Consider the following 135,763-nt stretch of genomic DNA (forward strand, 5'->3'; position numbering starts at 1 on the left):
CCCCAACAGCAACAATAGCACAACCCAACAGTAACATATGTACATCCTTGTAATACTGGCCAGCCCCTGGCTCAGTACTATCCAGTGGGGACCAACGATGGTTCACCACAGCCATAAATGAAAAGGCCCCATTAAATGGGAAATATTGAATCGAACTATCAATTGTATTATGGTTCTTCCATTTTCCCTTTCCCCCTCTGGAATTGTCCAAGCTTCCCTCAGTAACTGCCCCAACCAGCATCATTCGAAATCCTCCACTCGCCCCAAGGAAATCACCAGCACAAAATCCCCGTCATCGCGTGAGGTGATGTTTGACAGGGTTCCAGAAAGTGAGAGAGTCTCCAAGTGACTGTTGCGTTTCCTGCAAAGTGGGCATTCTCATTCCCACACAGGTTTTTTACATTTATTTATCAGTGTCACAAGTAGGCTTACATTAGGGCATTAATTAATTACATTACAGTCCAAAGATGTGCGGGTTAGGTTGATTGGCCATGCTAAAATTGCCCTTAGTGTCGTGAGATGCATAGGTTAGAGGGATTAGTGGGTAAATATGTAGGGATATGGGGGTAGGGCCTGGGTGGGATTGTGGTCAGTGCAGACTCGATGGGCCAAATGGCCTCTTTCTGTACTGTAGGGATTCTATGATTCTATTACATTACATTCTCCCTGTGTCTGCGTGGGTTTCCTTCGGGTGCTCTGTTTTCCTCCCACAGTCTAAAGATGTGGGGGTTAGGTTGATTGGCCATGCTAAATTACCCCTTAGAGTCAGGCAGGGTCAGTAGGGTAAATATGTGGGGTTATGGGAACAGGGCCTGTGTGGGATTGTGGTCGGTGCAGACTCGATGGGCTGAATGGCCCCCTTCCGCACTGTAGGGATTCTATGATTAATACTGCAACAAAGTTACTGTGAAAATCCCCTAGTCGCCACACTTCGGCGCCTGTTCGGGTACACTGAGGGAGAATTTAGCATGGCCATTGCACCTAACCAGCACGTCTTTTGGACTGTGGGAGGAAACCGGAGCACCTGGAGGAAATCCATGCAGACACAGGGAGAATTTGCAGACTCTGCACAGACAGTGAGACAAGCTGGGAATCGAACCCGGTCCCTGGCACTGTGAGGCAGCAGTGCTAATCACTGTGCCATCTAGAAGGGACGATTTAAAAAGCAGTCTGCCTTTGGCCTGGCACCACCACAGGCAGTGATGTGACGCGGCACAGAGCAGGGGGATCTAAACGGGGAATTAACAATTGTGACAGGCAACGTGGCCAGTGAATGGAGACCCAGCAGAAGCAGTTAAAGCCCTGTTGATTAACTGCACCAAAAAAGAGAGCTGGGTAAGTATCTGGTTCAAAGTGGGACTGAGGATTATAAGGATAATTACAGACTGGAATCATTAGCTACTCCCTTGAATACAATGGCTCTTCTGCTGCTGTCATCTACTGAAAAGACTTGGCCGGGTTTAAAAATAGAGGTGTAAATAGTGTGACAATCTGCTTCACTGTGATAAAAGGTTGGAAAGAAATTTTAAAGAAACTTTTCTCTGAAGTGATTAGCTAGATGTTGTATTGTGGGCTCCTTGACATTGTAACTTGAGTGAGGATGACTGAGAGGTCATCTGTTTGAAGTGTTGATTAAAAGGGTTCAGTCGGGTTGAGGCAGAGATACTATACTGCCCCGGTGGTAAAATTGAGAATGAGGGGGACATAATCTTACAATTATAGCCAGGCCATTTTGGAGGGACATTAGGAAGCTGTTCATAACACAATAGGCAATAGAAATCTGTACATCTCTCCCTCAAAGGAAGTGGATTCTGGGGTCAAGTGGAGCTTTATCATTGAGTTGTAAAATGAGGCAGAACAGGAGGCCATTCAGTCCATCATGCTCTCGCCAGCTCTTTGTAGAGCATGGTTGATGTCAACTTATTGCCATGAGATCTTTGGTTGTACATCTCTCCTGATAGGGTGGAAAACAGGAGACATTAAATAAGAAAAGGATTGCTTTGCACAATTATCCCTTTTGTCATTTAATCTTGCCTTCCCCACCACCCCTCCCCACCCTGTCACAGGTTCCCCTTTTATTATTTCCTCCCTCCCCACTTTCCCTGCTTCTGAACTTGCTTCAAACAATTCTAACCTTTTTCACTTCCAATGGAAAGTCAGCAACGCTCAGTGTTCAATCTGATTTTCTCTCCACATACACACCCTAATTATTTTCAGCATCTTCAGCTTTAACTTCAGTTAAGCTCCTTATTTGATTTCTGTCATACGTGTATGTTTGGGGTGCATGCTGCCCCTTTAAGGGTGCGGGTCATGTGACCCCTGAGGTGGGGCTAGCTCCTCCCAGGGTGGAGTCTGGTTAAGCAGTCTAGGTCCTGACTGTGGAACAGTGCACACGATAATAAAGTGTTCCCCAGTGTTCTGGTTAAGAAGCCTACTTTGTGGTTCTCATAGAATTCCTACAGTGCAGAAGGAGGCCATTCAGTCCATCGAGTTTGCACCGACAATAATCCCACCCAGGCCTTGTCCCTGTAACCCCACGTATTTACCCTGCCAATCCCACTGACACTAAGGGACAACTCAGCATGGCCAATCAACCTAACCCACACATCTTTGAGTGTGGGAGGAAACCGGAGCACCCAGAGGAAACGGAAGCATACACTGGGAGAACATGCAAACTCCACACAGACAGTGACCCAAGCTGGAATTGAACTCGGGTCCCTGATGCTGTGAGGCAGCAGTGCCAACACTATGCCACTGTGTCACCCTGAAGTTCTTCTGCACCTTACCTCGATACGTGCATCTATAATAATTTCTTGAGAACCTCCCCTCACTCCTCGGTGATCCACATTCATTGAAATTGAAAGGAGCAGCATGGTGGCACAGTGGTTAGCACTGCTGCCTCACAGCATCAGAGTACCAGGTTCAATTCCAGCCTCAGGTATGGAGTTTGCGCGTTCTCCCCATGTCTGCGTGGGTTTCCTTCGGGTGCTCCGGGTTTCCTCCCACACTCCAAAAATGTGCAGGTTAGGTTGATTGGCAATGCTAAATTGCCCCTAGTGTCAGGGGAATAATCAGGATAAATGTGTGGGGTTGCAGGAATAGGGACTGAGTGGAACTGTGATCAGTGCAGACTCGATGGGCCAAATGGCCTCCTTCTGTACTGTCGGGACACTATGTTAAATTAATGTACTGTTATATAAAACACATTCTTCGCCTTTTGTTTTGATGTGTTGTAAGGCTGGAAGGGGAGGGAAGGTTTTGGCATGAATATTTTATATTTAAAGCACTCGTCCAATTTCTACATTTAAAAAAAATTCCCTCTCAACTTTTCTTACCTCAGTTGAGATCTTTGAACTGCTGCATTAACAGAAGAAGCTACCTATCTCCTGGAGCTACTCATGCATTTTTAAGAGGTGCACTATTTGGAAGGTATATGGGAGCTTTCTTCCCACATTTGGAGCTCGATGTACTCAGTAGTGTTTATTTTCTGAGGTTAAGTTGCTTCAAGTCAGGTCCTCTATTTTAATAGCTTAGTCTATCGTCATCGGCCATAAGGGATCATTGGCACCTCTATTTGTTAGCGTGAGGGGCACCAGTTCACATCAAGCATGGGTCAAGGCAAGTAGGCAGTCATCCATGAACTACCATGGCTGGTACAGGGAACGGAACCCACACAGTTGGCATAATTCTGCCACACTTTAGCCAATTAATCAGACGGAGCTAACCAACACTCACAGCCTTCCGTCATACCAGGGGTGGTGGTGTACAGTGGTATTGTCACTGGACTAGAAATCCAGAGTTAATGTTCTGGGGACCTGGGTTCAAATCTCAGCATGGCAGATGGTGAAATTTGAATCCAATAAAAAATCTGGAATTAAATTTCCAGAAATAACCATGAAGTGTTGTAAAAAAAACAAGCGATTTACTAATTCAGAAGGAAATCTGCCATTCTTACCCAGTCTGGTCTGCATGTAATTCAGTAATGTGGTTGACTCTGAAATAGCCGAGCAAACCATTCAGTTCAAGGACAATTAGGGATGGGCAACAAACATCCCCTGAATGAATTTTTTTTTTAAATTTTGGGAGTCGTGATGCTGTGTTATCCTCTTTTCCTCCATTCTATATATTTTATATGTGTAATGACTTCAATCAGGTCAATGAGGTTGGCCTATTGGAGTATGAACTCCCTGGTTAAGGATCCCAACAAAAGATGTCCCAGATTTAAGGATCCAATTGATGGGCAAATCAGGGGGTCTTTGCCTTGTACTTAACTGGGAGTGCCAGTTCCTCTGACACTCCCAGTGGTAGACTGCTGACTGCTAGCACTCTGTGTACCCCTGTTAGAGTTTGTAAATAAAGGGGTTTTGGTGAAGGGACTTGTGCCTCCTTATGTGTGAAGCATCCTGTTTCAATGTCCATGGTTCTTGATCATTGCCTTATGGAAAGTCCCATTGGTCTCCATCATCTCCCACGCCACAATTACATGGGCAGCCTGGTCAACCCAGCCTTCCTCCAGTGCCATCACAAAACTCTTCATAAAGAGAAATTAACTAGACAGTAGCCTTGATGTGAGTACCAGCTCGAATGTTACCATGGCATTTTCAACAAGTGTATCACCGTGCAGCACTCTGTTTACGAGTAAGAGATAAGCTTCTGACAGCTCCTTTTATTTGGCTCTCCGGCTAGCTCACTCTGTCTCCGTGTTGCTGAGTTTATCTTCATTCAGGTTTGTGTGTGGACCATCCCCACATCCCAATGTGTTTCATGATAATGAAATTATTCCTTCCATTAGTGAATTTATCCTCATCTGAAGCATATCCATGGAAAACACGCCCGACACTCATTATTTGAGGACATTGCCGTTGGGAACTCAATGTTAATCATAGAGTCTATGAGCTTGCTGAATGTCCCATGTAGCATGAACAAAAATCAGAAGCCAGGATTTAATATCTATCATTTAACATGGTGCCTGAGAAAGTAACAATGAGGATTGAGTGTTATCTAAATATTATTGTATAGAAACATAGAAAACTACAGCATAAAACAGGCCCTTCGGCCTCACAAGTTGTGCCGAACATATCCCTACCTTTTAAGCCTACCTATAACCCTCCATCCTGTTAAGTCCCATGTACTCATCCAGGAGTCTCTTAAAAGACCCTATTGAGTTTGCCTCCACCACCACTGACGGCAGCCGATTCCACTCGCCCACTACCCTCTGTGTGAAAAACTTCCCCCTAACATTTTCCCTGTACCTACCCCCCAGCACCTTAAACCTGTGTCCTCTCGTAGCAGCCATTTCCACCCTGGGAAAAAGCCTCTGAGAGTCCACCCAATCTATGCCTCTCAACATCTTATATACCTCTATTAGGTCTCCTCTCATCCTACGTCTCTCCAAGGAGAAAAGACCGAGCTCCCTCAGCCTATCCTCATAAGGCGTGCCACTCAATCCAGGCAACATCCTTGTAAATCTCCTCTTCAATCTTTTCCACATCCTTCCTGTAATGAGGCGACCAGAACTGAGCACAGTACTCCAAGTGGGGTCTGACGAGGGTCTTATATAGCTATTAACCAAATAAAAATAAACGTAATATTGGACCCTTTCTTGATGCATCATAGAATCCCTACAGTGCATAAGGAGGCCATTCGGCCCATCGAGTCTGCACCAACCACTATCCCACCCAGGCCCTATCTCCTTGACCCTATATTTTTACCCTGCTAGTACCCCCGACACTTTGGGGCAATTTATCATTGCCAATCAACCTAACCCGCACATCTTTGGACTCTGGGAGGAAACTGGAGCACCTGGAGGAAACCCACACAAACATGGGGAGAATGTGCAGACTCTGCACCAACAGTGGCCCGAAGCCGGAATTGAACCCAGGTCCCTGGCTCTGTTAGGCAGCAGTGCTAACCACTGTGCCACCATGCACTATGGTTGTTTTACACATTTCAATCCCAGCTTCCTCCAAATCCTTTCAAATCCGTGCAACCTCTACCAACTAGAAGGACAAGGGCAGCAGACACTTGGGAACACCACCGCCTGCAAGTTCCCCTCTAAGCCACTCATCGTCCTGACTTGGAACCACACTGCCATTTCCTCACCGTTGCTGGGTCAAGATCCTGGAACTCCCTCCCTAACAGCACAGTGAATGTACCTACACCGCAGGGACTGCAGCAATTCTAGAAGTTGGTTAATCACCACCACCTTCTCAAGGGCAATAAGTGCCGGCCTAGTCAGGAAAGCCCACATCCCACGAATGATTGTGGGTGCAATCTTACCTGCCGTTCATACCACGCTCCCACGGCAACAAAGTCGGAGAATTTGGCAGCCAGTCAAATCTCCGCTCACTGCGGCGGGGTGGGAAAATCCTGCCAATGTGAACGGTGATAAGATTCCAGCCAAAATCTTTAAAAGTTCCCCGACTGGTGGTCTCCCCATGGTAAACATAACCTCAGGATGGGAAACAATACGACTTGTGAAAACCAGTGGGTGATTCTTGAGAATGATTCCGACTGTCCCAGTTTTAATCTTCCTTCATCTATGGGAGCAACAGTTGTGAATTGCCACACTGGAACTATTTAACTGGAGCTCAAGTGTCTCTGTAAGACTGTTCTTTAAAACTGTGCCCCAACATTAACTTCACCATTTCCTTCATTTTTTTCCATGACAGTAAGGTTACAAATGACAACTCATTGCAGGTAAACTTCCAGGTCTGTGAGCCTGACCACGTGGGAAAGCAAATGGAACATCAGCAACACCATACTGCCACTGTTCAAGCTGATTTCTTCCTGAGACTCTTCCTCATTTAACACAGTCCAAATTACATTTTTTTAAATTCATTTGTGGGACATGGGTGTCACAGGCTGGGCCAGCATTTATTGCCCATCCCTAATTGCCTGAGGGCAGTTGAGAGTCAACCACATTGCTGTGGCTCTGGAGTCTCATGTAGGCCAGACCAGGTAAGGATGGCAGATTTCCTTCCCTAAAGGACATTAGTGAACCAGATGGGTTTTTCCCACAATCGACAATGGTTTCATGGTCATCAGAAGATTCTTAATTCCAGTTATTTTTTATTGAATTCAGATTCCACCAACTGCCATGGCGGGATTCGAACCCAGGTCCCCAAAACATTAGTTGAGTTTCTGGATTAATAGTCTAGTGATAATACCACGAGGCCATCACCTCCCCAATTTCAGTCATCATGGAGCATGATGCAAAACTCCTATTGATACATTTAAATGCATATGAGACTGATTTATTTTTTTTAAAAACATCTTGGGTTCCAGGTTAACAGTAATTCGGTACAAGAAATGCATGCTTTGATTTTACGCCCGAATTCGCTGCAAGTGCAGATGGCAACACGGGTGCAAAACATGCGAGAGTCAGAGAACAAGAATCCTGCTGGTGGGATCTCATTTTCTGACTCCCCACCGCCCCCAACCCCGCGGCCAATGACAAAAGGATTTCTACCCAGAAAGGGTGGGAACATCATTTAAATAAATTATGATCTAATCAAAGATCTTCCCTGCCATATTGATTTGATTTGTTATTGTCACATGTATTGGGATACAGTGAAAAGTATTGTTTCTTGCATGCTATACAGACAAAACATACCGTTCATAGAGTACATCGGGGGGGCCAGGAAAGGAGAGGGTGCAGAATGTAGTGTTACAGTTACCGATAGGGTGAAGAGAAAGATCAGCTTAATATGAGGTAGGTCCATTCAAAAGTCTGATGGTATCAAGGAAGAAGCTGTTCTTGAGTCGGTTGGTACGTGACCTCAAACTTTTGTATCTTTTTCCCGATGGAAGAAGGTGGAAGCGAGAATGTCCGGGGGGGTGCGTGGGGTCCTTGATTATGCTGGCTGCTTTTCTGAGGCAGTGGGAAGTATAGACAGAGTCAATGGGTGGGAGGCTGGTTTGTGTGATGGACTGGCTACGTTCACGATCCTTTGTAGTCTCTTGCGATCTTGGTCAGGACATCCACAAACCCCCTCCCCCCCTGGAACCCCCCACCCCACCCCATTTCCCACCACCCCCCCCTCCCCCACTTAATGGGATCTCCCCTTCACATTTTAACAATGGCGACCAAGTGCGGTGACCTGCTGGGTGGGTGGGGGGGGGAACACAGAGGTAAGTATAGCCCCTGGGGGAAGAGGGACATGGCTGGGCAATACCCTGGTACTGTCCCCTGGCAGCTTGGCACCCCTGCAGTGCCAGGGGGCCCCTCTGGGGGCCTACATTAGGGAAAGTTCCCTTGATCAATCAGGGGGTTCTCCTTGTGCGTGCGGCGAGAGGTTCCCCGTGTTTGTTAGGGGGGGGGGGGGGTTCACTATGTGGGGGTGTTCCTATTTTTTCTATCGGACACAGGGATGCCCTTTAAAATAATGCTATAAGGATGGAGTAGTCTATACTTGGAGTTTACCACAGCAGCTGATGATTTTGGACTGAAAGAAACTGTCGGGTAGCATCATGGAACTCGTCTGTGGCAAAGGAAAATACTGCCCTTTAACACTGGACCGTTGCTGCGATAAACATACAAATTTGGAGCAGGAGTAGGCCACCCGGCCCATCAAGCCTGCTCCACCATTCAATATGACCAAGGCTGATCTCATTTTTACCTTGGCTTCACATTCCTGCCTACTCACCCCCTCGCTCCCCACCACCCCCCCCCACCCCCACCTCCACCCCCCCCCCCCCCCCCCCCCCCCCCCCCCCGCCCCCAACTTTTGTGTATTTCTTTCAATATGGTATACTGTGTTCTCTGTTCGACATGGAGAAAACCAAACAAAGACTGGATTACAGAATACCTTCACTCAATCCACAAGCATGTTCCTGACCTTCTAGTTGCTTGCCATTTTCATTCGCCAACTTGCTCTCACGCTCACCTTTTTGTCCTCGGCCTGCTGCGACACCCCAGTGAAGCTCAACACAAACTCGATGATAAACACCTCACCTTTCCATCAGGCACTTTACAGCCTCTGGATTCAACATTGAGCTCGACAGTTTCAGACCTTGAACTCTGGCCCTCATTTTGATTCTGTTTCTTTGCCATGAGTCGGTCTGTATCGTGCGTTCATGTTTCTGCTCACGGACAGAGCTGTTCATCACGCTGTCATTCGCATTCACTCTGGACAAATACTTTGTTTATTTTAACTCCCTTTGCCTTTCATTATGTGAATTTAGAACAGAAACAACGATAATTTCAACCAGAAACATTTAGAATTAGATCTGCAAGAGCTGTTAAACATGGATCTCTCATTATTAGCCCTTCCTAACAGACTCCCTCTGCTGGTACATGTGCGTACGGTCGCCTCAAGTAGAGTGAATGCACAATGCAATTTTCGATACATTACAAGTTTTAAGTTTATTAGTGTCGCAAGTAGACTTACATTAACACTGCAGTGAAGTTACTGTGAAAATCCCCTGGTCGCCACACTCCGGCACCTGTTCGGGTACATTGAGGGAGAATTTAGCATGGCCAACGCACCTAACCAGGCCTTTTTTGGACTGTGGGAGGAAACCGGGGCACCCGGAGGAAACCCACGCAGACATGGGGAGAATGTGCTGACTCCGCACAGACAGTGACCCAAGCTGGGAATCAAACCCAGGTCCCTGGCACAGTGAGGCAGCAATGCTAACCACTGTGCCACTGTGCCAATTTGCAATTTAATCTCTCCTGTCCTCTACACTATCTTAGATTTGCCATTTTATTCCTCATTTACCTCCTCCATTTCAATGGCATAAAATCCATCACATTTATACCTCCCTTCAGTTCTGATGAAGACTCATATTCAACATGAAATCTTAACTCTATTCCTCTCTCCACAGCTGCTGCTCGATCAGCTGAGTATTCCTCGTGCTTTGTTTTATTATAGATTTCCAGCATCCACAGTATTTTGCCTTTAGTTCAGGGCTGTTAAGGTTGTGTACGCAAATAACTGATGTTCTCTTCAGGGACAATCCTGAAAACCTATTGACGGTACTCTGTCCAAACAATTTTTCCCCTGCTTTGAATGGTCTGAAACAAGAATGGGTAGTGGGTTCTGTTCTATTGTATGTGGCAATGATGCATATTATAATGAGGGACCATCAGGTCAGAATTGGGATAAGAATCTGTACATCAGAGAAATGCTTTGATCTACCAAGACTGTGAGCATTGACTAAAATCTCCAAACAACTCCTACAAGAACTTTTGTATACTAATGACTGTGTCCTCATGGCACATTTCAAAGAGAACCTTCAGTAGATGATGGACGGTAGCTACGGGCTTACTGTTAGTCTGAGTAAGACTAAAGTGATATATCAAACAGCTCCTGAAATTCCACATCGATCACTATTGGCGAAACCGAATTGAGTGCAGTCAGGAAGTTCACCTAACTTGGAAGTGTACCATCTGATGATGCAAGGCTCGATAAAGAAGTGATGGTTCGCATACAGAGGGCAGTATGGCCTTTGGGAGACTGCATGGAATCAGCACAGTATCGAGGTTGCCACTACCCCGAAGGTTTGTAAGCCTGTTGCATTTCCTGTATTGATGTGAGATTCTTTCGAAGGCACAGTAAACAGCTGGAGAGGTGTCATCGAGTCACCTTTGCACCTTTTTTCCATGTTAGGTGGCAGGGCTACATAGTTAAAAACAAATGACTGGAGCGTACTGATTGTATTGGCATTGAGATTATGATAATCGACTCTGGGCTCTGCTGGGTTGCAGATACTGTCAGATTGGATGATTATTGAAGCGGGGCGAAATTGGTCACCATCACCAGTGCCAGGGGGGCTTGTTGCAAATCAGCAGCCAATCTTTTTACCAGCTTAGTTATTATTTTCCATTGATTCGGCAAGAAAATGTGTCAAGGTTTTTACTTGCCAATGTGACAATGATTCCAGAGAGCAAGTCCCCATAAAGAGTTTGAATGATCATTCTTTGAACTTCAGTGAAAAGAAGATCAGGTGGGATGGAAACTCGGCTGCTGATTCACCATGAGCCCAGTACGCGATGCTTGTACGGACCAGTTTCACCCCCGCAGTGTGGTCCGATGTGGGCGACACGGTGGCACAGCAGTTTGCACTGCTGCCTCACAGCGCCAGGGGCCCGGGTTCAATTCTCACTTGGGGATGTTCTCCCCGTGTCTGCAAGGGTTTCCTCCGGGTGCTCCAATTTCCTCCCACAGTCCAAAAGACATGCTAGTTAAGTGTATTGGCCATGCTAAATTCTCCCTCAGTGTACCCGAACAAGCGCCGGAGTGTGGCAACTAGGGGATTTTCACTGTAACTTCATTGCAGTGTTAATGTAAGTCTACTTGTGGCACTAATATATAAACTCAAACTTAAAACAATGCGGAGGCAAGTGATAGAAAGTTTGGAAGTGACCAAGAGACCAACAAACAATCTGATGGGAACATGGTTATGTGAGTAGTATGTGAATAATATCTGTCATACACTGGCCTGCGTAGCCATGACAACACCATCCACCATGATGTTTTACCCTCATCTTTGTTGACACCATTGTCTTCGAGTATGAAAGACATAATAGATTTTGTGAAGATAGTTAGCCATATTGTAAGATCTTGATGCTATTCTTAACCAGAGTGCTTTGTAAGGGTTTGTTATTGCAGTTAGTGGAAGGATTGGCGACCACCAATTAGTACATAATGAACTATAACATTTATTTACAAGCAGATAAATATACAGAATTCTTTCACAATGTTAACACTTCAAACTGTACAATCTACTCTGGGCTGCACACTCTGCACAAAGATCCCCGTGCTCGTTCCCCAGTGGGTGATCAGGTCACATGACCCTTCCGATGTACGCTCCTGAGAGGGGCGAGCAACTGCAGTTACACACCTTTCACTTTCAGGAGGTGAGGAAGAGAATTAAACCAGTGAAATAGTTAGGACTATTAATACCTAACGCTTTTTAGCCCTGGATCACTGACATAACATTCATCAGGGATGGAAAGTGAAGGCCATTCTTGCCGAGGTGACAGCTATTTCCAACTGTCAGTTGGACAGCTTTCTTCACTGATCCATTGGAATCTAGAATCATTGACCAGCGGCAATTTTATTTTTCCCTGACTGAACGAGACATTATAGAGGTTCCAATGTTCTGATTGTAAACATCTCCTTACCACATTCTCACAGTAATACATCAATGTCTGTTCATCCATTAATGTACCACTCTGACATACCTGTGCCATATCAGCTGTTTGGGGGCTGGCACTAAATGGCATAAGTCGCTTATTAAAACAAAATAATGTCCCAAAACTCTTTGTATGAGGTATACTTTGTCAGTTATAAAATAACATTTCCTCAGTATGATGGCACCACTTGGTCAGTTAGGGTTGGAGAGTGGGTGACTCTTCAAGGAATAATATGGATCAACACTGCACAAGTCAGGAGGGTGATGGAATACACCCCACTTGCCTGGATGGGAGCAGCTCCAACAACACTCAAGAAGCTCGACACCATCCAGGACAAAGCAGCCCGCTTGATTGGCACCACATCCACAAATATCCACTCCCTCCACCACCGATGCTGAGTAGCAGTAGTGTGTACAATCTAAAGACGCACTGCAGAAAATTCACCATCTAGAAGGACGAGGGCAGCAGATACATGGGAACACTACCACCTGCAAGTTCCCCTCCAAGCCACTCACCATCCTGACTTGGAAAAATATCACTCGCACACCTGAACAGCTATGGTTGATAATGAATGACACAAAATGGAACATCCATTTTGGGTAGTCTGTCACAAGAGTGTATCACAACATTAAAGATTGAAATTTCTTACAAAGGAAGATGTCACATAAACCCTTTAATTCTACTGAACTTCCAACAGTGTTTATGCAAGCCTTACTTGATAATAAATAAACTTTACTTTACACACCCTCCTGTCCATGATATTCATATTGCTACCATCCTATCAACATTTTATGGATAGGTAATTAAATGGGCTATTAATACTTGTGGACCTGTCCATATAGTGGTTTATTTGAGCTGTTAAGATTTAGACGAGATCATACTCAATCAATGTTGGTTCACAATAATAACGTACTTCTCCAAGTGTGGGAAGATGCTATGGAATAGGGGGCGAGAAAGTGGCCTCTGGCACGAGCGCAAAGCAGGAGTGTCACATTGGCCAATGCTCTACGCAGTGTCTGAGATTCCGTTCCATCGTGGTCAATAAAATTAAATAAGATGTTGTGTGCTTTGCCTCACTGCCTGATATGACTTTCTCGCTGTGGTGACTTACCTCCCCAAGCTTCAAATATCCCAACCGTCAATCTTAGGCAAAGAAATGGTGAATAAAAACAAACCATCAAGAGGTTAGCACTGATGCCTCACAATGCCAGAGACCCGGCTTCGATTCCAGCCTCAGGTGACTTTCTGTGTGGAGTTTTCACATTCTCCCCGTGTCTGCGTAAGTTTCCTCCGGCTGCTCCGGTTTCCTCCGACACTCCAAAGATGTGTGATTTAGGTTGCTTGGTCATGCTAAATTGCTCCTTAGTGTCAGGGGAACCAGCAGCGGAAATAAATGGGGTTACGGGTGGGGATAGAGCATGGGTGGGATCATTGTTGGTGCAGGCTCGATGGGCCGAATGGCCTCCTTCTGCACTGTAGGGATTCTATTCTAAAAGAAACAAAAAGTTCTACAGGAGACCAGCAGTCGTGATACGCAAAATGAAAGACTTGTGACAATGAAGAAAATAGAATGGTCAACAGTTCAATACACTGTTGCCATGGGAATGGTTCCATTTTTCCTGGGGCTGTGGAGGTTGTCATCCATGGCAGCCACCTAGCTCATATTAAATATTACAGCTGGGAGGTAGAGGTTAAAATGTTTGCACTCTGCATGTTCTCTCCAAAGAGACGCTGGATAAATAAATTGGTTCCAGGAATTAGCACTTCCTGCGATGACATCTCCATCAAACCAACGGATCGTTAAACAATAAAATGGAAGTGGCTCAAGAAGACGGCTCACCACCACCTTCTAGAAGACAATTAGCAATGGTTAATAAATGCTGACCTTCCCAAAGTCACCCACATCGCAGAGACAAATAATATTGCTGAAAAGGGAGACATGTTGCTGAAGATTTTCATCTTGCACTCATCAGGACCAACACCAGAATGCCCATTTTAACTGCACCTGCCTGGCAGGAAACAGACAGCATTGGCCAGTGCCACCCATCAAACCTTCCCTCACCTAACCCCCCTTCCCACCTCTCATTGTTTTACCTCCTACCCAATGGTTCTTTCCATTGTATTCAACGATAAGTAAAATCAGACGGGTGGGAAATGTAGAGCCAGCCATTGTCAGCCATTTAATAAGAGCAAATTACTGTGGATGCTGGAATCTGAAACCAAAAGAGAAAATGCTGGAAAATCTCAGCAGGTCTGGCAGCATCTGTAAGGAGAGAAAAGAGCTGACGTTTCGAGTCCAGGTGACTCTTTGTCAAAACTACCCTTCCGGGGACCATATCCCTCCATTCGCATCCTATTCATGTATTTGTCCAGACGCCCCTTAAAACTCACTATCGTATCTGGTTCCACTAGCTCCCCCAGCAGCGAGTTCCAGGCACCCACCACCCTCTGTGTAAAAAAACTTGCCTCGTACATCTCCATTAAACCTTGCCCCTCGCACCTTAAACCTATGCCTGGTGGAAGCAGATTTAATAAAATTTCCAAAGAGGAATTGGATAAATACTTAAAGGGCAAAAGATTTGCAGGGCTAAAGGGAAAGATTTGCAGAGCTAAAGGGCGGCACGGTGGCACAGTGGTTAGCACTGCTGCCTCACAGCTCCAGGGACCCGGGTTCGATTCCCGGCTTGGGTCACTGTCTGTGTGGAGTTTGCACGTTCTCCCCGTGTCTGCGTGGGTTTCCTCCGGGTGCTCCGGTTTCCTCCCACAGTCCATAGATGTGCGGGTTAGGTGCATTGGACATGCTAAATTGCCCCTTAGTGGCCCGGCATGCATAGGTTAGAGTGATTAGCGGAGTAAATATGTGGGGATACGGGGATAGGGTCTAGCTGGGATTGTTGCAGTGCAGACGCGATGGCCCAATGGCCTCCTCCTGCACTGTTGACTCTATGAATGTGATAAATTGGATACCTTGCAAGAGCTAGCACATAAATGATGAGTTGAATGGCCTCCTCTTATACTGCATGATTCTGAAATTCTGTTGAGTAGTTCTGAGATGAGAGTTTTGTGTTGAGGGAAGTTACACTTAGCCTTTCATATTCAGTCATGCCTGTCATCCACAGATTAATCGAGAATAGTTTCTAAAAAACTTTTGTTTCTTTTACATTATTAATAAACTTTTTTTAAATGTTTCTGGACATTCTGCCTTAGGTTCACCCATTCCTTTCCTTCCTTGTACTTGGTCATTACCGAATATCGCGTGGTTTATTATTAATTTTAATCCATTGGTTACCAGTCAGCAATGGGACTTCCCGATCACTCTGTCATCACCTCAAGTCAAAACATTTTGCTTTTAAAACTTCATCTTTTCAGATTTCTGATGGTTCCCTCTATGATGGCCAGTGATGCCATGAGCACATTCACAAGTCACCCATCATCTTTGAACAATGTTTCCCTATTTTAAAATGGAGCCCATTTCCTGCAAGTGCTTTGTTTCATGCTGAAACTGGGAGTAGAGGCTCGGACATGGTCTTATGGAATGGCAGAACAGGTTCGAGAGGTTGAATGGCCTACTCCTGTTCCTGTGTTTCCCAATAACGTGCCACACTAGCCTTACCTAGCCTTGTTTCCATGGTCACAGGTAAATGTTGTGTTGGTTGAGTCCACACTTCTCTGAATCCTGCTTCCAACTACCTTCCATCTCCACCCCATATCCATATCCACCCTCTTGCCTCTCTACAATCAATAGAGCATTCCCATTGTCCTCCACCTCATGTCCCCAGCGGTCCTCTGACCATCCCCCTTTTCCATCTCCTCCCATCTGCTCTTCTCCCTCTCGTCCCTCGGTTTAATTATCCCCACGTTTCCTGAACAGAATTATTGAATCACATATTATTTAGAGCATTGTCTCTGCCAGTATCTATGTGACTTTAATTGCCTCTTCCCGTCAGTAAGTTGCAACCTTCTACCACTGTCAGGATGCTCTACTGTTTTGACATGAGGATTAAAAGAAATAATTTGATTTGATTTATTATTGTTACATGTATTCGTATACAGTGAAAAGTATTGTTTCTTGCGTGCTATACAGACAAAGCACGCTGTACATAGAGTACATTGGGGGAAAAGGAAAGGAGAAGGTGCCGAATGTAGTGTTACAGTCACAGCTAGGTAGAGAAAAATCAGCTTAAGATAAGGTAGGCCATTCAAAAGTCTGATGGCAGCAGGGAAGAAGTTGTTCTTGAGTTGGTTGGTATGTGATCTCAGACTTCTGTATCTTTTCCCAACGGAAGAAGGTGGAAGAGAGAATGTCTGGGGTGAGTGGGGTCCTTGATTATGCTGACTGCTCCTCCAAGGCAGCGGGAAGTGTAGACGGAGTCAATGGATAAGAGGTTGGTTTGAGTCTACCTTCACGACCCTTTGTAGATTTTTGCGGTCTTGGTCAGAGCAGGAGCCATACCAAGCTGTGATACAACTGGAAAAGACGCTTCCTATGGTGCATCTGTAAAAATTGGTGAGCCAACATTCAAAGTTTAAATAAACAGTAATGTTTTTACTAGATTTGAGCAATACAGTATACCTATTAGCCATACACCTTTTAGTCACAAGTACATTATAACAAATGAAGAAAATAACAAATCATACAGACGATCACCCAGTGGGCATCAGTTCCCTGCCAATCATAGCAATCAGTTGACCAAACTGTGCATTGGCTTAAGCACCAAATAACTCTTTGCAATAATTGTTACAGCTTTCTTTCATTCTTTCATTGACAAGATCTTACAGTCCTATCAAAATCCACCTTAGGCTACAATTGTTCAATGAGGTATCTAATTCTTTGTTCAAACTGCGATATTAGAGACTTCTTTACAAAGAACATCTGTTTAAAGTTCCTCCAATATTTCCATCCCCTGTGAATACTGCAAATATCTTCAAGATTTCATCGTCAGCAAATGCCACACCAGTTGCCTTTCCTGATCACACCTACGCATTTCAAAAACGCAAGACAATTAAACAAAAACAGAAAATGCTGGAAAATCTCAGCTGGTCTGACAGCATCTGTGGGGAGAGGATAGAGCTCTGATGAAGGGTCATCTAGACTCGAAACATTCACTCTATTCTCTCTCCACAGAAGCTGTCAGACCTGCTGAGGTTTTCCAGCATTTTCTGTTTTTATTTCAGATTCCAGCATACGCAGTATTTTGCTTTTATCTTAGACAATTAAACAATCCAAGTCCCTTAAATTACTGGCTGCTTCTCAGTTGTTGCTAGGATAATTAGAGAGAGTTTATCTGATAAAGCGTATATTAAAAAAAACAAGGCTTCCAGGTTCTCTGCATTTCAAAAGAAAACAAACTCTGACACCATCAATTCGTGCCATTTTGTGTCACTCTCTCCCAGTTTTCAAAACACTTTGGACCACTTAAGCTAGCTGAGTTAGCATTTTTAAAAACATGTGCAGTTGTGTCAATCTCTCACCTTCATGTTTCCAGGCACCATAGCTCCAGTGGCGACACGGTGGCACAATGGTTAGCACTGCTACCTCGCAGCGCCAAGGACGCGGGTTCAATTCCTGCCTTGGGTATCTGTGTGGAGTTTGCACATTCTCCTCGTGTCTGCATGAGTTTTCTCCAGGTGCTCCGGTTTCCTCACGCACTCCAAAGATGTGCAAGTTAGGTGGATCGGCCATGCCAAATTGCCTCTTACTGTCCAAAGATTTGTAGATTAGGTGGATTAGCCATGAAAAATGTGTGGGGTTATGGGGATAGGGAAGGAGGCCTGGGTAAGATACTCTGTCAGAAAGTTGGTGCAGACTGGATGGACCGAATGACCTCTTCTGCACTGTAGGGATTCTATGATTCTGTTTTGACATACCTTGAAGCTCATCCAAAATTCTAATCTGATGTTGAAGCAAAGCATATTTTTTGTTTACTCATTTTGGCTGGTTTTATGAATTTTGTGCTTTTTTGCTAAATGTTCCAAAGCTTTAAAATGTTCTTACCAATGATTCTGTTTACCTGAACTCAAAGTCAGGCTGGCCTGCAACTGGTAACACGTTCCCTGCTCTTTGACACATTCACAGTGCATGCTGGTCAGGTTTGGACAGTTTTCTGTATGCCCGCATCTGGCAGTGTGTATTTCATTTAAACCATCAATGCTCCTGGGTTGGATAGCCTTTGCAAATCTCACCTGAAAACTTTGATTAAATCAGTCAAAAATACTACTGCTTCTTACGCACCTGACTCCCTCTACTCCTTTCCCTTCCCTTTGACTTTCGAACAAACCTCGACATAATTGCTATCTATTCCAAGCATATGCCAGGAATTTTGACATTGCCACCACTCCCTATAAAGAAATCACATCTAAATTTTAATTGGTAATGGGTTGAAGGGCTAAGGGGAGATGGCAGGAAAATGGGAATGAGGAGCATATCAGCCATGACTGAATGGCGGAGTAGACTCGATGGGCCGAATGGACTAATTCTGCTCCTATATCTTATGAACTTGTGAAATTCTTTAGCTGACCTTATTGCTGTTTGCAAATGTTCTTCCAGGTGTCTTGTGAGGAGGTTGCAACACAAAAGCAAAGTGTTGACTTCATTTATGTAATCATCATTAGTTAACTGAAAATTAAAGTTTGGACAATTCAACCCCTGAATTTTGTACAGAGGTTTTCTGAACGGGTTAGAACTGCAGGTAATGAGTGTTCAGCATATTTAAATATCAGAGTCAGCTGCCCCAGGGGGGTTTCTTGCACACTGAAAGTTGTGCTCAGGCTAATGGAGGAAGTTGGTGGGTCCCTGTTGGCTTCCTAACATCCCAGCAGTCGTCCAGCCTCCTGTCTGCAAAGAAATCCCATCACTCGGGCAGGTTAGAATTCCCCTCATTCTGTTCGGAAATGGTAGGAGCGTAGTTAAGCGATGTGGTTGGAGCATAGGCAGAGAAGCGGTGGCACAGTCCTTAGCACTGCAGCCTCATAGTGTCAGGGATCAGGTTCGATTCCCAGCTTGGGTCACTGTCTGTGTGGAGTTGGCACGTTCTCCCCGTATCTGCATAGGTTTCCTCCGGGTGCTCCGGTTTCCTCCCACAGTCTGAAAATGTGCAGGTTATGTTGATTAGCCATGCTAAATTGTTCCTTAGTGTTAGGGGGATGTCAGTGGGATTAGCAGGGTAAATATGTGGGGTTTCGGGGTTAGGACCTGGGTGGGATTGTTGTCAGTGCAGGCTCAATGGGCCAAATGGTCTCTTCTGCACTGTAGGGATTTTATGATTCTATTCTAAGGGTAAAATAATTTGGCAGTGGCTAGATTATTAGGTTTGAAGCTCAATTCTGGGTTGAACAAGAGATGTACAAAGTTATGAGGGGAAGACATCGAGTGGACAGGATAAAATTGTTTCCCTTGGCGGAGAATTCTAGAACCAGGAGACATAGATTCAAGATAAGTGGCAGTAGGTGTAGAGGGGACATGAGGAAGAACTGCTTACGCAGAGGGTGATGGGTGTCTGGAATTCATTGCCCGAGTTGGTGGTGGAGGCAGAGATCCTAAACTCTTTTTAAAAGTATCTGGATCTGCACCTTAAGTTCTGTAAGCTACAGAGCCGGGTGCAGGAAGGTGGGATTAGAAAGGGTACCTGGGTGTCCTTGGACAGGCATGGACAAGCTGGGCCGAATGGCCCCCTTCTGTGCTGTAACGTTTCCGTGGTTCTAAGAATCCAAGGATAGCAAATCGCCTGCTGTTGTTGGTGGAATGTGCAAACTCCACACAGACAGTGACAACTTCAATCTTCCCAAGGTTCAATGATGCTGAATACTCAAGACATCAAGATGTTCTGCCTAGATTATTAGCTGCACATCTTTAAAAACAACCAACAATATTTCGAGAAACCAATGCAATGTCGTTTCTCATTTGTACAGTCGGCGGGGGCTGGCGAAGGGGTTCAGACTTAACTGCTGTTGCCCCTCAACTAAGGGATCCTGAACACAGTGGCTGATGCACAAGCCATCAGCTCCTCCTCCGTAGGCCTGGAGGCTATTTTATCTTTTGATTTTAATTTTTATAATCACCCGTCACAAGCACTATGCTGTGACAAGGACCCTCTGAGTCACTGAATTCTGCTGGGGATTCACATTACGAGATATAATAAAATATCAGCCAAGTGTGTCGCACCTGTAATAGAACACTTCTCAAATAGCTACTGATCCCCATAGCTGATTGATCATTATGCATGAGCCCTCCATCATCCCCAGGTAGCTGACTTTGTTGCAGGAGAACGAATGACTTCATTTTCTGAGTGGATCACTTCCAGTATTTCCAGACTATCCACGCTTCCTGTTCCTGCCATAATAAAAGACTCACTTTCTTATTTCTGATTTTATATTCACAGGATTAAGTCAGATAATTGTGACAAGAGTAGTGCAGCGTGTCACTACGATGCCTCACAGCGCCAGGGGCCCAGGTTCAATTCCAGCCTTGGATGACTGTCTGTTACATTCATAGCTAGGGTCTGTGTCAGTGTGGGTTTCCTCCGGGTGCTCTGGTTTCCTCCCACACTCCAAAGCTGTGCAGGTTAGATTGATTGACCATGCTAAGTTTTCCCTCAGTGCCCCAAGATGTGTGGGTTAGGTAAGGCAAAATGTGTGGGGTTATGGGGATAGGGTGGGGGAGATGGCCTCGGTAAGATACTTTGTCAGAGCGTCATAGAATCGCTACAATGCAGAAGGAGGCCATTTGGCCTGCACCAACCACAATCCCACCCAGGCCCTATCTCCGTAACCCCACATATTCACCCTGCTAATCCCCCTGACACGAAGGGGCAATTTAACCCAATCAACCTAACCAGCACATCTTTGGACCGTGGGAGGAAACTGGAGGAAACCCACGCAGACACGGAAAGAATGTGCAAACTCCATGCAGACAGTGACCCGAGGCCGGAATTGAACCTGGGTCCCTGGCGTTCTGAGGCAGCAGTGCTAACCACTGTAGCATCATGCTGCCCCACCATGCAGACTCAATGTGCCGAATGGCCTCCTTTTGCACTGCCGGGATTCTGTGATTCTATGATGCCTGCTGTGTACTTGCGAATCAATCACATTGGTTACAGAATTCAACAGTGATGTGCTGTGAGCTTTGTTCTGAGTAAACACAGTTGCACAGTGGAGACTTTTCAACTTTCCACTTGTGCCTTCGTCTCCATTTCAGTTATGGTCTCACATCGACCATTGTTTCACATCAGCCATGGTACACTGGGATGTGCTTCAGGGTTTTGATTTCTTTATTCTTTCATTGGATTTGGCCATCGTTGGCAAGCCCAGCATTTGTTGCCCATCCCTAATTGCCCTTGGCCTGAATGGCTTGCATTTCAGAGGGGCATTTAAGTGTCAACCACATTGCTGTGGCACTGGAGTCACATGTCGGCCAGACCAGGTAAGGACGGCAGATTTCCTTCCCTAAAGAACACTTGTGAACTGGATCAGTTTTTACAACATGGTCACTATTACTGAGACCGGCTTTATATTCCAGATTTATTAATAGAATTTAAATTCCACCAGCTGCCATGATGGGATTTGAACTCACATCCTCAGAGAATCAACCTGTGACTTGTGTATTCACCTTTCCGAGATCCAATAGGGTTGAGGTCACATTTTCTTGGTGCCTGAAGTGCCGAATCTCTATCAGGGAATCATGCTGGTGGGATGGTCTGCGTTCTTGCTATTTCTTTCCGTCAGAACCATTGGAGCTAGTTACTCAAGCTTCCTATCTACCCTTCAACTAGTCAACAGCCAACAATCTGTCCTAGTCCCTCCACACTGAGGCTATACTAAAGAAAGCCCACCAATTCCTCTACTTCCTCAGGAGGATAAGGAAAATTGGCATGCCCACTACGACTCTCACCATCTTTTCCAAATGCACCATAGAAAGCATTCTTTATGGTTGTATCACAGCTTGGTATGGCTCCTGCTTTGCCCAAAACTACAAGAAAATACAAAGGCTCATGAATTAAGCCCAGTTGATCATGCAAACCAGCCTCCCATCCATTGACTCTGTCTACACTTCACACTGCCTCAGAAAAGCAACCAGCATAATCAAAGACCCGACACACCCTGGACATACTCTTTTCCACCTTCTTCTGTCAGGAAAATGATACAAAGATCTGCGGACACGTACCAACCGACTCAAGAATAGTTTCTTCCCTGCTGCCTTCAGACTTTAGAATGGACCTGCATCGCATTAAGTTGATTTTTCTCTCCACCCTCGCTATGAATGTAACATTCCATTCTGCACCTTCGCCTTTCCTTCTCTGTGTATGCCTTATCTGTATAGCGTGCAAGAAACAATACTTTCACTGTATACTAATACATGTGACAATAATGAATTAAATCAAATTAAATCAAATCAAGTCACACACATTTTGGGCTGTAATTTATGGGAAGGGGTACAGAATACTCATCCCCAGAGGGAAAGTCAGTCAACATGACAAAAACAAGCGCACCCTGCAACCTGACACATTGGCGGGCAGGCTAAATAGGTTGAATGTGGGCTATAGAACAAAGAACAATACAGCACAGGAACAGGCCCTTCGGCCCTCCAAGCCTGTGCCGCTCATGTGCCCACTAGACCATTCTTTTGTATCCCTCTATTCCCAGTCTGTTCATGTGGCTATCTAGATGAGTCTTAAACGATCCCAGCGTGTCCGCCTCGATCACCTTGCTTGGCAGTGCATTCCAGGCCCCCACCACCCTCTGTGTAAAATACGTCCCCCGGACATCTGTGTTGAACCTTGCCCCCCTCACCTTGAACCCGTGACCCCTCGTGTTCGTCAACTCCGACCTGGGAAAAAGCTTCCCACTGTTCACTCTATCTATGCCCTTCATAATTTTATACACCTCTATTAGGTCGCCCCTCATCCTCCATCTTTCCAGAGAGAACAACCCCAGTTTACCCAATCTCTCCTCATAGCTAAGACCCTCCATACCAGGCAACATCCTGGTAAACCTTCTCTGTACTCTCTCCAAAGCCTCCACGTCCTTCTGGTCCTATCTGCTCCTCAGTGGGAGGAAGACTTGCCCGCAGGAGCTGTCAGCCAATCTGATTGGCTGGCAGACCCATCCAGCAGCACCAGATCGCAGTAGGGGGCACTGCCAGGACAACAAGAATGGGGAAGCTCCAGAAGGTACATCTTGGGGGTTTCGGGCAGAGGGGAATCCAAGATGCCAGGGAGGAGGAAATAAGGGTTGGGGGCTGGGCGTTGGAGGGCAGGTGTCGCGGGAGGGAGCAGTGTTGAAATCTTGGAGTTGGGGGGGGGCGGGTGCCACCGATGAGTGCAGAGCACCCCCTGAATGAGGTGTCCTCCCCCCTTTTCTTCCTGCCCTTTTTAATCCAGGCCTTAAAAAAACAGCATTCCCACTCCCATCCGCCTGCCCTGCCAATCAGCCTAACTGGCCTTTACTTATTTATTTCCATGCTGTAGATGGGCTACTGATTTTAGCGCCCAACCACCTGGCGTATCGTGGGGAGGGTGGGTACTCAGCTCGCGGGTGGGGAATGAGGTGGGCTGGCCACCTGACCTATTTTAGGAACGCCCCACCAAAAGCATGCCTGGCGGCCACATGACAAGTCCAGCCCTTTCTGTGTCTTCTATGTATCTATCAATTCTCTCATTATACCCGCTTTTGCCTCCTGCCCATCTCCTGGTCTCTGCCTAAGAACTTTACACACCACCTGTTTCTTTTTCTGATGTGTCTGGTCATTCTGTGTGTTTCCTTCCTCCGTTACCCCGCTCTTTTCCTTCTTAAATACTGTTCAGCTCTAACACCTTTCAATTATGAGGAAGGGAAGAGGTCTTGTGCCACAGTAGGTGGCATCGCTGCCTCTGAGCCAGGGGCTCTGGGTTTGAATCCCACTCCACAGAAGCTGCGTTACTAACATGGCCAAACAGGTCGATTATCACCTGTAAATCCTTCCAATGGGCCTAGGGCGGGGTGATAAGGACAGGTGGCTCCTGGCCAAGGCATACACGATGTGGAATGGTGCTTCAGGCTAGCGGTTTGTTCCAAGAAAACAAGCAATGGAAAACAAACATAAGCATGAGTTCTGTCTGCCTCATAAAAACATAAGAACTAGGTGCAGGAGTAGGCAATTCAGTTCCTCAAGCCTGCTCCGCCATTCAATATGATCATGGCTGATCTCTTCTCAGGTTCATCTCCACCTTTCTGCCCTCTCCCCATGACCCTTCATCCCACTACTAATTACTCTATCTATCTCCTCCTTAAGCTTTTGATTTGATTTGATTTATTATTGTAGCATGTATTAGTATACAGTGAAAAGTATTGTTTCTTGCGTTCTATACAGACAAAGCATACCATTCATAGAGAAGGAAACAAGAGAGTGCAGAATGTAGTGTTACAGTCATAGCTAGGGTGTAGAGAAAGATCAACTTAATGCAAGATAGGTCCATCCAAAAGTCTGACGGCAGCAGGGAAGAAGCTGTTCTTGAGTCAACATGTCCGCTATGACTCTCACCAACTTTTACAGATGCACCATAGAAAGCATTCTTTCTGGTTGTATCACAGCTTGGTATGGCTCCTGCTCTGCCCAAGACCGCAAGGAACTACAAAATGTCATGAATGTAGCCCAATCCATCAGGCAAACCAGCCTCCCATCCATTGACTCTGTCTACACTTCCCGCTGCCTCGGCAAAGCAGCCAGCATAATTAAGGACCTCACGCACCCTGGACATTCTCTCTTCCACCTTCTTCCATCGGGAAAAAGATACAAAAATCTGAGGTCACATCCCAACCAACTCAAGAACAGCTTCTTCCCTGCTGCCGTCAGACTTTTAAATGGACTTACCTTGCATTAAGTTGATCTTTCTCTACACCCTATCTATGACTGTAACACTACGTTCTGCACTCTCTCCTTTCCTTCCCTATGAATGGTATACTTTGTCTGCAGAGCACGCAAGAAACAATACTTTTCACTGTATGCTAATACATGTGACAAAAATAAATCAAATCAAAATCAAATATTGCACAATGCCCATCGCCTGGGAATATGTTAAAGGAGGGAGTTCACCTTGGTCACAGCTCTGGGGAAGAAGCTCTTCCTGAACCTGGTCGTACTCCATTCCATTAGCATTCGCAATAAATGCTAAAATTTTATTTGCCCTCCTTATTACCCACTGCAACTGCATACTAACTTTCTGTGGTTTGTGCATGAGGACACGCAGATCCCTCTGCGCTAAGCACTCTGAAATTTCCCTTTATAAGTATATATAAGTTTCCATTTAGATAATAAATTATCTTTTTACTCCTCCATCCAAAATGGATAACCTCACGCTTATCCACATTAAATCCCATTGGCCAACTTTTGGCCCACTCACCTAACCTATCCATATTCATTTGTAAATTTCTTATTCCCTTATTGCAACTTGCTTTCCCACCTATTTTAGTGTCATCCACAAATTTGGCTCGAGTACACTCTATCCCTCCATCCAAGTGATGTAAATAGTTGGGGCCCAGGGACCGGTTTCTGTGGCGCACCACTTGTTGCAGCTTGCCAACCAAAAAAAGATATGTCTCCCGTTGCAGGAAGTCTTCTAAATGTATGAGTAAAGGCCCAATGCCCAAAATATCAGCTTGCCTTCTCTCTTGACTGCTGCGCTTTCTATCTGTTCCCTAATCTTTAAACCAGAAACAAACAACTGGAAGTTAGAAGGTCTGACACCTTTTTCAAGTTTATTTATTCTGTCATGTAATGTGGGCATATTATCCATCTCCAAATACCCTAGCACTGAGTGGCTTGCTTTTCAGAGGTCAGCTAAGAGTTAAACTTTTCAGTTATGGATTTGGAATCACGTGTAGGCCAGAGCAGATAAAGATGGCAGCATTGTCTCACGTCCATTGCGTCTTTGTCAATTTCTTCTTAACTCCAACCTATTTCTGACTTTCCATTCTGCCCCTTCCCTCCTCTCCAAGTATATAATTCATCACATTTCATGGGGAGACAATGGCCTAGTGGTATTATCGCAGGACTATTAATCCAGAAACTCAGCTAACGTTCTGAGGGACCTGGGTTCGAATCCTGCCATGGCAGATGGTGGAATTTGAATTCAATAAAAAATATCTGGAATTAAGAATCCAGATGACCATTGTGGATTATTGGAAAACCCATCTGGTTCACTAATGTCCTTTAGGGAAGGAAACCTGCCATCCTTACCTGGTCTGGCCGATATGTGACTCCAGAGCCACATCAATGTGGTTGACTCTCAACTGCCCTCCAAGGGCAACTAGGGATGGGCAAGAAATGCTGGCCAGTCCCATGAATGAACAGAATCACTTTTCAGTTCAGTAAAAGGGGTCAATTGACTCAGAATGGTAACTGTGTTTATCTCTCCACAGATGCTGAGTTTATCCATTTTTTCTTTCAGATTTTCAGCATCCGCAGTATTTTGCTTTTATTGTAAGGAACACAGGTTTCACCCCCAAGAGGACATTGCTGAACCAGATGGGGTTTTTTTTAAACATCAATCTCATGGTCATTATTACTGAAACTAGTTTTTAATTCCAGATTTTAAAATTAATTTAGTTTAAATTCCACCACCTCCCATGGTGGGATTTGAATCCACATCCCCAGAACATTACTGCGGGTGCTGGAATCTAAAACAGAAACAGCTCTGATGGAGGATCAACCAGACTCGAAACGTTGGCTCTGTTCTCTTTCCACAGAGGCTGTCTGACCTGCTGAGAATTTCCAGCGTTTTCTGTTTCTATTCCCCAGAACATTAGTCTGGATTGCTATTCCAATGACGTATCCATGATCCCGCCATCTCCCACACCATACTATCTATCAATTGTACATCACTATTTAGCAAAGGTCACCTACACGCAGAATCACTTTATCAGGAGCCTGAGTGTAAAATATTTGTTTTGCTCAGTGGCAGTCACGTTGAATTTGTCAAGAAATGATTAAATAGCTTCCAATACTTAACTGCGACCTGTTTTAACCCACAGTTTTTCAATCCCAATCCACAACTCCAATTTAAAAGATCTTAACATACTATTGTGAATACTGGAAATCTGAAATAAAACCAAACGGGCTGGAGAAACAACCAGCGGGTCAGGTGGCATCTAAATTTTTTTTTAAAGTTTATTTATTAGTCACAAGTAAGGCTTACATTAACAGTGTAAAGAAGTTCCTGTGAAAATCCCCTAGTCGCCACATTAGAACATAGAACAGGACAGCACAGAACAGGCCCTTCGGCCCACGATGTTGTGCCGAGCTTTATCTGAAACCAAGATCAAGCTATCCCACTCCCTATCATCCTGGTGTGCTCCATGTGCCTATCCAATAACCGCTTAAATGTTCCTGAAGTGTCTGACTCCACTATCACTGCAGGCAGTCCATTCCACACCCCAACCACTCTCTGAGTAAAGAACCTACCTCTGATATCCTTCCTATATCTCCCACCACTAACCCTATAGTTATGCCTGGAGCTTCTTTAATAATTGCATCAAATCCCTTTTCTTTTCCTCTTAAATGTTTTTCCTTTCCTTATCCTTAAAACTATCATGCTCCCCGTGGACATTTGAGGTGGTGCTAAAGATGGACATGGGCGTTACCGGCTGGCCAGCATTTCTTGCCCATCCCTAGCTGCCCGAGGGCAGTTGAGAGTCAACCACATTGCTGTGGCCCTGGAGTCACATGTTCAGGTCAACGCACCTAACCAGCCCGTCTTTCAGACTGTGGGAGGAAACCGGAGCACGCGGAGGAAACCCACGCAGACACGGGGAGAACGTGCAGACCCCACACAGACAGTGACCCAAGCGGGGAATCGAACCCGGGTCCCTGGCGCTGTGAGGCGGCAGTGCTAACCACTGTACCACCATACCGCCCCTAGGTTTTGATGACAGGTCATTAAATTGAAGCTGGAATCCTATTACCGTTCATACCGGCGAGATTTTCCTTTCCGGCCGCAATGAACGGAGATTTGGCAGGCCGCCAAATTCTCTGCAGCGAGAGCGTGGCATGAACAGCAGGTAAGATGGCACCCTCTGTTTCTCTCTCCACAGATGCTGCCAGGCCTGCCGGGTACTTCCTGCAACTTTCTGTTGTGGTTTCTTGCCACATGTAACATTGTTCATCTTCACTACTGAGAGGACTGTGGGAGGATTGTAATTCATTGTTCCATCGCTGGACTACCATTCATCTGCGTTTAGTCCGTTATCCCTTAAGGAGACCCTAATGACGACGTGCCTTTAATTTAGAGGCTTAGCGTGTCTTAAGGCTTATTCAGCCATGTCATTTGAGGCACTAAATCTCCAGTTAAACCTTTGCCATCTAGTTCACCGGGGTCAGCTCTGACAGCGAGGTATTCTCATCATGTCCATTGTTGTTGTGTATCTTGGCCTAGGGAAGCTATTTTCAGGTTTTGTCGCTATCCCCATCATATCTGAGATAATGGGGACGGAGTACAAATCAATAACATTCCTCACATTTCTCTCGCCAGGACTGTTAATACTCACAAATTAGATTTGCATAGCATGCAATCTATCAGGCTGACAGATAATCATTTAACAGCCCTCAAATACCCTTTTAAACCGCCTATCACAGGTTGTTATTAAAATGCAGAAGGGTGGGTTGGTTGAAACATAGGACCCATGCAAAGATAATCATCTCCTCAAGCATCTTTGGGATGCTTTACTATATTAAAAGTACTATATAAATGCAAGTTGTCGCTGTTGTTTCCATCCTATTGAAGAGACTCATATCTGGAGATGCATCAAGACAGCTTTCAAGAAAGATACATGCTTGTAATTATATTTAAGTCGTTTTGCATCCTTAGACTAAAGATCGCTATCTGGGTTCATTAATGGCTACCTGTGAATCTGTATCCCCAATAAGGGCTGCACGATGGCACAGTGGTTAGCACTGCTGCCTCACAGTGCCAGGGACCCGACTTCAATCTCGGCCTCGGGTGACTGTCTGTGTGGAGTTTGCATGTTCTCCCCGTGTCTGTGTGGGTTTCCTCCGGGTGTTCTGGTTTCCTCCCACAGTAAGAAGTCTCACAACACCAGGTTAAAGTCCAACAGGTTTATTTGGTAGCAAAAGCCACTAGCTTTCGGAGCGCTGCCCCTTCCCCCGCATTTCTCCCACAGTCCAAAGATGTGCGGGTTCGGTTGATTGGCCATGCTAAATCGCTCTTTAGTGTCAGGAGGATTAGCAGGGTAAATGTGTGGGGTTACGGGGATAGGGCCTGGGTGGGATTGTTGTCAGTGCAGGTTCAATGGGCTGAATGGCCTCCTTCTGCACTGTAGGGATTCTCTGATTCTAATATATGTTACATGTGAATCAAGGAAAAAAACTGAAGGGTGAGGTAAGTTAATGGAAAAATAATATGCAGGTAGACTTTGCAAACAGACTCAAGAGCTTCACATACAGGATGTGCGGGTGGGGAAGTTGAGGGGGGTTGGGACGAGGTGAGGCCAGGGTTCATTCATATAAAAATGTTGATAGGTATCTTCTCTGAACCCAAATTAAAATCTGCCTCCTTTATAGTTTCAGTAAAACTGAAGTGTTTGTTTGATGGGGTTAAACACACGGATGAGGCTGTGTCTTTTACATGACTTCAGTAGCTGGCACAATGATCTGGATTGAGTGTTACCCGCAGAGAGCACGGGTCCAGGAATGAACTCACCGCCTTCAACACACTGAGTCCCAATCACTGCTGTGTCACTATTGAGTGCGGAGGGGAGGTGATGGCCGAGTGGTATTATCGCTAGACTATTAATCCAGAAACTCAGCTAATATTCTGGGAACCCGGGTTCGAATCCTGCCACGGTAGATGGTGGAATTTGAATTCAATAGAAATTATCTGGAATTAAGAAGCCAGCAATGACCATGAAACCAATGTGAGCTTTGACAAAGGGTCATCTGGACTCAAAACATTAGCTCTTTCCTCTCCTTACAGATGCTGCCAGACCTGTTGAAATTTTCCAGCATTTTCTCTTTTGGTTTCAGATTCCAGCATCCCCAGTAATTTGCTTTTAAACCATTGTCGATTGTCGGAAAAACCCATCTGGTTCACTAATGTCCTTTTGGGGAAGGAAATCTGCCGTCCTTACCTGATCTGACTTACATGTGACTCCAGAGCCACAGCAATGTGGTTGACTCTCAACTGCCCTCGAACAGCCAAGGATGGGCAATAAATACTGGCCCAGCCAGTGATGCCCATGTCCCACAAATGAATAAAAAAGAAAAAAAGCCAGAGGGTCATAGAATCTCTACAGCGCAGAAGGAGGCCATTTGGCCCATTGAGTCTGCACCAACCACAATCCCACCCAGGCCCTATTCCCGTAGCCCCATACATTTACCCTAACTAGTCCCCCTGACACTAAAGGGCAATTTAGCATGGCCAATCCATCTAACCCACACATCTTTGGACTGTGGGAAGAAACCGGAGAACCTGGAGGAAACCCACGCAGACATGGGGAGAACGTGCAGATTCCACACAGACAGTGACCCAAACTGGGAATTGAACCAGGGTCCCTGGTGTTGTGAGGCAGCAGTACTGACCACTGTGCCACCGTGCCACCCATCACCTCAAATGTTAGTGCGGAGCATGATAGTTTTAACAATCAGGAAAGGAAAAACGTTTAGGAGGAAAAGAAAAGGGATTTGATGCAATTATTAAAGAAGCTCCAGCCCTCCAATCAGTGGATTACAGCGGAATTGCTGATGATGGCGCGCTGGGCACTCCATCCAGATAGAGGAGAATTTTCCCATTCCTGCATCTAATTGTTTTGTAAATGATTTCAGAATTTTTTTTTTGACCTACACTGATCTGGATGTTTATTCCTCATGCTTATCATTCTTTCTAGTTTTAAAAGTTTATTTATTAGTAGGCTTACATTAACACTGCAATGAGGTTACTGTGAAAATCCCCTGGTCGCCACACGGTACAGCACCTGGTCAGGTACACTGAGGGAGAATTTAGCATGGCCAATGTGCCTAACCAGCACAACTTTCAGACTGTGAGAGGAAACCCACGCAGACACAGAGAGAATGTGAAAACTCTGCACAGTCAGTGACCCAAGCTGGGGATTGAACCCTAGTGCTACAAGACAGCAGCGTTAACCACTGTGCCACAGTGCTGCCCTACTAAGAAACATTTCTTTATATCACTCCTTAATTTACCTTCCACTATTTTAAACCTCTGTCATCTTATAGTCACCCCATTTAACTTGAGGCCTGACATGAAGGGTTTTGCTGCAGCTTAATATAAACAGGTAATTTAAAATGACATTACACAGTCTCTTACTGAGGTTTAACTGTCTACAGTGTGGTGCATGTTAACAAGGTCTATCAGAGGCTTAAAGATTATTTAATGCATGTAGCTTTCCTGAAATTTAATTTGCTCAATATATATTTATGTCAGGTTTATATATTATCAACCATTGGAGTCCATAGCACCTAAGTTTACGTCCTCAGTAACGCTGAGTGTTCCACAACACCATTCTCCAGTTGGACGGAGCTGAAATTAGAAACATGTGGTCAGGGATTAAGGAGTACGGCTGTAATCCAGGATTTTCCATCTATCCCTGAATGTAATTACTGTGAATCCAATACTAAATGCAAATGAGAGCAGATGTTCAGTGTCTAAGTAAAGCATTATGTACTTAATGTATCTCTGATGCTCTGAATTATTGCAGTAACTGCAGGTTATTGATTTCCTCCCAGGCCTAATGATACAGTTGAAATTCCAGATTATACAAGAAGCGGCTGGCACATGAACATATCGGGGGGGTGGGGGCTGTACTTCAGTTGAGTAGAGACCACATAACAACATAAAACAAGACATGGATTGAGGATCCAGCAAGTAACAAAGAACAAAGAAAAGTTCAGCACAGGAACAGGGCCTTTGACCTTCCAAGCCCGTGCCGATCATGGTGCTCTAACTAAACTAAAAAAAAACCTTCTGCCCTTACCCAATCTGTATCCCTCTATTCCCTCCCTATTCATGTACCCATCCAGATACCTCTTAAATGTTGCTAATGCGCCTGCTTCCACCACCTCCTCTGGCGCGTTCCAGGCACCCACCACTCTCTGCGTGAAAAACCTCCCCTGAACATTTCCCTTAAACTTTCCCCCTCTCACCTTGAACCTGTGCCTCCTTGACACTTCTATTCTGGGAAAAAGCCTCTGACTATCCACCCTGTCTATGCCTCCCATAGGTTTGTAGACCTCTATCAGGTCTTCCCACCGTCTTTCCAGCGAAAGCAATCAGAGTTTATTCAACCTCTCCTCATAGCCAAAGCCCTCGAGACCAGGTAACATCCTGGTGAACTTTCTTTGCACTCTCCAGACAGGATTTACACACACGGCGTAAACTGTCACAGTTATCCTAGACCTCATTTTACTGAGAGAGAGAGAGAATTTATGATTATATTGTGGCTAACATGACCTCAGTGTTCCGAAAATGCTTTACGGCCAATGAAGTACTTTTGAAGCCTAGTCACCTGTTGTAAAGTAGGAGATCTGATAGCCCATGGATAAGAATGAGATAAATGAACACATCATTTACTTTCTTTAAGGAAGTTAATTGAGGGATTAAATATTGCCCGGGACACCAGGAATAGCCTCGCCTGGCCTTCATCGAATAATGCTCAGGAATTCTACTCGAGAGAGGAGACAAGGCTTTAAGATTAACTTCTCATCAAAAAGACATCTGACAATGCAGCATTCCCACAGTAATGCATTGAAATGCCAGCCTCGATTTTATGAACATGTCTCTGGAATATTCCTGAATCCACAACATTCTGACTCTAGGGATGAGAATGCTACCAACCAAACCATGACTGACCACAAGTGGTTTTTTTGCTCTTTCTTGAATTTTTTATATATGTATGCTGAAGGAATGAAGGTCCAAAAAGTATACTCAGTTTCCGATACATGTTTGGCTAAAATATACTTGATTTTGATTTGATTTGATTTATTATTGTCACATGTATTAGTATACAGTGAAAAACATTGTTTCTTGCGCACTATACAGACAGAGCATACCATACATAAGGAAGGAAAAGAGAGATTGAAAAATGTAGTGTTACAGTCATAGTTGGGCGTAGAGAAAGATCAACTTAATGCAAGGTAGGTCCATTCAAAAGTCTGATGGCAGCAGGGAAGAAGCTGTTCTTGAGTCGGTTGGTACGTGATCTCAGACTTTTATATCTTTTTCCCGATGGAAGAAGGTGGAAGAGAGAATGTCCGGGGTTGCCTGGTGTCCTTAATTATACTGGCTGCTTTGACGAGACAGTGGGAAGTGTAGACAGAGTCAATGGATGGGAGCAGGTTTGAGTGATGGACTGGGCTTTGTTCACGACCCTTTGTAGTTTATTGCGGTTTTGGACAGAGCAGGAGCCATACCAAGCTGTGATACAACCAGAAAGAATGCTTTCTATGGTGCATCTGTAGAAGTTGGTGAGAATTGGAGTAGACATGCCTGAAAGAGATGCTGCAGGTCTCCTGCCAACTCTCCAGCTAATGAACAAGACCCACATCACCTTCGATAAATGCCACCCTGCACCATACTTCTACAACTGTCATTTACATATTTTCATGAGGCTATATTGTCTGTTATGTTTCCAAGCGCAGTAGACCAATTTCAAGGCCCAACCAAAAATTTAGATCAGCCAATGTGTAGTTCTGAAAGGAATTGTCACCTATCTGTCACGCTGTGATGAGGTGGTAATTCAGTAAGTATTCCTCCAACCCCATTCCCTGTTGTTTTTAAGGTAATGGTTTGCTTTTTTATTGAAGAAAAAAAGTTTACGTTTGGTTTATTTATTAGTGTCACAAGCAGGCTTACATTAACACTGCGATGAAGTTACTGTGAAAATCCCCTAGTCGCCACACTCCGATGCCTGTTCGGGGTACACTGAGGGAGAATTTAGCATGGCCAATGCACCTAACCAGCACGTCTTTAAGACTCGGTAAGGAGTCTCACAGCACCAGGTTAAAATCCAACAGGTTTATTTGGAATCACGAGCTTTCGGAGCGCTGCACCTTCATCAGGTTGTGGGAAGAAAGTGGAGCACCCGGAGGAAACCCACGCAGACACGGGGAGAACGTGCAGACTCCACACAGACAGTGACCCAAGCTGGGAATCGAACCCAGGTCCCTGGTGCTGTGAGGCAGCAGTGCTAACCACTGTGCCACCGTGCCGCCCATAAAGCAACAGAACACGGGGAAATCATTGGTAATGGTGTGATACCTTTTACTATCCATATACTTAAAAGAAAATTCAATTCAGTTTACGCGGTTGTTATAAATGTTTGCTGTAAGCTGCTCTGCCAGATTTTGCAACCTAATAGCAGGCCATTCAGCCCAGCAGATCCATGCTGGCGTTCATGCTCCATATAAATCTCCTCTCACCCTGATGCTGAACATGCTGGAAAGGCTCTGAAGAAAAACGTCATCCAGACTCAGAATGTTAATTCTTTCTCTCTCCACAGATGCTGCCAGACTTGCTGAGTTTTTCCAGCATCTTCTATTTTTACTGCTCCCACCCTACTTCATCTCCTCCTCCCCCCAAAAAACACAATTTAATCTTCTACTTCTTTCTTTGGTATTTCTCTAGCTTGCCTTTATTTAAAATTCATTGACATTATGTGGGCATTGCTGGCTGGCCCACCATTTATCGCTCATTCCTTACTGCCCTCCATTTCAGGGGGCAATTGAGGGCCAACCACATTGCTGTGGATCTGGTGTCACATGTAGGCCAGGCCAGGTAAGGACGGCAGATTTCCTTCCCTAAAGGGCATCACGACAGCGGTTTCATGGTCATCATTAGACTTTTAATTCAAGATTTGAATTAAATTTGAACCCGGGTCTCCGAATCTTGCCCTGGGTCTCGGGATCACTAGTCCAGTGACAATAGCACTATGCCATTGCTTCCCCTGACAGTTGCATCAAGTGTTGATAAAAGTCCTCGATTTCAAACTCACTGACCAACAGGGGGAGTATCTGCACCATGCCAGTCGCTGTAGGACCACAGGCTGTGCTCCCCTTCGAAAGGGAGAGCTGTCTAATGGTGATTTAACCTGAGGGTCACCACATCTCAGGCAAGGAGCAAGGTTGAGCAGGTGGGGCCTTCATGAATAACCTCAGCCGGTACGGGAATTGAACCCATGCTGTTGGCATTGCTCTGCATCGCATCACGCCTCAGCTGTCCAGCCAACTGAGCTAACTGACCCCCAGAACAATACAGACCGCAACAGTTCATGACCCACTGCCACCTTCTCTCAAGGACAGCCAGTAATCGGCAATAGATACCAGCCTTGCCCGCGGTAATCATTTCTGAAGAATTAACATAGAGACATCGGAAATAGAAGCAGAGGCAGGCCATTCGGTCCTCCAAGCCTGAACAAAGAATAAAGAATAAAGAAAACTACAGCACAGGAACAGGCCCTTCGGCCCTCCAATCCTGTACGGACAATGCTGCCCGACTGAACTAAAACCCCCTACCCAAAGAACAAAGAAAATTACAGCACAGGAACAGGCCCTTCGGCCCTCCAACCCTGTACGGACAATGCTGCCCGACTGAACTAAAACCCCCTACCCAAAGAACAAAGACAGGAACAGACCCTCCGCCATTCATTATTATCGTGGCTGATCATCAAATTCAATATCCTGATTCCGCCTCCCCCCACATCCCTTGATCCCTTCAGCCCAGGAACTATATCTAATTTCTTCTCGAAATCATGAATGATACAGAAAGAGCCCTGAGCCTGAACACTGTATCACTGAGTAAAACAAAAGCAGCATTTTTTTTGCAAAGTAGAGTGGAGGCTGACTGTTGGAATAAGTCAAGAAATCCTCACACTTTTGAGATTTCTTTTTCCTTTGGCTATCTCTCTGTAAATCCTCACGGCACAGTAGGAGGCCATTTGGCCCGTCGTGTCTGTAAGTTTGATGTAATTATAGTTATTAGAGAGTTATTAAGTGCCTGTAATCAGACGCGGTAACCTGAGGCATGTGGGTGTGGTAAGATCTTGCCAACTATTGCTGAACTTGACAGTAATATGAACTCCACAGAACTCGGTGCAGTCGCGGCTCTTGTGGGCTGTGCTGTCAACATTCATTTGAGAGGCTACATGGGCAGTACCGTCCCATCAGGAATCAGGCATATCTGTTCTGTGTAGGTAATTGTCCAGGGCAGAGTGGGGTTAACAAATAGCTTTCAATGAATATATTACATTTAAATTACATAACATGAGATGCAAGTGAGTTAATTACTATCCATAAAAAGCACCACATTAGGCTTACTGTAAAGCAGAAACTCTGATCAGCAAAGTCCACGTACAGATGATTAATACACTTATGCTACATTCCTTTGGTCTGCTGTTTTAAGGCAGGCTTTAATCCTGAATAGACAATTTAATGCTAGCACGCATTATGACATATGACACACATTATGTATTGACAAGAATGCCATACCAATGATCATTAATCAGAATTTTTATTTTATTGTTTTACTTTTGCTACGCACGACCTAAGTACAGGTTTGGCTTTAATCCAATAAAGAAGCTATGAGGAAGAGCCTTTAGCCCTTCCCGGGTAGATGGGCTGAATGGCCATTGTGGTTTCTGCCTTATTTCCATTTTCTATGTTTCTATCAAGAAGAAATTAGATGTACCTCATGGGACTAAAGGGATCAGGTGATATGGGAGGCAGGGGGAAGGTCTGAGCAGGATGTTGAATTCGATGATCAGCCATGATCAAGGTGAATGGCGGAGCAGCCTCAATGGGCCGAATGGCCTACCCCTGCTTCTAGTTTCTATGTTTGCATTAACCTGATGTGAGGGGAAAGGGACAAATCTTCCACTTCTGCCATCAGAATCCATGGAATCATAGAATCCCGACAGTGCAGAAGGAGGCCAATCGGCCCATCGAGCCTGCACCACAAAACAATCCCACCCAGGCCCTATCCCCATAACCCCACATATTTACCCCGTTAATCTCGCTGACACTAAGGAGCAATTTAGCATGTCCAATCCATCTAACCCACACATTTTTGGAGTGTGGGAGGAAACCAAAGCACCCGGAGGAAACCCACGCAGACATGGGGAGAATGTGCAAATTCCACACAGTCACCCAGGCCGAGAATCAAACCAGGGTGTCTAGTGCAGAAGGAGGCCATTCGGCCCACTGAGTCTGCACTGACCACAATCCCACCCAGGCCCTATTCCCATAATCCCACATATTTACCCTGCTAATCCCCAAACACTAGAGTCAATTTAGCATGGCCAATCAACCTAATACACATAACGTTTGGACTGTGGGAGGAAACCGGAGCACCCGGAGGAAACCCAGGCAGACACGGGGAGAATGTGCAAACTCTACACAGACAGTGACCCGAGGCCGGAATTAAACCCGAGTCCCTGGTGCTGTGAGGCAGCAGTGCTAACCACTGTGCCACCATCTGTCCCTGTGCCGCCCCATAGATTACAGAAATATCAGCTCTCGTGACGTGCTTATATGCTCAATTTTAAATAAAATAAATCTGGCCGCCTCGTACACAATCTACCAAGCCCCACTGATCGACAGCCAATGACATTATAACTGCAGCTGAGGGTCATCGACCTGACCTCTTGGCCCTTCCCCATTTCACAACCATTCGGAATGTCCCGATGCAACCAGTGACCTCAGGGTGTCCTCATTTTGGAGTGTAGTCACTGGTGCCTTCAGGTTGGGTTCTTAAGTATGTTCAAGGCTGAGATAGATTTTTAGTTAGTAAGGGAAACAAGGGTTATGGGGATAAGACGGGAAAGTGGAGTTGAGGATTATCATATCACATCAATCATGATCTGAATGAGCCTTCGAGCCTGTTCTGCCATTCAATATGGTAATGGCTAATTCTCCATCTCAATACAACACTCCTGGGTTCTCCCCATACGTCTTCTTGACATCTTTAGAGTCAAGAAATCTGTTTTCCTGGAGCAGGCAGGTACATTGCTTCAGTTTTCCTTGTGCTGGTCATAGGGCTGAAGTTGTTGCGTGTAATTGGAGAACAGGTCCATGCTATATTGTATGTCCAGCTCTGAACCGGCAGCTAGTGCACAATCATCAGCTACAAGGGCGGCACGGTGGCACAGTGGTTAGCACTGCTGCCTTACAGCGCCAAGGATCTGGGTTCGATTCCCAGCTTGGGTCACTGTCTGTGTGGAGTTTGTACATTCTCCCCATCTCTGCGTGGGTTTCCTCTGGGTGCTCCGGTTTCTTCCCACAGTCCAAAGATGTGTGGGTTAGATGGACTGGCCATGCTAAGTTGCCCCTTAGTGTCAGGGGTGACTTGCTAGGGTAAATGCATGGGGTTATGGGGATAGGGTCTGGGTGGGATTATGGTTGGTGCAGACTCGATGGGCCAAATGGCCTCCTTCTACACTGTAAGATTCTATGAAGAAATCACATGGTATGTCCTTGGAGAACTTGCCAGGAGTTATCTCAGATTGACTGACTTCTTATCCACACAATATCTAATTTTGGTGCCAGCATCATCATCGTGGAAGGTACCAGAGAGCGTGGCAGAGGAAAAATTGCTAAAGAGGGTTAGGGCTAGTACATAGTCCGTTTAACTCCATCGGTTCGAAGTCACAACATCCAGGACACACACAGGCGAACCTTCATGCCAAACAATTGTGGTGAATTTTTCAGATCAGCAGAATGTCTCCATTAAAGACCCTCATGGTTGACTGTGTCAAAGGCATTGGTCAGGTCACCAAATGTGGTGGAGAGGTCCATGTTCTCTTCTTGGCCTTCCTCTTGAGTCCAACGGCAAACGCCATATCAGTGGTTCCTCAAACTTTTCTGAAACCACGCTGACTCTCCGGCCGCGGATCATCGATGAGATGTTGCACTGAGTGATTCAGAAGGGTGAGAATCATAGAATCCCAACAGTGCAGAAGGAGGCCATTCGGCCCACTGAGTCTGCACCGACCACAGTCCCACCCAGGCCCCATTCCCATAACCCCACATATTTACCCTGCTAATCCCCAAACACTAGAGTCAATTTAGCATGGTCAATCAACCTAATTTGCATAATCTTTGGACTGTGGGAGGAAACGGGAGCACCCGGAGGAAACCCAGGCAGACACGGGGAGAATGTGCAAACTCCACACAGACAGTGACCCAAGGCCGGAATTGAACCTGGGTCCCTGGTGCTGTGAGGCAGCAGTGCTAACCACTGTGCCACCGTGCCACCCATAACTGGTTCTGGTGAAGATTTTTCTGGTGGTAAAGGGCAGTAAGATTTCTCTATGATTGTCACAAAATCGACAAGCTCCTTTCTGATTGTACAGATAGATGGTGAAGTTATCTTTATATTCTTGTGGGATTGTTCCTTACTCCCACATAGAATGAAAGAGCTCAGTGACCTTCTTGACCAGACATTGACCTCCAGCCTCAGAGACTTGGGTATCATCAGCCCCTGGGCCTTTGCCAGTAGGCAGGTGTTTGATTGCGTTCATCGTGTCTAACAGTGTGGGAGGGTCATCAAGAAAGCAGTTAATGACAACCTGTGGTAGACTGTGATTGCTGCTTCGTTGATGAATGAAGGTCGATTGAGGAGATGGTTAAAATGTTCTGCCATTCTTTCGAGAATTTGGGTTCTGTCTGTGAGCAGTGTTGACCCATTGGCACCAAAGATTGGCAACAAGCCAACAGACTGGATAGATTTCAGAGCATTCTAGAATCTATTCCAGTCTTTGTGGTTTATATCATAGAATCCCTACAGTGCTGAATGAGGCCATTTGGCCCATCACATCTGCACTGGCAACTATCCCACCCATGCCCTATCCCAGTAACCCTGCTACCCTACTAATTTCCCTGACACCAGGCATCAATTTATCATGGCCAATCAACCTAACCCGCACATCTTTGGACTGTGGGAGGAACCGAAGCACTCGGAGGAAACCCACGCAGACGCGGAAAGAACGTGCAAACTCCACCCACACAGTCACCCGAGGTCTCCGGTGCTGTGAGGCAGCAATGCTAACCACTGCTAAGCCCAGATATGACTAAAGTCCACCCGTTTTCTGATAAAGCCAAGTGCCCAGACTCTCTCCCTCAGATTGCAGTGGACATTTTGGTAGCCACAGTGCTTGGATAGTTATGACTTGTCATTAAGTCTGTCCAATTCAGACCTCGAGTGACTGTCTGGAGTTTGTATATTCTCCCAGTGTCCGCATGAGTTTCCTCCGGGTGCTGCAGTTTCTTCCCCCAATCCAAAGATTTGCTGGTTAGGTGAGTTGGCCATGTTAAATTGAACGCTTAGTGTCAGGGGGATTAGCAGGGTAGCAGGGTTACTGGGAATAGGGCATGCGTGGGATAGTTGCCAGTGCAGACTCGATGGGCCAAATGGCCTCATTCAGCACTGTAGGGATTCTATGATGGAGACCACAAAGACTGGAAGAGATTCTAGGATTCTCTGAAATCTATCCAGTCTATTGGTTTATTGCCAATCCTTGGTGCCAATGGATCAACACTGCTCAAGGACAAAACCCAAATTCCAGGAAGAATGGCAGAACATTTTAACCATCTCCTCAATCGACCTTCATCCATCAAGGAGAGGAGAGGAGAGGACTTTGCACTTGTGAATTTCTGACTCAGAGGCCAGGGTGCTGGTCACTGAGCCAAGGATGGCATCTGAGACAAATACTGTAGATGCAGTTAACACAGAAAACACAGCATCAGACTCAACAACATGGGCAAAATCTGTGCAAAAGAGAGACAGGTCAGAACCTGTGGTTTCAACTTCCGGTTGCTGGCAGAGAGGAGGGCCGTGGATGCCGGGGTGATCAGGATCGGGGATGCACTGGGTGGCAGAGGAGTGAGCTGGACGACACCCCACGAGCTCACTGAGTGCGCGGGGGTGAACGTCCGGTGCGCGGCCAATGCCATCCAAGACCTTAGAATGGTCGTGCTCGGACCCAAAGGCACAGATGGTCTCGAGGAGGCGCAACTGTGCGGTGGGATCCCGCCTGGGCGTACCCCTGCTCAGACGGAATTTCACATTGGCCCCAAGCCTAGACCCCCCCCGTCCCGGGTCAGGGGCCCCACCGCTTGATCTGCCTCGTGGAAATGCCCTCCGTGCCCTTTGTTACTGCACAGAGGCGTTTGCTGTACGGGCTACTGCTGCACACCTTCTATCACTTTCTGCACTGTAAGGTTTCTATGATTTCTATGATTCTATTACCGCTTCCTCACCCGTTGCCCAGACACACCTTGGCAGGCCCTGTTGCCGTCAGGCAGTAGAGGTCCCCAGTGAGGTCTCTCTACAGAGGGATCTCCCCCCACTATCTTGGGGACCTGGGCTGGAGGGTGGTGCATGCAGCAGTTCCATACAGTAATAGGTTCAATTGGCTCATGGACTCCCAAGCGACCTGCCCTTTTTGTACCCTTGTGGAGTCCGTGGACCACATCTACATTCAAGGCCATAGACTGCACTCCCTTTTTAGTTTCCTCAAAAAGCTTTTGTTGATTTTTTGTTTGCACATCAGTCCCACGCTCCTGATCTACGGGCGCCTGGTGCGTGGGGGGGGGCGGGGGGGGGGCGAGGGGGGGGGGGGGAAGCGGGGAAGGAGGAGGATCTCCTCGTGAACCTGCTCCTGGGCCTGGCAAAGCTTGCCATAAACAGGTCCAGGCAGCGGGCGACCGAGGGGGTTGTCCAATCTGACTGCCTGCCCCTCTACCGTGGCTATATTCAGGGCCAAGTGTCCCTGGAAAGGGAGCATGTGGTGTTCGGGGGCACAGTTGATGCCTTCCGTGCCCGCTGGGCACCGCAGGGGTATATTATAGATCCCTTTAATCACATTTTAATTTGATGTTTTAAGTTTCCCTTCTACTTTGTCTTTTTTTTCAGGCGGTTCCCCTCCTTTTGGGAGATGCCCAGTTTCATTTGTCCCCTCGTTAATTTGATTCAGTTCATTTGGTTGGTCAAAAAGATTGGTCAGAAAGGGTGGCACGGTGGCACAGTGATTAACACTGCTGCCTCAGCGCCAGGGACCTGGGTTCAATTCCTGGTTTGGGTCGCTGTCTTTGTGGAGTTTGTGTGTTCTCCACGTGGGTTTCCTGCGGGTGCTCCGGTTTCCTCCCACAGTCTGAAAGACGTGCTGGTTAGGTGCATTGACCCGAACAGGCGCCAGAGTGTGGGGACTCGGGGAATTTCACAGTAACTTCACTGCAGTGTTAATGTAAGCCTTACTTGAGAACCTGTGGTCCTTGCCCACCCACCTGATGAAGGAGCAGCGCTCTGAAAGTTCGTGGCTTGTGCTACCAAATAAACCTGGTGCTACCAAATAAACCTGTTGGATTTAACCTGGTGTTGTGAGAACTCTTACTGTGCTCGCCCATTTTAAATGCAGCTGTTACCAATAATCGGACGTTTATATTGGAAATGGGGAGCTATAGATTGATATGTGGTCCAAAGTTTTACGCTGCCGGTTCCCTCTTGGGGGGAAGAGATCTTTACAAGTTACAGAGAGTTAAGAACCCTGGTTTCACATTCTCCACTAGGGGTCTGTCCAATACTCCAAAAAAGTTTTCCATTCCAACAGCTCGTCACATCCGCTCGAAGTTCTGGGGAAGTCCTTTGCGGAATGTTGGATGAGTTGTCCCTCCTTGAAAGTTTCAGCTCGGCACGGGAGCTGTTTATTTCCAATTTTTTTAACTTCTCAATAGTTTGTCTTTTTTTTAAAGTAGGAAAATAAGTTATTTTACTAAGTGTTTGGGGATGGGGGGGAAAAGAGAGAAATTCACAATGAGTTAATTTCAGTAACCCGGAATATCAAGATGAAATAACAAAACAAGAGGGTTAATTTCTGCGGAGTGAACGGGACTGTGCTGGGGTGTGTTTTTGTTTGGAAAGGGGAGCTGAAATGAAGCTGTTTGCGGGATTGTTGGTGTTCCTCTTGGTCTCAGGGGTTTACTCCGCCCAGAACCTCCTGCTCCCCCTGAAGATCTCCTCTTACAATGGCTCGGGAGAGTCTCTGTTGGACAAGCGGAGTGCACTGTCAGGGGGCATCTCTCTGGCTTCCCAGCCTGCCGGAGCAGTCACCTTCCTCAACATGCTCAACAATCTCAAAGGAGATATCGGGAGAGGATACTACCTGGAAGTGCTCATCGGGACACCCCCACAGAAGGTGAGAAATGCGTTGCTTGTTTTAAGGGATTTTTTAAAAAAAGTGATATCTTATGAGTACAAAAGTTTCTCTTGTATTCAAAAGTTGTAGGAATAGAGTTGTAACCATAGAAATATGGTTAAAGTGGCCCAAACCATGGCAAAATATGTGTTTAAACCTCCTGCACTCTCCTATTTAACACTTATGTCCAATTTATAGCCATCTGACCACACCCCCCAAAAAAAAACAAAACCAGGACACACTGCATTTATTGGATACTGTTAATCCCCAATTCAGATTAATACCCCAACCAGTCAGTAACAAGAGACATCCGCCAACCTCCCCCTCCCCTCCCCTCCCCTCCCATGTGAATTGCCACAGGTTGGTGTTTTTGCTGTTAAAACTCAGAATCGCAGAAGTGTTGGGCCGAATGGCCTCCTTCTGTGCCCCAATGTGACTGCACCAGAATCTCTCCCTCTTTCCCCCCGCCCCCCCCCCCCCCATTCGTTTTCATGCTACTGCTTTTTCATATAATTTTCTATTAAACTGGCCTCAGATATGTTTGGTTATTGTGCTGCATCTTTAATTGTTAACGATTGTTCATCAGCCCGTCTTGTCCACAAACTTGATTTTCTTTCCCTTTCTTTTCCTTTGACTTTCTCTCTCTCTTTGCCCAATCTTTTACTCATAGAATCCCTACAATGCAGAAGGAGGCCATTCAGCCCATCGAGGCTGCACCAACAATAATCCCACCCAGGCCCTATCACCGTAGCCCCAAATATTTACCCTGCCTCTGACACTAAGGGGCAATTTAGCATGGCCAATAAACCTAACCCATATATCTTTTGGAGTGCAGGAGGAAACCGGAGCACCCGGGAGAAACCCACGCAGACTCGGAGAATGTGCAAATTCCACACAGACAGTCACCCAAGGCCGGAATTGAACCCGGGTCCCTGGCACTGAGAAAGCAGTGCTAACAGCCTGCCTGCCTGCCTCCCATATCCCTTGATCCCTTTAGCCCCAAGAACTATATCTAATTTCTTCTTGAAATCAGACAACATTTTGGCCTCAACTACACTGTGTGGTAGTGAATTCCACACATTCACCACTCTGGGTGAAGAAATTTCTCCTCACCTCAGTTAAAATCATAGAATCGTACAGTGCAGCAGGAGGCCACTTGGCACCGATTGCAATCCCACCCAGGCCCTATCCCCATAACCCCATGCATTTACCCTAGCTGGTCCTCCTGACACTAAGGGGCAATATAGCCTGGCAAATCCACCCAACCTACACGTCTTTGGACTGTGGGAGGAAACCGGAGCACCCGGAGGAAACTCAAGTAAACACGGGGAGGACGTGCAAACTCCACACAGACAGTGAACCACGCAGGGAATTGAACCTGGGTCCCTGGTGCTGTGGGGCAGCAGTGCTAACTATTGTGCCACCCCTAAACGTTCTAAAAGGTTTACCCCATATCCTCAAACTATGACCCCTAGTTCTGCACTCCTCCACTATCTGGAACATTCATTCTGGATCTACCCTGTTAGAATTTTATAAGTTTCTTTGAGATCCCCACCCACTCTTTTAAACTCCAGTGAATATAATCCGAACCGACTTAACCTCTCCTCATATGACAGGAATCAGATGTTCACCACCATGCTACATAAGACTAAAATTTAGAACGTTGGCTGCAGGTCAACAGATGAGTGTTTTGATTTGTGTTTTAAAGTAGCCCCGAGGCTCTGTACGTGTCAGTGTTGAGCACATAATTAAAATAAAGACTGAGACACTCCTCTGCCCGAGAAATTTAGCTGTCTCTCCTCTCAAAGGACTATCTTTTTGACTATTCTTTTATCTGACCCATCCGCCGTGCTAACTTGTTTCTGCTTCCCTCTGCGTGTTCCCCTGTTTCCCACACTTGCACCCTCCCCCCCTCTTCTGTCCCATGTGAAGGTGAGTGTGGAAAAGTAATCCGCTTTATCACGGGTGGCACAGTGGTTAGCACTGCTGCCTCACAGCGCCAGGGACCCGGGTTCGATTCTGACCTCGGGGTCACTGTCAGTGTGGAGATTGCACGTTCTCCCCGTGTCTGCGTGGGTTTCCTCCGGGTGCGCCCAGTTTCCTCCCACAGTCCAAAGGTGTGCCGGTTGAATTTGATTTGATTTATTATTGTCGCATGTATTAGTATACAGTGAATGGTATTGTTTCTTGCACTGTAGAGCCAAAACATATCATTCATAGAGAAGATGTGGAGATGCCGGCGTTGGATTGGGGTGGGCACAGTTAGAAGTCTCTCAACACCAGGTTAAAGTCCAACAGGTTCATAGAGAAGGAAAGGAGAGTGTACAGAATATAGTGTTACAGTCATAGAAAGTTTTAGAAGCGTAGAACGAGAGGAAAAGATAGGATTAGATGATATGCTGGGCACAGCTTGCAAGAAGTCTCCTCGCACTGGCGCCATCTTGGAACCACATAAATGGATTGGTCATGGTAAATTGTCCCTTAGCGTCCCAAGACGTGTAGGTTAGGGGGATTAGCGCGGTAAATGCTTGGGGTACTGGATAGGGCGGGGTGTGGGCCTGAGTAAGATGCTGAGGGTCGGTGTAGACGAGATGGGCTGAATGGCCACATTCCACACTGTACGGATTCTTATGAAATATAAATCTGTCATTCCTGTGGGATATCCATATGGAAAATGTGAATGCTTCTCCTGAATAAAAGCGGACACGTGTCCATTTATGATGGGTAGCACACTTTTAAAATGAAGTTGACATTCTAAACTACAAGCAACTGTTTGTTATATTAGCAAATGAACAGCATGTTTTTGTTTGACATGTCAGTTGCAACTTTGAAATACCCTAAGATACTCCCTTGTTTAATATTAGTAACATTCTACTCGTGAAGAAGGATAGGCCAGTCACATTTCAGCCTTATTTTGTCCACTGTGTCGATGCAGTTTTTTTTCCCTTAGTCCCAACTCGAATAGGCTTTCACTGAAACATTAGCCAAATTTCAATCCCATTGGATTAGACCAATTTGAGAAATTGAGCCCAAGTGTTGTTCTGTTTGGGCTGCACTTGTATCCTGGTTACTATCTTGTGTGCTGGATAGATTGCTAAAGGTAGGAACAATCAATAAGGATCTTATTTTCCTACTCTCTGGAATATTTTTGCCCTGGGTGGGGTACTTTAAGCTTATGAGAAATTTGAGTGGATGAATTTGGGGCAACATGGTGACACAATGGTTAGCACAGCTGCCTCACAGCACCAGGGACCCGGGTTCGATTCCTGGCTTGGGTCACTGTCTGTGTGGAGTCTGCACGTTCTCCCCGAGTCTGCGTGGGTTTCCTCCGGGTGCTCTGGTTTCCTCCCACAGTCCAAAGATGTGCGGGTTAGGTTGATTGGCTATGCTAAATTATCCCTTAGTGTCAGGGGGATTAGCAGGGTAAACACGTGGAGTTACGGGAATAAGGCCTGGGTGGGATTGTGGCCAGTGCAGACTCGATGGGCCGAATGGCCTCCTTCTGCACTGTTGGGATTCTATGAATTATAACTTTAAACAGCTGAGTCAAAAAATGAGGGATGATTGAATGAAATAGACTGGTGGCAATTATTGGACATTCTGGGGGAGGATATGTTTTAAATGTATAGTGCTGAAAATGCAGGAGGAATATGTACCAAAACCAATCAAAATCCAGCAAACATGACCCACAATTGATTAACAAACACGTTATGCTGGTAAGAAGAAAAGCAATATTGCCAAACCCTGCAGAGAGGGGGAGGAAGTGGGGAGGGCGTGTAAACAAATTTAGAACTGATGATGAGCACAAGAAGATAAATATTCCTGCAGTCTGTGCGGAGTTTGCACATTCTCTCTGTGTCTGCGTGGGTTTTCCTCCGGGTGCTCCGGTTTCCTCCCACAGTCCAAAGATGTGCGGGTTAGGTTGATTGGCAAAGCTGAATTGCCCCTTAGTGTCGGGGGTTAGTAGGGTAAATAAGTAGGGTTATGGGGATAGAGCCTGGGTGGGATAGTTGTTGGTGTAGACTTGATGGGCCGAATGGCCTCTTTCTGCACTGTAGGATTCTATGATGCTTGCATTGAGTATTTGAAGAATGTATGCCGGTATCATGCCATTGCCAGAAAAAAGCAAAGTAAAATTGGCCTTCAAATATAACCCAGACAGGCTTGCATTTATCTAGCCACTTTTCATGTCAAAATACCCCTTCAAGACATTTCACGCAATTGCATTGAGGCAAGAAAGTGCTCAAAACACACAATCAGATTGTGAATAGATCATGTTTATAGTTGAAGAAGACCTAGAGCGAAGATTTAAGGCAATGGTGAACAGTATGCGATTTTGAGAGGTGGGTAGTTTGTTGAAAGCCGGTTAGGGTAGTCCCCGATTTCAATCCAAAGAGATAAAGCAAATATAGATCCATCAGTGTTTCCTCCAACCCGTTCTAAGCCTGAAATTCATTTTCTTTTTGAATCTTTCTGTGCCTTCAGCTGTCTTCTCTGACGTTAGTTAAAATCCACCTTTTCCTAAATTAATCCCTCCTTGCGTGTGCATAATCAATGACCCCACGCACCCCGGACATACCCTCTTCCGTGGTGGAAAAGATACAAAAGTCTGAGGTTGCCTACCAACCCAACTCAAGAACAGCTTCTTCCCTGCTGCCATCAGACTTTTGAATGGACCTACCTTGCATTAAGTTGATCTTTCACTACACCCTAGCTATGACTGTAACACTACACTCTGCACTCTCTTTTTTCCTTCCTCCCATGTACTCTATGAACGGTATGCTTTGTCTGCAGAGCGCGCAAGAAACAATACTTTTCACTGTGTCCCAATACATGTGACAATAATAAATCTAACCAAAAATGACGCTTGTGGGCCACTTTGGCAGCATTGAAAGCTGTGAAGGAATTCAAATTGTTGGATTAAATAAGCTTTAACTGAAGCCAAATGGTTCCATTGCTTAATCATGTGCACACTATCATTAAAAAATGAGCCAGCAACGCGTAACTTCTGATTCACCATGAGCAACAAGGTGGAAACGTGGTTACAGCGTAGCATGATCGGCGTTGTAAGTTATCCGAATCCCTTGGCACATGTGCCTGAATTAAGATTTCTAGCCTGCAACTCCAGCTGAACTGCACCTTCTTTCTCTGCATGAAAGCTAGACTTCAGGGTTCCGGTGCACCTCACGTGGTTCCATGTGACCCGGAGTGCTGACTGTGGGTGTTTTCCCCATGTGACTGGGATTATAACAGCGCGCTTCACAGACCCATCTCTTGTTCTTACCGCCTACTGATGGAATTATTTCTGCGCAGCGTTAAGCCAAAGCTGCTGGCAAAAGTAATTCCAGGAATAAAAAGAATAGCAGTATTTTGCAAACAAACGGCTGGTCTGCAACTCCTCCATATGTTATCTGACAGGCTGTGTGTCTGATTGTTCCGCAATGGAGGCCTTGGGTGCCTTGTGGAATCCAGGCTAATTGATGAAGTACTGTAATTCTGAAGACTAGTTGATCGAAAGTCGGATTTCAGTACACTAGCCAGGAACCCTGTGTTGCATTCAAAGGCCCCATCTTTCTATGGGTGGCACGGTGGTTAGCACTGCTGCCTCACAGCGCCAGGGAGCCGGATTCAATTCCAGCCTCGGGTGACTGTCTGTGTGGAGTCTGCACAGTCTCCCGGTGTCTGCGTCGGTTTCCTTCTTGCTCCGGTTTCCTTCCACAGTCCAAAGATGTGCAGGCTAGGTTGTTTTGGCCATGCTAAAATTGCCCCTTAATGTCAGGGCTTTAGCAGGGTAACAACATGGGGTTACAGGGCTAGGGCTTGGGTGGGATTGTTGTCAGTGCAGACTTGATGGGCCGAATGGCCTCCTTCTGCATTGTAGGGATTCTATGATTCTCTGACATTTCCCTCCATCCCTGCCCAAAACCTCTTCCTAAACCTGCACATCTTTGGACTGTGGAAGGAAACCGGAGCATCCGGAGGAAACCCACGCAGACACAGGGAGAATGTGCAAACTCCACACAGACAGTGACCCGAGGCTGGAATTGAACCTGGGTTCCTGGTGCTGTGAGGCAGCAGTGCTAACCACTGTGCCACCCAGTGCCTCGTCCAAAAGATGGCATGTCTTTACACTGTCGGCATTCCTACAATGCTGCACTGGGGAATGTCCACCGAGATTCTGTGTTTGAGTGTCTGGAGTAGGACTTAAACTTATGCACCCCCCACCCCCCACACTCCAAAGTGAGAGTGCTACCATCGAACCAGGTCTGAAAAATGCTGACCTGGTGCAGATAACAGCTTCAAGGGCGCCCATCCTTCTGCAATATCTGTCTTGAGTTCCTACCTTTCGTGGTTTGAGGTTTATCTGAAGTTATCGAATGCCAGGCTTGCTGGTGACCACCGGATTAGGGAGGTCAAAGGCAATTTGTGGCATGTTCTTCCCAAAACTTTATTTCCTGATAGGAATTTGGGGGGAGAGCAAGATGAGAACTTGCGGCATTTAAAATGAATTGAATAAGTGAGGAGAAAAGACAGCCTGGGGATAATGGGCTGAATGACCTTTTGGCCTGTATCATTCTTTGAAACTTGATGTCTGTGTCAATATACGCGATCTTCTTGGAGATCCTCTCCACTTGGAGCCGGCAGTTTGAGGTGTCGATGGTAGTCATGATGTGGAGATGCCAACGTTGGACTGGGGTAAACATTTCCACTCCATCTGACGAAGGAGCAGCACTCCGAAAGCTAATGGCATTTGCTACCAAATAAACCTGTTGGACTTTAACCTGGTGTTGTTAAAACTCTTACTGTGTTTACCCCAGTCCAACGCCGGCATCTCCACATCATTCTTTGAACACCAGCATGGGTGTGGCCAAGAGTGGAGGTTTTTGACAGCCGGTGAAGCAATTACTGAGAGCGGACAAAATGAGAATTTATCACCAAGAAGGGGAATTAATTTGCTCCTGATCCATTCTTTAAACATCTCGTCGTTCACCCACGACATCTCACTTCTGCTTCTCTCCTTCCTCCCCCCCCCTTCAGTGAATGTGACTCCGATCTATATTTCTCCACTGGTCACCTTGCTGACTTCATGGGATGGGTTTGGGGTGTGGGTGGTGGGGAGACATGATGGTCCTTCGTGGAGGGTGCAGGCAGGTGGGCCAGGCTGAGTTAGCTTATAGCTGGACAAGGCTAAGAAGTGATGGCCGTGCCATTCTTGCTGCCGTGACAGCTGCTGAATCTGGTAGTTCTCGCCTCCCAGTAGTTGCCTGTGGCTGTTTAAGTTGTATAATTGCTGAAATGTGAGGCATTGCGCCTTGTTTAAATATTAGAGTTGCCAATCTGTTTCTCGAGTGCCAGCTGGTTGTCGCTCTACACTGCTGAAGGAGGCCATTCGGCCCATGAGTCTGCACCAACAGGGCATCTTACTCAGTCTCGCCTCGCACCTTATCCTCTAACCCCAGGCATTTACCCCACGAATTGTTTAGCCTCCCAGCTGTAGTCCAGTAATAAAAGATGATGCAGGTCCAGCTTCTTCAGACTCATAGAATCCATACAGTGCAGAAGGAGGACATTCAGCCCATCGAGTCTGCATTGACCACAATCCCACCCAGGTCCTATCCCCATAACCCCATGCATTTACTTACCTAGTCCCCCTGACAGGGGGCAATTCAGCATGGCCAATCCACCAAACCCACACATCTTTGGACTTTATTCTGCGGGTGGATTGGCCATGCTAAATTGTCCCTTAGTGTCAGAGGGACTAGCTAGGGTTAAGGGTTAATTTATGGGGGTAGGGTCTGGGTGGGATTGTGGTCGGAGCAGACTTCTTTTTCCTCTTTTTTTTTACAACTCCAGATGTACTCACCCAACACCCTGTGCCACCTGTAACCCCTTTATATATATCTTGGTGCGTACTATTAAACAATTAACATACAAATGAGGTCTAAAGTGGAAAGTTGCTGTTAACCCATTCCTAACACTAATCCCCCTGACCTATCATAGAAATATAGAATCCCTACAGGGCAGAAGGAGTCTGCACTTTCTCCGCGTGTCTGTGGGTTTCCTCTGGGCGCTCCGGTTTCCTCCCATAGTCCAAAAATGTGCAGGGAGCAGTAACTTTGCCCATCAAGTCTGCACAGACAACAATCCCACCTAGGCCTTATCCCCGTAACCCCACATATTTACGCCACTAATCCCTCTAGCCTACATATCCCGGGACACTAAGTAGCAATTTAGCATGGCCAATGCACCTAACCTGCACATTTTTGGACTATGGGAGGAAACCGGAGCGCTCGGAGGAAACCCACACAGACACGCGGAGAAAGTGCAGACTCCACATAGACAGTGACCCAAGCCGGGAATTGAACCCAGCTCCCTGGAGCTGTGAGGCAGCAGTGCTGACCACTGTGCCATCGTGCCGCCCACATCTTTGGACTATGGGTAGAAACTGGAGCATCCAGAGGAAACCCATGCAGACACTGGAAGAACGTGCAAACTCCACGCAGACAGCCTCCCAAGCTGGGAATCGAACCCAGAACCCTGGAGCTGTGAGGCAGCAGTGCTAGCCGCCATGGCGCCCAATGTGGGGGCATCCTGGTTAAAGCAATAAAGTTGTTCATGGGGCGGAGGAGAGGTGGATGGTACCAGCATTGCCATTTTTAAGAATTTGAACCCCTTCTTCTTGCTTGTAGTTGGCCCGCGATGGTTTAAATCCTTCCCCTGCCCTCACCGATGTGATTTTTAAGAAAGCTGTATTTTATTTTCCTCCAATCTTCTGGCCTGTCCAGAAGGCAGTGAACCTTGCATCTTGCCACTCCTTGCTTTCTCTCTTCCCTCTTTTTTTTCCCCGAATGTATACATTGTTTTGTAATGGTTTGTTATGTCTCCTTCACTTACAGATGAATATACTGGTTGATACAGGGAGCAGTAACTTTGCAGTAGCCGGTTCGCCATCTGTCAATGTGAAGACCTACTTTAAAACAGAATTGTGAGTACTCGGACATCAGCAGGGGAGGAAGCTGAGAGCTGCAGAAACATTGTTGTAGTAAACACAGAGTTAACGTTTTGAGTTGAAGTGACTTGTTAAAGAGTCATATGGGCAGCACAGTGGTCAACACTGCTACCTCACAGCACCAGAGATTCCCGGCTTGGGTGACCGTCTGTGTGGAGTTTGCACATTCTCCCCGTGTCTGTGTGGGTTTCCTCCGGGTGCTCCGGTTTCCTCCCACAGTCCAAATGATGTGCGGGTTAGGTTGATTGGCCACGCCAAATTGCCCCGGAGTGTTTTGGTTAGAGGCTAAGTATGTGGAGATGCGGGAATAGGGCCTGGGTGGGATTGTTGTCGGTGCAGACTCGATGGGCCGAATGGCCTCCTTCTGCACTGAAAGGATTCTGTATTGGGCTCAACTCTGCTTCTTACCCCACAGATGCTGCCAGATCTGCTGAGCATTCACAGCGCTTAAATGAATACTGTGGGTGCTGGAATCTGAAACGGAAAATGCTGGAAAATCTCTGCAGGTCTGACAGCATCTGTGGAGAGAGAATAGAGCCGATGTTTTGAGTCTTGATGACCCTGTGTCAGAGCTCAGAGCTTTGTGTTTTTTATTTCCAATTTCCAGAATCTGCAGCACTTTGCTTGTGTTACAGGATAAATTGTTACCAGTTTATGAAGTCAGAAATCTTAATCGAGAAGCATATCGTGCCGATTGAAGGTCTTTATTGTGGAAAATGTTTCTATTTTTGCACAAGTCACATTGAGGGGCCGTGGCCCAAAGTGTCCCGAGGCTGAAAAAGCTGATGGTGGGGGAGGGTGAAACAAACTCGCAATTATCTCGACCTCTCGTAGTCTCCGGATACCCCCAAAGCACCTCATGACCAATTTCAAAAGTGAAGTTATTGGTATGTAGGGAAAGACAAAAGCCACTGTGTACCCGGCAAGTTCCCATGACCAGTTAATCTAGGGATGGTGTTTGAGAGGAAATGTTGGCCAGGACACCAGCAGAACTCGCCTGCTCTTTAAAACATGCCATGGAATTGTTTTATGTTCATCCATGCGGTCTGTAAGAAACTTGGTTTGTTCTCACTGGAACGATGGAAATTGAGGGGCGATCTGATAGAAGTCTACAAGATTGAGGGGCATGGACAGAGTGGATAGTCAGAAGCTTTTTCCCAGGGTGGAAGAGTCAATTACTAGGGGGCATAGGTTTAAGGTGCGAGGGGCAAAGTTTAAAGGAGATGCATGAGGCAAATTCTTTTACACAGAGGGTGGTGGGTGCCTGGAACTCGCTGCCGGGGGAGGTAGTGGAAGCAGATACGATTGTGACTTTTAAGGGGCATCTGAACAAATACACGAATAGGATGGGAATATGGTTAGGGGGTTTTAGCTCAGTCGCGCAGCATGGTCAGTGCAGACTTGGAGGGCCGAAGGGCCTGTTCCTGTGCTGTAATTTTCTTTGTTCTTTGTTCATCTGGTTTAACATTGTGAAGATGACACTTTCAACAAAGCGGGGTTCCTTCAGTGCCGCGCTGCAGCAGCAGCCTAGACGTGCTGAGCTCCCTGGAGTGAGGCTTGAACGTGCATTTGTGAGTCCGAGATGAGAGGGTGACTGCTGAGCCAAGGATGACATTTCAAACGTGCCAAGGCTCCTTTGACAGCACCTTCCAAAACCTGTGATCTTTACCATCCAAAAATAAACAAAGGCAGCCAACTGATGGAAACACCACCACCTGCAAGCTCCCATCCAAGCAGCACGCCATCCTGACTTGGAAGTATATCACCGTTCCCTCATTGTCGCTGGGTCAAAATCCTGGAACTCCTTCCTTAGCAGCACTGTGGGTATAGCTGCAGTTCTCCACCTTCCCGAGGGCAATTAAGGATGGACAATAAATACTAGCCACTGCTATTCGCATCCCAGGAACAATGTTCTGTTAAACGGACAGGCATGAACATAGAGGAGCACAAGTATGCCGTATGGCACCCTCAACCCTGCTGTTGATTCATTAAGATCAGGTCTGGTCTTCTGCCTTAACTCCACTTTATTACCCCATCCCCATTTCCTGTGATTCCCTGAAATGTCCAAATGTCTATCATGAGGCCACCCTGGTACTGTATGAAATTTAATGACCTATAAAGTAGGTTCATTTTGGAAAAATACCAAGTTCAAATTAAGGCTGGCACAGTGGTTAGCACTGGTTCAATTCCGGCCTTGGTTGAATGTATGTGTGGAGTCCCCATGGGTGTGCTCCAGTTTCCTCCCACAGTCTAAAGATATGCAGATTAGGTTGATAGGCTAAATTGCTGTCCAAAGATGTGTAGGTGAGTGGGGTAATTGGGGTGGCACAGTGGTTAGCACTGCTGCCTCACAGTGCCAGGAACCCGGGTTCAATTCCCAGCTTGGGTCACAGTCTGTACGGAGTCTGCACACTCTCCCCGTGTCTGCGTGGGTTTCCTCCAGGTGCTCCGGTTTCCTCCCACAGTCCAAAGATGTGCGGGTTAGGTGGATTGGCCATGCTAACTTTCCCCTTAGTGTCAGGGGGCCTAGCAGGGTAAATGCATGGGGTTATGGGGATAGGATCTTGGTGGGATTGTGGTCGGTGCAGGCTCGAATGGCCTCCTGCACTGTAGGATTCTATGATTCTAAATACGTGGGGTTATGGGGATAGGGCGTGGGTGAGATGCACTTTCGGAGAATGGGTGCAGAATTGCTGGGCCACACAGCTGCCTCCTGCACTGTAGGGATTCTATGATTCTAAATCCATGTTCAACTATGACAAAAATGTAATGTTTTGTTGTGTGTAGTTTTCACACGGCTCTGTGGGATTACATACAATTTCTACTATAGATGTGGGAATTAATAATGGAACAAGTGTTGGGAATTACACACAGGCTTGGATCATTCACTGGCATGACATTTGTATAAATTCATTATTTGGACTGTAGCAGACAGTAGCACAGAACGTTTTTCTTTGTTTTAAAAGTTGCATTATTTGAGATGCTGCTGCACATTTATCTGAGTGTTTGAATTTGAATGAGTCGCATAATGGCCTTGTTGCCCATTTGATCAGTGTTATCTCACTGGAAGGGAACGATAACCATTTGGTTCCTTTCTTCCCTGAATGTTGAGGTAATTTTTCCCGCCGGTTTTATGGTTTGCTTTCGCTAATCCATCGTTGTGATTGGAAAGAGTCATTTTTCTCATCATTTTAAGTAACTTTGAAAATGGGGATGGCTAAATAGTAACCAAGACAGGAGCTCCACAGACGTGCGTGCGTGCGAGTGCGTGCGTGCATTAGTTGTCCATGTGCTGAAACTAATTTCGTCAAAATTACTTCTTCATAATGGACCCGTCTATTTGAGACGTTTAATGTACGTGAATTAATGGTCAGTAGCTTAAGCAATCGTTTTGTCAAGAATATTGAGCCAGTGTACTGGGAAAGTGTGAGAATTCCCATGGTGACTGTTTCCCAGACCATTAACTTGTGGTTCTCTGCACTGTGGCCCTTTCAAAGATCTGCCTTTTACTTGCTGGTAAAAGATGCATTTAAACCTCACCGGCTAGCCCATGTGTTCATTCCCACTTCACTGTGCCCCTACCTGTCTGTTGAGGGCTAATTGGGACTTGGAGGATTTGCTCCAATTTAACCAGAGTTTGTTGCCCAAACCTTACTGAACGGGACCAATGTCTTGTGCAATCAAAATTATGGCAAGCACAGGTATTAATAGAATCCCTACAGTGCAGAAGGAGGCCATTCATCCCAACGAGTCTGCACCGACCACTATCCCACCCAAGCCCTATTCTTGTCACCCCACGTAATCCCACTGACACTAAGGGAAATACCACCCAGACCTGTTCCCCGTAACCCCAAGTATTTACCCAGCTAATCGCCCTAACCTACACATCTTGGGACACTAAAGGGCAATTTGTCATGGCCAATCCACCTAAGCTGCACATCTTTGGAGTGTGGGAGGAATCCGGAGCACCCGGAAGAATCCCACGCAGACGCGGGGAGAACATGCAGACTCCAAACACACACCCGAGGCCGGAATTGAATCCGGGTCCCTGGTGCTGTGAGGCAGCAGTGCTTGCCACCGTGCTGCCCGTATTCTGCTGCATCTTTCTGCTCCTCTGTTGTACTTCAGCCATAAGTAAGTTGGATCGGGTAGATAAATTTATGTGTTTTTATATTGAGTTACACAACAGCATTTCACTACTTTTTAAAGGTGTTATTTTGTTGACTTGTGTTATTTTCCACTGGGAAATGGATAGAGTGTGGTCTAGATTTGGAATAGGCTCCAGTCAGCAATATACCATGTCTTTAAGTGTTTGATCAACTTTGGCATGCTAATCTAAATGTGTCATGTGTAAGGATAGGAGTTTCAGCTCGTAACCTGTATGTTTAAAGACATTGTCAACCAACTGTGGATATGGAACCACATTGCGGGGTGGAGAAAGGCCATATTAGTCTATTTTCTAAGTGCTAATGTATTGTGAAATTGTGCAGGTCCTTTATGAACCTTTTGGATGTCCCAAAGTATTTCACAGCCAGTTAGATACTTGATGAAGTTGCCTCGCTATTCCAATTTGGGGAAAGGTGGCACGCAACCGGCACACACCGTGTTCCCACAAACAGCGGTGAGACAACTGATCAGATCATTTGAAAGCAAAATACTGCGGATGCTGGAATCTGAAACAAAATGCTGAAAAATCTCAGCGGATCTGACAGCATTTGTGGAGAGCGAATAGAGCCAACATTGTTCTGACGAAGGGTCATCCAGGCTCAAAACGTTGGCTCTGTTCTCCCTTCACAGATGCTGTCAGACCTGCTGAGATTTTCCAGCATTTTCTGTTTTTAATCAGATAATTTGTTTTCCTATTCGTCTATTAAGGACAGGGCACCAGATAAACGTCCTTGCTGTTTAAAGTTCCGTGAGATCTTGTTCATTTGTAAGAGAGGACAGGGTTTAGCATCTCTGTTTGGAAATTGCAGCACTCCCCCGGTACTGGAACATTGGGACGGAAGTCGGCCTTGCAATCCATCAAGCCTATTTTGCCAATCAATTGGATTGTCTCTATCTTAACTCCATCTATTTGCCTTCACTCAGTATCCCTTCCTACCCTTGCCCAGTGAAAGATTATGGGTGGAAGTCTCAATTTTTGAGACTAAGTACACTAGCATTCCCGCTGGCCAAAATGGCAGGATCCTGCACCAGATTCTTTGCTTGGAAGCTCATTGATTATGCATAGGTCAGTTCCCCACCAAATCACCCGGCGAGCTGACTTGATTTATCTGGCCGCCATCAGCTAGCCGGTTCAACTGTCCAGGTGCTACATGTAAACGCCGTTCGAGCGCACACGTATCTCTCTCTCTCCAACTGACCAGATCCTGCAGGATATCCGGAACCCACAGGGGAAAGGCTCGCAGCCTCAACAAGAAGTCTGTTCCTCGATTCAACCTTCTGAGCCCATCACCTGTGAGGCACCCAGGCCCAACTTGGGCCTCTAACAACCCCATCTGGAGTCTTCATGTCTCTCCTTCCAGCACACAATGTGCTATCCCTTTGACTCCCTTATTTGAGCGTTTCAGGCAGTCTTTTTGGGTCCAGCTTCCCTCTATCCTCCATTATTTGTCATCATCCTCCACCTCCTTACACCTCTGCCTACCCACCTATCCTACCATAGCCCTCGTTCGACATTTCTTCCTGTCAACCCATGCGCGCGCACATCTGTCATCATCAGCTGCCCATCCCTGGTTGAACTTTGGACCGTTGGAGTGGGGGGGGGGGGGGTCCATGAACCCTGTAGCAGTGCTTTGTGCAAAGACAGCATTCAGTACTGCAGACGTGGCACAGCGCAATGCAGGTCGGCTATATTACACTCGCCTCGAAGTCTCCAGTGAACTGAGATCTGCCTTGCGCAAGTTACTCTCTTCCAAACAGGCCTGAAGCCAATGTGATTTGCTGCTGGCCTGATTGGAAGGCTGATGAGATTCTGGTGATCCACTGTTTTAATGAGCCGTAAGAAGTTTAACAACACCAGGTTAAAGTCCAGCAGGTTTATTTGGTAGCAAAAGCCACACAAGCTTTCGGAGCCTTAAGCCCCTTCTTCAGGTGAGTGGGAATTCTGTTCACAAACAGGGCATATAAAGACACAAACTCAATTTACAGAATAATGGTTGGAATGTGAATACTTACAGCTAATCAAGTCTTTAAGATACAAACAATGTGAGTGGGGAGAGCATTAAGACAGGTTAAAGAGATGTGTATTGTCTCCGGACAGGACAGCCGGTGAGACTCTGCAGGTCCAGGCAGGCTGTGGGCGTTACAAATAGTGTGACATCAACCCAATATCTCGGTTGAGGCCGTCCTCGTGTGCGGGAACTTGGCTATCAGTTTCTGCTCAGCGACTCTGCGCCGTCGCGTTAATGAGCAGTCGTCAGATGTGAATGGTGTTCACGGCCATGGGAGAACCACCATGCCGCTGGAGAATTGCAGACTGTTTTTACGCCGTGCGTTTCTGACTTCTAGCTCCTGTTGGATTCTCCGATCCTGCCTAATGCCAAACCCAGCATGGACGGGATGGGGAGAATCCTGCCCTGTGGATCTCTGTCTTGACAGCACCAATTGTCCCAACATTTGTGTAAAAGAATTCCATATTTCTACCCATAGTGTAGAAACGATGCTTCCTGATTTTCATTTTCTGTCTCTTGGTCCTAACTGTAGATTCTGTCCCTCCATATAATAAGAAGCACTTGGACAGAGGTATGCAAACGGATGCCTTGTGTGGAATTTTCCTTTTCTTTTAAGAAAATGATGCTAATGCTGTATTAGTGCCTCTTATTCCTCTCTCTGACTATCAGTTTATCCTTCCATGTTGCGGAGCAGCACAGTGGTTAGCACTGCTGCCTCCCAGCGTCGGGGACCAGGGTTCAATTCCAGCCTCGGTTGTGTGTGGAGTTTGTACATTCTCCCCGTGTCTGCGTGGGTTTCCTCCGGGTGCTCCGGTTTCCTCCCACAGTCCAAAGATGTGCGGGTTAGGTGGATTGGCCATGCTAAATTAACTCTAGTGTAAGGGGAATTAGCAGGGTAAATATGAGGGGTTTCCGGGAATAGGGACTGGGTGGGATTGTGGTCAGTGCAGACTCGATGGGCCGAATGGCCTCCTTCTGCACTGTAGGATTCGATGATTATCTTACTTCATCGTGATGCTGACGGGCTTAGCAGCAGCCCAACACATTCCAAAGTGAAGGGTCATGTTTGAGTAAATAACCAAGGGGAAGCAGGAAGTTGTTTGTTTTTTATTATATTCCAAAGTCCATCAAAATTCTTGTACAAGCGGCACGGTAGCACAGTGGTTAGCACTGCTGCTTCACAGCTCCAGGGACATGGGTTCGATTCCCGGCTTGGGTCACTGTCTGTGTGGAGTTTGCACATTCTCCTTGTGTCTGCGTGGGTTTCCTCCGGGTGCTCCGGTTTCCTCCCACAGTCCAAAGATGTGCAGGTTAGGTTGATTGGCCATGCTAAAATTGCCCCTTAGTGTCCTGAGATGCGTTAGGTTAGAGGGATTAGTGGGTAAATATGTAGGGATATGGGGTAGGGCCTGGGTGGGATTCTGGTCGGTGCACACTCGATGGGCCAAATGACCTCTTTCTGCACTGTAAGGTTTCTATGATTTCTAAGATTCTCTGGCTAGCAGCCAGCTACCTGCGTACTCAAACCCAATGTACCAGGAAGTACAGTGATTTGTGGAGTAGAAAATCCAGTCTGTTTTGTGTGCGAGACACCTGATGAGGAATGGCTGAACCATGTGTCTGGGGAGGAACTATAATTTTATGTTGACTGAGTCACGCCACCTTTTCCCAGCATTAGGAAGATGTTGATATCTATTTTTAGATGTGGTCCACTTAATATCTTGAATCAAAAGTCCTTTATAAACTTGCCTAATATTTATTTATTAGTGTCACAAGTAGCCTTACATTGACACTGCAATGAAGTTACTGTGAAAATCCCCTAGTCGCCACACTCCGGCGCCTGTTCAGGTACACTGAGGGAGAATTTAGCATGGCCAATGCACCGAACTAGCACGTCTTTGGGACTGTGGGAGGAAACCGGAGAACCTGGAGGAAACCCATGCACACATGGGGAGAACATGCACAGACAGTGACCCAAACCGGGAATCGAATCCGGGTCCCTGGCCCTGTGAGGCAGCAGTGCTAACCACTGTGCCACACTCAACCTATCTACCTCTCTCTTCAGGACAGGAATATTTATTACAGGAGCTGTTGGGATGTGGACAGTCTCCGATATTTTGGCAACTAACATCAAGGAGCAGAAATCTCTCCAACCAGCACATTCAATTGACTCAATGTTCTAACTGTTTAGAGGCTAATCATCAACCCAAATTTCTAAACTCTTACTCCCACCTCCAAACTGGTGAAAGAAAGACACATTGTGAATGGAGAAAGGTTAAATGTGGTTTTGGAGTCCAAAGGATGCAATAAGATGGCGGGGGTGGTTGGGGGAGGAATACAAAATGTCTACGTGCAAACGGGAATGAGCAGAAAATGGGATGCAAGTGTGAGGTTTTGTGGGCATGTAAGTGAGGCTAGAATAATGTCGCTGCGGAGTGTACGGTGCTGTGGAGGAGCTTGAAGTGAGGAGAGTGGCTATAGAGTCCTACAAGAGGGAGTGGTGTGTGCTGCAATGATTGGATGAGAGCGCTGATTGGCAGAGCACTAAGTGCTGAGGAAGCATGCTGTGCAAGATCGATAAGGACTCAAGGGGGGGGAAAAAGGATTAGACGCTTATGCTGATGGGGTTTGATGAGCCGACTCTTGCAGCAGCAACACCGGCATGCACCAGTTGGACTGAACGTGCGTTATGAACAAAAGGCCGCATTTTAAACTCTGATTTGTGTGCAAATGTGGGGTCTACAACAGGAGTGGGCAAGAAGTGCCCATGTTGGCACTGAGGCCCAGGCCCATTAGCTCCTGGAGCTTGGTTAGAAGTAGTTCTGGGAAGAGTCAAATCTTCCTGGGATGAGAGGCTTATCTTATAAAGAAAAGCTGAACAGACTGGGCCATTACCCATTGGAGTTTATTAGACTGGGAGGTGACTGTAGTAAGTCTCCGGAGGCAGACGTCCCTTTACTAAAATCCCTTTATTTACAAACTCTAACAGGAGTACACAGAGTGCGCGCAGTCTATCTCCGGGGGTGTCGGAGGAACCGACACTGCCGGTTAAGTGCAAGGCAAAGACTCCCTGATTGGCCCATCGATTGGATCCTCAATCAGGGAGTTCATATTCCAATAGGCCAACCTCAATGGCCTGATTGAAGTCATTACAGTGACCTTATTGAAACAAGTCCTGAAAGGACTTGATAAGGTGGATACTGGGAAGATGTTTCCACTTGCAGGGAGACTAGAGCGACAAGACACCGTCTCCCTATTTTTAGGAAGGCGATGAGAAGTTTTTTTTTCCTCTAAGCGTCGTTACTATGTGAAATTCTATTCCCCAGAATGCTGTGGAGGCTGGGCCTATTCGAGGCTGATGGATAAGGGAGTCGAGGTTTATGGATGACAGGCACGAGAGATCACAGCCAGATCAGCCGTGATCTTATCAAGTGGCAGAGCAGGCACGAGGGGCTGAGTGTCCTCCTCCTGCCCCTAAGTCCTATGACATTGTTGCCATTATCTAGAATGGATCAATCCTAATCGAGAGGACTGGAAAATGGGAGCAGGATTTGCCCCTGCAGTCAGGGGATCTGAGGGAATTGAGCATGGAGACTGCAGTGCATGCTATCTGAAAGATGCAGTGCAGCATCTCCCAAGCTTGCGCCCCCCAGTGCCTGGAAGACCAAGGGCAGTCGGTGCATGTGGACATTACCTCAGTGTTGCATGATATCCCGTGTTTTACATCTCTTCCCCATTCCTCAATTGTTGCTTGGTCAAAATCCTATGTAGCAGCACCATAAGAATCCACGGAAATTGCAGAGACAACGAGGGATGTACTGGAACAAAAATACCTGGTCGCTCAGGCCCGCGCCCTGAGATTGATTTTATTTTCAACAACGGTGGGTTCAAACCTGCTAAAAGCGAGGTCAGGAATACCAACCTGCCATACCAATCATCAGTCTGTCCCAGGGAAGGGTTAAAATCGGACACGAAGCCTTTAAATGTTAGAATGCTGCCAGCATATTTTTAGTCCTGCCATGTGACAGAATTAAAGCCAAAAAAAAATTAAGCCATCGGTCAAAGGAGGAGGGAGTTTCCATGGAGCTGTCAGCAGTCGGAAGGCTGATGAGAATTGATTACCTAATTACTAAGACGCGTGGCGTTAAATGTATGGTGCAAACTGTTAATATCGCTAACATCTTATCTTCTGCATTCTGCACCAGTTTTCTATTCGGGGAAACTTCTGAGGAGAGTAAGTTTCACTGAAATGTACCCTGACCTCTGAAAAAATCTGGCACTAGCAATGAAATATCAAACTGTCCACCATAATGACGATTCCTCTTGGATTATCCCTCTTTAACACAGGCAATCTGCAAACACTCAATAATATCTGTGGTAGATAATATTTGGGTTGATTCAGGGACAGTGATGAAGCCGATGACAGCTGGGGCATTCCAACCCCATTCATAGAAACATGGAAGATAGGAGCAGAAGGAGGCCATTCGGCCCTGCTCCGCCATTCATTACGATCATGGCTGATCACCCAACTCAATAGCCTAATCCTGCTTTCTCCCCATAACCTTTGATCCCGTTCGCCCCAAGTGCTATATCCAGCCGTCTCTTGAAGACATTCAATGTTTTGGGCTTTTGATTTACACAGCTGTGAGTAAGGGGGCAGGATGTCCCTTTTTATTCATTCATAGAAACCCTACAGTGCAGAAGGAGGCCATTCGGCCCATCGAGTCTGCACCGACCACAATCCCACCCAGGCCCTATCCCCACATATTTACCCGCTAATCCCTCTAACCTACACATCTCAGGACTCTAAGGGGCAATTTTTAACCTGGCCAATCAACCTAACCCGCACATCTTTGGACTGTGGGAGGAAACCGGAGCACCCGGAGGAAACCCACGTAGACACGAGGAGAACGTGCAAACTCCACACAGACAGTGACCCGAGCCGGGAATCGAACCCGGGACCCTGGAGCTGTGAAGCAGCAGTGCTAACCACTGTGCTACCGTGCCGCCCCCATTCTGGGACATGGTGTTGTTGGCTGGGCCAGCATTTATTGCTCACCCCTACTTGCCCTTGGAGTGCAATTCAGAGTCACCACATTGCTGTGACTCTGGAGTCCCACGTAGGCCAGACCAGGTAAGGACGGCAGATTTCCTTTCCTAAAGGGCACTAGTGAATGTGATGGGTTTTTACGACAATAGTTTCATGGTCATCAGTAGATTCTTAGATTCAAATTCCACCATCTGCCTTGACGGGATTTGAACCCAGGTCCCCAGAACATTAGCTGAGTTTCTTGATTAATACCACTAGGCAATCGCTGCCTCTTTCATAGCATGTGCTCTTCCCAGCCATCAGTATGGCACAGAAAGTTATGTCCATTGACTCCCACAGTGCCCCGCGGTGTGTGTCCTATAGCTCGGTGTTGGAGAGGTGAGCAGCTGTAAAGGCCTGAGGTAAGGATTTGGAAGTCTTGTTTGGAGCTATATAATGTAGCAGGTTAAACACTGTACTTGCCTCAGATTAGGGCTGCTGTCTGACCTTGGGGAAGGTAAGAGGTAAAATGGCTGAAAAAAGAGCAAGGATACTTGGGGTGTGGGGGGCGTCTCTTCTTCATTCCTTCCGCTGTCAGCCACGCTGCTTGAGGCTTGCTGTGCAGGAAGGAAGGTTTGGGATATTGGTGCAGCATCTTCCCACATACAGCATATCAAGGAAAGGTTCCAGCGTGCAGCACGAGCCAGGGTACTCAGGCAAAAGATGGCAGAGCCTCCAGGGAGCAGCAAGGAGGAGGAGGGTGAGCTGTTGCCCTGAGCGAAGGGTCTACTGGAACAGGTTCAGCTCAGGCTGTAAAGGCTGAATGGCTCACTCCTGCTCCAAGTGCTGGGTTCTTTAACATGACTGGAAGGCAATGCAGGCGGAGACTTTGAATGTCTCTGCACAAGGTCAGAGATATCTGTGCCACGTCAGACCTTGTGCAATGAACATCAAGTGTCCATGCCCTGTGCCACTTGCAGTCAAAGTTACCATGGGCGGCACGGTGGTTAGCACTGCTACCTCAGTGTTAGGGACCTGGGTTCAATTCCTGGGTCACTGTCTGTGCAGAGTCTGCATTTTTTCCCAGTATCTGCGTGGGTTTCCTCCGGGTGCCCCGGCTTCCTCCCACAGTCTGAAAGACGTGCTGGTTAGGCGCATTGGCCGTGCTAAATTCTCCCTCAGTGTAACTGAACAGGTGCCGGAGTGTGGCAGCTAGGGGGTTTTCACAGTAACTTCATTGTGGTGTTAATGTAAGCCGACTAGTGACTAATAAATAAACTTTTATGCAGCTGGATCCTTGCAGGGCTTATTGGTCAAAACATTGAATACAGGAGTTGGGACATCTTGTTGAAGTTGTACAAGACATTGGTAAGGCCACACTTGGAATATTGTATACAGTTCTGGTCACCCGATTAAAGAAAGGATATTATTAAACTAGAAAGGATGCAGAAAAGACTTACTAGGATGCTACTGGGACTTGAAGGTTTAAGTTATCAGGAGAGGCTGGATAGACTGGGACTTCTTTCTCTGGAGCGCATGAGGCTGAGGGGTGATCTTATAGAGGTCTATAAAATAATGAGGGGAATAGATCAGCTGGATAGTCAATATCTTTTCCCGAAGGTAGGGGTGTCTAAAACAAGATGGCATAGGTCTAAGGAGAGAGGGGAGAGATTCAAAAGGGTCCAGAGGGGCAATTGTTTCAGAGGGTGGTGAGTGTCTGGAACAAACTGCCAGAGGTGGTAATAGAGGCGGATACAATTTTGTCTTTTAAAAAGCATTTAGACAGTTACATGGGTAAGATAGAGGGATATGGACCAAACGTGGGCAATTGGGACTAGCTTAGTGGTTTTTTTAAAAAAAGGAGCAGAATGGACAAGTTGGGCCGAAGGGCCTGTTTCCATGCTGCAAACCTCTGGCTCTGCGGTAGCCTTCTGCAGAACCTTGCAAACAGCTACCTACCATCTGTGACCATTGCCCTCCACTGGCCAAGGGAAACACATCAAATTCCCTGCAGATGTGGAGTCACAGATCTAAAGTGCAATTGGGTGAATAACTGGATTTCCATAAGTACAAGGTCTGGTAGATTGTACCCACGTCATCACTGGAGGCACACGCACACACACACCTAGTAATGGAAAGTAATTTCAGTCCACCAACATGCAGCTTGCGTTTGAGCACAATAAAGGTTTCCTCCATGTGTGAGCGCAATTAGCTGTCGTGACGCTTTCATCTTGAGGGTCTCAAATCCGCTGCAACTTTTCAAGCCCAGACCTTCGGTCCGTGACTATATTACCCATTGAGGAGGTGGCTGTTTACTGCACCAATCGGAGACAGGACTACAACAGCATTTCTGGCACCAGCCACCTTCAGAGCAGGACGCTCATCAAGCAGGATATTAGTCTCTCCAAAAAAAAATGTTTCCTGGACCGCTCGGGAGGAGCACTGGAATACTCACCTGCAAGGGTGTTGAGAATAGCGGTGGTCTGCTGCATGATATGGCACTGTGAAAGGATGTATAGATGCAGAGCTCAGTGATGGAGACAGCTTATTGGGGGAAGGAGGGAGAGCCCTTTGACCCAGGTGAAGGTGCAACAATATAGGTAGAAGGTGACGATGAGGAAAATGGCGAGAGGCGTACCCAGATACTTGGGACAGTTGTTGCTGTAGTCCCCAGGAAGGACCTAATGCAGAGGAGGTTCTCCTAAGCAGCATTGATGATCAATGGCAACTTCGACAACAAATGGCTTGGAAGTCATTGCGACACATATTCTAACCCTGTTGGAATTTTATAAGTTTCTATGAGATCCCCTCTCACTCAGCATAGGTGCTTCTCATCTTTCAGGAGATGCCCAATACCCCATGAGAGTCTGAAAAGTGCCCTTGAGACTATTTAGCATCACAATGGTTTCTGTACCTGATTCAGTTCCTGGATTCGTCAAATGACCTGTGACAGGCTTGCAAATGTATGTTGAAGGCTGTCAAAGACATGGAGACCAAGTCACTGAGTACCTCAAGTCTGGTTTTTACATCCAAGAGAATGTGCAGATATATGACTGCTGCACCGAGAGAAATTTGAGACCGTGCAGGATGAAGGGCAAACGGTTGACTCACCTAATGGTTTACACCAGCACTCTTGTGGGACTAGACATCCCCAGTGGTCAATGCAGCAACTCACCAAGGTTCCTTTATCAGCTCTCGGCCTGTAACACCTAGGGGGAAGAGGGTATTATTTCTGTGTCAGCTTTTTGCTTTCACTGAGAATTTGCAGAAATGTCCACACCTTCATCTCAGCATTATGGATGAGTCTACACCAGATGGAATTGCCTCGCCCCAAGCGTAATTGGCACAACCTGCTCAATGCAAGTCAAATGTGAGAGGGTATTAGTGGATATCCTGCCTTCCTCTGCATGGCCACTACCTTCATGGGAGACGTGACCTGAGAAATGGACTTCAAGCAGCAATCTTCACTGACGCTAGTAAGAACATGCAGCTTCATATTTGCCTGTTTATTGTATGTACCACACAGCAAGCATAAACCAATGCCTCTATCCTTTGACTGTAAAAACACCCTATAGATCAGAGGAAAGGTTCTGCTTTGCAAGGTGAGATATGAATCCATCAGTGATGGAGTGGCCAGTGCCTTACACTTGAACACTCTCTAATGGTATCTCTGTTTCTTTCTGGCCTTCACTCTCCTGCAGCTGGATTTCCAAGGCCTGGTCGCAGAGCCAGGAGGCCGTACTCTGTGAGAGTCTTGTGGTAAACCACTGTCGTGCCTTCGGCACGGTTGAGCTGTATATATTGTTGCCACTACTGTTCATATATGAGACACTCCCTGACGCCTTTAATTCGGCTGCACCCTTAACTGGAGGCTCCGCCCTCAGGGTATAAAGGCTGCAGCCCTCCCCCTCCGGCCTTCAGTCGGGAGGTCCACATGCTCAGTATTGTCTGTTTATTGTCTGTTCCACATCGTTCCTTTTTTAGTGAATAAAAGCCTTCTGTTTCTGGCAACATCAGCCTTGTCTACTTACCAGACGCACATCAAGTCTCACACACTGTTCCTCTGAGATGTTCAAGAGGTTTCTTGCTGTCTGCAAAATGGTTAAATGAAGCCTTCATTTTGAGCTGTTTGTGCATAGACCAATGTTTTTGTGCAGAGGGGGCGATGCTTGGGGGAGGTTGGGTGGATGTGTGTGTGAGCACCCCAAAATGTCGCTGTGTTCTAGAGCTTGGAGGACCCCGCTAGCCTGCGCCCTTGGAGTTGTACGTGCCTGTGAGGACAGTGTGTGGCTGTAACAATTATGGCCGAGGCACTTTGGTGCCCACATTTGGCAATGTGAAAAGGGTACATGGCAGGACATTAATGATCGATATGTGGGATCCTGAGACCAGACTCTTGAGGTATAGTCTTCATTTCACTTGCTGCACTGTACAGTGTCATGACCCACTGGAGTTGCCAACATGCAACCATTTATGTGGCCTGGTGTCTCCAGGAATCAAGATCAATCTCAAGGACTTGGACTTCATGGGAACATTTATTTTTGTCATTTTCTTTTTTACCCGATTATGAAAATATTGGAAATGGTGGAGTGGATAAGATGGGGAAGATAGGCTGGCTGACAGTCAAGCATCATCCAATAGAATAATCAGTCTTTTTTGCTTTCCTATTGGTGCCGGAAGGTAATGCCTCCTGTGGGTGGATGTGTTGGTGATGAATGGCCGGAGGGTGGGGGCAAGTCATAGAATCATACAGTTCAGAAGAGGCCCTTCGGCCCATGGAGTTTCCACCAGCACGAGTGAAACACTAATCACAGCACGGTGCTGATCATCAGCACAGACCATCAGCGCTCACTGATTCAGTGCAGGGAAAGGTTCAGTTGTTGCGGCAAGGTGAGTATATTGACTCATTCGCACAGAGCTGCAAGGGAAGGTATGCTGCAGCTAACGTGTAAGACATGACACTTACAAGCTGTATACACCGCTTAAATTAGGAGGGCACAGAATGTGCACTGTTACACACAGAGCAATATCTCTCCATCACAATCACATATATATTGCAGGTTTAAAGATACTGACATGAATGCATTCACAATGAAAAGGGCTATATAATAACTCCTTTTGTGTCTCAAACAGGTCCCAACTGTCCTCCCCCGACCCTGACCCGACCCCCACCACCTCAGACCAGATCAGCCCTCCGGCTTCAAGAGGACAAGGAGGTCAGAGGAGGCAGTGTCACATCATTCTAGTCCGCACATCACCAACCCTGACATTCTCTGTCATCTTGAAATATGATGCCCTAGTTCTATACACCCTTTCACAGGGTAATACCCCCTGCTTGCCCTGCCTTTCCTCCTCCTCCCCCTTCCTCATTACTTTCTGCCCTCCCTGTGACTGTTCACGGTGACCGACTCTGGCTTCTGTGCGAGGGTGCCATCCCCATCTTCTACGTTCCTTGGCACATAGCGCAATGTACCCTCCTCCAGCATTCTTCCTGGCAACTGATTCAGGCCAAGAACCCCCCTGCTCCTCCTCCCTTGTGTTGTGGGAAGACGGTTGGAATTTATTCTGTGCCAGCAATGGAACAGTAAATAAAAGTTTGAAGCAAATTCCGTGGGGGTACCTCGTTCTCCAATTGATTCCTTTTGGCTATCCCAAGAATTAAGCAAAGCTCCAACCTAGTGTTAGCAGATCAATTTTACACACTTTGGGATCCACACTTCTCGGCTTCCAGAATCCCGACTTGCATGGAGGCAGCTGACTTCAGTAAAACATAAATGCGCAAAACACGTTCTCCACCGTTTTTCCGTTTACAAAAAAGTAAGAAGTGCCCGTCTTCGCAGACAGACTTGGAATTTTTGGACCATTCTATCCCGCTATTTTCACCAAGGCAGAAAGCCTCTTGCTCCATCATGGAGAAAGTCTTGGACTCTGTTTCTGTAATCTCCTCCCATCACTGGAGACCTCCGGAAAGGGGCAGGCAAGTCTTTGATTTGAGGTTTCTTCTCAAAGAGAAGCACCCCCTTGACCAGGGGAGGCGATGGCCTAGTGGTAATGTCGCTAGACTATTAATCCAGTAACTCAGCTAATGTCTGGGGACCCGAGTTAGAATCCCGCCACGGCAGATGGTGCCATTTGAATTCAATAAAAAATATCTGGAATTAAGAATCTACTGATGACTACGAAGCCATTGTTGGAAAAACCCATCTGGTTCACTAATGTCCTTTTAGGGAAGGAAATCTGCCGTCCTTACCCGGTGTGGCCTACATGTGAATCCAGAGCCACAGCAGTGTGGCTGACTCTCAACTGCCCTTGCGCAGCTAGGGGTGGGCAATGAATGCCAGCCAGCGACGCCCATGTCCCACGAATGAATTTTTAAAAGTACAGCACTCCCTCGGTCCATGATTTTTATGTCCGAGTCTTGGAGTTGGATTTGAGCCCGTTCCCTCCCGAATTGAAAGGCTACCAGCTAAACACGGCTAACACCTTTGCTGCAATTCTGAGCCACGCGGAAGATTTCTGTGATCAGTCTCTCCGAAACTGGCCTGTCAAATAAATTGCAATTTCCCTTTGCCCTCAGCTACAAACACAAAGCCTTTATTTTTCCCTGAAATTAAATTTTAAGCAAAGTTGCCTGAAGAGAAGGCTGGCTAATGTCATTTTAACTGATCAGTGCTCTGAAGAACAGCAAGACTTGTCTAGTTAATTGGAAACCAATTGCTGCTGCTTTTATTTCCTTTGGGCTTTCTCCTCCTCCTTACTCTCTGTTGGATTTTTTTTTGTTTGTGTCCCATACCCCTCGCTAGATAGATGGCAAAGACTAGCAACAATGGACAGATCCCGGTGCCTAGTGCATTATTTAATATAAAAATAACTTTGCTCGGTTTTATAGGTGTTTATTACTCTTGTATGCCACTAATCATTTCAGCCTTGCACTCGCATTAGTGTTTTAAGCTTCAGCTTTGCCAGTTGTTGGCTGTTGGCTCTCCGCCAAACTCCTCGGGAGGTATAATATCTGGTAATTATTAACTAAGGTTGAGCAGATATTGCTTGCTGGGGTGTAAAATACTGAGAATCTGTCCTAATTAAGAGAGTCTGCACAGCAAAGTAGTGAAGAGTGCAGCAGTCTAATGGAACAAGTCGCCTTTCGGTGGCTCCAGCCACTGAAAGCCAGCTGGGTTGAGTGTGGCCCAAGGATGTTGCCCCATTTGCATCCAGGTGCCAAGTATGGAATGTTCACAGTATATTTTTTCAGTCAGATTTCTCACATTGTCCCTATAGTCAAGCTGTCTCCGTACATTTACCATCACTAGTACACAGCACCAGGGACCCAGGTTCGATTCTCGGCTTGGGGCACTGTCTGTGCGGAGTCGGCGCGTTCTCCCCGTGTCTGCGTGGGTTTCCTCCAGATGCTCCGGTTTCCTCCCACAGTCCAAAATACGTGCTGGTTAGGTGCGTTGACCACGCTAAATTCTCCCTCGGTGTACCCAAACAGGCGGTGACTAGGGGATTTTCACACTAACTTCATTGCAGTGTTAATGCAAGTCTACTTGTGACACTAATAAACCAGTGTCCATTTTAGTGAAGAATTGACTTCATTTTGGAGCGGGGAGTAACCGGCAGTTGACTCCAGAGTAAGCCTGTGACTCCAGAGCCACAGCAATGTGGTTGACTCTCAACTGCCCTCTGAACAAGGGCAACTAAGGATAGGTAATAAATGCTGACCAGCCAGCAACACCCATATCCCACGAATGAATTTAAAAAGTAGTACATTATCTTGAATGAGTTTTGTATTGAACACATTTGAGTTTCATTGGGGTGGATTCTAAACATTTGTGCTTTTTCTCTTGTTCAGATCGAGCACTTACAAGTCAAGTGACCTGGTTGTCTCAGTCAGATATACCCAGGGCAGTTGGGAGGGTAACCTTGGCACGGATGTCATCACCATTCCGAAAGGACCTAATGGCACTGTTACCATCAATATTGCCACGATCCTCAAATCGGAGGAGTTCTTCTTGCCTGGAATAAACTGGCAAGGAATCCTGGGGCTGGCCTACAGAATGTTAGCCAAAGTAAGTTCCTATACTTTTAACAATATTCTTTATTTTAGTTTTGACCCTTTTCTTTTGCTCCTTCCGAAGAAGCTTGAAGCAACGTGATGAGGAAAACGGTGTCGCTGCAGTAGAGTGACGTGAGCACCTTGAGTGATTTGGATTCTTACCCACTCACACTTTTGCTCATCCTTTCTTTCTTTTACAGCCATCCAGTTCTGTGGAACCGTTCTTTGATTCATTAGTGAAACGCATGGGGATCCCAGATGTGTTCTCACTCCAAATGTGTGGTGCTGGATTGTCACTGGTAGGCGAAGAACAAGCCAGTCCAGCAGGAGGGAGTCTGGTAGGTTCTGAGGAAAACTGTGCCGTGGTTGTAAACGTAGGAGTGTCAGACCTTTTATTGTCCATTAGCAGCTGCTTAGGTATCTAGACCGAGCCATGGGAGCCTGGAAAATGTTGCACCAATATTTCTCGGCTTTCACACTCGCCCAATTCTGAACAGTAAAGGTTCTCCATGTTCTGACTTGAAGATATACCAGCCAGTCAAGCAATAGCTTTTTAAGGGCTAATTCCGAGCCTGTGACGTTCAAACAGGACAAACCAGTCAGTACAAAGTACTTAATCTGATTAGAAATGGAATTACCTGGGCATAATAGTTTAGATTCCAAAGGCTTGCTGTAGAACCTGTTGTAGGAGAATTCCAAGTCCAATGTGCTTGTAGTGTGTTGGGATGGATCTCTTCCAACTAACCACAGGAGACTGGGGGACTGGTTGCAATAGTTTATTGATGGACCCAAGCATGGAGAGCCTTGCTCCAGAGAAACTTCTGAAGCAGCACTCTCCTGTAATACAGCTCTGCATTCTAATAAAGCTCCCACAGGGAGAGCATGGGACCAGACCAGAAACTCCAAGATATTTTATGAAGTTAGAATCATAGAATCCCTACAGTGCAGAAGGAGGTCATTCAGCCCATCGAGCCCGCACCAGCCACAATCTCACCCAGGCCCTATTCCCATTACCCTACACATTTACCCTGCTAATCCCCCTGACACTACGGGTCAATTTGGCATGGCCAATCAACCTGACCCGCACATCTTTGGACTGTGGGAGGAAACCCATGCAGACACTGGGAGAAAGTGCAAACTCCACACAGACAGTGACCAAGGCCGGAATCAAATCTGAGTTCCTGGCACTGTGAGGCAGCAGTGCTAACCACTGTGCCACCGTGCCGCCCACGGACATTCTGGTAGCCTGGAACCTAGCTTTTACATTTGAATTTGGCATCAGTGTGAGCATAAGGCGTTTCATTCAAGTGACCCACTAGAAAGCTTTTACCAAAACAAACTTTATTTAAAAGCACAATATAACAAAAAGAATTAGCATAACTTTAACCAATTAATATGCTTCAATGTGGCAAAGTATAATTCTTAACAGCTAGCTATCTCTATTGTTCCAATTTAAAGCAATACACTGTAGACATAAATACCTTCAGTAGAACCGGTTCGCACAGAAACCAAAGATGCTTATGTGATGCTAGATTTCCAACTTTTTAACACTTCTGGACAGAGATCCAGAAAACCGTTTTCAGAGAAGGAAAACAACATAACTTCAGGGTAGCTCCCAGACTTCAGAGAGGGAAAAGTGAGGCACTTGTCCCAAAAGACAGACTGAATTTGAGTTCTCTGTGTAAGCCTTGCTGTGCCCAGTCATATGACCATACCTCTCAATCATCCCAATCACGCCCCACTCTGCAAAATCCCAGGGGAACACCACGAACAGCATTAGTTCAGATTGAGCAATTATGCTGCTGCAGCAACAATACAGGATGCAGGGGGAGTTAGTGCTATTCCCCACCCCATTTACTAAATCTATTTATTCGCCCTAACAGAGAGCTATGCCCTAGTTAGTTACACAGATTAGAAAGCTAACTGCACTTGCAGCCTAACTTGAATAAAGGTAACAGTAGTTAGATTTGAATTTGAAGCTATGGATTAGGGCATGTTGTTGAATTGGAAATCCCCAGCATTAAGATCCTTCACCTGTGTGGATAAGTAAAAGTTTGACATGGTCTGTCAAACAGAGACTCATTATGTTACCTAGTAATTTCAAATCCTCTTTCAACTAATAATTAATCATAGATTCCCTACAGTGCAGAAGGAGACCATTTGGCCCATCGAGCCTGCACCAACAACTACCCCACCCAGGCCCTATTCCCCACTCATTTGCCCTGCTAATCCCCCTGACATGAAGGGGAAATTTAGCACGGCCAGTTCAACCTAACCTGCACATCTTTGGACTGTGGGAGGAAACCCATGCAAACACTGGGAGAATGTGCAAACTCCACACAGACTCGATGAGCCGCATGGCCTCCTTCTGCACTGTAAGGATTCTACGATAAATAATCAGGGCATTTCAGTAAATGAGAATCTTGACTCCGATGTGGAGAATTGGTTGTAATATCGAACAGCTCAACTGTAAATACTTTTGATGTTTCATTTTTTTCTATTCACCTCCTTTCATTTGCAAAACAATATCATCTTGTTACAAGCAGTTCAAGGAAGGTTCAGGCAACTCATTCCTGGGATAAAAGGCTTATCTGTGACCAGGTTGGGCCATTTCCCATTGGAGCTTAAAAGAATAAGAGGTGATCTTATTGAAACATATAAGATCCTGAGGGGGCATGTTTGGTTGGATACTGGGAGAATGTCTTTTTGTGGAGGGTAGACTCGAATCAGGGAACACCGGTTAAGAAGGAGGTCCCATTTTTAAGAGGGAGATGAGAATGGTTTTCTCTCAAAGGGTCGCCACTATGTGGAATACTCTTCCTCAGAAAGCGGTAGAGGTTGGGTCATTGAATTTATTCAAGGTTAAGTTAGGTTGATTTTTTTTTTTGATAAGGGAGTCGAGGGTTATGAGGGCCTGTTAGGAACGTGGACCACTGCCAGATCAACTGTGATTTATCACTTAATGGTGGAGCAGGCTTGAAGGGCCAAATTGTCTACTTCTCCTGAGCAGGGCCTCAAACCTGCTGGAGGATATTTTTATTGCATTAGACCGGACTGGTGGCACAGTGGTTAGCACTGCTGCCTCACGGGACCCAGGTTCAATTCCCAGCTTGGGTCACTGTCTGTCTGTGTGAGGTTTGCACGTTCTCCCCATATCTGTGTGGGTTTCCTCTGGGTGCACTGGTTTCCTCCCACAGTCCAAAAGACATGCTGGTTAGGTGCATTGTCCATGCTAAATTCACCCTCGGCGTACCCGGACAGGTGCTGGAGTGTGGCGACCGGGGGGATTTTCATAATAACTTAATTGCAGTGTTAATGTAAGCCTACTTGTGGCACTAATAAATCAACTTTAAGCTTAAAATTTGTTTCATTATTTATTCTTGAAAAATAAAAATAGCTGGCAAGGCCAGCATCTCTGATTAAAGTTTAAAGTAAAGTTTATTTATTAGTCACAAGTGAGGCTTACATTAACACTGCAATGAAATTACTGTGAAATTCCCCTAGTCGCCACACTCCGGCGCCTGTTCGGGTCAGTGCACCTAATCAGCACGTCTTTCGGATTGTGGGAGGAAACCTGAGCACTCGGAGGAAACCCACGCAGACAAGGGGTGAACGTGCAGACTTCACGCAGACAGCGACCCGAGCCGGGAATCGAACCCGGGTCCCTGGCGCTGTGAGGCAGCAGTGTTAACCACTGTGCCACCATGCAGCCCTTGAGGAGACGGTGGTCAAGCATCTCTTGAACCGCTGCAGTCCATGTAGTGTAGGTACTCTTCACAGTGCTGTTAAAAAGGGAGTTCCAGGGTTTTGACCCTGCAACAGTGAAGGAACGGCAATATAATTCCAAGTCAGGATGGCGTGTAACTTAAATGGACCTTGACGGTGATGGTGTTCTCATTTGTCTGCTGCCTCTGTCCTCCTCTGTCACTGGTTTAGAAGGTAGTTTTCAAATTATTCTGTGTTCAAAAAATGTTGGCAATGATAAAGGAGTTCTTTTTTTTGTTGCTTTTAGGTTATGGGTGGAATTGAACCAAACCTGCATAAGGGGGATATCTGGTACACCCCGATCAAAAGAGAATGGTATTACCAAATTGAGGTTCTTAAACTGGAAGTGGGAGGTCGGAACTTGAACCTGGACTGCACAGAGGTAAGCGTGCTATCAGTGGTGGGCGGGGATGGTTACTGTAGGTAAGGATTTTTTATTATTCATTCATGGGACATGGGCGTCGCTGGCTGGGCCAGTGTTTATTGCCCATCCCTAATTGCCCTTGGAGAGCAGTTGAGAGTCAACCACATTGCTGTGGCTCTGGATCGCATGTAGGCCAGACCAGGCAAGGACAGCAGATTTCCTTCCCTCAAAGACATTAGTGAACCAGATGGGTTTTTCCAACAGTCGACAGTTGTTTTCCAGGTCATCGGTAGATTCTTAATTCCAGGTTTTTTTTAATTGAATTCAAATTCCACCATCTGCCGTGGCAGGATTCGAACCTGAGCATGAGCTGAGTTTCTGGATTAATATCTAGCGATAATACCATGAGGCCATCGCCTCTTCATGTGTACTGTTTCAATGCCAGGACTGCTTGCTGGCGGAGCTTTCCTATCTACATTATGGCATGTTGTACAGTCCCCATGCACACATTAAAATGACTCCTGCAATGTCTTAAAAGCTGTTTGAATAAAATGTTTTTCCCCAGTGGCTGGAGCAGAACCTTACAGGCTGCTGAGAGGAGAATGATTGTCCTCCAGTCTGAATGATTGGACACATTCCACGTGGGCTCGGCAGCCAGGAGTTATACTCCCAAGCCTGTACAATTGTTGAACGTAGGTAGAATTGAGCTTGAGAAATAACCGCATCGTGGAAAAGTCTGTGTATAGTTTGGAGACTTTAAAGGGCTGCCACTTTGTGTATAATGCTACATCCCAGTATGTGTTCGCACCTTAAACAAGGGAAAGAATACATGGAGATTATTAAATATAGCCATCAGGCCCGAGTTCCAAACCAGTTCTCCTTATCTGCCACACCCTCTCCTCCAACCTGCGGGGGATGAAAGGTGACTCATCAAACTTACATAGCCATGCTATTGGTTCAGTAAATCGTTGCTAAGGAACAGTCCGTCAAATGTGTTTTTTAAATGGTGTAATTCCAGGATGCTGAGTTGCGGAGCAGATTCACAAAGCTGCAGGAATGTATTTTACTGTTCAAACAAAGCACCTTTTCATGTTGTTAATGCAGCTGAATCCAAACTGGTTACTGCAGTCAGTTCACCAGTTCAGCAGGTGAAACGAGAGAACTGCCAGGGTCAGGCATAACCTTAAAAATGGGGTTTATCGGAGGGGAGCGGAATGCGCCGTTGCGAAAGTCCGACACTAGATGGATGGCTTCAGTATTATTTCATGTTGATATCGGGTAAAAAGAACATTTGGCTACTCACAATAGATGAACTTGCATTTATATAGTGCATTTCACAATCTCGGGTGCGGCACAGTGGTTAACACTGCTGCCTCACAGCTCCCGGGACCTGGGTTCGATTCCCAGTTTGGGTCACACTCTGTGCGGAGTCAGCACATTCTCCCCCCTCCCCCCCCCCCCCACCACCCCCCGTGTCTGCGTGGGTTTCCTCCAGTTTCTCCCCTCAGTCCGAAAGACGAGCTGGTTAGGTGCATTGGCCATGCTAAGTTCTCCCTTATTGTACCCGAACAGGCACCGGAGTGTGGCAACCTGTGGATTTTCACAGTAAGTTAATTGCAGTGTTAATGTAAGCCTACTTGTGATACTAATTAATAAATTTAAACAAAACCCTCAATTATTGGTTCGTCCACCTCTCGGGTTTGACTCAGGAGATACCCACCATTGGCACCAAATGGGAAGTTGTTTGCTTTGTTGGAATTCAATGCATGGGTCTGATTATGATCGAATTGTTGGACTCATAGAAACCGTACAGTGTGGAAGGAGGCCATTCGGTCCATCCAGTCTGCACCGACAACAATCCCACCCAGGCCCTATCCCCATAACCCCATGCATTTACCCTAGCTAGTCCCCCTGACACTAATGGTCAATTTAGTGTGGCCAATCCACCTAACCCACACATCTTTGGACTGAGAAGAAACCGGAGCACCCGGAGGAAACCCACGCAGGCATGGGAAGAATGTGCAAACTCCACACAGGCAGTGACCCAAGGCTAGGAATCGAACCCGGGTCCCTGACGCTGTGAGGCAGCAGTACTGACCACTGTGGTGCCCCCTATATTTTGCCCACAGACTCCAGCAAGAATTGAACTCGCAACCCCTGGTTTACAAGACCAGTACCCTAACCACTGAGCGATGGAGCCAATTGTTGTTTGTGATAATACGAAAATTGGACTGTTACTTTACTGTTTATTCTTAGTCCGGTTTGTATTCCAAAATTGCTTCCTGTAGTTTGCGTTGCTGTGGGGACTACCAATTGTTCTGACGTTTTGTATCCGTTTGCCCTCCCTCTCCCTAGTACAACTCTGACAAAGCCATTGTGGACAGTGGCACCACACTCCTGCGTCTACCAATGAACGTGTTCTTTGCCGTTGTAACAGCCATTAAACAAACCTCAAAGGTAAGAAACTTGCCATTAGATCTGGGTGATGGTGAAGATGTCACTTATATCCGAAGAAGTATTGTAGGATGGGCATTTTCATTCAATGCACCAGTCAGGTTTCCTTGTCTGTATTTGGGCTGTGGGCTTCTTTGTTAAGCTGCCTCTGAATGTGACCCAGTGCAACTTATCCTAGGACCATTCTCCCTTGTTCCAATTTTCCTCATTCATTTTCTCTTACCCCCCCCCCCGATCATCTCCCATACTGGCACAAACCCAGCTCAGGAATTCGGAGCGCCAAGAGTCTTGGGGCCAAATACGCATTATGCCTATCGGCTTTCTAAGTCTGACATTGCTGTTTCTAAGTCTTATCAGAGAACATTTGATTCATGCTTTTAACATACTTGGATTTACATTGACTTTATAATTTTTAATGTATCCCAATCCTCTGTAGAGACCTGTAACTTTTTTTTAAAAAGGTTTTGAATTCCCAGTGGCCAGCTTAAAGGACAAAATGACAAGATTTCACATTTTTAAGACTTTTACTTTAAGAAACAAACTGAAATCAACATTGTCTAAACATTAATGTAATAAATTATGGAAAATATAACCCCCACCACTTCATACCAGGATTTGAAACCCCACTCTGTTTTTCTTGTTACACTGCATTCTCCATAGAATTGCAGACTTTACAGAAACCAGTCCAAAGTTGATCCCCTGACGAAGGGTCATCCGGACTCAAAACGCTGGCACTATCCTCTCCCCACAGATGCTGTCAGACCTGCTGAGGTTTTCCAGCATTTTCTGTTTTTGTTTCAATAGGCTCACTTCTCCCCATTTTACTGAGTCACTATGTCCCGTGTCCATTGAAAGTTGTCTCCCCCTGCCTTCTGAGAATCTTCAAACCGACTTTCAGCAGCAAGGGCCACGCCAACAGCTCTTTGTCCTAGCCACCCTATGGAACCTTTCAATGTCCGTAATTAAGAAAGCAAATGTAATGTTGTCATTTATCTCAAGAGGCTTGGAATACAAAAGCAGGGATGTACTTCTGAGGCTTTATAAAGCACTGGTTAGGCCCCATTTGGAGTACTGTGAGCAATTTTGGGCCCCACACCTCAGGAAGGACATACTGGCACTGGAGCGGGTCCAGCGGAGATTCACACGGATGATCCCAGGAATGGTAGGCCTGACATACGATGAACGTCTGAGGATCGTGGGATTATATTCATTGGAGTTTAGGAGGTTGAGGGGAGATCTGATAGAAACTTACAAGATAATGAACGGCTTAGATAGGATGGACGTAGGGAAGTTGTTTCCATTAACAGGGGAGACTAGGACGCGGGTGCACAGCCTTAGAATAAAAGGGAGTCACTTTAGAACAGAGATGAGGAGAAATTTCTTCAGCCAGAGAGTGGTGGGTCTGTGGAATTCATTGCCACAGAGGGCTGTGGAGGCCGAGACGTTGAGCGTCTTCAAGACAGAAATTGATAAATTCTTGATTTCTCGAGGAATTAAGGGCTATGGGGAGAGAGCGGGTAAATGGAGTTGAAATCAACCATGATTGAATGGTGGAGTGGACTCGATGGGCCGAATGGCCTTACTTCCGCTCCTATGTCTTATGGTCTTATGGTCCTTTAAAACTCTCGACAGGCTCCATTTCTTCGACCAGGGAACGGTCATCCACTAGCATTCTGCCTGGTGGCCAACAGAGAACTGACTTTTCCCCGCCTGTCCACAGCAGCTGCTGTTGTCCAGGGTCTCCGTGCCAACAAATCCGCACACAGCAAAACCAGCTGCTCCTTTCCTCTTGTTGAGGTGTGAAAACTGGTATTTTAAATTTCAATCAGCCTTGCCCTGGGAGTGCTATCCCCATGGCAACCAAGTCATATTGACTTAATGACGGAGGTCACGTGTCTCTCTCCACTACCACATTTTATCTTAAAAGAGGCAGTTCGAAACAGCCATCTTATGAAACCCTGTACTTGTAACAAGCGTGTCCGAGACTGATACTTAATTCCTGCAACATACGATGGTTCTACCAGCTAATGGGTGATTTGTGTTAAAACCAGTGAGGTGTCGACTGCACTTAAACTCACTTTTTAAAAGGCAGTTCATGTACATCACATTCCTCCCCATCCTTCCCGTACCTCTCAGCCAAACTTTTTTCTATTCAAACAAGCGATTTATATTCGGCTGTAGGTGTGAAGAATCGTTCTTTCCAGCATTCGGTTCTCTTCACGCTTGGCTCCATTTCCCCCACACTAATCAGGCATGCTAGTGACCAAGAGCAGAGCAGCCCATTTCAGGTCAAACGCTTCACTGGTCGCAACAGTGAATGGGAGATGTGCGTTTGACGCTCCTGCTAGCTACTAACATACACTATAACTGTTCTGCACTGACGCAATGGGCAGGAAAAGCAGAGCATGTATGAAAACCCAGGTAAGGTAGCAGACGAAGGGTGTACACTGCCTAGGCTGTGCTGTCCTTCCATAGCTTCTGTATGGACGGAACAAATAACCCCCAGTGACTTTAACTTGCTCTTCTACACCTGAGCAGTGCTGCCTGGCTGTATCAGTGGGGAAGGGGGGGGGGGGGGGGGGGCCTGGCTGTAATTGGAGGGAGGAGGGAGAGATATCCTGGCTGTATTTGGGGGTGGGGGGGGGGGGGGAGCGGGGGGGCGGATCTGGCTATGTGGGAGGAGGAGCGTCCTGGCTGTATTGGGGAAGGCGGCGGGGGGGGGGGGGGGGGGGGGGGAGATGCATCGGGCGCCACCCTGGCTGTACTCGCGAGGGGTTTGGGGGACGAGATCTGGCTGTACTGGGGGGGGGCGTCCTGGCTGTATCGAGGGTGAGAAGCAGCATTCTATTGAAAGATTATCATGTGAAGTGTTGATCTGAAGATGCTACCAGACCTTTCCAGCATTTCCTGTTTTTTTTTTTTATTTTGAAGACACTCGAAGCTAAAGGACATTACCCTACACATAAAATGTTTACTTACAAACTAACATTTTCAATAAATTTATGCTTCCAACGAGTTGAATATAGTTTGTTTTTTCACACATTAATGTGAAAATATGATTAAGCCTTTCTCTTGTGTTCCGTGAGCGTGGCTGTGCTCTGTGGGAACGTAGCCATGATGAGTTGGCCTTTAAACTCCCAATATTGATTTGGTTTGCATTGCTGCATTTAATCTGTTTGATATTCAGTCCTTCAAACCTGCCGTTTGCCGCTGATTTCAGTCCTCGTGCTTGTTTCTGTCAGAAAGTGGTTGACTCTTGTTCTCAGACGAGGCTTGTTAAACCTGAACCTGAGAGTGGGCAATAGTAAAACTCGACCTCATTAACTCTCTCATGCTGTGTAAAACTAATGTCTGTTTCTCTTGCGGCTTTGTTTTACTGTTCGCTTGTGAGCCACGGGAGCCTCATTTTTGCCCTTGTTTAGTTTTGTCCTATTTTGGGCGCCCCATCTCCTGAGTGTCACCTGCATCACTAATTCCATAAATTGAGGCATTGTTTCCTGGGAGTGACTGTTGCATCATTTATAGAATCCCGACAGTGCAGGAGGAGGCCATTTGGCCCATCGAGCCTGCACTGACAACAATTCCACCCAGGCCCCATCCCCATAACCCCATGTATTTACCCTCCTAGTTCCCCTAACACAGGTGCAATTTAGCATGACCAATCGACCTAACCCGCACATCTTTGGAATGTGGGAGGAAACCGGAGCACCCAGAGGAAACCCATGCCGACATGGGGAGAACATGCAAACTCCACACCACACACAGGCAGTGACCCGAGGCCAGAATTGAACCCGGGTCCCTGGCGCTGTGAGGCAGCAGTGCTAACCACTGTGCCACCGAGCCGCCCAAAATATACGTATGTATGTACCAATACTTGACATTTACTTCTGTTGTAAGTTACTAATTAGAGTAGGTAGCTTTGCTTTATTAGTTTCTTTTTGTGTGAAATATTACCTCAGACTGTTTGCATGAGGCAAAGGGTAAATAATACTGGACACCTCTGGCTTCCACTGACTTAAGGATAAGGGGCATTGAAGCCCTGCCAAGATGGCAGCCATCCAGCATCTCATTGACTTTGGGCACTTTGTCTGTCTTCATCCAGTCAGCTGCTGCACTCCCAACTGCCAAGATCAATAACCTGACCTCATCTAATGGGATGCTCAAAGAGCTGAGTGCAAGTCATCAACTCGGAGCTCTTGGTACCACAGAGTATGATCCTTGTAGGGCAACTCGTCAGTGAATTCAGCTGCTATCATGAGTCACCAGGATCTGACTCTCAATGTATTGTTGGCACGGGAAGTGTTTTAACCATTTTTAGTTAGTCTTTTTCTTTAAACTATGATTTTTATGAAAGCTGGAACGATCGGAATTTGACTTGAGCGATGGTGACAATACCGCTTCACTTGATTGGATGTGCTGCGCCACTGGCTCTGTCGATGTAAACTTAGATTTGAGTAAAGGAAAATAACAGGGCGCTCACATTTTCATTTTCCCCATCTGTCATCCTCGGCGTTCACACACCTGTTCAAGCAAACTTTGCCTCCTTGCTCCACCCTTTTTGTTCTGAAACATTCCTCTAGCCCACGAGCTGCGCCAGCTACTGCACAGAATGGCTGGCTGATAACTCGTTCGAGCCGTCCTCCTGCCTCTGAATGCAGTAGGTTTAAATAAAGCTTGAATGAAAGTTTGCGGTTGTCTCTTTAGCTATCCAGCACCCTGCTCCAAAATTCCTCACTAAACCACTCCAACACACACCTTTTTATAAGATGCTTTTTGTCTGATGACACTCCTCTGAAGCAACGTGGGACTTTTTAACTACGTTGGAGTCATTTATTTTCAGTGAGCGGCAACCATCTTGAATCTTGCCATCTAATCAGTATTTGGTAAAGGTGGGGAGGTTTAGGAGGTTTAGGTCCTTGCTCACAATTGATTAACTGGAAAGAGAGCAAAGAAGATTTATGACATTGCCAGGACTGGTGGACCTGAGTTATAGGGAGAGGTTGGCCAGGCTAGGACTTTATTCCTTGGAACGTAGGAGAATGAGGGGTGACCTTATTGAGGTGTATAAAATTGTGCGGGACATAGGATGAACACACACAGTCTTTTTTCCCAGGGAAGGGGAATTGAAAACTAGAGGGCATAGGTTTAAGGTAAGAGGGAAAGATTTAAAAGGGACCTGAGGGGCAAGTTCTTCATGCAGAGGGTGGTGGATATATGGAATGAGCTGCCAGAGAAAGTGGTTAAGGCAGGTCTAATAGCAACATTTATAAAGGATAATGGGAGGCACAGTGGTTAGCGTTGCTGCCTCACAGCGCCAGGGACTCGGGTTTGATTCTGGCTTGGGACACTGTCTGTGCAGAGTCTGCATGTTCTCCCCATGTCTGCGTGGGTTTCCTCCGGGTGCTCCGGTTTCCTCCCACAGTCTGAAAGATGTGCCAGTTAGGTGCATTCGCCATGCTAAATTCTCCCTCAGTGTACCCGAACAGGCGCCAGAGTGTGGCGACTAGGGAATCTTTTTACAGTAACTTAATTGCAGTGTTAATGTAAGCCTACTTGTGACACAAATTCTTTTTAAAGTACATGGATGGGAAAGGATTAGAGGGATATTGGCCAAACGCGGGTAATTGGGACTAGCGGGAAGGGCCTGTTTCCATGCTGTATTGCTCTATGACTCTGTCAGAAACAGAAAATTAATTTATTATTGTCACATGTATTAGCGTACAGTGAAAAGTATTGTTTCTTGTGCGCTATACAGACAAAGCATACCGTTCATAGAGAAGGAAATGAGAGAGTACAGAATGTAGTGTTACAGTCACAGCTAGGATGTAGAGAAAGATCAACTTAATGCGAGGTAGGTCCATTCAAAAGTCTGATGGCAGCAGCAAGAAGCTGTTCTTGAGTCAGTTGGTACGTGACCTCAGACTTTTGTATCTTTTTCCCAATGAAAGAAGGTGAAAGAGAGAATGTCCCGGGTGCATGATTATGCTGGCTGCTTTTCCGAGACAGTGGGAAGTGTAGACAGAGTCAATGGATGGGAGGCTGGTTTGCGTGATGGATTGGGCTACGTTCATGACCCTTTGTAGTTTCTTGCGGCCTTGGACAGAGCAGGAACCATACCAAACTGTGATACAACCAGAAAGAATGCTTTCTATGGTGCATCTGTAAAAGTTGGTGAGAGTTGTAGCAGACATAGCAAATTTTCTTAGTCTCCTGAGAAAGTAGAGGCATTGGCGGGCTTTCTTAGCTATAGCGTCCATGGAGGGACCAGGACAGGTTGTTGGTGATCTGGACACCTAAAAACTTGAAGCTCTCGATGGGATTTGTTTAAACTGTGGCTGAAAAACCTTTATTGGAGATCCAAAAGAGGACCATTTGAGTCAGTGGAGTGGGTGCATTAGTTTATTTGAATTGGATTGGTCATGACTAGTTGCTACAAGGTTGTAATAATAAACTTTAGCTTGTAAATTTCTTCTTGTCCAAATGTGATTTTAGTTGAAATGTTTTTGTTGAAATCAGTGCAGCTTTTGGGATTGGGTGAGGTTTGGATTCGGGTTTTCCCGGTCCATTCTTAGCATTGGCTTTGGAACTTTAAGGATAGTGTAAAAAATTTAATTAAAAATCTTTCACAAAGGATTAATTGAATCACAACAATTGATCATTGTTAACTTTATTGAAAGGCCTGTTATTAGTTTTTGAACTCGAAGTTATATTATTTCTCCTTTCCCGAGGCAGGGAGTTAGGGGGGCAGTAGATGCCTCCAATGGGCATGGCTGGTAGCGGACAGCCAGTTCATGACTCCAAATCTCCATCCTCCTGGGTGAATGGTCACCGCTGATGGGCTCTTCCTGCCAAGGTAGTGAGTGGCCTCTCAAGAGGTTTGAGGCTGTGGAAAAGATGCACGAGGCACCTTGCCAATGGTTGTCATCGCCCCGACCACGGAACAATGTCTCTGGGCACATTGAAGTATGAACTGCGGGAACATCCACCTCTGATCCTCCAAGATGTCCTTCACATGGAAGGAGTGGGGTGGGGGTGCCATGTCTAGATGGAGGCCAGGTGAAGGACTTTCCACCTGCCCGCTGGCAATGGAGGGAAACCCTCTGATGTAACACTTCCTTCGTTCACGCATCCACTGAAGTATTGATGATGCCGGCTGCAGGCAATCCTGTCTCATGCAGGTGAGGAGGTGGAGGGCCCATCGCAGATTGGTACAGTGCCAAGAGGCAGCAGGGCCTCCAAGGTCACGAGGTTGGTGAGCACTGGCCCACCTGCAGTGCTCTCATCTAGAGATGAGTGAATGCCTGAAGTGCTCTCCGAGGATGCGTTCACATTTGCTAGCTTCTCCAATACGAGCTACAGCCACAAGGCTGTTTTAAAGGTAATGCAGAGCTTCCTGCTTGCAGTGAGTGAGTAAGAGAATGTCTGTCCTTTTATATATGGAATCAGGACCTTTGACCCCATGAAGTAACAGCACGGCGGGCAACTTCCTGCCCATCCCCACCATGAAATTGGCTGAGCTCCTCACGCAGGTGTGGAATTAATGAGCTGAAAAGCAGGACATTTTGGGGCGGCATAGTAGCACAGTGGTTAGCACTGCTGCTTCACAGCTCCAGGGACCTGGGTTCGATTCCCGGCTTGGGTCACTGTCTGTGTGAAGTTTGCACATTCTCCTCGTGTCTGCGTGTGTTTCCTCTGGGTGCTTCGGATTCCTCCCACAGTCCAAAGATGTGCGGGTTAGGTTGATTGGCCATGCTAAAATTTCCCTTAGTGTCCTGAGATGCGTAGGTTAGAGGGATTAGTGGGTAAAATATGTAGGGGTATGGGGGTAGGGCCTGGGTGGGATTGTGAAGGGTGCAGACTCGATGGGCCGAATGGCCTCTTTCTGTGCTGTAGGGTTTCTATGATTCTATGACATTGTACCTGCTTGCACACCCAGCTGCCCAACGGGAAGCACACTGACTTTTCCTACCCACTTGGTCTGCAGAACGGAACATTCTGGCCAATGTCCTTTCACCCAGAACTGGAGGAGATTTGTAAGAAAGGGGTGCAATGGTTGGGGGTGGGGCATGGACTGGGCAGAGTCGCTGGTAGCGGGAGGGCGGTCTGTGATTGGGCCATACTGGAACCACAGCAGGTAGTGGAATTGGACTCCATGACGATGGATTTTGAGTGTTTGTATTTTGATTTATTAATATATTTTAAGTCACTTGGCCAATCCTTTGCCCACATGTTGGATGTCACTTGGCACCTTCAGTGGGGTTTGATTTTGGTTCTGGACAAGTGCCTCAGGTAGCTGACTGGCTTGCCATTGACAATCTTGCATGTAGTTTTCTCCAAGATTCTACCACTCTATATTAGACCACAGTAGAGAAAGCTTTGACTTTATCCGAGACGCTGCCTGTCCCTTGCACTTAATGTTCCTCAACTTAGAGCATTGCAGGTTTGTGAAGAAAAAAGGGATTATTTTTGGAGGGGGGCAAGTACATAGGTTAGAGTTCAAAATGTTCTCATTTAAACCCGCCTAATAACAGCATGTAGCTCAATAAGCAGCTGTTACATTGCATCACCCCCAAAGTGCTACAAAATTCTGGTAGCTACCTGCTTAGATGATATTTGGCCTATTTGCATAATCGCTCCTTTTGTTGAGTCCTGGGTCAACTGTCATGTACACAATTAGCATATTATGCAAATGTAACCTTCCAACCTTCTCGGAGTGGATGACTAATTAACATAATATGCAATATCTTTCCACTTAAAACTGTAATAATGCCAGCAAGAGCTTAGGGCCTCCAGAACTGCAAATCACAGCAAGTGAACAGGGTTTGTCCATTGGTTAAATGAAGAACGCCTTATGAGGGAGTCACTGAAATTAAGGTACAACAGGCAGTAAAGAAGGCAAATGGTATGTTAGCCATCATAGCGAGAGGATTTGAGTAAAGGAATAGGGATGTTTTGCTGCAATTGTACAGGGTGTTAGTGAGGCCACATCTGCAGTATTGTGTGCAGTTTTGGTGTCCTTTATCTGAAGAAGGGTATCCCTGCTATAGAGTGAGTACAGCGAAGGTTTACCAGGCTGACTCCTGGGATGGCATGTCTGTCATATGAGGAGAGACTAAATCGATTAAGATTAGATTTATTGGAGTTTAGAAGGGTGAGAGGGGATCTCATATCACATCCGGAAGACGTGCTGGTTAGGTATATTGTCCATGCTAAATTCTCCCTCGGTGTACCCGAACAGGCACCGGAGTGTGGCGACTAGGGGAATTTCACAGTAACTTCATTGCAGTGTTAATGTAAGCCTACTTGTGACACTAATAAATGAACTTAAAGCTAGAAATTTATCAAATCCTAACAGGATTAGGCAGGGTAGATTCAGAGAGAATGTTCCCGATGATGGGGTAGTCCAGAACTGGGGGTCATAGTTTGAGGATATGGGGTAAACCTTTTAGGACTCAGATGAGGAGAAATGTCTTCACTCGGAGGGTGGTGACTCTGAATTCACTACCACAGAAAGTAGTTGAGGCAAAAAGGTTGTGTGATTTCAAGAAGAAATTAGATATAGTTCCTGGGGCTAAAGGGATATGGGGGGGAAGGCGAGATCAGATATTGATGATCAGCCATGATCGAGATAAATGATGGGAGCAGGCTCAAAGGGCCGAATGGCCTACTCCTGCTTCTAGTTTCTATTTTTTTTACGTTTCTAAAATGGGCTTCCCATTCACACTAACTTTTGTAACCTCCCCTGCAAACTCTTCATTTATTTGTGCCCCTTTTTTGCTTAAGCATTGGTGACTGCAACTTCAGTTCTCCTGTCCCCAGAACCTGGAGTTCTCTCCCAGAACGCCTCTGCACCACCTCTCTTGCATTCTGCAAACCTATTGCTTTGGATTGGTTTTTGGTAGCCCTTCCAATCATCTCTGACCATTCAGCATCCCTCGTTTTATCTGATTACACCCGTGAAGCAGCAGCTTGGAATTTTTTTTGGGTGCTATATAAATACAATTTATTGTTGGGCAGTAAATGAGTCAATCATAGAATCCCTACAGTGCAGAAGGAGGCCATTCAGCCTTCTGAGCCTGCACTGACAACAATCCCACCCAGGCCCTATCCCTGTACTCCATGTACATCTTCTCCGGAGCCTTCAACATGTCATTGATGAAGACAAACATCCCCACACCCCCATTTGCCTTCAAACAACCTCAAACAGACCATTGTCCGCAGCAAGCTACCCAGCCTTCAGGAGAACAATGACCTCGACACCACACAACCCTGCCACAGCAACCTCTGCAAGACTTGCCGGATCATCGACACGGATGCCATCATCTCACATGAGAACACCATCCACTAGGTACATGGTACATACTCTTGCAACTCGGCTAACGTTGCCTACCTGATACGCTGCAAGAAAGGATGTCCCGAGGCATGGTACATTGGGGAGACCAAGCAGACGCTACGACAACGGATGAATGAACACCGCTCGACAATCCCCAGGCAAGAGTGTTCTCTTCCTGTTGGGGAGCACTTCAGCGGTCACAGGCATTCAGCCTCCGATCTTCGGGTAAGCATTCTCCAAGGCGGCCTTCACGACACACGACAATGCAGAGTCGCTGAGCAGAGACTGATGGCCAAGTTCCGCACACATGAGGACGGCCTCAACCGGGATCTTGGGTTCATGTCACACCATCTGTAACCCCCACGACTTGCCTGGGCTTGCAAAATCTCACTAACTGTCCTGGCTGGAGACAATACACATCTCTTTAACCTGTGCTTAACCCTCTCTCAACTCACCATTGTTTGTACCTTTAAGACTTGATTACCTGTAAAGACTCGCATTACAACCATTATTTTGTAAATTGAGTTTGTGTCTTTATATGCCCTGTTTGTGAACAGAGCTCCCACTTACCTGACGAAGGAGCAGCGCTCCGAAAGCTAGTGGCTTTTGCTATCAAATAAACCTGTTGGATTTTAACCTGGTGTTGAGAGACTTCTTACCATGTACAAGAGCAGATCAGAGGCTGGGAATACTGCGGCGAGTAACTCACCTCCTGACTCCCCAAAGCCTGTCCATCATTTACAAGGAATGAGTCAGGAGTGTGATGGAATGCTCCCCACTTGCCTGGATGGGTGCAGCTCCAACAACACAAGAAGGATAAAGCAGCCCCACTTGATTGGCACCACATGTACAAAATCCACATCCTCCACCACCGACGCTCAGTAGCAGCAGTATCTACAAGATGCACTGCAGAAATTCACCCAAGATCCTTAAACAGCGACTTCCAAACCCTCAACCACTTCCATCTAGAAGGACAAGGGCAGCAGATACATGGGAACACCACCACCTGCAAGTACCCCTCCAAACCATTCACCATCCTGACTTGGAAATATATCGCCGTTCCTTCGCAGTCGTTGGGTCAAAATCCTGGAATTCCCTCCCTAACGGCATTGTGGGTCAACCCACAGCACAAGGACTGCAGCGATTCAAGAAGGCAGCTCACCACCACCTTCTCAAGGGGCAACTAGGGATGGGCAATAAATGCTGGCCAGCCAGCGACACCAGTGTTCCACAAAAGAATAAAAATATACTTACCCTGCTAATCCCCCTGACACTTGGGGGCAATTTAGCATGACCAATCAACCTAACTTGCACATCTTTGGAGTGTGGGAGGAAACCGATGCAGACACTGGGAAAACCTGCAAATTCCACACAGTCACCTGAGGCCGCAATCCAACACGGGTCCCTGGCGCTGTGAGGCAGCCGTACTAACCACATTATGATTGCTCTGGATTATGAGTTCTGCAAAGTCCACTTAATGGGAGTTTTATAATGATGCAGGACTAAAATCTCCTTTATACATTTAGATCAGGGTATATTATATTTTTGAATTCCTGACTTATTTAAATATGGACTGGGAAGGCATAGATCGGGTGGACTCTCGGAGACTTTTTCCATGGAACTGGCTGCTACGAGAGAACACAGGTTTAAGGTGCTGGGGGGTAGGTACGGGGGAAATGTTAGGGGGAAGTTTTTCACACAGAGGGTGGTGGGCGAGTGGAATCGGCTGCCGTCAGTGGTGGTGGAGGCAAACTCAATAGGGACTTTTAAGAGACTCCTGGATGAGTACATGGGACTTAATAGGATGGAGGGTTATAGGTAGGCCTAAAAGGTAGGGATATGTTCGGCACAACTTGTGGGGCCGAAGGGCCTGTTTGTGCTGTAGTTTTTTCTATGTTTCTAAGTCTGGACTTTTAAATGAAAAGAATGTAACTATGCACTGAAAAAGGCCCAATGAGAGAGCCCTTTTCAATTAATATTTTACTTGTCATAGATTTAATTGAATTTATTGAACCTCCCAAGAGATGAATGCCAATTCAGACAATTGAAGGGTTAAGACTCCTTTACACCGAGGTCCCCTGTGCTTTGCAGAGTATTGAATCACCTTGGTAAATGCTTGTCTTTCACTTCATCTCACCACACTGTGTTTGTTGAACTGGTTGTGTTGGCAGGTTGAAGAATTTGCTGACGGATTTTGGTCAGGCACTCAGCTGGCCTGTTGGACCAAAGGAACCACGCCTTGGTCGTACTTCCCCAAAATCTCCATCTACCTCCGAGGGCTGAATTCTACCCAGTCTTTCCGAATCACCATCTTGCCACAGGTAAGACCTGAACCCGCCCCCATTTCTCCTGCATTCAAAGTGATGGATAAGGATGGCTTCGCACTATGACGAAAGCAAAATGCTACAGAATCTGAAACAAAAACAGAAAATGCTGGAAAATCTCGGCAGGCCTGACAGCATCCGTGGGGAGAGAATATGCCAATGTTGCGAGTCTAAATGACCCTTCGTCAGAACTCTCCTCTCTCCCCACAGATGCTGTCGGACCTGCTGAGATTTTTTCAGCATTTTCTGTTTTTGTGTTGGCTTAGTACTTTGTCAGAATATAATGCGCACACATTCCTACAAATGTAGGCAAACTGGGTTTTCAGATGATATTAGAGGACGGAGTTGAATGATTATAAATTAGAATTATAGAATCCCTCCAGTGTAGAAGGAGGCCATTCAACCCATCAAGCCTGCACTGATAACAATCACACCCAGGACCTATTTCCGCAATCCCAGGTATTTACCCTCCGAGTCCTCCTGACAGTAAGGAGCAATTTACCATGGCCAATCAACCTAATCTGCATGTCTTTGGAGTGTGGGAGGCACCCGGAGGAAACCCTACGCAGATACTGGGAGAATGAGACAACACACAGACCAAGGGTGGAATTGAACCTGGGTCCCTGGCACTGAGGCGGCAGTGCTAACCACTGTGCCACCCAAAACAATTTGACACTCTATTGCGGTTTACTCATTCCACAATGGATGGTAGTTAGCAATACACATTGTTGCGATGACTGCATTTCTTGATGTCCGTTCTGGATGTGTTCTCTGTCTTGTTGAACTCACTGGAGTATGTCACTACACAGTTGTACATCCAGCCGATGGCCGATGTTGGAGTCCAAATGGAATGCTATAGGTTTGGCATCTCCTCATCCTCCAATGGACTGGTCTTGGGTGCCACCGTAATGGAAGGCTTCTACGTCATCTTTGACCGGGACCAGAAGCGAGTTGGGTTTTCCACCAGCTCTTGTGCAGGTAGGTCTTTGGTTCCAGGTGGTTTTCTACAATTTGCATTGTGCAGTGTTTTTAACATGCCGTGTGTTACAGGGCTAACCAACAATAGGAGTCCAGTTCTCTGAGCAGGGAGGCTGAAAGGGCCTTGACCCCTGGTTTTGCTGAAAGAATGTGATCTTTGGAGGTTTTATTTAAGCGAAGCAAGCTGTTACTCCAAGAACTGTGACGATCAAAGTTTTGAAATTTTAAGCCAAAGTTCTTCTGTTAGAGTATACACTGGACCCTCTCTGTAACTAGATAGAAGCTTGCACGGAGAATGTTGGAGCAAGAGAGCAGTTAACGCTGTCATTACAGAGCTTACTGATCATAGAACTGATGTGTTTGCAAACTACGATAACCATAGATCTCTCCAATTCTGCTGAAGGAGCAAATACTTTCTGTGCAAAAAATGTTTTGTCATTTTTTTTAACCATAACGCCATCACACTGAGTGATGCTTCTGGATGATTCATGAATGACAGGAGGTTTGACCACAATATTCAGCAGCAGTGCTTAGTGCTGTCCCATCACTCCCAGGGATAGCTCTGGAATTGCTGCCACCTTTGCGGCCTTTCCTCTGCATTTCGGATAGACTAACAGGAGGGCAGGGGCTGCAAAGAATTTTCGGCTTCACTGCTTTTGAAAAGCTTCAGGCCATGAATTTTCTAACTGCCAGTTTTGTGGGGCTTCTGCTACACTTTCAGCAAGTATTACCATGATGGAGTGGGAGCAGTTGCGAGGAAATTCCTCGGCTGGTGTTCTGTTGAATGTTGAGTGGTATTATGAACTTCAGAAAGGGGTGGAGATTTTTTTAACTCATGGGACATGGGCGTTGCTGGCTGGCCAGCATTTATTGCCCATCCCTAGTTGCCCAAGGGCAGGGGAGAGTCAACCACATTGCTGTGGCTCTGGAGTCACAAGTCGGCCAGACTAGATAAGGACGGCACATTTCCTTCCCTAAAGGACATTACTGAACCAGATGGGCTTTTCCCACAATCAACAATGGTACCATGGTTACCAGTAGGTTCTTAATTCCAGATATTTTTTATTGGATTCAAATTCCACCATCTGCTGTGGCAGGATTCGAACCCAGGTCCCCAGGACATTAGCTGAGTTTCTGGATTAATAGTCGAGCAATAATACCACTAGGCCATCACCTCCCTCATGGGGATGGATCTTATGGCCATTCAACACCCCAACCAATTTTCCAATCCATGGGCTTGGCAAATGGCTGAATCAATATTGATGATATAGACCACTTTCCAAAAGTTGATAGTTGCCTTTGGATCTTGAGATGGCGTGACAGCTGTGAGCAATGCTGTCAAACAATGTTGCATGGAGCAGGATTGATGCCATTTTGGAGCTCTGCTTGACTCCAAATCTGGGCCTCCTTGAGGTAACGTTAAGAAAAGCCTGGGGATAGACTGTGTGCAGATGGTCTTGCCTTTGTTTGCATCTGCTGTGCAAGGTTGTGTCTGGGCTCCAGAAACCTGGGTCGTAAAATGTAGGGACCCTATCGAAATAACAACTGATATTTATATAGTGTCTTTAAATGTAGTCTCCCATCACAAGGATGTCATCAAATGGAATTTAACACAGAGCCACATAGAGATGGTAGGACAGGTCTACACAAACTTGGACAAAAGGATTGGTTTTGAGCAGTGTCTGAGTGAGAGGGGATCTTATAGAAACTTAAAATTCTAACAGGGGTTGGACAAGGTAGATTCAGAAAGAATGTTCTCAATGGTGGGGGAGTCCAGAACTAGAATCTTTGGAACACTCTACCCCAGAGGGTTGTGAGTGCTCCATCATTGAACACATTTGAGGCTGGGATCGGCAGATTTTTAACCTCGCAGAGTATCGAGTGACACCTGAAGTAGGCAGGAAAGTGAAGTTAAAGCCCAAGATCGGCCATGATCGTATAGAATGACAGAGCAGGCTTGATGGTTGTATGGTCTGCTTCTCCTATTTTTTGTGTAAGGCCACATACACTTGAATGCACACTGAATAGTAGGAGTCATGAACTAGCCATTGAGAGCAAAGCCTTGCTGATTCCTGGGGTAGCAATGATGAAGCCATTAGAGAAACTCTATTGAGATCAGGTACCTGTCGATGGAGCCCAAGTTTAAATAGCTCAGTATCACGGTTCGTAGTCTGAGCTGTCACCAGACAAGTGATTTTTTTTTTCCTTGTATCAGACCCATTTCTGATTGCTCATACTTTTTAGCAATGTTCACTGGTATAAAGAACTGCGGCATTTTTATTTCCCTTTTTTTTGTAAATTTTGCCAGGTTTTTCCGATCCACAATCTCTCTTTCTCCAGATCAGCACGGTGACAGTGGGTGGCACTGCTGCTTCGGTGCCAGGGACCCGGGTTCAATTCCCAGCTTGGGTCACTGTCTGTGCGGAGTCTGCATGTTCTCCCCGTGTCTGTGTGGATTTCCTCTGAGTGCTCCGGTTTCCTCCCACAGTCCAAAAAAGATGTGCAGATTAAATGCATTGACTATGCTAAATTCTCCCTCAGTGTACCCGAACAGGCGCCGGAGTGTGGCGGCGTGGGGATTTTAGAACCATAGAAAATTACAGCTCAGAAACAGGCCTTTTGGCCCTTCTTGTCTGTGCCGAACCATTTTTTGCCTAGTCCCACTGACCTGCACTTGGACCATATCCCTCCACACCCCTCTCATCCATGAACCCGTCCAAGTTTTTCTTAAATGTTAAAAGTGCATTTACCACTTTATCCGGCAGCTCATTCCACACTCCCACCACTCTCTGCGTGAAGAAGCCCCCCCTAATATTCCCTTTAAACTTTTCTCCTTTCACCCTTAACCCATGCCCTCTAGTTTTTTTTCTCCCCTCGCCTCAGCGGAAAAAGCCTGCTTGCATTCACTCTATCTATACCCATCAAAATCTTATACACCTCTATCAAATCTCCCCTCAATCTTCTACGCTCCAGGGAATAAAGTCCCAACCTATTCAATCTCTCTCTGTAACTCAGCTTCTCAAATCCCGGCAACATCCTTGTGAACCTTCTCTGCACTCTTTCAACCTTATTTACATCCTTCCTGTAACTAGGTGACCAAAACTGTACACAATACTCCAAATTCGGCCTCACCAATGCCTTATATAACCTTACCATAACACTCCAACTTTTATACTCAATACTCCGATTTATAAAGGCCAATGTACCAAAGGCACTCTTTTCACAGTAACTTCATTGCAGTAAGCCTACTTGTGACACCAATAAATAGACTTTAACTTTATAATGCTTTGGGTGGTTTTGTGTTAAGAATCCACTCTGCTGGAGTATGCTGCATTTTCAAAAGGAGTTGATCTTTTCCCCGGACTCTAGCCTACTGTTTGGTATCCATGTGGCCAGGGCAGCGGAGAGAACCAGTCCTAGCACTTTGAGCTCTGGTGTACTCTGGTTCTAACGTACAGTGTCTTCTTTCAGCTTCACTTCTCAATGAAGGAAACATAGACAAGTTGTTACTTTTGTGCTTTTCTCATGCAAGAACTGTCCCAAGTTTTAAGCACTTCATTAAACGCAACTTGACATGTGTGATAGGTCCAAAGAATTTGGATTGGAACATTGGTTCAGGAAGTTTTCCTTCCATTGTGTATGATCACAGTGGGAAATAGCGACGGGAGCAGGCCATTTGGCTCATCGAGCCTGCCTTGCCATTCAATGAAATCGAGGCTGATTGGATTGTGACCTTGGCTTCACTCTCCCGCCTACTCCCCATAACTTCAACTCTCTCTTAACGATCACAAATCTCATTCCCCTTGTGTCTTATTTATTCAGACTTTTGGCAAAGAATCTAAGATGAACTAAGAGGGAGAGAGAAATTATGCAATATGTTATGATCTGGAATGCATAGCATGAATGGGTGGTGGAAGCAGATTCAATCATTGCAAAAGTGAAATTGATCATTTTTTAAAAATTCCTTCATACTGTGAATATTGCAGGCCAGGCCGGTATTTATTACCCTTGAAGGCGGTGGAGAGCCATGTTCTTCAACCGCTGTGTGTAGGTTTGCCCACAGTGCCGATAGGAGGGAGTTCCATAGAAATATAGAAAGCAAGAGTAGGCCATTCAACCCTTTGAGACTGCTCTGCCATTCATTTTGATCATGGCTGATCATCAAATTCAGCATCCTGATCCCAGCTCTCTCTCTCCGCACCCCCCCCCCCCCTCCCCCCCCAAATATCTTTTGATCCCTTTAGCCCCAAGAGCTATATCTCATTTCTTCTTGGAACTGCGCAACTTTTTGGCCTCAACTACTTTGTGGTAGTGAGTTACACAGATCCACCACTCTCTGGGTGAAGAAATTTCTCCTCCCCTCAAGTCCTGAAAGGTTTATCCCCTATCCTCAAACTCTGACCCCTAGTGTTGTGTTTCATAGAGCCTACTCATAGGATGGCACAGTGGTTAGCACTGCTGCCTCACACGCCAGGGACCCGGGTTCGATTCCCGGCTTGGGTCACTGTGCAAAGTTTGCACGTTCTCCCCATGCCTGCGTGGGTTTCCTCCAGGTGCTCCGGTTTCCCCTCGCAGTCTGAAAGACGTGCTGGTTGGGTGCATTGGCCATGCTAAACTCTCCCTCAGTGTACCCCGAACAGGTGCCGGAGTGTGGCGACTCGGGGATTTTCACAGTAGCTTCATTGAAGTGTTAATGTAAGCCTACTTGTGACACTAATCAATAAACTTAGTTCTGGATCCCCACCATTGGGAAGATTCTTTCTGAATCTATCCTGTCTCGTGCTGTTAGAATTTTATAATTTTCTATGTAATCCCCTCTCACTCTTCTAAAATCCAATGAATATAATCCTAACAGGCATGGTCTCTCCTCATATGACAGACCTGCCATCCCAGGAATCAGCCTGGTAAACCCTCTATAGCAAGAACATCCTTCCTCAGATGAGGACGCCAAAACTGCACGTACTACTCCAGGTTGGCATCACCACTGCCCTGTACAATTCTTATGTTTTGACCCAGCGCCAGAGAAGGAACAGTAATATATTTCCAAGCAAGGCTGGTGTGTGGTTTGGAGGGCAATTTGCAGGTGGTGGTGGTGTTCCCATGCGTTGCTACCCTTTTAGTCCAGATGGTAGGGGTCTCATTTTGGTGAAATACTTGGAACTAAAGTGCTAGAATCTTATAAGAACGTAAGAACTAGGAGCAGGGGTAGGCCATTTGGCCCCTCGAGTCTGCTCCGCCACTCAATAAGATCATGGCTGATCTTTTCGTGGACTCAGCTCCACTTACCCGCCCACTCATCACAACCCTTAATTCCTTTACTGTTCAAAAATCTATCTACCTTTGCCTTAAAAACATTCAATGAGGTAGCCTCAACTGCTTCACTGGGCAGAGAATTCCGCAGATTCACAACCCCTTGTGTGAAGAAGTTCCTCCTCAACTCAGTCCTAAATCTGCACTCCCTTATTTTGAGGCTATGTCCCCTAGTTCTGGTTTCACCCACCAGTGGGAACAACCTCCCTGCTTCTATCTTATCTATTCCCTTCATAATTTATGTTTCTATAAAAACCCCCCCCGCCTCATTCTTCTAAATTCCAATGCGTATAGTCCCAGTCTACTCAGTCTCTCCTCATAAGCCAACCCTCTCAACTCCGAGATCAATCTACTGAATCTCCTCTGCACCCCCTCCAATGCCAGTACATCCTTTCTCAAGTAAGGAGACCAAAACTGTACACAGTACTCCAGGTGTGGCCTCACCAGCACCTTATACAGCTTCTAAAGAGCCTGTAAAATTCTGACTGGCCAAATGGCTGCCTCTTGCGCTATAATCATCCTGGAAGATTATGACTTTGACAGTTTGTTTTCTTAACCATTCATGGAACATGGGCATCGCTGGCTGGCCAGCATTCATTGCCCATCCCTAGTTGCCCTTGAGAAGTGGTGGTGAGCTCCCTTCTTGAATCGCTGCAGTCCATGTGCTGTGGGTTGACCCACAATGCCATTAGGGAGGGAATTCCAGGATTTTGACCCAGTGACTACAAAGGAACAGCAATATCTTTCCAATTCAGGATGGTGAGTGGCTTAGAGGGGAACTTGCAGGTGGTGGTGTTCCCATGTATCTGCTGCCCTTGTCCTTTTAGATGGAAGTGGTCATGAGTTTGGAAGGTGCTGTCTAAGGATCTTTGGTGAATTGCTGCAGTGCATCTCGTAGATAACAGACACTGCTGCTACTGGGTATCGGTGAAGGACAGAGTGGATGTTTGTGGATATGGTGTCATTCAAGCGGGCTGCTTTATCCTGGATGTTGTCAAGCTTCTTGTATTGTTGGAGCTGTACCCATCCAGGCAAGCGGGAAGTATTCTGACATGTGCCTTGTAGATGTTGGATAGGCTTTGGAGAGTCAGTATTCCTAGTTTCTGACCTGCTCTTAGAGTCACTGTGTTAATGTGGTGAGTCCAGTTGAGTTTCTGGTCAATGGTAACCCCAAGGATGTTGACAGTGGGGGGATTCAGTGATGGTAACACCATTGAATGTCAAGGGACAGTGGCTAGAGTGTCTCTTATTGGTGATGGTCGTTGCCTGGCATTTGTGTGGCATGAATGTTACTTGCCACTAGTCAGCCCAAGCCTGGATATTGTCCAGATCTTGTTAGATTTTAAAATGGGCTGCTTCAGTATCTGAAGAGTCGCGAATGGTGCTGAACATTGTGTAATCATCGGCGAACATCCCCACTTCTGACCTTATGATGGCAGGAAGGTTATTGATGAAACAGCTGAAGATGGTTGGGCCTAGGACACTACCCTGAGGGACTCCTGCAGAGATGTCGTGGAGCTGAGATGACTGACTCTCTCCGCACCACAACCATCAGCCTATGTGCCAGCTATCACTCCAATCAACGGAAAGTTTTCCCTCGATTCCCAGTTTCACTAAGGCTCCTTGATGCCACACTCGGTCGAATGCTGCCTTGATGTCAAGGGCTGTCACTCTCACCTCACCTCTGGAATTCAGCTCTTTTATCCATGTTTGAACCAAGGCTGTAATGAGGTCAGGAATGAGTGACCCTGGCGAAACCCAAACTGGGCATCACTGAGCAGGTGCTGCTTGATAACATTGTTGATGACCCCTTCCATCACTTTACTGATGATCCAGAGTAGACTGGGCTGGGCAGTAATTGGCCGGGTTGGATTTGTCCTGCTTTTTGTGCAAGGACATACCTGGGCAATTTTCCACATTGTTGGGTAGATGCCAGTGTTGTAACTATACTGGAAGCGATTGGCTAGGGGAACGGCAAGTTCTGGAGAACAAGTCTTCAGTGCGATTGTCGGAATGTTATCAGAGCCCATTGCCTTTGCAGTATCCAGTCTCTCCAACCGTTTCTTGACATCACATGGAGTGAATCAAATTGGCTGGAGACTGGCATCTGAGATGGTGGGGACCACTGGTGGAGGCTGAGATGGATCATCCACTTGGCACTTCTTCTGGCTGAAGATTGCTGTGTGCACTGGTGTGTTGGGGTCCTCCATCATTGAGGATTGGGATATTTGTGGAGCCTCCTTCTCCAGTGACTTGTTTCCATGGAGGTGGCAAAGGACATTCCACCCATCTTATTCCTAGACTAATCTCTCCTACCAAACATTCTATGATAGCTCCCAATCCTTTCTTTTCTGCCCAAACGTTTCTATTGCTTCCTGATCACAGCTCCTTCCTTGGTAAGTTGTAGCGTATTGACAATGGGGGTGGAAATAGTCATCAAGTTTAGGAGGTGTGTCCATTGCAAATTCCAAATAATGAATTGAAATTTTAATATTTAAATTTATACTCTTTAATGCAGTGATCCTAGTGCTTAGGAATGTATGGCATTTCCCTGTTTAGCACCTTGTATCAACAACAAGCAACCAGCTCACCGAAAAACCTCCTGTGTTCAATGCTAATAAAAAGCTTTTGTCACTTTCGTTCCCCACCCCTTATCCACTACTGTAAATAATTATTGCACTGCCATCTTGTGTTGTCTAGACACTATGGAAGGTCATTTTTTGGATCCAGAGCGAGGATTTACTAGTTTTCCTTCTGCTCTCTTTCTCTCCCCTCACCTCACCTGGTTAAATCATGCCTGCCTTGTTCTCTTATTTTTTAATTTGCAGTCCATCAATATATTGTCAAGTGTCTTTGAGTGCAATAGAATTCAAACACTTCACCCTGAAAGAAATGTTTTGATTCGGGTGGGGTGGGGCAAAATTGGGAATAGGAAAATAGGATTTGTGATAGTAGAGTTATGGGGCGGGATTTTCCAACCACGCTTGTCCCAAAACCGGAAAATTCCGCTTGAGATCAATGGACCTGTTTATGATCTGCCCCTCCCCCTTCCCTGCCTGCTACAATTCCTGTGGCGGGCGGGACAGGAAAAGTCCCCCCCATGATATTGAGCTAGTGACCCGGAGGCCAGCACTGCTCATCATAGAATTCCTGCAGTGCAGAAGGAGGCCATTTGGCCCATCCTGTCTGCGCCGACTCTGACCAAGCATCTTACCCAGACCCTAACCTCGTAGCCCCAAGTATTTCCCCTGCTTTAACCCAAACATCCTGGGACATCAAGGGCAATTTAGCACGGCCAATCCACCTAACCTGCACGTCTATGGAGTGTGGGAGGAAACCGGAGGAAACCCATGCAGACACAGAGAGAATGTAGAAACTCCATACGGGCAGTCACCCGAGGTCGGAATTGAACGCGGGTCCCTGGCACTGTGAGGCAGCAGTGCTAACCACAATCTGCCTGGCAACTGAGGAATTTAAAATTAGTTAAATAAATGTGCAGTACAAACCTAAGCTCAGCAGTGGTGACCATGAAACTACCATATTGTTGTGAAAGCTTATCTGGTTCACTAATGTCCTTTAGGGAAGGAAATCTGCCATCCTTGCCTGGTCTGGCTGACATGTGACTCCAGAGCCACAGCAACGTGGCGGACTCCTGACTGCCCGTTTGCGACAGAAAATTCGAATAAGAATGAAATCTAGCAGCACTGTGGGAGTGCTTACACCCGCATGGGATGAAGCAGTTCAAAAAGATGCAGTTCTCCATTCCAGCTGTCCTCCTTGCCCCCTCCCTCTTTCAGGGCAACTGCCATAATCCCCAGGCAGTCCCTTCACCACCTGTACCTCTGTTCTGCCATTCTCACATGGACACTTTTTTAGCACCACCTCAGCCTTCTGTATCCTCATTTACATTCCCTTTGTCCCATCCCCCCCCCCCCTCACCACCCTCACCACCCTCATAGTACAAATCTCTGCCGATTCTCTTTGCTCTGACGAAGGGTCATCCAGACTGGAAACGTTGGCTCTATTCTCTCTCCACACGCGCTGTCAGACCTGCTGAGACTTTCCAGCATTTTCTGTTTTTGTTTCAGATTCCAGCATCCTCAGTATTGTGCTTTTATCTTGGCCCAGAAGATGTTTCACCGCCATTACATTGATGGGAATTCAAGATGGCCTTGCCAGTGACACCCACATCGCAATGTTTTTTTTAAAAAGCCCACAGTAATGTGACTGTCCTAATATAAATTCAGGGTTGTCTTCTTTTACACAATTTGTGCTCTAGATATTGCTTTGGTCAGACATTCTAGATAGAGTTGATAAACAGCCCAGGTTTTAATGACATCTGTTCGTTGGATATGAGCGTCGCCGGTGAGGTTAACGTTTATTCTCCGTCCCTAACTGCCCTCGAAGGTGGGATGAGGTATCTCTTCAACCACCGTAGTCCATGTGCTGCAGGTGCACTCAGTGCTGCTAGGTCTGCTTTTATCCTTCTTAGACTTCCCTTCATGCGAATGAAACTAAACATTACTCAAGTTAAGGAAAGTTTATTACAGCCTTAGAGGGGTCTGCAAGTTCTGAGTAGCTGCAGCTATTGAAATAGGCAGCCAGTTGAAACTTTTTTATTCCTTCATGGGATGTGGGCATCGCTGGCTGGGCCAACATTTCATTGCCCTCGAAGCTGGCGGTGAACTGCCTTCTTGAACAGCTGCAGTCCACGTGGTGTAGGTACACCCACCGTGCTGTTAGGGTGGGAGTTCCAGGGTTTTGACTCAACAGCAGTGAAGGAATGGTGAGCGCCTTAGAGGGGAACAGGTGGTGGTGTTCCTGTGCATCTGCTGTCCCTTGTCCTTTTAGATGCTGGGGGCTGTGTGTTTGGGAGTGCCATCTCCACTGTCTCACTGACTCCCTGCATTGCGTCTTGTAGATGATGCACACGGCTGCTACTGTTTGTCAGTAATGAAGGGATCACCTTCCAAATTGACTCTGGAACAGTTTCTGCAGATTGGAAGGTAACAAATGTCATCCCACTATTTAAAAAAGGAGGGAGAGAGAAAACCGGGAATCACACCTTGTTAGCCTTACATCCGTCCTGGGAAAATGCTAGAATCTCTTATGAAGGATGTGATAAATGGACATTTGGATAATAACCTGATTGGACACAGGCAGCATGGATTTATGAATGGGAAATCATGTTTGACAAACCTGTTGGAGTTTTTTTTGAGACTGTTACTCACAGAATTGGTAAAGGGGAGCCAGTGGATGTAGTATACCTGGATTTTCAGATGGGTTTTGAAGGTTCAGTGGAGGTTAGCAAAATTAAAGCATGTGGGGGAGGAACCAATATGCTGGATTGAGGATTGGCTAAGAGGCAGAACACACAGTGTAGGAATAAACAGGTCAGTCTCACTTTGGCAGGCTGTAACTAGTGGGGTATCGCAAGGATCAGTACTTGAGCCCCGGCTGTTCACGATATACATCAATGATTTGGATGTGGGGACCAAATGTAATATTTCAGAATTTGGAGATGACACACAGCTCAGTGGGGATCATAGAAATCATAGAAACCCTACAGTGCAGAAGGAGGCCATTCGGCCCATCGAGTCTGCACCGACCACAATCCCACCCAGGCCCTACCCCCACATATTTTACCCACTAATCCCTCTAACCTACGCATCCCAGGACTCTAAGGGGCAATTTTTTAAACCTGGCCAATCAACCTGTGTTGTGAAGAAGATGCAAAGTAGCTTCAAGTTGTGGACAGACTTGGTGAGTGGGCAAGAACATGGCAGATGGAATATAACATGTAAAAATGCGAGGTTGTCCACTTTGGCAGGAGGAGCAGGTGGAATTTCCTTTGCTTGTGAATCTCCGGAATTCTGTACCCCGAAGGGACGTGGCAGCTCAGTCATTTTGAGTGTGTTTCAGGGGCAAAGGCATTGAAGTGGATGATCAGCCATGATTGTATTGAATGGCAGAGCAGACTCGATGGGCTGAAAGGCCTACTTCTTCTATGTTCATAGTGCTCTGATGCAACAGAATGACTTGCAAGGCCGTTTCGGAGGCAGCTATGAGTCAACCACATTGCTGTGGGCCTGGAGTCATATATAGACCAGACTGGGGAGATTAATTTTCCTAAAGGGCCTTAACTGAAGCAGATATGTTTCAAACTGATCTGATAGTTTCATGGTCACCATTATGGATACGAGCATTTTCTTCCATAATTATTTAATGAACTAATTTTTTTAAATGTTTACTCCAAAGCCAATGTTCAGAGTGGACCAGGCAAACTCAAATCCATTCCTTGCTTACTCCAAAAACCAAATTCAATTTTCAATTGAATCCAATTCAAGGTCTCCACAAGAAAGGCTAACAAGAGTAGGCTTTGATTTGATTGATTGTCAGTACTTGAGCCCTGGCTGTTCACGAAATATATCAATGATTTGTTTAGTATACGGTGAAAAGTATTGTTTCTTGAATGCTATAGAGACGAAGCATACCGTTCATAGAGAAAGAAAGGAGAGGGTGCAGAATGTAGTGTTACAGTCATAGCTAGATGCACCTCATTTTGGGCTTGAACTTAGCCCAAAGGCCAAAAAATTCCCTAGCTATGGTAGCAGTGGTTAGCACTGCAGCTGCTTCACAGCGCCAGTGGCCCAGGTCCAATTCCCGGCTTGGGCCACCGTCTGTGCGGAGTCTGCATGTTCTCCCTGTGTCTGCATGGGTTTCCTCCGGGTGCTCTGGTTTCCTCCCACAGTCCAAAGATGTGCGGGTTAGGTGCATTGGCCATGCTAGATTTGCCCTTAGTGTCCCAGGATGCAAAGATTAGAAGGGATTAGTGGGTAAATATGTGGGGTTATCAGAATAGGGCCGACATGGGATTGTTGTCAGTGCAGACTCGATGGGCCAAATGGCCGCCTCCTGCACTGTAGGGATTCTATGATCATTAGTCTAAGCCTCTGAATTAGTAGTCCAGAAATAACACCACTGTAATGAGGCTAAGGCATGTATTTTTTTTTCCGTTTGGGGATTCCTATTGAGAAATGTAATATCGATGTATCAGGCTGAAGGTTAATTGGGAACCAGGTGCTCTTCTATAGAATACTTTACTTGACCTTCACTTGTGAATAATTCCATTGCGTCACTGGGCTGTTTTGTTAAACATGAATAATGATGTTACCAAAATCCAGCCATTGAGAGCCGTGTTCTGAGCAAAGAAAAATTAAACAGAAGAAGTATTCACAGTAACTGAGTCGTATTGTATTCATCAGAGTGCACTTTCTTCCTTTTGAATTGGGGAATATAGATATAAAGATCCAAGTCCGTTTGTTACAGCCCCTCCAATATCCCAGCAACTGACCATGATTGAATTAACCATTGGGGACCAAACTGGAAAAAGTGATGCGCCTAGTAGCAAACTGGTGTATTTTCCAAATGTGTGAACTGTGTACTGAAAGTTTCTGAAGCAGAATATTATCACTGCATCGACTGGGTGCGGTACAGTGGCCCTGTGGTTAGCACTGCTGCCTCACAGCATCAGGGACCCAGGTTCAATTCCCGGCTTGGGTCACTGTCTGTGTGAAGTTTGCACATTCTCCCCGTGTCTGCGTGGGTTTCCTCCAGGTGCTCCGGTTTTCTCCCACAGTTCAAAGATATGTGTGGTTTAGGTGGATTGGCCGTGCTAAATTGTCCCTTAGTGTCAGGGGGACTAGCTAGGGTAAATGCATCAGGTTATGCGGATAAGGCCTGGGTGGGATTGTGGTTGGTGCAGACTCGATGGGCTGAATGGCCTCCTTCTGCTCTGTAGGATCCTATGATTTCTCAAAATCCACTACTGGACTTCATTAAAATTGAGCAAGGAAGGTCCAAGTAGTTTTTCTATTTAAGCTCGAATACTTGCTTTTCCCTTCCTGCATTGTCATAATTCACCGACATGCTCATCAAGGCTTCCTTCCGTCTTCTATGGTGTTGGACTTCCTATTTGTGTGGACACTATGAAGTGAGTGTGCCTTTAAGAAATGTTTTTAAAATCATGTTCTCTGCAGATTGTAAGCCGGCCTTATGGTTTCATTGTGGCACCATCTTTTTTTAGCAGTCTTTTATTGCTGTTTAAATGGGGTTTTGTTTATTTTTACCCTGGGCTTGGTGCAGTGTCCAGGATTTTATGACCTTCTGAATTGATAAGGTGAAGATTGATTGACAAGACAAAGTCAGGTGGTTCCTCCCCAGAAGAATCCAAGGATTCACTTTCAGTTTTGGTTCAGGGTCAGAAGCTATCCTAGTTTTCAAGTTGCAGGCAGGTTTTCTCCCTCTCTCTCCCTCTGGTACTATAGATTCTGCTGACTAGCTGGATGCAAGTCTTGTTGCCTTCCTGGCGTGAGAATTCTGTCTCTCGCAGTGGTTCACTAGCTGAAAACTAGAGGCCAGCAGTGGCATTCTCTCTACCTCGAGGTCTGCTGGAAGTTACAAGGCTGGGCAGTCAGAGTTTCAATTCTCCAACCAAAGGACTAAGTTCCAGCATGACGTATTTTCTGTGTTAAATCTGTGGCAGGGGTATGAATGCAGGGAAGTTTGGTTGGTTGGAACATTTCATGTAGGTTTAGACAATATCAAGGTTGGTTTTTTTCTTCTTTGTAATTGGTAAAAGTCATTGCTTATATGTTATCGGTATTCTTAAGTAAACTTTAAGATAAAGGCAAAATATTGTGGATGCTGGAATCTGAAACAAAATGCTGGAAAATCTCAGCAGGCCTGACAGCATCTGTGGAGAGAGAATAGAGCCAACGTTTCGAGTTGAAACGTTGATCCAACGTTGGCAATATTCTCTCCCCACAGATGCTGTCAGACCTGCTGAGATTTTCCAGCAACTTTGTTTGATAAAAGCTCCCTAGTGGGTCATTTGAATCATACCCGAGGTGAAGCATGTCATGCTTACCCTAACCAAATTCAAATTGCAAAACTTCTGATGCAGGCGGACTTCATAAAACACTTTGGAGGTTCTGACCTGAACTATAACAACACCTCGGGCTGAATTTTCCTGTTCTGTCCACCACGGGAATCGTAGCGAGTGAGGGTAGGACCATGGAAAGGTCTATTGATCTTGGGCGGGATTTTCCAGTTTTGGGGCGAGCACGGTCAACAAACCCCAGTCCTAGAATCCTACTCTACATTCACCAATTGGAGCAGATGCTTTAGGGTCATCCAAAAGTAGTAGTAGAGGCGGGTACAATTTTGTCCTTTAAAAACATTTAGATAGTTACATGGGTACGATGGGTATAGAGGGATATGGGCCAAACGTGGGCAATTGGGACTAGCTTAGGGGTTTTTTTTTTAAAAGGGCGGCATGGACTGGTTGGGCCGAAGGGCCTGTTTCCATGCTGTAAACCTCTATGACTCTATAAAATAAACTGAGGCTTAGGGGCCTTCTGTTCTTCCAAACAGATTCCCAGTGTTACTCAGTAGCACCTCCATGACTAGTTTGTACCAGTCAATTCTTCTACCAATGTGCTCTTTTAATGGTGTCTTTTAATGGACTGTGCTCTTGAAAGGCCTGAATTACCACCAGTGCAAGGCAATGCAGAGCGTTGACAGGGCCGTGTCTTAATAACCTTGGAAGAAAGCATATTAACAGGTCTAGTGTGGACTGCTTTGAAGTGACAGCATGATAAATCATGGGGGACGGGATAGAGGGATATTGCTCGTGGCAAAATAAAAAGAAATCTCAGTTGGTCAAAAGACTGAGTCATTAAACACTAAACGAGATTTGTTTTCTGTCTATCAACAGTCATTGGTGGCTCCCCAGTCTCCGAAATTGCTGGTCCATTCTCGGCGGCAGATATTTCCAGCAACTGCATCAGCAAACAGTCAAGGACAGAGCCTGCACTCTGGATCATATCCTACGCTCTGATGGCGCTGTGTGGCATTATCCTCCTCGTTTCCATCATCTTGCTGATTATCCCTTGCAGCCATCAAAGTGGCAATGGTCTCACTGATGATTCTTCGCTAATTCGACACCGCTGGAAATAAAGCCATGCACTTCAACCCCCCCCCCCCCTCCCCCCGCCCCCCCACCCCAGTACACGTTCGGAGTGAATGCTGGGGTATTTGCACTACTGATGGCACCCGTGTAACCTGGTGCCTTTAAAGGAACAATTATATATATATATATATAATGCTGATAACTAATGCCGTGCCAGGGTTGGGAACTGAACCTTCAACCCGTGTTGCACGGAAAGTGCATTCTAATTAATTGTCCCATATCCTGATTGCAGTGGAGTGCACTGTACACTGACCAACATCGATCCGTTATCTGACCCCCTTGTAAACTTCAAAACCACTAGTTGCAAAGTAGGTTGGAACAACGGGCGCTTTGTCTCGAACCTCTGGAGGTTTTCCACTCCACTGACATTGAATGAGCTGTGAAATCATGGGTTAGTTTTCAGGTTGTGATGCCTCTGGAGGTGCAAGAACTGGACAACATATCTGTGCTCACTCTCAAGATTCCCCTCGGCAGCAATCCTAAACCAAAGAGCCATTAGGCCGAGGGGAAGCTAAAAGATGTCAGTAAGTGTACAGCCATCTCTCATTGTTACATTTTTGGGTCACGGGTCAATTCAATAGAATGTATCTTTTTTTTTCGCTTCCTATATTTGAAGATGATTGTAAACTCTTCTTACTGTCGACAGCTTGAGTTTAAGCCATTATTTTGAACCTAAACAATTGCACTCTTCTTCTAAGCTGCACACCATCGTACAGGCCAGAGGTTTCTGGTCGCTAATTCCAGCAGGTAGGATTGTTGGGGGCAAAACTGACAACATTCCTGGGCCACTGTTAAATTTTAAAACCTGCGGCCTACCTGGTCACTATCGTGCAACGAATCCTGAGTTAACACTGGAACTTGAGTCTCTCAATCCAGCAGCTCACGGGCACCTTCTGTGCCAGTCCTGTGTCTTGGTGCCATCTGTAGCCAGCAAACGAAATTGCAGCCTTAAATTACACCAACTCTGTTGAAAATGCAGTCCCTCCTGTGTGTGTGTGTGTACCCACCCTTTTCTTTACCCTCAAGTCCCAGCTAGCCGTGCTGTGTGTTGTCAAACTCCGCACAGTTGACTGCCAGTTCTGTAGCCTCAATTGTAGTAGAGTGTGTACAAACTCTCTCCTGACTAGAACCACCCCGTTGTCGATGGCAACAGGCAAGAATGGGTGAGGTACCACCCAACTATTGTCTCCCAAGTCCAGACATGTCTCCAGCAAGAAGTTTCTGTCGCAGCTCCTTGCTTTCTCGGGTTGCAGGGTGAGACAAACTTGACTTTATTTTTAATGCACTTGCTGGGATTTTTCACTACAATGGGGACAATTCAATATGACAGCGAAGGTTGCGAAGAAGGGTTCACGGTGAGGGACAGCTCTTCATTCCTCCCCAGAACTGGTGTGAGCGTTGATGTTGCAGGGAGACTGTCTAGACTTGCATCAGTTGGGAGTTGCTTGCAATCACCCCGGCCCGAGGCTTGTAATTCTGTGTAGGAAATGGGGACTGTCTGTTGGATGGACTGTCTGGGAGAAGAATGACTCCATCACCCTGTGGTTAGCACAGTTGCCTCACAGCGCCAGGGACCCGGGTTCAATTCCGGCCTCGGGTCACTGTCTGTGTGGAGTTTGCACATTCTCCCCGTGTCTGCATGGGTTTCCTCCCATAGTCCAAAGATATGCGGGTTAGGTGGATTGTCCATGGTAAATTGCCCCTTGGTGTCAGGAGGACTAGCTAGAGTAAAGACGTGGGGTTATGGGAATAGGATTATGGGTGGGATTGTGGTCGGTGCAGACTCAATGGGCCGAATGGCCTCCTTCTGCACTGTAGAATTGATCATCAGCACAACTATTGGGGAAAGTACAGCATCCAACTGACAGGCTGAAGGGAGATTTCCAGGACCACCATGGACTGGTGCTTATCATTGCTGGATGAATTGATTCTATCTGCATGGATTTTAAAAAATAAATAAATCTGTGAAAGCCAAAATGTGGGATGAGGTGCTCTTCCACATCAAGTATCCTGGTGCAAGTGTACAGTTTGTGGCACTGTGTAAATCTCTCCCTATTCTGCCCCAGCCTCCGATGGGCACCCACCACTTTGCTTGCCCGACCTGTTGGCAGTGAGACTGCCAGTGTAAATACATATATTTTACCATTGTTGCACCTCATTTCATTTAGGATCCGAACAAGCGCGGCCGGCATCACAGCAGCTCAGACTGGGATTGAATTTATCATTTAATGAGAAGCAAGACACTCGAACCGAAAATAAGGATTTTTTTAAAATTGAAATGCTTATTATTTTGCCTTTGCAGCACTTTTTCTCCTGAGGGCTGGAGGATTGAAATGTTTATGAAATGTAAAATAACAAATGGTGGCGTCTTTGACACCTTAAAAAGCTTCTGATTGTTAAGACCTATTTTTGCTTTTTAATGTGTGACATAATGTGGTAACATCATACTTCCGGATGAAGTGCCTTGCCAACCAATGTGTCCACCTCTGAAATTTTCCAAAGACTACTGTATAGTGTATACCTTTTAATTTTCAGTCTACTATGGCACACGTGTCGTGGGATTATCTAAGAGTCAAGCCGGTCACTTTAATAGAATAGCAATTAAGTTATGAATAAAAACCCCAATGTTTTGTAAGTCTTTAATAAAGTAAGCAGTCGAAGGAAAGCGAAATCTGCAAAGGACAAACTGAGAATATTTTGTCTGAAATGTAAGATGGATTTCGTCAGCAGGAAAATGCCATTTCTTGTTTTATTATCCTTGTGTAGATAAAATCAGCTGAAAGGTTTGGTCTGCTGGTTTGTGTCCATGAGTTGGTGGCTTTGAGAGAGCAAAATCCCTACAGTGCAGAAGGAGGCCATTTGGTCCCTCGAGTCTGCACTGATTCTCCAACGGAGTATCTTACCAAGGCCCTATCCCGCTAATCATAGAATAGAATCCTACAGCGCAGAAAGAGGCCATTCGGCCCATCGTGTCTGCACCAACCGCAATCCCACCTGGGCCCTATCCCCATATATTTACCCACTAATCCCTCTAACCTATGCATCCCGGGACACTAAGGAGCAATTTAGAATAGCCAATCAACCTAGCCTGCACGTCTTTGAACATCTTGCCTTTATAGGACGGGGTATAGAGTATAAAAGCTGGAGTCTGATGATGCAGCTGTATAGAACGCTGGTTAGGCCACATTTGGAGTACTGCGTCCAGTTCTGGTCGCCGCACTACCAGAAGGACGTGGAGGCGTTAGAGTGCAGAGAAGGTTTACCAGGATGTTGCCTGGTATGGAGGGTCTTAGCTATGAGGAGAGATTGGGTAGACTGGGGTTGTTCTCCTTGGAAAGACGGAGAATGAGGGGAGATCTAATAGAGGTGTACAAGATTATGAAGGGTATAGATGGGGTGAACAGTGGGAAGCTTTTTCCCAGGTCGGAGGTGACGATCACGAGGGGTCACGGGCTCAAGCTGAGAGGGGCGAAGTATAACTCAGACATCAGAGGGATGTTTTTTACACAGAGGGTGGTGGGGGCCTGGAATGCGCTGCCAAGTAGGGTGGTGGAGGCAGGCATGCTGACATCGTTTAAGACTTACCTGGATAGTCACATGAGCAGCCTGGGAATGGAGGGATACAAACGATTGGTCTAGTTGGACCAAGGAGCGGCACAGGCTTGGAGGGCCGAAGGGCCTGTTTCCTGTGCTGCACTGTTCTTTGTTCTTTGAACGCTCCCTGTCCCCTCTTGCTAATTGTAGCGGGATCCCTCTTTTTAACTCCACTGGGCTTATTTTAGGTTTGGTTCTCCGTCACCCAAACCCCACCAATGCCCGAGTGATTCTCTCTCTCGCCGATGGAACAATGGCCACCTTGCGTCTACTTCACTAGAGTAGCGCTCCCAAGAGAGAGAAAAGGAAACTGCTGCCTATCCACTACCTGGCAGCCTTTCCTGAGTGGGCGGTTTCGAAGCGCCCAGGGTACCCTCAGTTCTAGACTCCGGAATTATGGTAAGGAATATTTGTATTGTGACTTGGTCAGAGATCATTGGTGAGAAATTGAAAAGATCAAAACGGACTCCAACGGAAGTCAAAGATATATATATATAAAAACATCAAGGTCAAAGGTCACCAAACACCAGGAAAACAACACACAATGCCTTATGCTCTATAAGACTATAACTATGGAAGGAAATACTAAAACGGACACCGCGGAATTCTTACTTTATACAAGTTTACCAGTGTCTTAAACTATGAAAGGTGCATGCAAAAGCCCCCCCCACTTTCCCCAAAGCCTCATCCACTATGATGATCTCGGGAACTTCGCGAATTACCAGGGGATACTCACAATCCTAGTTTAAATTGCTCAGTGGGCTTCAGGCTGCGTACCAGAGTGATGTATATATCACTCGTTCTGGACACCCCAACTTAACTCGTTCTGGACACCCCACTCGTTCTGGAGTGATGTATATATCACTCGTTCTGGACACCCCAACAAGTGATGTTGGGGTGTCCAGAACGAGCGGCCACGGTCTGAGGACACAGGATAGAGGTGAGGAGAAATTACATCCCCCAGAAGATGGTCAGCCTGTGGTATTCACTACCACAGAAAGGAGTTGAGGCCAAAACATTGAATGTTTTCAGGAAGTAGTTAGATATGGCACTTGAGACAAAGGGGATCAAAGTATATGGGGGGAAGGCAGGATCAGGCTATTGAGTTGGATGATCAGCCATGATCATAATAAATGGTGGTTCCAGCCTTGGGTCACTGACTGTGTGGAGTTTGCACATTCTCCCCGTGTCTGCGTGGGTTTCCTCCGGTTGCTCCGGTTTCCTCCTACACTCCAAAGATGAGCAGGTTAGGTGAATTGGCCATGCTAAATTGCCCCTTATTGTCCCAAGGTGTGTAGATTAGATGGTAAATGTGTGGGGTTATGGAGATAGGGTGGGATGAGGGCTTAGGTAAGATGCTTTGTCAGTGTGTCAGTCAGAATCGATGCAGGTTCATCTTTGGAATTCTCCAATACAGAGTTGAGGATGCTCACATTAATTAGATTCAAGACTGAATTTGATAGATTTTTCAACACTAAAGGAGTTGGGAGATAAGGGGATCTGATTGGCAAGTGAATTTGATGTATATCCCTCATGATTTTATTAAATAGCAGATAAAGTTTGATGGGCCGTAGGCCCTGCTTGACGTATGAGGAGAGTCTGAGGACTATGGGTCTGTACTCGATGGAGTTTAAAAGGATGAGGGGGGATCTCATTGAAACTTACAGAATACTGAAAGGCCTGGATAGGGTAGATGTGGGGAAGATGTTTCCATAAAAGGAGAGACTAGGATTTGAGGGCACTGCCTCACAGTAAAGGGACAACCCTTTAGAACTGAGATGAGGAGGAATTTCTTCACCCAGAGGATGGTGAATCTATGAAATGCATTGTCACAGAAGGCTGTGGAGGCCAGGTCATTGCGAGTGTTTAAGACAGAGATAAATAGGTTCTTGATTGGTAAAGGGATCAAAGGTTACGGGGAAAAGGTGGGAGAATGGGGTTGAGAAACCTATCCGCTATGATTGAATGGCAGAACAGACTCGATGGGCCAAATGGCTTAATTCTTGTCCTACAACTTATGGTCCGAATCCTGATTCCCTCTCATTTATTGCTGAACACAGTTTGTAACCATGACTGATGTTACGAAACTAAAGGTAGATTTAAGAGATTTATTAGTATTAGTAATTATTGGTAATAAGGTATTTTCGGGGGGTTATATTTAATGTTTTCTCTGCCTGGAAGAAAGCTATAGTTAGATTCATGCTGGACAAAAGTGATTGTGTGTGCTTCAATTCCACCTGGGATTCTATTATGCTTAGAGAGGTTTACGGCATACAGAATAAAGAGTTGCAGACATTGCTGAACAACTAGAGGCTCACTTCCCAGCGAGGGAGAGCTTTTCTTTGTTCTTTGGCTTTTAACTGGAAGCTAGAACAGTTGGTGACAGGCAGCTAGAGGGGGAATATATCTCTTAGCTTTTCTAGAATAAAAGCCATACAGTGGAGTAATGGTTAAGAAAACCAGTGCCAGAAATCTAAAGGACAGCTATTTAAGGGTATTAGAGAAATGAAAAGGAGTTACCAGGGAGCCTGAAGAAACAAAAGGAAACTGGGAGCAGAACAGGGTACTGTTCATTTTAAGTCACAAAACTGAAAAGGAACTAGTTCCTGAGGAGTTGGGACGTCAAACAGCAGAACAAGGCTATTTGGCCCATCGAGTCTGCACCGACAACAATCCCAACCAGGCCCTATCCTTGTAACCCCACATATTTGCCCTTCTTACCACCCCCCCGCCACCACTCCCAGATCCTAAGGAGAAATTTATCATGGCCAATCAACCTAACCTGCACATCTTTGGACATCATTGTCTCATTCAGGGAGCTCATTCTCCAAGAGGCCAACCTCATGGGCCTCGTTGATGTCATTCCAACAACTCTACCGATTATGACTACGACAAAGTATAATTTGTCAGTTTGGGACCTGATTACTGGATGATAGTGACGGGGGTGTGCCACCTCCTTGTACCTTTCCTCCTTCAGGCATTTAGTTTAAAACATAGAACAGTACAGCACAGAACAGGCCCTTCGGCCCACGATGTTGTGCCGAGCTTTATCTGAAACCAAGATCAAGCTATCGCACTCCCTATCATCCTGGTGTGCTCCATGTGCCTATCCAATAACTGCTTAAATGTCCCTAAAGTGTCTGACTCCACTATCACTGCAGGCAGTCCATGCCACACCCCAACCACTCTGCGTAAAGAAGCTTATTTGTCTTCCTGATACATTCGCTGTAGGAAGCCGTCCAGCCACATGGAAATCATCCAAGCCACAGGTCAGCTGAGTGCAACGCCCAATTTTAAGAGGAGAAAAAAAATCAGCTTGGCATTGATAAGAGGGAATTTTATATTTCGGAGCCTCCCTCTCAGCTACAGCCTGGATGTTATGGATATGGGAGAGATCAGGCATTGACGCTGATGCTGTTTATTTTGGTGTCAGTCATAAGTAATTTGTACATTGTGCAGGAAGCAGAAAGCAATAACTATCCTATAAATCAGCTGCTGTTTGCCTCCACCCACCCTGGGAGTGTCAATGACCGACCTTTTATCCACTTAACACCACAATTGCATTTATGGAATGGAAATCCTTCTAATTCATTCCTGAAAACTAACAATCAAAATGCTCACTTTCTGAAGGCTGTAATGTGTGATGGTGCATTTCAATTTGAGGTTCCCAGTACTTATTAGAAACAGACACTCATTATCTTACGGAAAGCAGAGCTCAAAAGCAAGAAGCATCATGGGTTCACATACTTCTCCTTCACTTTTGAGAGTTGGGTTTGACTTCAATTCATGATAAAAATCGTCTCTTCCCCCACCCCCCCCCCCCCCCCCCCCCCTCTGCCACTCACAGCCACTGCTGCCTCACAGCGCCAGGGAACCAGGTTTGATTCCAGTCTTGGTTAATTGTCTTAGTGAAGTTTGCATGTTAGAACATAGAACATAGAAAGCCACAGCACAAACAGGCCCTTCGGCCCACAAGTTGCGCCGATCACATCCCCACCTCTAGGCCTATCTATAGCCCTCAATCCCATTAAATCCCATGTACTCATCCAGAAGTCTCTTAAAAGACCCCAACGAGTTTGCCTCCACCACCACCGACGTCAGCCGATTCCACTCACCCACCACCCTCTGAGTGAAAAACTTACCCCTGACATCTCCTGTGTACCTACCCCCCAGCACCTTAAACCTGTGTCCTCTCGTAGCAACCATTTCAGCCCGTGTCTGCGTGGGTTTCCTCCAGGTGTTCCAGTTTCCTCCCACAGTCCAAAGATGTGCAGGTTAGGTGGATTGGCCATGCTAAATTGCCCCTTAGTGTCCCAAGATATGTAAGTGAGGGGCGTTAGCAGGGTAAATGGATGGGCTGAGTAAGATGCTCTGTTGGAGGGTCGGTGCAGACTCAATGGGCCGGATGGCCTCTTTCTGTCCTGCCGGAAATTGGCAAGAGGCAGAATAATTTATTCAAATATATTTAAATGTTAATTTACACGTGTTTAGTGAGCCCGGCGCTGAATCATCCAGGCTCACTTGCCTTTATGGCATCGCTGGGAGAGTTTCTCTCTGGCGAGGAAAGCCCCTGTTCCCCATGAATGGGAAACAGTTGTGTTGGCCTGATCAGTGGAACCGGAGGCAATTGAGGCCCCCCAGGGAGACCAAGGGCACTGCCGGCCTGGCACCTGGGCAATGCCTTACAGGCAACTTGGCACTGCCCACTGGAGCCGATGAGGGGGTGGGGCTGAAGAGGCAGGGCCTGAAGGAGTGGCCCGATGGGGGCCAGGTGGACCTGCTGCCACTCTGCACTGCGATCGGACAGGAAGGGGGTGGGAGGGGACTCACTGGAATTCTGCAATACGATCGGATTGGGGGTGGGGAAGGGTGGTGCGATTGATCTAGGCTCCCTCTACAGTTGCTATTACGCATATGCAGACACAGAGGTCTGCGCATGTACAATAGCTCCCTCTGTAGGCTGGCTGGCAAATTAAGCCCAGCCCACTGCCTGCAGCAGCTAGAAACATTCTGGCCCATATTTTCAATGACTAAGTGCATAAGATTGAGCGCGAAAACGCATCCAAAAAACAGATCAGGAACTCTTCCATTTTCATGCTCGCTGGACACTTCAGCCGGGACTCTACCACCTTGCCCACCACAGAATCGGAGCGGGCAAGGGTCCGACAACAAAAATCTCTGTTGACCTCAGGCGGGGCCATAAAATCCCACCCTTAGAATCAATTTCATAAAATTCTACCCAAAGTAAAATAGCAAGGACTGATTTTTTAAATTGTAGTTTTTTTCAAAAATTTGAAGGCTAGCTGTTTTAAATTTTGTGACATCTATAAACTTCCCTCCAGCTTGACATTTTTTTACTTTTCATGCACATACATGTCTATTTTTAACAACTCCAAAGGATATCTGACCTCTCCCAAGTGTGTCCCTGAACCTATCCAAAAGGGTACCCTACCTCGCCAAAGAACACCACAGCAACTTTAGAACTTCTCCGAAAAAGGTCATGTTTTGGGCATCCGTTGGTGAAAATTCTGACTGGAAAAAGCTATACTTTGACATGCGCAGCTGCCTCCATCAGCCACTGGTGTAAAAACAACAACTCGTTCCATTCCCTGACCCACCACCTCCCCAAACCTTCCCCGACAAATATGGTAGGTGCCAAGTCTGGAAATGGAGCTTCCATATTCAGGCGCCTGGATCAGCCAGAGACCCTCTCTATTGTGGCAAAAATCAGGCCACTATCTGGTGATTTAAAGTGCTTTCAATTAAAGAGTTAACCTATTAATATAGAGACCCATAGAACCCTCGTGATGGCTCAGTGATGTTGTATAGTGAGTAGCGACAAGAACCAGAAAGATTCCAGGGTTTAATAACCAGTTTTCATTGAGTTAGCCAATCTCAGGTGGATGATGGTAAGGATGCTACAGATAACCCCATGTACCCCTGGACGGGGAGTGGGGGGAGGTGGGGGGAGCTTGACCAGGGTTCCCACTCCAGATAGTCACCCTATTTCGAAATGTACACTTCAGGTGTACATTTCAGGTGCGGACAAGACTGGGCTCAATTGTGATGGATTCCCATCAGCAAATATGTCTGTCAGCAATGACTAGCAACTGCATGACATAGAATAGTGCCCGTGAACTGAAGCCCCTGTGCAGGAGTAAAAACACTCAATGGTGTAGAGGAAGGAAGAAAATGGATGGATTAAGACAACTGAGTTTTTGAGGAGGTGACAAAAATGATTGATGAGGGAAGGGCTGTGGATGTTGTCTACATGGACTTTAGTAAAGCATTTGACAAAGTCCCTCATGGCAGGCTGGTGCAAAAGATTAAATCACACAGGATCAGGGGTGAACTAGCTAGATGGATTCAGAATTGGCTTGGCCATTGAAGGCAGAGGGTAGCGGTGGAAGGGTATTTTCCTGAATAGAGATCTGTAACTAGTGGTGTTCCGCAGGGATCAGTGCTGGGACCTCTGCTGTCTGTAACATGTATATAAATGACTTGGAAGAAAATGTAGCTGGTCTGATTAGCAAGTTTGCGGATGATACTAAGATTGGCAGAGTTGCGGATAGTGATGAAGATTGTCAGAGAATACAACAGGATATAGATAGGCTGGAAAACTGGGCAGAGAAATGGTAGATGGAATTTAATCCAGACAAATGCGAGGTGATACATTTTGGTAGATCCAATTCAGGTGGGAGCCATAAACTAAATGGCAGAGCCCTCAGGAGCATAGACACACAGAGAGATCTGGGAGTACAGTCCACAGATCCTTAAAAGTGGCAGCACAGGTGGAAAAGGTGGTGAAGAAAGCATATGGCATGCTTGCCTTCATCGGCTGGGGCATTGAGTATAAAAGTTGGCAAATTATATTGCAGTTATATAAAACATTGGTTAGGTCACATTTGGAATACTGTGTCCAATTCTGGTCACCACACTACCAGAAGGATGTGGAGGCTTTGGAGAGGGTACAGAAAAGGCTCACCAGGATGTTACCTGGTATGGAGGGTATTAACTATAGGAGAGATTGAATAAACTGGAATTGTTTTCCCTGGAAAGATGGAGGCTGAGGGGCGACCTGACAGAAGTTTATAAAATTATAAGGGGTATAGATAGGGTGAACAGTTGGAAGCTTTTTCCCAGGGCAGAAATGACAATTACAAGGGGGCACAAGTTCAAGATAAGGGGGGAAAAGTTCAGTGGAGACGTGTGGGGGACGTTTTTTACACAGAGGGTGGTGGGGGCCTGGAATGCACTGCCAAGTGAGGTGGTTAAGGCAGATACGTTAGCAATATTTAAGACTTATCTGGATAGACACATGAACAGATGGGGAATAGAGGGATACAGGCGATTGGTCTAGATAGGACAACGTGATTGGCACAGGCTTGTAGGGCCGAAGGGCCTGTTCCTGTGCTGTACTGTTCTTTGTTCTTTGTTCTAGTTGGAATCATACCTGGCACAAAGAAAGATGGTTATGGTGGTTGGAGGTCAATTGTCTCCGCTCCAGGACATCAGGGTAAGGTCCTAGGCCCAACCACCTTCAGCTACTTCATCAATAACCTTCCTGTCATCATAAGGTCAGAATTGGGGATGTTTGCTGATGACTGCACAATGTTCAGCACCATCCGTGACTCCTCAGATACTGAAGCAGTCCACGTTCAAATGCAGCAAGACCAGGCTTGGGCTGACAAATGGTAAGTAACATTGATGTCACACAAGTGCCAGGCAATGAGCATAGAAACATAGAAACATAAAAAAACTACAGCACAAAACAGGCCCTTCGGCCCCACAAGTTGTGCTAAACATATCCCTACCTTTTAGGCCTACCTATAACCCTCCATCCTATTAAGTCCCATGTACTCATCCAGGAATCTCTTAAAAGACCCTATTGAGTTTGCCTCCACCACCACTGACGGCAGCCGATTCCACTCGCCCACCACCCTCTGTGTGAAAAACTTCCCCCCAACATTTCCCCTGTACCTACCCCCCAGCACCTTAAACCTGTGTCCTCTCGTAGCAGCCATTTCCACCCTGGGAAAAAGCCTCTGAGAGTCCACCCGATCTATGCCTCTCAACATCTTATATACCTCTATTAGGTCTCCTCTCATCCTTCGTCTCTCCAAGGAGAAAAGACCGAGCTCCCTCAGCCTATCCTCATAAGGCATGCCACTCAATCCAGGCAACATCCCCAACAAGAGAGGATCTAACCTTTTCCTCATGACATTCATTGCTGAATCCCCCACAACAACATCCTTTACGTCACCATTGACCAGAAAGTGAGCTGGACTGGCCATATAAATACTGTGGCTACAAGAGCAGGTCAGAGTCGATGAATCCTGCAGCGAAGAACTCATCTCCTGTCTCCCAAAGCCTATCCACCATTTACAAAGCACAAGTCAGGAGTATAATGGAATACTCTCCACTTGGCTCGATGAGTGCATCTCCAACAACACTGAGGAAGCTCAACATCATCTTAGTGAGAGGGAAGAACTGAGGGAGATCAAATTAGTAGAAAAATGGTGCTGGGAAAATTGATGGGATTGAAGGTGGATAAATCCCCAGGGCCTGATAATCTACATTCCAGAGTGCCTAAGGAAGTGGCTCTCGAAATAGTAGGTCATTGATGGTCATCTTCCAGGATTCTATAGACTCTGGAACAGTCCCTGCAGATTGGAGGGGAGCTAATGTCACTCCAATATTCAAAGAGGGAGGTCGAGAGAAAACAGGGAATTATGGACCTGTAAGCTTAACATCGGTAGTGGGGAAAATTCTCGAATCCATTATCAAGGACTTTATAGCAGAGCTTTTAGACAGGGTCAGCATGGATTTATGAAGGGGAAATCATGCTTGACAAATCTGTTGGAATTCTTTGAAGATGAAACTAGTAGAGTTGACAAAGGGGAACCTGTAGATGTGGTATATTTGGACTTTCAGAAAGCATTTGACAAAGTCCCACACAAGAGATTATCGTGCAAGATTAAAGCGCATGGGATTGGGGGAAGTGTATTGAGATGGATAGAAAACTGGTTGGCAGAGAGGAAACAAAGAGTAGGAATTAATGGGTGCTTTTCAAATTGGTAGGCAGTAACTAGTGGAGTGCCACAGTGATTGGTGCTGGGACCCCAGCTATTCACAATATATATCAATGATTTGGATGAGGGAACAAAATGTAACATCTCAAAGTTTGCAGCTGATGCCAAGTTGGGTGGGAGGGTGAACTGTGACAAGGATGCAGAGATCCTTCAGAATGATCTGGGCAGGTTGGGTGAGTGGGCTAATCAATGGCAGATGCAGTATAATTTGGATAAATGTGAGGTTATTCACTTTGGAAGCAAAAACAAGAAGGCAGATTACTACCTGAATGGCTGTAAATTGGGAGAGGGGAGTGGCAGCAGGACCTGGGTGTCCTTGTGCACCAGTCACTGAAGGTAAGCATGCAGGTGCCGCAGGCGGTAAAGAAGGCAAATGGCATGTTGGCCTTCATTGCGAGAGGTTTCGAGTACAGGAGCAGGGATGTGTTGCTGCAATTATACAGGGCCTTGGTGAGGCCACACCTAGAGTATTGCATGCAGTTTTGGTCTCCTTTTCTGAGAAAGGATGTTCTTGCTCTCGAGGAAGTGCAGCGAAGGTTTACCAGGCTGATTCCGAGGATGGCGGGACTGATGTATGAGGAGAGATTGACTAGGTTAGGATTGTTTTTGCTGGAGTTCGGACAAATGAGGGGGGATCTCATAGAGACTTTTCAAATTCTAACAGGACTAAACAGGGGAGATGCAGGGAGGATATTCCCGATGGTGGGGGAGCCCAGAACCAGGGGTCACAGTCTGAGGATTCAGGGTAGACCATTTAGGACGAAGGTGAGGAGACATTTCTTCACCCAAAGAGTGGTGAGCCTGTGGAATTCATTACCACAGGAAGTAGTTGATGTCAAAACATTAAATGTTTTCAAGAGGCAACTGGATGTAGCACTTGGTGCGAATGGGATCAAAGGTTATGGGGAAAAAGCAGGATTAGGCTATTGAGTTGGATGATCAGCCATGATCGTAATGAATGGCAGAGCAGGCTCGAAGGGCCAAATGGCCTCCTCCTGCTCCTATCTTCTATGTTTCTATCATCCAGGTCAAAGCAGCCTGCTGGATTGGGACCAATTCCATTGAAATGTATGAACTATGTTAAGGGTTGTGTGCTTTAAACAAAAATAAAAGAATGTGGTTTGCACTCACAGATTGAAACTAACAAAAACAGATTTATTCTCGGAGATCTGGCCTAAACAAATTACAAACTGAAAATAAAACAGCAGCCTCCACAACACCCTAATTACATCACAGTGGTAACATGGCCCCTTTGAAGTGGCAATCCTTTGAAGGCCATGTGATCAGGCCAGATCCGATGGAAAGGCTGCATGGAAAGCCGAATCAATCGGGAGCAAGGACATGTGTCCAGGGACTGGGAGGATCCTCAGTTGGAACCAGGAGGGAGTAGAGAGTCGACTTGTGTATTAGTTCAGTCAGAACTTTATCCTGTCTATAAATAATATCAATAATAAATTGTTCATTGTTGAATCCGCAGCAAGTAGCCTTTGACCTTGCTTTGCTGGTGATGAGGAAAAACTATGTCAGTCATTGGGAGATAGCAGTGCACAGTCAGAGAGGGAGGAGAAGCTAAGAGACAGGTGCAATGCCTCAAAAATGTCTTTAATTGGGATGATCGATGCCATTCTGTAAGGACCATTCCCACTGTGACACCCAAGTTGTAGCAGGGCAGAATGCAGTATTGGGGCAAATCCAGGGTGTGCATGTAACAGCAGGAAAAGGAATGTCTAAGAAAGGGTTAAAACACAGGGCCCACCGTAACTCCAAGCAGACATATCCAATTAACATCTCACCTGCAGTTACTTTACAGGTGAGATCATTTCAAGGCCTTGGTGAACAATGCAGGGTCGATACTGAATAGCAAGGTTCCACTGAGTCTAGAGAAGCCATTGTTTCTTGAAACTGGGGAGATGGGACGGTTATCACGCCATCGAAACTTATTGATCACACACATCACTTTTGTATCACAAAACAGATAGACAAGGATAGCTGGACACAATCGATTTATGTGAAATACCCAGGACAATAGACTCATCTAATGTGATCAACTATAATCAATTCAAGCTATTCGTATCATTGATATCCTGTATTACAATACTCTGGACCTCAGAGAACAGTATAAGTAATGTGGACAGCCTTCCTATCTTCAGATTCAGCCTAGATACAGACTGGACTTCCCTGGGCCCGGGCTGATTCTCCCTCATGCGTGTGGAAATAAAACTGTTTTACTGAAGCCTGACACAGGCTCAAAGATTCCTCCTATACGAGTCCACTTCTCAGTCACCCTAAACACCCCCTCTATTCTCTCCAGCACCTGCCCATGCAGGTGTAGAAGATGCAGCACCTACTCTTCCACCTCTTCCATCCTGACTGTCCAAGGCTCAAAACACTCTTCCAAGTGAAACAGCGATTTACCTGCACTTCTTTCAAATTAGTCCCCAGTATTAGTGGACTCATTTGAAAGAAGTGCAGGTAAATCGCTGTTTCACATGTGGTCTCCTCCGATGTGGGGAGACCAAATGCAGACTGAGTGACTTTTTTTGCGGAACACCTCAGGTGGTCGGCAAGCCTGAGGTTTCAATTGCTTGTCGTTTTAATTCTCCACCGTGCTCCCGCTCTGCCTTCCTAGCTGTGGCCTGCTATAGAGTTTGAGTCAGCTTGAAATCATAGAAAACCTACAGTGCAGAAGGAGGCCATTCGGCCTATCGAGTCTGCACCGACCACAATCCCACCCAGGCCCTACCCCCACATATTTACCCACTAATCCCTCTAACCTACGCATCTCAGGACTCTAAGGGGCAATTTTTAACCTGGCCAATCAACCTAACCCGCACATCTTTGGACTGTGGGAGGAAACCGGAGCACCCGGAGGAAACCCACGCAGACACGAGGAGAATGTGCAAACTCCACACAGACAGTGACCCGAGCCGGGAATCGAACCCGGGACCCTGGAGCTGTGAAGCAGCAGTGCTAACCACTGTGCTACCGTGCCAGCACTTCAGTATAAACCGGAACAGGTCCTCATTGTTTGACTTGCCACCCTATTCAACATCGAGTTCAACAACTTCACCCGCTCTACCTTGAAAGGTGTTTTCTCCTCTTGGATTTGCTGGTTCAATCTGTTGTACCTGTAAATTCTCAGATACTTTCGACCAGTTTGTTTACTCCAAGGTTTTACCCCGGTGCCCTTATTTGCAAGATGGACAAAGGACAAACACAAGTAAAGGTTCAACAAGTTTATTAATAATAACACTATTAACCCTTAAATTACCCACATAAAACAAGAGGATACCCCAGATTCAAGTATACTACACGTAAAGATGGCTTGGTTAAACTGCAGGCTCGATTCTCTGAGTCCCTCTGGTCCGTCGTCACGAAGGTGAGTCTCGATGGCAGCTTCTTCCTTCCTTCCTTCTCTGGTCAGTCTTCCGGATCGTCAAGGCCATCTCCATCGTCGAGTCTTCGCTGCCGGTGGGTCTGAAATGTGTCCCTTTATCCCCCTGCCTGCTTGCCTTTTCAGAAACTTCTCTGGCTTCAGGCCAATGAGGTCCCAGGAGGGGGTTCCAATACCCAGTGGGTTTCTTGATGTCTGCCTGACTGGACACCAGGGTCCGTCCCCAGGTGTCCATCTCCATGCTGTTGCTTACATGTAACCTGTTGTCAGATAAGCTAACTGCAGGAACTCTCGGTGACAGAAAGTCTGGCCCGATCTGGGCTTCTAACAATAGGCCGGTGCATTTCAATGAGGTGCAATGATCTCCTGCTAAGTATCAGTAGAGTGCAACCACCTTTGATGGGTGATTGATGGGTCAGGCACAGACATGTTTGTGTATTTGTACAATTGGCCTGCCCGAGGTTTGACTGTGTTTGATTTCAATGTGCCCAATTCTTTAATTTAGGATATCCAATTTTATCAGCCTTAAAACTAGGCCCTATTTATATCACCACAAATCTTTATCTTGTTTGTTTCTTTATCCCTTCACGTTGCATTCATGTGGCTTTTATGTATCCATTCATGCCCCATTGCTCACTTCCACTCAACCTTTGTTCTTTTACTGTATCTATTACCATATCTGATATGCATCATGAAATCTTTTGTTACTTGATCTTACCTGGCCTCCAACTTATCACATACCTTCTTTGTTCTTCCTGCATTACCTCCAGAAACCTTGCCAGGCGGACCGGGGAGGAGCTCGCCAGTGCAGTCAGTGCTAGCGGACCTCAGAAGTGAGGACCATTCTCTAGGGCAGAAAAAGGATGAACGATGTTATCCGCCCCACCAGGATAAGTCAACATTCTCCTCACTCTCACCGTCAAAAGACCATCAGGGATTCACAGGGTTACAGTCCACAGGGATCTCACACACTTCCATCGTGAGGGACATCATCACTGATTCTCTCACACATACTATCTCGTGTTATGTCCTGCACAAGTCACGCGGTCAGCCTTTACATATGTCCACACAGGACGCACAGAACGTAGACATGCTTATCGTCTGTTTTGGCATTTGTCATGCGCTCAGTCTGTCCATCTGTCTTTACACAGGAAGAGACCACCCATGGTGAGAGGGACCGACCCCAGGCCGGAGGGGGAATGTCAGATCTCAGGCCATTCAGTCCCGTTGACAGAGCTGGCCGCTGAAGACAGGGACCATTCCTGCACCAGTGGCAAAATTGGTAACTCCCAAAAAGCCAATGAGACTCCATCCATGTGTCAACCCAGAATGCACTGAGGGCCCTGGAAGATCTGTGGCACCTGTGAGTGTCTCAAGATGTAAGAGTCATGCGAACTCCCAAGGAATCACACTCAGACTTGAGTAATCCGCTTTTGGTGATCAGAAATCAGCGGGAGAGTAGAAGCCTTTGCCATTGACGAGTCATTGTGACGGCTGCCAGGGAGCTCTTCAGCCCACATGTGTGCAGTCAATGGCATCCCGTACTTGTGGGAAGCTGGAGATCGCTGCAAATCCCATTGCTCCAGCAGCCTGGCTGGCTTCACCCAGGAAGAACTGGATGTAATTCTGTGCCTCACTGAATAGGGATTGGTGACCACTCTTACGCAGTGGAGGGTTGCGATATCCTACAGAGATCTCCAGTGGATCCTGGAATGAGCCACTCTCAAAAAAGCTGAGTGCAGTAGTCATCTTTGCAGTCACTGGCAAAGGATGGCCTCTCAGTTCCTGCAGCATCAGGTCTTCTCGAAGAGCGTGACAGATGTGATCTGACACATACCTTTGCAAAGGAAGGTGTCTACTGCATTATGGAATCATAGAATCCCTTCCGTGCAGAAGAGGCCATTAGATCCATCGATTCTGCACCGACTCACTGACAGAGTATATGACCAAGGCCCTCTCCCCACCTATCCCCATATACTTACCATGCCTAGTCCCCCTAACCTATACACCTTTGGACACTAAGGGGCAATTTAGCATGGCCAATCCACCTTTGGACTGTGGGAGGAAACAGGAGCACCCGGAGGAAACACACGCAGACACGGGGGAGAACGTGCAGACTCCGCACAGACAGTCATCTGAGGCAGGAATCAAACCCGGGTCCTGGTGTTGTGAGGCAGCAGTGCTAACCACTGTGCCACCGTGCCACCCGACTATCTCTCGCTCATCTGCAAAGGGGCATCTTTGCTACATGAATGAAAGCAAATTACTGCGGATGCTGGAATCTGAAACCAAAAGAGAAAATGCTGGAAAATCTCTGCAGGTCTGGCAGCGCCTGTAAGGAGAGAAAAGAGCTGACGTTTCAAGTGCACGTGACTCTTTTGCCTGTGCTACAGTTGCACGAGACCCCAGTGGATCCTGGAATGAGCTTTGACAATGGGTCATCTGGACTCAAAATGTCAGCTCCTTTCTCTCCATACAGATGCTGCCAGGCCTGCTGAGATTTTCCAGCATTTTCTCTTTTGGCATATTTGCTATACCCTGGGTCGTGCCAAACACCTTCATGGAATTGGTCTCTCTTCCTCAGCTTCAGAGACTTCATGGGGATGCGCTAACCCCTGTTCCTCAGGGCGAGGGTCTTTGTCCTGCTTGACGGCAATGGGCCCTCCTTCTCCTCCTCAGTTGTATGAGAGCCATGAAGAAAACAGCATTGCCTGCAGCCTCCATTCTACACCCCACACAACTATGGCATGATTGAATGTTATCCTGCACTGAGCACCATCTATCGCCAAGCTAGAGAATCATTGTGAAGCCCTTGGCCTGTCATTATTCCAGACATCCCAGCCACAGGTCTTCTCATGCAGCCATAGCACAGACTTGAGGTTCACTGGTAGCTAAGCTGCTTCCATTCCCCCATCAATACCTCAGGCATGACTGTGCATTCACCAAGGCGGAGGTCGGGGTGGGGTTGGATCTGGATGAGTACAGCCAGGCACTATCTACCTCAGCCAGAGCACTGACTCTTTCAGAGTAGACCAGAGCCCTGCTTTGCACTAATGTACTGACTGTAATAGTTATCCATGTCCATTGTCCATGTGAAGCCTCAATCTCTCAGCTGCAATATGTAGGGGACTTTGGAGCACTTTGCATCTGTACTTTAGCCGTGGCCCCTGTTTACAGTTGGATCATTCTGACCTTTGCATGTTCCTATGAGAGGGATAAATGATCATTGGAACCCAACCAACATCTGGTCCCAAGCTACAATGGACTCCAGCCCAACTCTTTCAATTGGCATTTGAGTTTTCCCAACACATCTCAGCTGAGTGTTCTGAAGCAGTCATTATTAGGGTGCCCCTTCAATCAGCCCAAAAATGCGATAGTTGGCTGCTCCCACAGGCCCTCACACACCCTTCTCTCCATGATTTTACTTTTGAAGATTGATTTTCGACAGCGCTACTACATGGGATGTCAAAATTATGCTTCTCTGCTTCTATTATGGAACCGGCTTTCAACACCCACACCCCCCAACCCACCCCATGAATGTTCAAGACCCTCCTATCATCCTGGAAGAGCTTCATGTGCAAGTTTTCCTCCTTATCTTGAGGTCCTGAGCACAGAGACCTACCAAGAAGCCCCCTCCCAAGAAAACACGGAATGCCCCTTCTTACTTACCAGCTCCCCATTTACGGGCTGCTGATGCCTTGCCTGACTGCCCAGTACTGAGTCACCAACCCCAAGGGAGGGAGTGACCATCCCTTGTATACCATGCTGTGCATGACCGTCACAGCACCAACAGCCTCTCTGCCTCCCTGGGTAGTGTCAAACATGGTTGCCAAGTATGTGTCTCTGTCCATCCCTCCCCTCACGGTCTCCAGTCACTACTAATCCCCCCCTTCTCCCCTTCCTAACCCACAGGGCTTGCCTGAGCGGCCTTGGCAGGGACTCGGAGCAGTCTTGAGAGCAGTACAGTAAAAGGCAGGCAAACACTTTGTGTACAAATCTCAATATCACCAGTGAAGTGCACTATAGCAGGTACACATCAGTTATATTACATTAACTTACAGAGGGATCTGGGCGTGCAGGTCCACAGTTCCCTAAAAGTGGCAACACAGGTGGCCAAGCTGATTAAGAAAGCATGTGGCACGCTTGCCTTCATCAGCCAGGGCATTGAGTACAAGAGTTGGGAAATCATGTTGCAGCTATATAAAACCTTGGTTAGGCCGCATTTGGAGTATTGCGTGCAGTTGTGATCACCACACTACCAGAAGGACGTGGAAGCTTTAGAGTGCAAAAAAGCTTCACTAGGATGTTGCCTGGTCTCAAGGGCATTGGCTATGAGGGGAGGTTGAATAAACTAGGATTGTTTTCACTGGAAAGACAGAGGCTGAGGGGAGACCTGATAGAAGTCTACAAAAATATGAGAGGCATAGACAGGGTGGATAGTCAGAGGCTTTTTCCCAGGGTGGAAATGTCAATTACAAGGGGGCACAGGTTCAAGGTGAGAGGGGGAAAGTTTAACTGAGATGTGCGGGGAAAGTTTTTCATGCAGGCAGTGGTGGGTGCCTGGAACGCACTGCCAGAAGCATTCACATTATCAACATTTAAGAGGCATCTCGATAGATACATGAATAGGGAGGGAGCAGAGGGTTACGAACCGAGTAAGGGCAGAAGGTATTTTTTTAGTTTAGTTTGGGCATCGTGATCGGGGCAGGCTTGGAGGGCTGAAGGGCCTGTTCCTGTGCTGTACTGTTCTTTCTTCTTTGTATATCTGGTCGTGATACAAGTAGATCCAAGTAGCCACAGGCATGTCAGTTCGATTGAGAGTGGCTGTGAGATTCCAGCGAGCTGGCTTTTTAATGAGCATTCCTGGGATGCAAAGTTATGCAAATGTCATTCCCAGGATGACACAGTGGGCAACCCAGCCCGCCTTGCAAGTCAGGAGGGGAAAAGTTGCCAACCTGTGTCTATGCTGGCAAAAGACAAACTCTCAATTTTCCATTCCCACCCACCACAATGCCCGCTGCTGGGGGGTGGGGGCAATGGAACATCCAGCCCATAAACTCTGCTTCTCTCCCGCCCTGCTGCCAGACCTGCTGAGCTTCTCCAGCATACTTTTATTTTGTCTGGGAGGCAAGAAAGAGAGGACACAACTTATAATTAGAGCTGGACTATTATTTTATTTATTAGTCACAAGTGAGGCTGACACTAACACTGCAATGAAGTTGCTGTGAAATTCCGCTAGTCGCCACACTCCGGCACCTGTTCAGGTCAATGCATCTAACCATTAAAGAGGGAATTCAGGAAGCACTTTCACCGCACAGAGAGGGTGGAATTCTCTCTCCCTCCATCCACCCTAACTGCTGCGACAGTTGGATATTTCAACATTAAGACCGATAGATTTTAACCAAGGAATAAAAACTTCTGCAAATCTGAAATCAAAATCGCAAATGCTGGAAATGTTCAGCCACTCTGAATATCGTTGCAGACTGAGTGACTTTTTTTGCGGAACAACTCAGATAGTCGGCAAGCCTGAGGTTTCAATTGCTTGTCGTTTTAATTCTCCACCGTGCTCCCGCTCTGCCTTCCTAGCTGTGGCCTGCTATAGAGTTTGAGTCAGCTTGAAATCATAGAAACCCTACAGTGCAGAAGGAGGCCAGTCGGCCTATCGAGTCTGCACCGACCACAATCCCACCCAGGCCCTACCCCCACATATTTACCCACTAATCCCTCTAACCTACGCATCTCAGGACTCTAAGGGGCAATTTTTAACCTGGCCAATCAACCTAACCCGCACATCTTTGGACTGTGGGAGGAAACCGGAGCACCCGGAGGAAACCCACACAGACACGAGGAGAATGTGCAAACTCCACACAGACAGTGACCCGAGCCGGGAATCGAACCCGGGACCCTGGAGCTGTGAAGCAGCAGTGCTAACCACTGTGCTACCGTGCCAGTACTTCAGTCTAAACCGGAACAGGTCCTCATTGTTTGACTTGCCACCCTATTCAACATCGAGTTCAACAACTTCACCCGCTCTACCTTGAAAGGTGTTTTCTCCTCTTGGATTTGCTGGTTCAATCTGTTGTACCTGTATATTCTCAGATACATTCGACCAGTTTGTTTACTCCAAGGTTTTACCCCGGTGCCCTTATTTGCAAGATGGACAAAGGACAAACACAAGTAAAGGTTCAACAAGTTTATTAATAATAACACTATTAACCCTTAAATTACCCACATAAAACAAGAGGATACCCCAGATTCAAGTATACTACACGTAAAGATGGCTTGGTTAAACTGCAGGCTCGATTCTCTGAGTCCCTCTGGTCCGTCGTCACGAAGGTGAGTCTCGATGGCAGCTTCTTCCTTCCTTCCTTCTCTGGTCAGTCTTCCGGATGGTCAAGGCCATCTCCCTCGTCGAGTCTTCGCTCCTGGTGTGTCTGAAAATGTGTCCCTTTATCCCCCTGCCTGCTTGCCTTTTCAGAAACTTCTCTGGCTTCAGGCCAATGAGGTCCCAGGAGGGGGTTCCAATACCCAGTGGGTTTCTTGATGTCTGCCTGACAGGACACCAGGGTCCGCCCCCAGGTGTCCATCTCCATGCTGTTGCTTACATGTAACCTGTTATCAGATAAGCTAACTGCAGGAACTCTCGGTGACAGAAAGTCTGGCCCAATCTGGGCTTCTAACAATAGGCCGGTGCATTTCAATGAGGTGCAATGATCTCCTGCTAAGTATCAGCAGAGTGCAACCACCTTTGATGGGTGATTGATGGGTCAGGCCCAGACATGTTTGTGTATTTGTACAATTGGCCTGCCCGAGGTTTGACTGTGTTTGATTTTAATGTGCCCAATTCTTTAATTTAGGATATCCAATTTTATCAGCCTTAAAACTAGGCCCTATTTATATCACCACAAATCTTTATCTTGTTTGTTTCTTTATCCCTTCACGTTGCATTCATGTGGCTTTTATGTATCCATTCATGCCCCATTGCTCACTTCCACTCAACCTTTGTTCTTTTACTGTATCTATTACCATATCTGATATGCATCATGAAATCTTTTGTTACTTGATCTTACCTGGCCTCCAACTTATCACATACCTTCTTTGTTCTTCCTGCATTACCTCCAGAAACCTTGCCAGGCGGACCGGGGAGGAGCTCGCCAGTGCAGTCAGTGCTAGCGGACCTCAGAAGTGAGGACCATTCTCTAGGGCAGAAAAAGGATGAACGATGTTATCCGCCCCACCAGGATAAGTCAACATTCTCCTCACTCTCACCGTCAAAAGACCATCAGGGATTCACAGGGTTACAGTCCACAGGGATCTCACACACTTCCATCGTGAGGGACATCATCACTGATTCTCTCACACATACTATCTCGTGTTATGTCCTGCACAAGTCACGCGGTCAGCCTTTACATATGTCCACACAGGACGCACAGAACGTAGACATGCTTATCGTCTGTTTTGGCATTTGTCATGCGCTCAGTCTGTCCATCTGTCTTTACACAGGAAGAGACCACCCATGGTGAGAGGGACCGACCCCAGGCCGGAGGGGGAATGTCAGATCTCAGGCCATTCAGTCCCGTTGACAGAGCTGGCCGCTGAAGACAGGGACCATTCCTGCACCAGTGGCAAAATTGGTAACTCCCAAAAAGCCAATGAGACTCCATCCATGTGTCAACCCAGAATGCACTGAGGGCCCTGGAAGATCTGTGGCACCTGTGAGTGTCTCAAGATGTAAGAGTCATGCGAACTCCCAAGGAATCACACTCAGACTTGAGTAATCTGCTTTTGGTGATCAGAAATCAGCGGGAGAGTAGAAGCCTTTGCCATTGACGAGTCATTGTGACGGCTGCCAGGGAGCTCTTCAGCCCACATGTGTGCAGTCAATGGCATCCCGTACTTGTGGGAAGCTGGAGATCGCTGCAAATCCCATTGCTCCAGCAGCCTGGCTGGCTTCACCCAGGAAGAACTGGATGTAATTCTGTGCCTCACTGAATAGGGATTGGTGACCACTCTTACGCAGTGGAGGGTTGCGATATCCTACAGAGATCTCCAGTGGATCCTGGAATGAGCCACTCTCAAAAAAGCTGAGTGCAGTAGTCATCTTTGCAGTCACTGGCAAAGGATGGCCTCTCAGTTCCTGCAGCATCAGGTCTTCTCGAAGAGCGTGACAGATGTGATCTGACACATACCTTTGCAAAGGAAGGTGTCTACTGCATTATGGAATCATAGAATCCCTTCCGTGCAGAAGAGGCCATTAGATCCATCTATTCTGCACCGACTCACTGACAGAGTATATTACCAAGGCCCTCTCCCCACCTATCCCCATATACTTACCATGCCTAGTCCCCCTAACCTATACACCTTTGGACACTAAGGGGCAATTTAGCATGGCCAATCCACCTTTGGACTGTGGGAGGAAACAGGAGCACCCGGAGGAAACACACGCAGACACGGGGGAGAACGTGCAGACTCCGCACAGACAGTCATCTGAGGCAGGAATCAAACCCGGGTCCTGGTGTTGTGAGGCAGCAGTGCTAACCACTGTGCCACCGTGCCACCCGACTATCTCTCGCTCATCTGCAAAGGGGCATCTTTGCTACATGAATGAAAGCAAATTACTGCGGATGCTGGAATCTGAAACCAAAAGAGAAAATGCTGGAAAATCTCTGCAGGTCTGGCAGCGCCTGTAAGGAGAGAAAAGAGCTGACGTTTCAAGTGCACGTGACCCTTTTGACTGTGCTACAGTTCCACGAGATCCCAGTGGATCCTGGAATGAGCTTTGACAATGGGTCATCTGGACTCAAAATGTCAGCTCCTTTCTCTCCATACAGATGCTGCCAGGCCTGCTGAGATTTTCCAGCATTTTCTCTTTTGGCATATTTGCTATACCCTGGGTCGTGCCAAACACCTTCATGGAATTGGTCTCTCTTCCTCAGCTTCAGAAACTTCATGGGGATGTGCTAACCCCTGTTCCTCAGGGCGAGGGTCTTTGTCCTGCTTGACGGCAATGGGCCCTCCTTCTCCTCCTCAGTTGTATGAGAGCCATGAAGAAAACAGCATTGCCTGCAGCCTCCATTCTACACTCCTCACAACTATGGCATGATTGAATGTTATCCTGCACTGAGCACCATCTATCGCCAAGCTAGAAAATCATTGTGAAGCCCTTGGCCTGTCATTATTCCAGACATCCCAGCCACAGGTCTTCTCATGCAGCCGTAGCACAGACTTGAGGTTCACTGGTAGCTAAGCTGCTTCCATTCCCCCATCAATACCTCAGGCATGACTGTGCATTCACCAAGGCGGAGGTCGGGGGGAGGGTTGGATCTGGATGAGTACAGCCAGGCACTATCTACCTCAGCCAGAGCACTGACTCTTTCAGAGTAGACCAGAGCCCTGCTTTGCACTAATGTACTGACTGTAATAGTTATCCATGTCCATTGTCCATGTGAAGCCTCAATCTCTCAGCTGCAATATGTAGGGGACTTTGGAGCACATTGCATCTGTACTTTAGCCGTGGCCCCTGTTTACAGTTGGATCATTCTGACCTTTGCGTGTTCCTATGAGAGGGATAAATGATCATTGGAACCCAACCAACATCTGGTCCCAAGCTACAATGGACTCCAGCCCAACTCTTTCAATTGGCATTTGAGTTTTCCCAACACATCTCAGCTGAGTGTTCTGAAGCAGTCATTATTAGGGTGCCCCTTCAATCAGCCCAAAAATGCGATAGTTGGCTGCTCCCACAGGCCCTCACACACCCTTCTCTCAATGATTTTACTTTTGAAGATTGATTTTCGACAGCGCTACTACATGGGATGTCAAAATTATGCTTCTCTGCTTCTATTATGGAACCGGCTTTCAACACCCACACCCCCCTACCCACCCCATGAATGTCCAAGACCCTCCTATCATCCTGGAAGAGCTTCATGTGCAAGTTTTCCTCCTTATCTTGAGGTCCTGAGCACAGAGACCTACCAAGAAGCCCCCTCCCAAGAAAACACGGAATGCCCCTTCTTACTTACCAGCTCCCCATTTACGGGCTGCTGATGCCTGGCCTGACTGCCCAGTACTGAGTCACCAACCCCAAGGGAGGGAGTGACCATCCCTTGTATACCATGCTGTGCATGACCGTCACAGCACCAACAGCGTCTCTGCCTCCCTGGGTAGTGTCAAACATGGTTGCCAAGTATGTGTCTCTGTCCATCCCTCCCCTCCCAGTCTCCAGTCACTACTAATCCCCCCCTTCTCCCCTTCCTAACCCACAGGGCTTGCCTGAGCGGCCTTGGCAGGGACTCGGAGCAGTCTTGAGAGCAGTACAGTAAAAGGCAGGCAAACACTTTGTGTACAAATCTCAATATCACCAGTGAAGTGCACTATAGCAGGTACACATCAGTTATATTACATTAACTTACAGAGGGATCTGGGCGTGCAGGTCCACAGTTCCCTAAAAGTGGCAACACAGGTGGCCAAGCTGATTAAGAAAGTATATGGCACGCTTGCCTTCATCAGCCAGGGCATTGAGTACAAGAGTTGGGAAATCATGTTGCAGCTATATAAAACCTTGGTTAGGCCGCATTTGGAGTATTGCGTGCAGTTGTGATCACCACACTACCAGAAGGACGTGGAAGCTTTAGAGTGCAAAAAAGCTTCACTAGGATGTTGCCTGGTCTCAAGGGCATTGGCTATGAGGGGAGGTTGAATAAACTAGGATTGTTTTCACTGGAAAGACAGAGGCTGAGGGGAGACCTGATAGAAGTCTACAAAAATATGAGAGGCATAGACAGGGTGGATAGTCAGAGGCTTTTTCCCAGGGTGGAAATGTCAATTACAAGGGGGCACAGGTTCAAGGTGAGAGGGGGAAAGTTTAACTGAGATGTGCGGGGAAAGTTTTTCATGCAGGCAGTGGTGGGTGCCTGGAACGCACTGCCAGAAGCATTCACATTATCAACATTTAAGAGGCATCTCGATAGATACATGAATAGGGAGGGAGCAGAGGGTTACGAACCGAGTAAGGGCAGAAGGTATTTTTTTAGTTTAGTTAGGGCATCGTGATCGGGGCAGGCTTGGAGGGCTGAAGGGCCTGTTCCTGTGCTGTACTGTTCTTTCTTCTTTGTATATCTGGTCGTGATACAAGTAGATCCAAGTAGCCACAGGCATGTCAGTTCGATTGAGAGTGGCTGTGAGATTCCAGCGAGCTGGCTTTTTAATGAGCATGCCTGGGATGCAAAGTTATGCAAATGTCATTCCCAGGATGACACAGTGGGCAACCCAGCCCGCCTTGCAAGTCAGGAGGGGAAAAGTTGCCAACCTGTGTCTATGCTGGCAAAAGACAAACTCTCAATTTTCCATTCCCACCCACCACAATGCCCGCTGCTGGGGGGTGGGGGCAATGGAACATCCAGCCCATAAACTCTGCTTCTCTCCCGCCCTGCTGCCAGACCTGCTGAGCTTCTCCAGCATACTTTTATTTTGTCTGGGAGGCAAGAAAGAGAGGACACAACTTATAATTAGAGCTGGACTATTATTTTATTTATTAGTCACAAGTGAGGCTGACACTAACACTGCAATGAAGTTGCTGTGAAATTCCGCTAGTCGCCACACTCCGGCACCTGTTCAGGTCAATGCATCTAACCATTAAAGAGGGAATTCAGGAAGCACTTTCACCGCACAGAGAGGGTGGAATTCTCTCTCCCTCCATCCACCCTAACTGCTGCGACAGTTGGATATTTCAACATTAAGACCGATAGATTTTAACCAAGGAATAAAAACTTCTGCAAATCTGAAATCAAAATCGCAAATGCTGGAAATGTTCAGCCACTCTGAATGTCGTTAGGTCAGAGAGTCCAGGGACCTGGTGCAGTTTGGACAAGTAAATGCAGCTTAGAGATACTGGGAAGTTGGCCTGTCTTGATTGATGGAAGCTTAATGGATCTGCTGACCTTCTATCCACTCTGTCTGAGCCCCTTCTGTCTTTTTGGGGAGGGAGGGTGGGGGTCGTTCTCCCTTCTCCCATTTGTATTGGATTGCAATATTCCCATGGGGGCAGCACGGTGGCACACTGGTTAGCACTGCTGCCTCACAGTGCCAGGAACCCAGGTTTGATTCCAGCCTTAGATGACTGTCTGTGTGGAGTTTGCACCTTCTCCCCATGTCTGCGTGGACTTCCTCCGGATGTGCCAATGTGCAGGTTAGGTGGATTAGCCATGGTAAATTGTCCCAAGATGGGTCGGTTAGGATAGTTAGTCATGGGGAATGTGTAGGGATAGAGCGGGAGAGAGGGCCTGGGCAAGGTACTCTGGGCGGAATTTTCCTGTCCCGGGAATCATAGCGGGCGGGACACGGACCATGCAAAGGTCCATTGACCCTCAGGCGGGATTTTCCATTCTTGGGGCGAACACGACTGGAAAATCCCACCCTTTGTCAAAGAATCCATGCAGACTGGATGGGCTGAATGGTCTCATCTGCACTGTAGGGATTCAATTAGTTTTTGGGACTTTTTAAAGTCTTCTCAAGGCAGCCCT

At 46.5% G+C, this 135,763-nt stretch overlaps 1 protein-coding gene and 1 non-coding gene across 2 annotated transcripts; one reads left to right on the forward strand and one right to left on the reverse strand.

Moving 5' to 3' along the window:
* The first annotated feature begins 42,786 nt into the window (after positions 1-42,786).
* bace2 (beta-secretase 2) lies at positions 42,787-109,550 on the forward strand. The gene is made up of 9 exons (XM_078232997.1): positions 42,787-43,330; positions 52,228-52,316; positions 71,398-71,614; positions 71,802-71,939; positions 75,614-75,748; positions 78,086-78,187; positions 90,689-90,838; positions 91,651-91,819; positions 106,908-109,550. Exons 1-9 carry the CDS (start codon positions 43,067-43,069, stop codon positions 107,147-107,149), a joined length of 1,506 nt encoding a protein of 501 aa, XP_078089123.1. The 5' UTR covers positions 42,787-43,066; the 3' UTR covers positions 107,150-109,550.
* trnat-ugu (transfer RNA threonine (anticodon UGU)) lies at positions 77,858-77,930 on the reverse strand. Its single transcript has one exon. It is a non-coding gene; the product is annotated as a tRNA-Thr (tRNA).
* Positions 109,551-135,763: the final 26,213 nt, after the last annotated feature.

Source organism: Mustelus asterias, chromosome 17 (assembly GCF_964213995.1).
Source record: "Mustelus asterias chromosome 17, sMusAst1.hap1.1, whole genome shotgun sequence".
Taxonomy (NCBI): Eukaryota; Metazoa; Chordata; class Chondrichthyes; order Carcharhiniformes; family Triakidae; genus Mustelus; species Mustelus asterias.

What these genes read in the sequence shown, in the direction of transcription:
- bace2 (XM_078232997.1), top strand. Translation starts at nt 43,067, where the DNA reads ATGAAGCTGTTTGCGGGATTGTTGGTGTTCCTCTTGGTCTCAGGGGTT. An exon ending in TCGGGACACCCCCACAGAAG is followed by an intron (nt 43,331 to 52,227) that starts GTGAGAAATGCG and finishes CTTCACTTACAG; the next exon opens with ATGAATATACTGGTTGATAC. An exon ending in GAATCACCATCTTGCCACAG is followed by an intron (nt 90,839 to 91,650) that starts GTAAGACCTGAA and finishes GTCACTACACAG; the next exon opens with TTGTACATCCAGCCGATGGC.